General features: G+C 39.2%; 13 protein-coding genes across 28 annotated transcripts in view; 1 reads left to right on the top strand and 12 right to left on the bottom strand.

Moving 5' to 3' along the window:
* tyrobp (transmembrane immune signaling adaptor TYROBP) overlaps positions 1–511 on the bottom strand; it is a 2,053-nt gene extending 1,542 nt beyond the window's left edge. For both annotated transcript variants that reach the window (XM_035530998.1, XM_035530999.1), the window contains exons 1-2: positions 345–511; positions 13–33 (exon numbers count right to left, since the gene is read on the bottom strand). In XM_035530998.1, the coding sequence (XP_035386891.1) occupies positions 13–33; positions 345–390 (67 nt within the window). In that variant the 5' untranslated portion in view covers positions 391–511. The remainder of the gene's footprint in view (positions 1–12; positions 34–344) is intronic.
* Positions 512–1,550: 1,039 nt separating this feature from the next.
* Positions 1,551–11,307, bottom strand: hcst (hematopoietic cell signal transducer). 3 transcript variants are annotated; one of them, XM_035530406.1, is made up of 6 exons: positions 11,083–11,306; positions 10,911–10,989; positions 9,774–9,847; positions 3,286–3,309; positions 3,015–3,146; positions 1,551–2,832 (listed from the first exon to the last, which is right to left on the bottom strand). In XM_035530406.1, the coding sequence occupies exons 3-6, from the start codon at positions 9,817–9,819 to the stop codon at positions 2,789–2,791; spliced, it is 246 nt and encodes an 81-aa protein (XP_035386299.1). In that variant the 5' UTR covers positions 9,820–9,847; positions 10,911–10,989; positions 11,083–11,306; the 3' UTR covers positions 1,551–2,788. The 3 variants fall into 3 exon arrangements, with proteins under 3 accessions (XP_035386299.1, XP_035386300.1, XP_035386298.1); XM_035530407.1 differs by lacking the exon at positions 10,911–10,989 and having other exon boundaries at positions 11,083–11,307; XM_035530405.1 differs by lacking the exon at positions 11,083–11,306 and having other exon boundaries at positions 10,911–11,076.
* An 8,206-nt stretch (positions 11,308–19,513) lies between these two features.
* wu:fe05a04 (zinc finger protein 628) lies at positions 19,514–25,374 on the bottom strand. Its single transcript, XM_027007210.2, has 3 exons — positions 24,219–25,374; positions 22,533–23,476; positions 19,514–21,906 (listed from the first exon to the last, which is right to left on the bottom strand). Exons 1-3 carry the CDS (start codon positions 24,772–24,774, stop codon positions 20,968–20,970), a joined length of 2,439 nt encoding a protein of 812 aa, XP_026863011.2. The 5' UTR covers positions 24,775–25,374; the 3' UTR covers positions 19,514–20,967.
* Positions 25,375–30,854: 5,480 nt separating this feature from the next.
* On the bottom strand, positions 30,855–36,485 carry LOC113575665 (zinc finger protein 782-like). 2 transcript variants are annotated; one of them, XM_027007274.2, is made up of 5 exons: positions 36,371–36,485; positions 35,293–35,469; positions 34,197–34,312; positions 33,449–33,592; positions 30,855–33,051 (listed from the first exon to the last, which is right to left on the bottom strand). In XM_027007274.2, the coding sequence occupies exons 2-5, from the start codon at positions 35,438–35,440 to the stop codon at positions 32,239–32,241; spliced, it is 1,221 nt and encodes a 406-aa protein (XP_026863075.2). In that variant the 5' UTR covers positions 35,441–35,469; positions 36,371–36,485; the 3' UTR covers positions 30,855–32,238. The 2 variants fall into 2 exon arrangements, with proteins under 2 accessions (XP_026863075.2, XP_026863076.2); XM_027007275.2 differs by lacking the exon at positions 36,371–36,485 and adding an exon at positions 35,645–36,326.
* A 1,603-nt stretch (positions 36,486–38,088) lies between these two features.
* On the bottom strand, positions 38,089–49,393 carry LOC113575613. 3 transcript variants are annotated; one of them, XM_027007203.2, is made up of 9 exons: positions 48,672–49,393; positions 47,930–48,454; positions 42,846–46,405; positions 42,075–42,315; positions 41,809–41,976; positions 41,507–41,599; positions 41,211–41,412; positions 40,903–41,110; positions 38,089–40,205 (listed from the first exon to the last, which is right to left on the bottom strand). In XM_027007203.2, the coding sequence occupies exons 1-9, from the start codon at positions 49,357–49,359 to the stop codon at positions 38,895–38,897; spliced, it is 6,996 nt and encodes a 2,331-aa protein (XP_026863004.2). In that variant the 5' UTR covers positions 49,360–49,393; the 3' UTR covers positions 38,089–38,894. The 3 variants fall into 3 exon arrangements, with proteins under 3 accessions (XP_026863004.2, XP_026863005.2, XP_026863006.2); XM_027007204.2 differs by having other exon boundaries at positions 41,809–41,979; positions 42,099–42,315; XM_027007205.2 differs by having other exon boundaries at positions 42,099–42,315.
* A 12,441-nt stretch (positions 49,394–61,834) lies between these two features.
* On the bottom strand, positions 61,835–70,169 carry si:ch211-261d7.6 (zinc finger protein 850). The gene is made up of 2 exons (XM_027007215.2): positions 69,744–70,169; positions 61,835–68,570 (listed from the first exon to the last, which is right to left on the bottom strand). Exons 1-2 carry the CDS (start codon positions 70,090–70,092, stop codon positions 64,234–64,236), a joined length of 4,686 nt encoding a protein of 1,561 aa, XP_026863016.2. The 5' UTR covers positions 70,093–70,169; the 3' UTR covers positions 61,835–64,233.
* A 604-nt stretch (positions 70,170–70,773) lies between these two features.
* Positions 70,774–77,149, bottom strand: zgc:66448 (uncharacterized protein LOC327401 homolog). Its single transcript, XM_027007216.2, has 2 exons — positions 76,745–77,149; positions 70,774–75,501 (listed from the first exon to the last, which is right to left on the bottom strand). Exons 1-2 carry the CDS (start codon positions 77,139–77,141, stop codon positions 71,660–71,662), a joined length of 4,239 nt encoding a protein of 1,412 aa, XP_026863017.2. The 5' UTR covers positions 77,142–77,149; the 3' UTR covers positions 70,774–71,659.
* A 476-nt stretch (positions 77,150–77,625) lies between these two features.
* On the bottom strand, positions 77,626–85,452 carry si:ch211-261d7.3. Of its 2 annotated transcripts, none has more exons than XM_027007220.2 (4): positions 85,360–85,452; positions 84,297–84,982; positions 81,735–82,160; positions 77,626–79,552 (listed from the first exon to the last, which is right to left on the bottom strand). In XM_027007220.2, exons 2-4 carry the CDS (start codon positions 84,550–84,552, stop codon positions 78,807–78,809), a joined length of 1,428 nt encoding a protein of 475 aa, XP_026863021.2. In that variant the 5' UTR covers positions 84,553–84,982; positions 85,360–85,452; the 3' UTR covers positions 77,626–78,806. The 2 variants fall into 2 exon arrangements, with proteins under 2 accessions (XP_026863021.2, XP_026863022.2); XM_027007221.2 differs by having other exon boundaries at positions 77,626–79,546.
* Positions 85,453–86,924: 1,472 nt separating this feature from the next.
* On the top strand, positions 86,925–89,085 carry LOC113575626 (trypsin-3-like). Its single transcript, XM_027007222.2, has 4 exons — positions 86,925–87,186; positions 87,320–87,573; positions 88,121–88,257; positions 88,546–89,085. Exons 1-4 carry the CDS (start codon positions 86,969–86,971, stop codon positions 88,693–88,695), a joined length of 759 nt encoding a protein of 252 aa, XP_026863023.2. The 5' UTR covers positions 86,925–86,968; the 3' UTR covers positions 88,696–89,085.
* Positions 89,086–89,165: 80 nt separating this feature from the next.
* On the bottom strand, positions 89,166–92,771 carry si:dkeyp-84f3.9 (zinc finger protein 234). Its single transcript, XM_027007217.2, has one exon. It carries the CDS (start codon positions 92,526–92,528, stop codon positions 89,769–89,771), a length of 2,760 nt encoding a protein of 919 aa, XP_026863018.2. The 5' UTR covers positions 92,529–92,771; the 3' UTR covers positions 89,166–89,768.
* Positions 92,772–92,860: 89 nt separating this feature from the next.
* Positions 92,861–101,444, bottom strand: LOC113575624. 3 transcript variants are annotated; one of them, XR_004776552.1, is made up of 4 exons: positions 101,388–101,444; positions 100,473–100,559; positions 98,299–100,270; positions 92,861–92,981 (listed from the first exon to the last, which is right to left on the bottom strand). XR_004776552.1 is itself a non-coding variant. In XM_035530490.1 (3 exons), the coding sequence occupies exons 1-3, from the start codon at positions 101,273–101,275 to the stop codon at positions 92,890–92,892; spliced, it is 225 nt and encodes a 74-aa protein (XP_035386383.1). In that variant the 5' UTR covers positions 101,276–101,436; the 3' UTR covers positions 92,861–92,889. The 3 variants fall into 3 exon arrangements, 1 of the variants encoding a protein (XP_035386383.1); XR_004776551.1 differs by having other exon boundaries at positions 101,230–101,436; XM_035530490.1 differs by lacking the exon at positions 98,299–100,270 and having other exon boundaries at positions 101,230–101,436.
* A 1,788-nt stretch (positions 101,445–103,232) lies between these two features.
* Positions 103,233–118,266, bottom strand: im:7147486 (zinc finger protein 521). 6 transcript variants are annotated; one of them, XM_027007301.2, is made up of 4 exons: positions 117,993–118,266; positions 112,384–112,449; positions 112,018–112,149; positions 103,233–107,664 (listed from the first exon to the last, which is right to left on the bottom strand). In XM_027007301.2, the coding sequence occupies exon 4, from the start codon at positions 107,590–107,592 to the stop codon at positions 103,810–103,812; it is 3,783 nt and encodes a 1,260-aa protein (XP_026863102.2). In that variant the 5' UTR covers positions 107,593–107,664; positions 112,018–112,149; positions 112,384–112,449; positions 117,993–118,266; the 3' UTR covers positions 103,233–103,809. The 6 variants fall into 6 exon arrangements, with proteins under 6 accessions (XP_026863102.2, XP_026863103.2, XP_035386309.1 ...); XM_027007302.2 differs by having other exon boundaries at positions 112,067–112,149; XM_035530416.1 differs by having other exon boundaries at positions 112,403–112,449.
* A 4,295-nt stretch (positions 118,267–122,561) lies between these two features.
* znf1035 (zinc finger protein 1035) lies at positions 122,562–139,440 on the bottom strand. 2 transcript variants are annotated; one of them, XM_027007297.2, is made up of 4 exons: positions 139,146–139,440; positions 138,149–138,226; positions 131,556–131,602; positions 122,562–131,452 (listed from the first exon to the last, which is right to left on the bottom strand). In XM_027007297.2, the coding sequence occupies exon 4, from the start codon at positions 131,399–131,401 to the stop codon at positions 123,470–123,472; it is 7,932 nt and encodes a 2,643-aa protein (XP_026863098.2). In that variant the 5' UTR covers positions 131,402–131,452; positions 131,556–131,602; positions 138,149–138,226; positions 139,146–139,440; the 3' UTR covers positions 122,562–123,469. The 2 variants fall into 2 exon arrangements, with proteins under 2 accessions (XP_026863098.2, XP_026863099.2); XM_027007298.2 differs by lacking the exon at positions 139,146–139,440 and adding an exon at positions 138,970–139,013.
* Positions 139,441–141,828: the final 2,388 nt, after the last annotated feature.

Genomic DNA, 141,828 nt, shown 5'->3' with positions numbered 1-141,828 from the left:
GCCAATAATTACCTTGAGTTGCTGCAACAGAACCTATTAAAATACAGAAAGATTAAACATGAGAATGCCATGTTATTTAGTTATAAAGGTAAGACGAATTGAATTATTTCATTTAACCAAAAGTGGATTGCTATTTATTTCATTTGTTGATGTTCCAAGGTTTATGTGTTTGTGTTAATCAAATTATTCAATGTACACATCGAAAAAAAAACCTTTATTGTGAAGTACAAGCACTTTAAAACATCATACATAAAACCTGACCCATTAATCACCGATTCCCAAGAGAGAGAAAGAAAGAAAGACACTAACACTTGAATGGTGTTAGTGTTGCAACACTAACTTACCAAACAGTCCACAGAGAAGAGCCATCAAAAACAGTTTCCAGACCATGGTGAGATCAAGACGGCTAGGAAAACAAAAAGGCTGGTGAGGATTTGCTGTAACCAAGATGCAGTGTTCCTTTTGAAGGTCATACAGCTGCCCGTTTAGCACAAAATGGCACCTGTAGGAGCTGAGGGAGTTTGCACCCAAATATAAATAGACACGCTGTGGTGAATTGGTGAGCACATGCTGAGTATGTGTCAGTGCCTCTCAGCTTCGGGGGAATGAGGAGGAACTCAAAGGTTCTCTACTGCCTCGCTGATATGATAGTCTCTTTTACACTTCATAAACTTCCAGTTTTGTATATTGTTCTTCAGATGCTATTGCAATTATCTCTTCAGTCTCCCTCCATAAAAATGCCAGATAGTGTTAAGAAAAACAAAAGAAATAGGCAACTAATGTACCACAAAAAATTTACATTTTAGCAATAAGAACTTGCCTGGACAGATATTTTTAAGGTACCTGTATGTATTATATGGGTTTCTAAATTCCTTATTTATTGTGACATATGTAAATTTCAATATATCTACATATAACCTGTTTTTAAACAACAGGATCATAAAGTGAGTGCCTTGATGTTATGTCAAGGGGTGTTGTTTTTCTCTCCTTTCTAGAGAAGGTAAAAATGTTCTTGTGGTTAGGTGATTTCTGCAACGGGCCAGGTCAGCATGTGGTTAGCAAGATGCAGCTTGGTCCTCTGTGGTTCCACACTTTCTGTGCACTTCTGTCCAGCAGAGGAATAACACGCTGTGGCTTTACCTGATAAGCAGTAGTAGCTGAAGAAACACACATCTTGTGCGTGCAATCGCTACTGAAGTCAGCGACTGACTAAAGTTCTGTGGTAGATTTGCTTTGTAGAAAAAAGGAAGAGTAGTCAGTTTGTATTTGAAATATAAGGTGAAACAACACTGTGACAGTGGAATTGATATAGAGTAGTGAATGGGTTTGTCCTGTTTGCATAGAAAACTAGTTACTATAATACCTGGAGGTATGGAAGAGAGCCAAGATAAACTTCTCTCCAAAAAATGTAAGACACTTGTTAACAACTATTTAACTCACATACAATTATACAAAGTGCATACTTGCATACTTGGATAGCCATAACATTGTAAATCATTTCAGTTAAAAGGACCAATAACCACAATGTCAGAGAGACAAACATAAACAGATTACAGATTATTCATATACTGTATTCATATACATTTTTCATCAACAAATAATGTTTTCTAAATGGATTTAGATTTGCCATGTTTGATCTATTTCTACACATTTGTACAGTGTTGATATAGCTCATTTCTAAAATAAAATATAACAAATGTTCAGGTGATGAACATTACAGCAGGAAATGTAAAGCATACAGGATTTGATAAAACAGATTAGACATAATTAAAACCTAAGGGTTTTCCCCATGCTCACTTAGATAATGAGAGATAATGAAGTCCACTCCTGGTAGAAAGTACTGGAGAATTCTACATAAATTCTACATATACATCAGAGAAAAAATATGAAGGTTTCCGCCCAAGAAGCAATTTAGTTGTAAGCTTTTTTTCAGTGAACAAAAAACATGAATAACAGAAAACTTGAATAATAACATCCAACATAATCGGAGTCTCATGATGCACGATCCTTAGATTGCTGTTACATCTATGTTTCTAGAACATTGTTATCACAGTAGGAATATATATTAGTTTGGATTACCAATTAATTTATTTAAACAGTTAAAAACAGCTGTAATTTACTTCTTGTCCAGAATGATTTTCATCTTCTGTGCTGTGGTTCTGCACATGTACTGATTTTGATCATTTCTTGTCAGCAACACATGATTATGTACTTTGATGTATCCTGTATTTACCTGATTTTGTACTCAGTATCCATTTGTCTACACATTTCAGGAAGGACCCGACTGTACGTACTGGTTAGCTTGTATTATCACATACCCTATTAAGTGTAGTGCCAAGTCCATCCCAGCAGAGGGCACAACTAAGTGGCTGTATAAGGTTTTATATGCATTTAAGACCACACAAGGACAGATGTATTATACTGAGAATGATGAAAAATACATTAAAAAAAAAAACAAATTCAAATAATGCAGATACATTAGGATTGTCTGGAAAATAATTAGGCATTATTTAGGGTTTACATTAATGTTTCACATCTTTGTTTCATTTAAGCACGAAAAGAAGTTACATATGTTACAGTTATGAGAGTCTACACTTATGATACAATTATAAAAGTATACAGTTATGACCAGTTGACATAATGAAGTCTTTTCATGGAACAGTTTGTAGACTCTACAAAGCCTCGGGGCCCTAAACAGAACAGAGTATTTTTTGTTCTGAATTAGGGATTAAATGTTATCATATTATCAAAAGTTTCGTACTATCAGATCTTCATCCTTCCTCAGTCGTTATGGTTTGCAGTTTGCTCTGACATTCATGTAGACTTTATCAGCTGTGAAAGGACATATACACACACGAATGTCAAAACGAATTATTGAATATAACTTGGTAAAATGGTAAAATGTGTAAACATATATATGCAGCATTTAGCATATGTTCAAGTCCAGAAAAAGTTAAATATTTTGAAGGTCACACACTGTAAAACAGTATATGACAGACAATAATGGTTTTTACCATTTTCTTTCCTGCATCTACGCTTGCTTGCATAGCAGTATGTGACTCCAACAATGAAAACTGTAAGTATGATGTCACCGAGAACCACGCCAGCCAGGGCACCCGTAGCAATCCGGTAACATGGGCCACTGTCTGACAGTCAGATGGATAAAAAATATAAATATCAAGACCTTATTTATAGAAATTGTGAATTAATTAAAAATATTTACTGTTTATGGTTAGATCTATCAGAAGCAATGCATGTAGTAACTGCTTATAACCTAATGCCTACCAGTGTCTTCTGCCATGATAATAGCTTAAGATGGAACATGAAGGGAAGAAGAGGAAAGAGAGTGAGATTACAATTAAAATTATGAGAAAATCATTGGTGCTAGAACATTTTCACAGTGATGCATCTAAAAGTTGTATTTAATTCTGATCAGAGAAACAAAAGTGAAGCATCCCACTGAAGTAGGTTTTGTGGCATTGCAGCATTGTGAGACAACTGTATGATGAAGAAATGAATGTGGTGTTTTATAATTAGGTACATATATGTGTGCGCGCGTGTGTGCATGCATGCACGTGTGTGTGTGTGTGTGTGTGTGTGTGTGTGTCAAAGTCAAATTTATTTAAATAGCATTTTTTACAACAAGCCAAGGGTGACAGTGGCAACGAGAAACTCTCTAGCGCATGAGGAAGAAACCTTGAGAGGAACCAAGACTCAAAGGGGGACCCATTCTTCTCTGGGTGACCAGGGCACTGCACCATAAACATTGAAAATATGGCAAAATAAATTTCTAGGGTGGTCTTTCTAAATCTGTAGCCTAATGCTTAGCTAAACCACATGTCTGTGTTTACATTCTGTAGTGATGCAGATATTTTGATGCACAGAAAAAAATATTTCAAGGCTATGAAATATATTTCTGTTTTGTGATTTTGAGTCAGGGTCAGCATAATTTAAAATGACTGATTTGGCATAATTGCAGTGTCAATAAACAATTAACAATAATATCTTAGCAACCACTGTTGTCATTAGCAACAATAATGTAACAGCTGAGTGCCTTCATTTATTAGCTATTTCAACATACTTATTCAGTATGAAACTTCATTAAGTCAGATCCAGCTCTTTTGCAAGCTTTACTCAGGAAAAACAAACAAACAAAAAAAAACATTACAATCATTATAAACCACATGAACATGTTATAGTCTGCCTTATAAACCCTTTGGTAACCAGTGATTGCCTGAAGTCTGGGACCCATTGATATCACAAGACTCTAAATTTGTTCTCATGTTGCTCTGCCAGGATTCTATTGTAGTTGCCCTTCCAGTTATGGGCAAGTTTTACTTCCACATTCAATGCATTTATATAGCACTTTTTACAACAGCCTTTGTCAAAAAGCAGCTTTAGAGATGTCTTGAGTTCAAGCCCTGAGTGAGCAAGGCAAAGGAGACAGAGACAAGAAAAAACACACTAAGAGCATGAAGAACTTTGAGAGGAAACAAGACTCAAAAGAAGAACATGTCCTCCTCTGGTTGACACCAGATATCACAAGAGGAACCTTCAGTTTTGCCTTTAGTAACTGAAATGCATGCTCAAATTGGTTGAGGTCATTAAAGAACATTCCATTTCTTTGCCTTAAATAGGTTTTAAGTTTCCTTCACAGTCTTCAGGTCACTGTCCATCTGCACTGTGAAGCACCATCCAACAGGTTTTGAAGAATTTGGCTGAATCCTGGCAGATAATATAGCTCTATATACTTCAGAATTCTTCATGCTGCTTTTGTTAGCAATCACCTCATCAGTAAGAGAACCAGTTCCATTGACAGCCAAATATGCACACACCATAACATGGCCTCCACCATATTGGACACATGATGTACTATGCTTTAGATAACAAGTGAACAGATCCTTCTGATCTCCATACTCTTCTGATCATTCTAGTACAAGTCTGTGTTTACCCCAACCAGAAACTGTGGCTCAAGAGTGAAGTGCATGCAGCACTGAACACACAAACCACTGCTTTTAAGTCCAGGAACATGGAGGAATATCCACTGGTGAGGAAAAATCTCTCACCACCTCTGTGGTTCTGTGTGTAATTCTTTTAAGTGAATAAATGCCCACGAAGCAGCCGGTCCAGATGGCATTCCCAGATGTGCACTCAAAGAATGTGCAGATCAGTTAACTGGAGTATTTACTCACATTTTCAATCTCTCACTCTCCCTGTCTGTGGTTCCAATTTGTTTCTAACTGGTCACTACTGTTCCAGTACCAAAGACAAACTCACTGTCCTGTCTGATTGGTTGGTGCCCTGTAGCGCTAATCTCCATCATAAGCAAGTGCTTTGAGTGACTGGTTAGAGAATTTATCTGCACCTCACTTCTTGCCAGCATGGATCCTTTTCAGTGTGCCTACAGACAGAACAGATCCACTGATGATGCCATAGCCCTGTGTGATGGAGACACCCTCCACCACAGCGTGTTCATATGTACTCTGTGTTTGAGATGCACATACAGTGAGCATATGTATATGTGAATATTTGAAGCACTTTGCTTAAACAGCTGATGAAGGACCTCTGCCCCAAATATTTTGTTTCTCTGGTTGAGTGATTGGTAACATGCATGAAAATGGTAATGTTAATTAGTGAAGACCTGCAAGTGAAGAGAAATATATTGAAATTAAATATTGTTCTTAAAAATATGTTACTAGACTTTAGGTTTAAGGTTAATCTGGCCAGAAAAGTTGATATATTTTAACTAAGTAGGTAAAACAAATATAGGTTAAGAGAAAAATGAATTTACTTGTGATTATTTCTATGGAGAAGCTTTCATTTTGTGTAGGAGAGAAAATAAACTATAGCCTGTGTTCAAGGGAATTTTTATGATGAATTTTCCTGCCAAAAAGACAGGAAATGTCATCACCTAATGTAAGTTTTAGAGCGAAAATTCAAGACAGGTGGTGTTTGAGAAGGTGATAGGTATTGGCACATTTATGATTGCTTGTTGAATTGTGCCTTGAACTTGTAAATACTGAATTTTCCTTTTTGTGAATATTTTTGTTTGTATTGATGGGATATAAATTTCTTTTGCACTGGAGCACTGGAAGCCAATAAACACCTTTTCTTTTGTGTCCCACTTGGTGCGTACCCATGTGCCTTTTCCACAGGACTATTACACCCTGACACTGCACTCATCCCTTTCACATCTGGACAAAGGGAACACATGTCAAAATGCTGTTTATGATGCATTTATGAGAACTTGACTGCAGATCCCATCCAGTCCCACCACCTTCCTTGTGTTCACTCCCTTGAATGCCAGTGACTCGTTTGCCAGAGACTTGTCCTCGTGATCTTTTGTCCTCAGTCCTCATTCACAGCCCCTGCCACATGGTTCTAGAGCCATTCTGCAGTAGCTGTTATATTTTCCTCCCATAGTATCACTTCGCCTCCCTCACTGCTCTGCAAACTCTGTATGCTGCAACCTTGTAATTGTCCATTTTCCCGCTGATGTGCTGCATTGGAACAAGCTCCAATCTGAGTCATCCAGAGTCATCTTGCAGGGTGGCCACTGATTCGTCGGCCCATTGTGTGACCTCCCTGCAAACCTGAACCTCTGGTCTCCTTGTCATCCCTGGTGGGGCAAGTGATGTGTTGATAAATATTAGGTACTGTGCAATTGAAATGCCTAGCTAATTAACTACAGTTAGCACAGGGTTTCGGTGCTGTGTCTGAAACTGTGTGAGAGCTTCATGAAGTTTGTAAATGTTGCTGACTATCAACCTGAGGAAGGCTGTAAGGATGAAACTTGAGGGTGAGCAGCTCCAGGTTGGGTGTGCAGGAGCATGCAAGAGTAAAAACATATGCTGTTCACCATCACACACTCTTCACCACCCCTCGGCTTTCCTGACTTTGTTGTCCTGTCTGTGTGGTATACCAAGAAGAACTCATCTGGCTGGATGGTCTGGCTTGGGACCGCTGGTCTCAGCCATGACTCAATGAAGCAAAGGAGATTGCAGTCCCAAATGTCCCTCTAGAATCCTCTGGAATCCTGGCCCAAAGGTCATTAAGCTTGCTCTCCAGAGACTGGACATTGACTAGTCAAATGCTAATCAGGGTTGCTCAATGTGACTGAGCCCTCAACTGGTTCCTGATGCCGGCTCGCTTTCCTTGGGGTTGCCATTTCACGTTGCCTCCCTTGTTCTCCCTCGGGTTCTTGGCTAGTTTGGATCCAGAGTTAAAAATGAGAGGTGTGTGGACTGTAAACTAATAGAAACAAGTGTGTTTCTGTCATAGCTAATGTGAGCCATGGTGATACGAAAAAGAGCCTAAAGTAAGTGAAAGCGCAAAAAAAATAAAACAAAAAAAAACCAAACAAACCGTGAGCAGAATAGTCATGATGGCAGCCAACCTCACTGGTGCCATCTTGTTCGTTACCATTCACACAGGTCATGTGGTAAAGAAGGCACAAGATGACCTGCGGGCAGTGTTGGCTCAGTGGTTAAGGTACTTGACTTTTAATTGGAAGGTTGTCCATTCAAGCCCCACCACTGCCAAGTTTCTGTTGGGCCCCTGAGCAAGACCCTTAACCCTAAATTGCTCAAGTTGTACTCAGTCATAATTGTAAGGTGCTTTGGATAAAAGTGTCAGCTAAATGCCATAAATGTAACAGTACCTCTTTGACCTCAGAAGATTACAGAGGTTTGGTATGAATGCTTGTATGCTTAAGATGTTTAGCACATGCACTGTGGAGAGCATCCTGTCTGGCTGCATGACTGCCTGTGGTTGACATCACTGCTCTGAACCAGAAAGCTCTCCAGAGAGTGGTGAGAACAGACCAATTCATCAAAGAGGCTGAAGTCCCATCACTCCTGGAGTACACCAACTGCTTTCTGAGGAAAAGAGAGTCCGCCAATCCAAGATACAGCATGTTCTCACTGCTGCCTTCCAGCACCATATAATCCAGTACTGGACAGCTTCTTTCAGTCAGTTACACAGTAAGTATGGCCTGTACTCTCACATAACACACTCACATGAACAATCCTGCCCTCTCCACCATATGACCCACATTAATCTGCACTTTATTGACAATAATAATTGAAACATATTTTATTGAAAATAGTTTAAATAATAACATATAGTATCTAATAACACTACATACAGTGTGTACTCAATGTTTGTTTTTCAATGGTGTACATAGGTATGATGAATGCACGATGTGTTCAAGGAGTGTGCATGAACAATGTTTATGTAACTGTCTGCACGTTTCTACATTTTTGTCATTTTTAGCACAGCTGTATGTATGTATATATATATATATATATATATATATATATATATATATATATATATATATATATATATATATATATATATATATATATATCTTGCCTCTTTTTTCTCCCTTTAGAATATATTGCATATAGGATATATACATAGACACACACACCCCCATATATATATATATATATATATATATATATATATATATAGTAAAATACTGCCAGACTGTAAGGAGGAAGAACTTACATTTGAACTTTTCACTCACCTTACTCCTGTGTAGGTGTGATGTGACAATAAAGCTGATGTGATTTCATCTTTATCTGTCCATAACATGTTGCCTGAGAAAATTTTTTTTTTCCAACTCTAATCTGGCCTTCCTGTTTTTGAGGCTAACTACTGGTTTACATGTTGTAGTAAACTCTTTGTGGTAAGACAAAATCATGGTGATTGTTCAATTTAACAACATTAAGCCAACCTCCTGGAGGGTGGTCGGTTGTGAAGAGTTTTTTCCTTCACCAGGGAACAAATTCATCTGTCATCCTCCGCAGTTGTTTTCTGTGCCTTTTGGTGTTTCTGAGTCACTGATGTGCACTAGGCTTGGGTCTGATGGGTTTGTTTGATTTTCCAGTCTAATGATGGCTTGTTTCATTCATTTCAACTCTTTAGATTTATTATTGAAAGAAAACAGCAACAGATTCCAAATGCCACAGTTAAAATCAATCAAACCAGTGTTTTTGCAGCTTACTTTGAAGTAAATTAATGAAGCAATTAATTACACCTGGCCAACCAATTACTTTTGAGCCTTTAAACATTGGGGGGGGGGGGGGGACTATCTACAAAAATGGCCATAATTCCTTTACTGACCATACGATTTGGATGTAAATGCCTTCATAATAATGGGCAAAGTCTGAACTTTAATCTCATTCATTATTTAATTTCAAGATTCTGTGGTAGACATCTAAAATAATAGCTTCATTGATGGCCAAATATTTATGACTGCAACTGAAAAGAATAAGAAAAAATGTTTGGACTCTGTCTATTTCACTTGAGTCAGATTTATGGTATTACCACTTACATTTTACCATTTAATTGTTACTATTTTACTGGACCCATTAGGGATATTTTGATTTTGAGATTTTCCACCTTCTCTATAGCCCAAAGTTTCCATTTCTTAGTAAATCCGGCCAACTCTCATATGCCTAAATGGGCTGTAGGTGCATCACACTTTTAAGTGTGTTGTATTTTATTGGGTTTGAACTTCTTCACAGTCTTGTATAAACATTTGCATTCAAAATACCTACATAATTTTGTTACAGACACTACATCTCTGTAAATATATAAAATGTAAATTTATAAAATAGAACAACTTAGATTGCTACTTCAAAGGAAGAAACACCCACTTAGAGTTAACAGGAAATCAGCAAAGATAACGTATGACTGTGGTGGTCTGACATAATATATGAACAAAAGGAAAGAATAAGGTGTGAAACGACACATAAGCTTACCCAAAAGATTAAAGAGCAAGAACACAAGAAAACCTGCGTTTGCCATTTCCTGCAAAAGTCGTAGTTTTGTATGCCTGCAAAAACAAGACAAAGCTATAAGAAATCGATCAGAATGGCACAGTCTGCATAACATAAAGAACAATGTCCCAGCAACAACAACATGTCTCTGTGCATGTGTTTACTGTAAGACAGCTAGTCCTCTAAATAACATTAAGCCTTACCGCAAACCCTAAGCTCTACAAGGATATGAAGTAACCATGACCTGTTGTCTTTTTGAGAAGGCTGGACTGGATTTTTTTTTCTATAAGTCTATAAGCATTTATATGTTGATATAGAAACACTGCTTAGTCTTTCCAGCACAGTTGTACTGGGCAAACTATTAAAGAAACATCAACTTATTCACACCCCTCTGTACTTGTATGGCTCAGCTGTTGCACATGTCATACTACCAAATATTTTGAATCAGTGTCATTGTCTTTATTCCCATTCAATGAAAGCATGCAGAAAGCAAACAAAGAAGTGAGTGTGTGTGTGTGTGTGTGTGTGTGTGTGTGTGTGTGTGTGTGTGTGTGTGTGTGTGTATGTATGTATGTATGTATGTATATATATATATATATATAAAGGCATCTAATCATCTTATTTACAAGCGCTGTATTCTCTGGGGAAATTAGCCATACAATTAGCCATACCAACTCTGCCTGTTCTCCATCTCTCCATTAGAACCACAGACCAGAAATTACATTATATTATTTACATACACTGCATCACTCTTCTGCAATGCAAAACATACATATATGTTTTGTCTGACATATTCATTTGTAAATGTTCTAAACTGTAAACAGTTCTCCTATATTGTGTTATCGTCGCCGTGTACAGTTCCGGCCTATACAGACCTTACTGGGCTGCTTTGTGTAGTTATGAGAAACAGTCAATTCAATGAGAGAGTCTATGTGGATATACGAACATTTATACATATATAATGGATCTGACTGCTGCTTTTTCATAACCTTATGATTGTATCAATTCTTCCTATAAGACTATAATACCTATAATTACCTTTGTGGACATTTCAAAAATCGTATCACAACACATTAGAAGAAAGGCCTGCAGTTAGTGGCAAACGAAAGTGTTGCATACCTCAATCTTCTCTGATACACAAAACTTCCACAATCACATCCAGCTGTTATCCGAAATCTGTTTAGTCTCAGAAATTAGACTGCAAAATAAAAGGCTTCAGTCTATCCGAAGTGTCGTGATCTGAATATAAAACATCGGGACGCCAGTTAAGGGAACGTAACGTTTAACTCACCTAAAATAGGAACACTGCCTGTTGCAATCGAATTTCGAAGTCAGTTATTAGCGGAAGTTTTCCGCTCTACCCACAACACCACAATCCCTCGTTTATGCGTCATAGTGATGTGTGTTGAAACAGATACGTGAACCGACATGTTAAATTGACCTACAAAGAAACATATCCTAATTAACTTTCACATTAGGCTACATTATTTCATTACTAGCATACCAGCGACCGTTAATCTCTCTCTCTCTCTCTCTCTCTCTCTCTCTCTCTCTCTCTCTCTCTCTCTCTCTCTCTCTCTCTCTCTCTCTCTCTCAAATGCCTCATGATGGGGGACGATGCAAACTGAAAAATATCTGCCGATTATTACAATATTATAGTCTCGTTATTTAATTGCAAAACACTAGTTATTCGCATGTGCGGTGCTGCATACGTATTCTGTTTGCTCAGGTTTTTATTAGACTACATTTTTTCTCCGTTTACTCGAGTACATTTACGGAGCCCCAAAATGTACTTTTACATTCGTCAACGTTGCTCCCGTTACATTAATAATGTGCCTTATTAATATAAAAGTAAAGTGGGATTCGATATCAATGATATTCTCAGGAAAAAGGCTAGTTAGTTACGTAGTTATAAACTACAGGCAACAAAACCAAAATGCAGCTGCTGAACTAAACTCATGTCGTGCAGCGATACGTGCCCTAATTTAACCAAATTTTCAATAGTATAAAGCTTATAAAGGTTTCAAGGTTATAAAAATTAAGGTTTGTAACTCGGCAACGTAGGATATCTAGCTAGTCAGCCGGTCTGACTGATCAGTAGCCTAATTGCAAGTTAATTATAACGAACAGTAAGATGTCTAGTGAGTGGCCTTGGGCAAGAGCTCGTAAAATTCCCTCAGATTGTACTAATCACAAGGTGATTACCGAGTCTAATGTTTGTGACTTATGCTATATGCACAACATTTAGCCGATATGAAAAACCTTATGTAGCTTATCAAAATATCAGAGCTATCTATACAGTAAGACACATCAGATAATTTATGAGAGCCTAACATAGTCAATTTGCCCAGATCTTGTTCACAGTCCTTCCATCCCGTCTGGACCCTCACCCAGATAAGAATGCTATAGTTACAAAGTTCCTACGTAAAACAGCTTTGATGGGGGGTTCTGTGGACATAAAATCAGTGCTTTTCTGGATAACAGATGCCATATTGTCCCTGTAGTCTCAGGCAAATGCTATATTGCACTCTTGCCCCACTTTGAATTGCATGAGGCATCTTTTGAGAAATAAAGTGCCACTGTGACAGGTGCATTCTAAACGGGAGTGAAATTGCTCTTGTTCATATCACTCTAAAGCTGATAGACAGTAAGTGGGAAAGGACTTGATTTATGTACCGTAACACTCTGTCTCTGGAATGGGCCACAATCAATCAATACGTCATTGTACGTCAGGATTTTAAGATATGCTAGTGGTAATGGAGCTAATCCTGCTTCCACACACAGACAGAACATTTCTGTACTCAGGTAGAGTCTGAATAATAGAACCATGTACTCATAGCAGGTGTTTCAGTAGGCAAACTGAAGGTGTTTTCTGGGATAAATTCCCATATAAGGAGAAAAGGTACTTTTTAGAACAGTTGAGGTAAACCAGTCATTCTGATATATCAACTGTGATGAGTGCTGTACATCAGCATTCTCACGTGATTTTTTTTTTTTCCAAATGGCAGTTCAGCACTCCAAGATTCAAGATAGAACAAGGATGGTAGTGAACCAACTTTTTTGGGGACAAACAAAATATATAGAAGTCCTGAAACAGAAGTCCTGTTGACTATGGTCCATGACAATTACTGAAACTACCAAATGATGGAGATTTTTTAAAATAAATAGAGCTTTGGCTGTGGTGTTGAGCACCCAGTTAGGGGCTGACATGGCTTGCCAGGCTTTATTGGGCTTGAAAGCCTGCCAGTCAAAGCTCATGACAGACAGGGGCTTGGAGCTGTAAATTCAGGGATAGGCCTTACATACAACACAAGATTCCCATCTAGCGGTGAAGCTGGCTGCAACATGGGATGTTGAGAGAAATTTTTCACAGTCAAATAATTCTGGCCTGGGATGTTTATTGGGAATGTGGGTATGGCATTTTGGTGTGGTGACACTGCTTGTGCACTTACCAGAACAGCATACTGCTGTGTGCTGGGAAGGGAGACATTCTTGGGGAGATACATGCCCTGGTGCATGGGGTGGCAGATATGACACTGCCTTTTTAGGCAGGCAGTTTAAATGCCTCATCCTCTATTTTATTTTATTTTATTTTATTTTATTTTCATCACACCTATGCTGCATCAGAGTCGCTGTAGAAGAGTGACCTGGTTTAAACAGGCACCTGCAAGTCGCAGGTAAGACACTCTGGATAAGACTGCTAAATGCCAAAAATGTAAAAATGTAAATGTAAAATGCAGGAAACTTTTTCTCCAAATTGGCCAGACAAAAGAGCCTGAGCCATATGGCATTTTCACAAGAGAATGCCAATGAGAATGCTCTCAGTCTCCTTCCTCAAGGTGGGGCAAGGGGAGACTTTTCCCAACTATTATATCCACCTTTGTGTGTGTCTGTCTTCCCTGTGTTCCAGGTTTTGCATCTAACTCACCAGTGTTCCCATCCCTGATTCATACCAGGTTTTCCAGTGAGCTGAGGACCATATAAAAGGAAAATGAAGGGAAGAAGGGCTCATCTTAGGGCTCATTAGAGAAGAGATGGCTGCTAGTGCTTTGACTTGTGGCTGTATTTTTATATTGTGAATCCTTCGATTTGTGTGTATGACTTTGGCTTTGGAACCCTCAGAGGTTATCCTGCACTTATCATGCACACCGGGTTAACATCGAGTCTTACAGATAGTCTTCAGAGGAGCCTATGCAGTATGATTCTGCATGTCTGACTCCTGAGGAGAGACTTAGATGCATCCAAGATGGTCTTTGCCTTTACTATGGTGAGACAGGACACATAATTCGTGAATGTCGGGAGTGACACCGTTCTACGCCGATTAAGGGAGTACGCGGAAAACCCACTTTACGAGCTAATGCGGGGAGTCATCCAATGAAAAGGTTGGTATGGAGTTCTTTCACTATCTCAGTCTCCATCTTTTCTCAGTCTTCTCCTTGCGTGTTTTCAGCACTACTAGACTCTGGGGCGGAAGGGAATTTCATCCACAATTACCTCGTTCAAGACCTGGGGATTCCCGTGGTGCCCCTATCCAGAACATAACGAGTAGCTGCCCTAGACGGTGCTCTAGCAGGCATTGGATCCATAACACACAGAACAAAGCCCATCCTTCTGGCTACCAATGCTCTCCCTTCAGAACGCCTTTCTTTTCTGGTTATTAAGTCGTTGGAAGTACCTATAGTCCTGGGCCTGCCCTGGTTAAAACACCACAATCCACATATCTCTTGGGTGGATCAGGAGATCATTTCCTGGTCGCTGTACTGCATCCAAAATTGTCTTAGTCTTTCAATGCCTAGGATCCATGCCACAACTATCGAAAGCCTGGAGTTCCCCAAGAGTACCAGGTTCTCATGTTCAGCAAAGAAAGAGCTACTCAACTTCCCCCTCACTGATCGTATGACTGTGGCACAGATGACTAGAAGGAGCAATACTACCCAAAGTGCGTGTTTACCAACTTACTCAGGAGGAGGAGTGGGCAATGGAGACCTATATAAAAGAGGTTCTGGAACAGGGCTTTATACAACCTTCCACCTCTCCCATTGCCTCTGGTTTCTTTTTCATCAAAAAAGGGACAGAGGTCTGTGACCAAATCTCCAAACGGTACGCTTACCCTTTACCTCTGGTTCTGGTCGCACTGGAACAACTTAGAGATGCACAATACTTTACAAAATTGGGTTTAAGAAGTGCCTACAACTTGAACAGGATCAAGAGGGGAGATGAGTGGAAGATGGCCTTCATCACTACAAGGGGGCATTACAAATAGTGTCGCTGTTCCAGGCATTCGTTAACGACATCCTGCGGGAGTATATCGCAAAGTTTGTCATTGCCTATATGGATGACATTCTTATTTATTTCCCAGACCTCGAATCCCACATCAAGCATGTACGTTTGATACCACAGTGTTTACTTGACCACCAGCTGAGCGTTAAAGGTGAGAAATGCAAGTTCCATCATCAATCAATCTCATTTCTAGGGTATGAGATTAGTCATAGCACTATAACGATGGACGATAGGAAGATTGAGGCTGTTCTCCAGTGGCCAATACCCACAACTATAAAGAAGTTGCAGAGCTTCCTAGGTTTCGCCAACTTCTATCGTCGCTTCATCAGAAACTTCAGAAGAGTGGCTTCTCAGCTCAACTCAAACTGCTCAGCTCAAAGGGGGTGCTACTAAATTACGTTGGACTCCAGAAGCAGAACAGTCTGTCAGCCAACTCAAGAAGGCTTTCACTAGAGCACCTGTTCTTAAGTACCCTGATCCCTCTGCCCACTTTGTAGTAGAAGTAGACACATCTGAGGTCGGTGTGGGGGCGGTACTGTCTCAGGGAACTGAGGATTCCAAGTTGCATCCAGTGAATTTTTACTCTCACAAACTAACACCAGCAGGGCGTAACTACAGCATAGGAGAAAAGAAGCTCTTAGCAGTAGCTCTGGAGGAGTAGAGACACTGGCTTGAGGGAACTAACCATCCTTTCCTAGTCCTCACTGACCATAAAAACTTGGAATACATGCGTGCCAAATGTCTCAATTCTCGTCAAACCTGCTGGTTTATTTTTTTTTCTCACGGTTTGACTTTTCAATTACTTACTGTCCAGGCTCTCGCAACATTAAGGGTGATGCCCTATCACGTATGCACCTGGGGGAAATGGGTGCCGAAGATGCCATACACCATTCTCCCTACACAGATAAAAGTCACGTCAATAAGGTGGGAGATTGATGAGGAAATTGAGGAGCTACTGACAGACACAGAGATCCCTGTGGAATGTCCAGAGAGTAAACTCTTTGTACCCATTAAATGTCACGATAAGTTATTAACCTGGGTACACTATCCCTGGCAACTGGACATCCTGGGGAGACCCGCACATTGCAACTGCTGTCAAACCAGTATTGGTGGGAGTCACTAGTCCCTGCTCATGAGGTAAGTTCATGGCACTCCCAGTGCCTGAACGACCTTGTACACACATAGCAATTGACTTCATTACTAACCTGTCTGAATCTTTCAGTCACACCACCATTCTTACAGTAATTGATTGGTTTTCACGGGGAGTTCACTTTATTCCCATTTCCTGTCTGCCCACAGCTTTCCAAACTGTGGAAGCCCTCTTTAATAACGTTTTCCGCAACTTTGGCATCCCGGAGGATATCTTATCGGATCGAGGCACCCAGTTTATGTTGCAGGTCTGGTCTGCATTTTCCAAGCACTTGTGACTGAATCTTACATCCAGCTATCACCCTCAATCTAATGGCCAATGTGAGAGAATGATTCAGGAAGTGGACAAGTTCTTGAAAATGTACTGTTTCAACCATCCTACCAACTGGTCCAGTTATCTCATTAGGGCAGAAATGGCGCAAAATTCGCTTATAAGCTCGACCAAGGGTATGACTCCCTTCAAGTGCATCCTTGGCTGTCAACCCCCCATGGCCCCTTGGACCACAACATGGATGGAGATACGGGCAGTGGACATATGGATAAGATGCAGTGAGGGAGTGTGGGAGGAGACACACCAACACATCGAACGGGTGTTGTAGAGATGCAAAGAAAAGGCAGACCATCACCAAGGGGTGGCTCTGGTCTACAAGCCAGGAGACAGAGTGTGGCTATTCATGAAAGACTTGTGATGCACTGGGATGTGTTGTAAACTAAGTCCGAAATACATAGGTCCTTTCAGGATAGTGAAACAGCTTAACGAGGTTACATACCAGCTCGACTTACCCTCTCATTACCACATCTCACGTGCTTTCCATGTTTCCCTTCTCAAACCTGCATTGCAAAGTCATTGTAGGACCCCTTGATGACGTTTTGCTCGGCGTCAAGCCTCCCCCATCCATAGACTTCGGTGGGCCTCCAGTTTATGTTGTTCACCAGATCATGGACTCTCAGAGGTGAGGGGGCAGTCTTCAGTATCTGGCAGACTGGGAGGGCTATGGTCCTGAGGAGCAGAGCTGGGTCCTGGCCAAGGATGTCCTGGATAAGGGCATGCTCGCCGATTACGACCAGTGTTTCCCCGATAGGCCTGCTCCTCATTCCAGGGTTAACCTCACAGCGTGTTCTCCTCTGGTCGCATCTCTGGTATGTTTGAATGTGTAGAACCTGCTTTTCAACCCTTTATTTTCCAAGGTTGTCTATCTCATGATGATGAGGGACAACGGCCAATCACGGGATTAAGGGATACTGGTACTGCTGTATCACTTATTTTGGAAAGCGTGTTGCCACTGTCATCAGATACAAACAGTGGTAATGACGTGTTGGTGCATTATGAGTATTATGAAGCTCCCTGTACATGATCTGTTCCTACGCTCAGGTGTATATTCAGGGCTAGCTAAAGTGGCGACACACCACGGACAGTCAGTTTGAATTGCATCATTCATTTTAGGTAATGACATAGCTGGTGATATGGTGTTCCCTGTGCCTGAGGTAATGGCGAATCCTGTGGAGGTTAGTGAGTCTGCACAAGAGGTATTATGCACATTTCCTGCTTGTGTTTTGACCCGTGCTCAAGCATGGAAACCCGGTATCTCTTCCTTTCAGGGGAAACACTTCATGTGTGATGTGATGCCCCTGTGTTTGCAGGGCCTAAAGAAAACGTTGTGCCTCTTGTTCCTGATCTGGATCCGGAGATGCCAGATCTCATGACACAAAAAGAGTTCTGTACTACCTTTGGTCTACCTTAAATGTATCCAATGAAATAGAAGGACTAATTTCCTTTCAAACCTATTTGCCAAAGTAACATGCGAGTTAAATATCCAACACTTCTCCAGTGCATATCACCCTGAGTCTCAAGGTGAGTTGGAAAGGTTCCATCAGACTTTTAAAAAATATGCTGTGGTCTTACTGTGCTGAGTATGATAAAAATTGGGATGAAGGTGTTCCTCTGCTCCTTTTTGCTATCTGTAACACGATTCAAGAGTCTTTGGGGTTCAGCCCTACTGCATTGCTTCTCGGACGCACAGTGTGCGGTCCACTGAAAGTTTTATATATTCAGTGGTTGTCATCTAGTCCCAAGATTAGTGTTCCCCTTTGTGATTTCACTGCTAAATTATGTAATCGAATGCACTTTAGAAAACTTGCCAAATGCAATCTTAGTGACTCTCTATGAAGCTATGGAGGCAATATATGACCAAAAGGCTGTCGGTCATTCTTTTGAGGTTGGTGACATAGTATTGGCCCTTTTGCCTACGTCAGAATCTTTCTTGAGTACAGGCTTTGCAGGCCCCTATTTGATAGAAAAAAAGATTCTCCCTTATCCATTGTTTTGGCTACCCCGATCTTAGACAAAAGAAGCATATGCGCATATATCAATTTGTTAAAGCCCTATGCTCAGAATGTGTTGGTCTCCTCTATTTCCTTGTGATCATCAAGGTATGGCTGGTTTTTACCAATGTTTTTGTAGAAATTTTCTGTAATTGTGACACCACTAACATACTCTGTGAGAAAGTTCTCTTTTTGCCAGGATGCTTCATGCTATCAAAGTGTTATTATTCCATACTCCTGTTCTTGCAGTGCCTGACTTCTTGCGTCCATTTATATTAGAGGTTGAGTCTAGTGGCTAAGGCACTGGTGCTGTCCTCATGCAGGATGCCCAAGGCTTAGAACACCCGGTGTTATTTCTCAAAGTAATTTGTAAAGCACCAATTGGTGTACAGTACCATAGAAAAAGAGACACTTGCACTGCAGAAATTTGAAGTCTATATTGGCGGAAGTTCTCAGCCGATTCCGGTATATACTGACCATAATCCCTTGGTCTTTTTTAGCCATATGGCAAATACAATATGAGGATATGGCAAATACAATATGAGGAATGAAGGAATGATGCAGTGATCCTAGGCATGTAGCCTGAACAGGTAGCTAAGCCTGCAACTGTGGAGACTAGAATGTTAAGTGATGCAGCTAAAGTACCTGTGGAGTCTGATCCAAAAAGAGTGTATCCTCTTATGCACAGTTAAATGAAGGTTGAAGAGAAAATTCAGTCTCCAAAGATTGATATGTTAAGGCTACAAAAGGAAGCATCTATTGAGGATTGTTGTGCATCTGTATCCTGTATGAATGTAGGCAGGAGAGGGCTTCCTTCAGCACTGATGTTCGTTCTGTCAAGCCAGACCTGGTGTAATAAGATTCTACAGAAGCTAGGTATGGGTGTCCCTTCCACAGGTGGATCTTAAACACAAGATGATGAAAAAAAACCTTACGAGCCATATCTTTATTAGAAGACGCTGGAAAGACATCATTCCATGGTGATTCTACTTCCACTTCGATCACTAATAAAATTAAGTCAGTAGAAATATTAGACCAGTGTTGAAGCTTCACATATAATCCACCACTTATGATGCCCACTGATGTGAAAATGTCAAACTCGTTTTGTACAAATAATTACTATTCGCTTTAGATAAAAGTGTCAGCTAAATGCTGTAAATGTCATTCTTGCTGTTCTTTAGAAGACAGCCTGCTGACACATCTGCATTTTATGCTTTCCTTACAAATCATGCCAAGTTGTTTTTGACTATTTACAGTTAAAGGTACATGTAAAGATATTAACTGGCTAATTGCAAAGGGTTCCTGAATTGACTCTAAAGTATTGCAATATCCAAGTATATTAAAGTATAATTACTATATTTGTGACTACATGACCATGACTCATTAGCACCAAGCACACGGCTGAGCACTGAGCAGCTGTTTTATTTCATCCCACTTCAAATAATAAGTGAAAATAAATTCAGGATGAATTGCACTCTTGCTTTACTGTTTACAGAAACAAGACACAATAAAAAGAAAATAATAAAATCAATTTACCCTGAAGACTTTAACCTGAATAAGTATTTGTTAGAAAACAACAAAATTAGGGTGTAGTGGTACTGTCCTGATATTACACCTCTAAATGCACATCTATTTAAAATTAAATGCCATCTCATTCTACCTTAAAACAACATGCTCAAATGGACCCTGTCTACAATTAAGTAAAATTTAAATATTTTAGGGATATCCAAACAGCATCATAAAGACAATATGTACTCATTTGTTTGCATACCCAGTAAACAGTTTTCAACCTTAACTTTCTGATTCTCTGCTTTCTTAGTTAAAGACTAATACAGATCTATGCTGTATTACCCAACACAACATGTACAGCATAACATAAGCATTTCCAGAAACACCTAATAAGATGACATAATACATTAATAAGTAATAACCTCTAATTGTGTGTTGTGGCACCTACAATCATACATTCTGCATAACACCATGAAAAGAACAAAGAGTTATGCAAAGTCAAAAGCATTTGTCCTGCACCAAAGTAACCCGCTCCATTCATTCAAGTTTATTTGGACCAAGATTACGTGTCATAGCCATGTAACTAGGTCTACTCATTTGCATGGCAAACTAGGATGGGCAAACTGGGTGGGCAAGGGAAATTACCAGTGAACACAGACGAAATAGGGTAGCTAAAACAGACAGGCATTGATTGTTCTATGTGTTGGACCAGGTCTTCTTCCAGATCTTTTCCACAAGTCTTGCACTCTGTGGACCATGTCTGATCTGTCACTGATCTCCACTTCTGTATTACTCCAACCTATGTCTCTTACTCTGCAGCAGGGTTCTGTACCTTTTCCGCTTGGTCTTCTGACTGGAGTTCATCTGTCTTAAGCGACTGCAAGTCAGATGATGTCTGAACAAATTACTATTTGCTTTAATGTTCTTCACATGGTTCCTTTTTTATTCCTGATTTATTTTCTGAAGATCCAAAGCCAGGACTATAGGGCCCCATTATTGCAGCACTAAGAAAATTGTTCTCCACTTTCAACAGGGCACCACTTCTCATTTCCACAGTTTCTAGTATGGAGTTACCATTCTCCAGTCTTGACTCTATTTGCGTTGTGCAGTCATCGCCTGTCTGCCTCATAACTTTCACTAAGCATACCGGCGTCACTGGATTGCACAGTCCTGAGGTGCTCAACCTTTGTTGATGTGGCTTTATCTCATCAACACATGCTTTATTCTGCATAGTGTTCAAGATCTCTAGGCTTGACAAAACATTCTTGTTAGGCTCATTTTTTGTGTTCAACTGTGAAATGTTTAATGTCTGTTTTGATTCAAAAGCACACACTGCTTTTTCCTTTGCCGCTGTGCGTATCATTACTGGGCTAGATACACTCTGCTCATGTAATACTGTCCATCTCATTTTATTATCCTCAGTAGTCAAAGGTATCAAAATATTTGCACCAGGGGCTTTGATGCTTTGTAGCAGAACTGATTTGTCTGAACCGGCACTCACAGCATTACTGGTAGAGGTTACTGGAATATTATTGGCATGTGGACTTGACAGGCTTTTATCTGAAACCTCTGGAGAGGCCACAAGATTTGGAGGATTCTGAGTACACTCTGAAGTGGGTGTTGCAGGTACGGGCAGAAACATCACCAGGGGGACACCAGGAAGAGGTTTTTTATCCAGAGTGAGTGTCCACATACCTTTAGAAGACTTTGTTTGGTTATTTACAAGGGGAACTGGGTGCATTTGCTGTGGAATGTCTTTCTGAGTTTCTTGAGTAACTATTTGGAGGTCCTTGCTTTTAGGAGCAATAGTACTTTTCTTCTTCTTTGACATTGGCTTTGGTTTCTTCATAGCACCCTGTAAATGACATGGTCATTTTATTTAGCTCACTTCAGAAACACTGAGAAGTTACATATTGATTGCTGCAATTAGATCCAAATCCATTTTTTAATGTTATCAAATATTTATAATCATTTAGTTAAGTATAGTCCAACTGCTTTTTTTGCAGAATGAATGACATTAGTTTTATGGTTTTTGAAGATTTAAATAATTACGCCACTGGACTGTGTTTAAATCCACTAAGTAGGTGCAATGGAGCAACACATTTCTCTTTTATAGGCATCACTGAGATTTTGCTATATGCTATTATACATAATGGACATTGATAATTTAAATAAGGTATCTGTAGGTACCTGTAGAAAAACAGTAACCCTACTCTCTAAATAAAAAGGTTTTCAACTGTAGTCCTGGGGCTCCACTGCCCTGCAGTTTCCGGCCCACCTGATAATTATCATTTGTGCAAGGAAAACTGAAAACTGTGCTGTGGAGCCCCAGAACCCCTGCTTTGACTATTACATATATTGCCTCAGAATCATTGACAAACATTCAGCCAAAGTGAGAAAACAAAGGCAGCTCTCAGAGTTTCAAAATGGTAAAAAGGAAATAAACAATATATTGCAATATCTAAGAATAACTATATTTACCTCTGGTGGGGTCATGACCCCACATGTTTTCAGGTGGCTGTCGAAAGCCTGCTGATGAGAGAAGCCCAGGCCACAATCCTTGCAGAGGCAAGGCCGTTGAGCTGCGTGCCCCCCCATGTGTGACATGAGCATGAGCGAAGAGCGAAAACCCATTCCACATTCGGAGCACCTCATCACCCTCTGATGGGTCCCAGCATGCTTCTTCAGTTCCTCTGAGCTGTCAAAGACTTGGCCACACTCCATGCACCGAATATCATTAGTCTTTGCAGGTGAGGCTGTCTGATGACCCCAGCACCCCGTGTCCATCTTGTGCTTCTCAAAATCACCTTGACTCTGGAAGATGACCAGGCAGGCCACACACTGGATGTGCTCCGGCTTGCACTCATGCCTGCTGTAGAGCGATGGCAGGCGGAAGTGGCGTTTGCAGCGCACGCAGGTGTACGGCAGAAGGCCCAGGTGATGGAAGCTGTGGCGCAGCAGGGAAACCTTTTTAGAGAATGCCTGGCCACAGTCTGTGCAAATGAAAACACCCTTCTCCGAGGTTTGACGGCAGAAACTGCAGTCGCAATTGGGGTAATGGTGGCCTTTCGTTTGTTGTTTGTGCTGTTGCACATGCTTTTTGCACTCCTGCATGCTACTGAAGATTCGTTTGCAGAAATCACACTGGTAAAACTCGTCCTCAAAGTGGTTGGTGTCCAGATGCTTCTGGAGGTCCTCCTTTGTTGCAAACGTAGCTGTACAAATGACGCAGTGGACAGAAGCCACTTGTGCGTGGGAGCGTAGGTGTGCACGATAGTTCACCAGGTGGCAGAACTGCTTGCCACATTCGGCACAACAGTAGGGCCGCACACCTGTATGTAGATGCAAGTGTTCCTGGAGGAGGAATGGCGTGGAGAAGGTGAGATTACACACATGGCAACGATGCTGTTCTGAGCCCTTCTGATCTGAAAAGAGAGAGAGGATGATGCAGCAAGTTAATCATTTTATTCTTTCAATAAATCAAGTCTTCACTAATACAAAGAAACCAAACTGAGTTACAACTGCCATGCACAAAGGGTTTAGGTTAATGTATTCCATATATCAAATTAGCAATCCCCAGATGTTAAACATTTAACTAAGCAAAACATCCAGTGTAAAGATATTTCAGAATTTGTCATTTTATTACTATTACTTAAGAACATCAGAGTTTCAAATAATGCCTTGGATGCCTGGTGTTATCCTTAGCTACAAAACTCAACAATTAGACCAAAATTGCATACGTTTTACAGATAATGTAAATAATTCTGTTAGTCAGGCACCTAAACGAGAACTGACTTATTAGCAAGAATGAATGAACGAATGAAGTTAGACTTGTACAGCTTTTACATCCAGTCAACGCACCCATGAACTGGAATTGTACATTTTAAAAAGATATTCAAGTTAGAGTTGCACAGGTTATATGATTTGTAGTCAATATAATACATTTAGAAATGGGACATATGGTTCACTACTAGGTAGAACTGTAGCAACTGCAGCATTACTATATTTTGCAGCACTAATTAACATCCTTAATTTTTTTATTGTCAGTCAGACCAATGAAATCAAAGGATGTTCATTTGCAATTAAAACATCAATTTTAGGGTTCATTATACTTTGCCTGTTACAAGTAAAATTACAATAACTGAGTGTAAATACAAATTCCCTTACCTGAAGAAAAAAAAAAATTCCCTTCTTCATCTTCTGTCAAATCATAATCGATATCATCTTCCTCTTCATTATGCACATCAAGATTGGTTATCAGATTTCTCTTTGAGCTTCTTATACTCGTGTCCCCTTCGTGCATTTTTCTCTTTCCATCTTCTGTGTTTGGATTCTCATCACTTTCATCATCATCATCTGCTCCCTTTCTTTTCTTTCCTCCTGCACATGCACCTTTTTCATCGCAAACAATATTGCTGTATCCCCCTGTAGTGGTGGACGCGGTGTCCGTCTGAGTTTTATCACCCTTAATCCAAGTGTCATGACTTCCTGGAGAGGGGCTCTGAAAGACACCATGCGTATTTTGACCCCCTAAAAGCCCCGTTTCCTCATCCACGTGGCTTTCTGTCGGCACGGGAGACCAGGATGTTGCTGTAGCACAAGGATCAGGATTTGAAGGTGAACTGTTTGTGTCAGGTGTTTCTTTCTGTTCTAACAGCTCGAAATCCCAGCTTGAAAATCCCAACTCTGTTAGCTGAATGTCAATAGTTAATTCTGAAGACATAACTTGATATGAAAATGAGAGGATCAATAGAAATTTATTGTACGCGTTGTTTTTGCATGCTCTTCTCTGTATCAGCGTGACAATAGTAAATTCTAATCTATTTCGTGAATATACATAATGTTACTGAGACCAGTTAACGTTGTCGAATAGTAATAGTAACCTAACAGACTAGTGAACAAAGAGCTAACATAACAGCTAGCTAGTTGAGCTAGCTATGTAGTTGGAAGAGCGTTTGTTAACCAAGTAACCTACTGGATAACTAACTACATTCTAGATTTCTACAAAACATCAAAATTCCAGATTTCGTGTCACGAATAGATATCCCGCATAACGTCGATAAGAAAGCGACAATATTTTAGCTATGCTACCGCAAACTGAAAATCTTGGGTTACCTCAGTGAGCTAGCTGGCTAGCCAATCATCTAGACAAAACGCTATCGTCTGCAAGTAGCAATACTACCGTTGCATAAATACTGGCGAGGAAACACACTATCGTAGTTAACGACAGTCCGCAGTGTAGGAAGCACCCGTGATCGAAAAGAAAACTACTTTAGGGGAAAGTCGAAGTACGGCAAAAACGAAGACAACCAGCTAGCGATGTGCTGTTTAGACCTCAAGCTTGCACAGCAGCTCGCGCCTCTCCGCGATGTTTCTCTTCCGGCTTTCCAGCGTCATCAGAGTTCATTCGTCAGATAGGTCAGTCCCTACTGGGCAAAGCACGCCACGCTGCTGTCACATAGCTGAAAGATAAACGTGGCCTGTGCAATTATTAGACTAACCTACATAATCGTACTCTGTAATATCTGTAAATATTCCATCAATATATGAACGTGACATTATATTGTATGCTTATTGTTTTGGGGTTTTTTTGTGAGTGGATTTGGGGCACTTAGATTCCACATGCACTGGTAGCACAATAAAATGCCCAGTTCCTGTGTATTCAGTCTTTTCCTCCAACTGCTGGGAAAATTTTAATTATAAGGAGAGTTAATTACTACAGGAAGGCCATCTAAAATCAAAATGTAAAATAAAATTAGGGAAATTATTATCTTTGTGGTCACTGTGGCCAGTAACACAGTGCAGTAATACCTCCTAACTGATAAATGCTCAGAAAACAAACAAATGGCAGAGAAAAAAAACCAAAACATTCTCATTCTCAACATATGTATCGAAAATAAACTGGGAGACACTGTCAGCTTCACTGCTCTACGTGGTGGCACCCACAGGTACTGCACCATCTGGTCTTATGGATTCCCTGTCCATTATTGTGCTCACGAGTAAAATCTGAATTTTAGCTGTGCAGAGCAACTTGGAAATGGCTTGGAAGTAAAGCGGTATAACATGCACTCTTATGGGCCGTGTTTTAAACATTATTTCTGTTTTCACAGAATCAGAAAAAATTATATATATATATATATATAATGAGAACATATTTATTAGTAATTCGGCTCTATATGTGAGTAGGAGAGATGCAACCAGATGTAAAGGGTTGACACCATCTGACACCGACAGCGTGCAAAAATTATACAGTGACGTGACACAATCAGCTAATTGCATCTTCTAGCATCATTTAGCGACTTCCAGTGCACATACTTTGGAGAACTGGAGTATCTACCAACCCACATACTGTGATATAAAAGAATCCTGTCTTTTTTTCTGTGGACTGCCTACATGAGAAAAACTAATTTAGCTCCTTTGTACATGTCACTAAGGGAGCCACTAGAATTATAACACCCCACCCATGTCTTGAAAACTACTTTTGTGAAAGTGCTCCTTTTTTGCCTCTGCTCTGTTGTTGGCTGAAAAGACCAGCACAAAAAAAAATGCCCCAGCCTCAGCAGAGCTGAGTGGATAAAGCTTGTTTATTGATGGAAATAATGGATACAATCAGCAATAACCTGTACATGTATACTAACCACTTTGTATTTGATTGTTTTTTCCAAATGTACATTGCAAAACAGAACTAGCCCTGAAACCTTTACTACAAGGGGGATCAATACCAACTGTTTGTGACAAAACTGCAAAAGAAAAGAATTATGATAGCACTAGCTAATGCTAACAGTTGTGGCACTATATATTTGTTAATACTATTAGTTTGTTTGTAAAATTAACTTTATTTTATCAATGTTTATGTAAAGTTATAGATGTGTTTCAGACAGCAAGAGCTAGGGACTGGCCAGCAGGTCATGTAGGTGCGGTGGCTGGCAGGTCCAGAGAGATGCATCGTCGTCTTGGGAACAGGGCGCAGCAGAGGCAACGCCCTGACGGCAGCAGGGTACAGCAGAGGTGGCGCACAAGAACACAGGTGGAAATACCCCTGGGAGCCCTTCTAGGCCAATACAGGGAACAGGTAAGGATTGGTTGGCTACAGAAGGGCCAGACTTAGGTGTGTCTTACATCAGGATAGGTACAACTCACATGATGGATTTATGACAAGATATTTTGCATGTTTCCTGAGAGAACTCCTTATCTTAGAGTGACTCCAAAGACATTTGTTTAACGACACCTGGTGCTTTGTGTCTCCCCTGGGAAATTCTCTATTCTCTCATGCTTCTGAAACATTAGGGAGAGGGCACAGTTCTGGTAACCAGGTATAAAGACCCACTCTGATCTTAGAATTGGATAGGTCTGGGACTGGGTAGCACTAGAACCATAACTACTACTGTGTTCAAGACAAACATTAGGTTTAAAAAAACAAAAAAACAAAACAAAAAAAAACCTCCCAACTTTAGCAACTCAAGGCGTAACAGTGCTCTCTAGTGGCTGACCTGTCTCATAACATCAACAAAAGGGACAGGAAGACGAGGGTGCATCAACACATGGCAGGGAATTACATGACAGGAAGAGAAAAGAAATTTAGATATCACTGGAAAGAGTTCCTTTATATGATGAATATGAGTCCCTGGGGAGGGAGGGAGGGAGGGAGGGAGGGAGGGAGGGAGGGAGAGAGAGAGAGAGAGAGAGAGAGAGAGAGAGAGAGAGAGAGAGAGAGAGAGAGAGAGAGAGAGAGAGAGAGAGAGAGAGAGAGAGAGAGAGAGAGAGAGAGAGAGAGAGATTTTCTGCATTCCTTACTCCTGCAAGGGAGGAGAGCTCCCATGCGCTAGACCTTCGGAACTATCATGGCTTATTTCATGCTCATGTCTAACAATTCACCCAAATAAGTGCTTAAATGATGAGAGAGAGAAAGATTAGCCAACATAATTTGCAATTTAAAATCAGATAAGAATGATTTAATCTCACTTTATGCAAATAAACACAAACCAAAGATGCAAAAATTCAGATGACATCATTGGAAAGGAGTTATTGTGTATTGTGCATGACAGTCTCTGTAAACACAGAGGGAGACGGAGGTGAACACAATGCAACATATTTACAACATTTACAAATTCAGCAAAAAAAGGCTTCATGTATATAATAACACAACCTGAAAATTAAAGAAACCAGTAGAAAGGAGTTGGTCTCTGCAAACAGAGAGGGAGAATAAGATGGTTTTGTTCCAAGATGTAACATTTACAAATTCCACTATGATTTAATCTCACCTTCTGTTGCATAATCTGGATCCAACAGAAGCACAAATGAAATTAAGTAGTATAAATCAACATTTTGCTTATATATATATATGTGTGTGTGTGTGTGTGTGTGTGTGTGTGTGTATATATATTTATTTATTTATTTAACTTTTTTTTTTTTTTTTTTTTTTTTTTTTTTTTAGTGATTTTTATTACCTTGTCCAGTCTTGGCCTGGTTATTTCAAAGTCTCAAATGACATTTAAAGAGAGAGCAAAGGATTAAAAATAGCATTTACGGTACTGTATGTATAGACACTGAATTTTAAAGATTTCTTCACACCTTTAAGACAAATGCAAGAGTCAAAGAGAGAAAAAGAAAGAAAGGTTTTTACATCTTAAAACCACAGAAATACACAGTAAAATCGACCTTTAATCTTAATCTTTAGTGTAGCAAAAACAGACATTTAGAAATTACTAAAGCAGTAGGCCTGAACAAATATGATCTAAGGTACATTAGATGGATTTTACACTAACTAGGTATTCCCACAGAATGTGATCCACAAATTATTTGTGGAATGCAAATAAGAAAATAACATGGATGACAATATCAACAATTAACAATATTGAACCCAGCCAGGGTACTAAGGTTCTCAGCATGAACAGGGCACAAATTCAGGTCCAGTTGTTGATTAGTGACACTGAACATGTATGCCTGGATTAGGGAAAGAATTTCCAAAATTTATTGAAGCTCAAAAAACAGGTGGACAGCAAAAAGGCTGAGGCTCAATTTTTTTCTGTCACTTTACATTTTGTCACAGTGTTTCTTAATTGTAAACAAACAAACAAACCAGAATGTGTAAATGAAGAACAATAAAGAAGAATGTCTTGAGCTCAACAGTATCCTTGTACAGAAACTTTGGCCCATATCTCATCAAGAAGTAATCAGCATTCATTATTCTTGTAATATTTTGAGGGCAGATCATATAAATGTGTGGAATGATGTACCTCTTCTGACAACCAATCTTCAAACTGCACCGTTTTGTTTTAGTACTAGTTAGGAAATAAGATCTGGACTTTTTGGGTTCCCCAACTGCTGTGTTGCTTCTGTCCTACAGAAAGGTTAAGTTTCACCACAACAGTATTTTTTAGTAAACTGAAGCAGGTTGTTCTGCTTTCCTCCTGTAATTTTCACTATCCAGTCCTCGCTGAGGAAAAGCTACCAAACAAATGCTACCACACCCACACCTCGCTGTTGGAATGGTATTTGTTGAGGAATAAGCCATTTAACATTTTGGCCAAAAACCTACTTTTTTTTTTTTTTGTCTCATCTGACCACATTTTAGCTGGATCAATCTGATACCTTCTTGCACACTCCAAACCCAGTAAAAATATGGCATTTTAGTGTATGTGTAAAAATGACAAAGCAATTGTTTAGACATACCTTTAGCAGACTGTGTGCTAGAGTGGTACTAAGAAGCAGCTCCATATTTCTTGTATCGTCCACCCAAGAGATTGTTTAGTGTGGAGTTTGGAATACCGGGTACAATGTAGATTTCCTTGCCATGCCAGCTCCCTGGACCATTACAAAGTCTAAAGACGAAGAAGACCACGGAATCTGTTTAACTGTGAAGAGAAGGGAAAATTGGGGGAAATTAAAACAATAAGATAATTCTAATAATTTGAAATATTGTTATATACCATTTGAAATAAACTATATAATCACAGGCATGTTTTTAGAGTGCATTATATTTGGCCTTTTTGTATCATTCTGAATGAAAACAAAGTAAAATGCCATCTAAAAGTTTCCTTTTTTTGCAGGGACATGCTTAACTGTTGTGGTTGTACTAATCGCACAGAATCAGTTACCTTTAACACGCTATTAGTGTCAGAGTATTGTATTAAAAGGTCCAGTTAGATGATAGTTTACTCAACTTTTGAGAAGAAATAATTTTACTGTGCTTTTTAAATGTCAGGCAGCGGCCGAGCAGAAAATAATCTTATATCACAGCTTTCATCTAGTCCACTTAAACTACATTCTAAATACATCTGTAAGAAACAATACTCTTAAAAATAGCTTTGTTTAGTTCTGTTGAACGCTACAGGAGTGAACTTTATAAAAGGCTTTACAGAGAGACTTTAAAAAGTCAGTACAAGTCCTACACATGCTGTTTTAGCAGTAGAGCAGTTCTGGCCCATTGCAACCTGGACTGCCTACATACATGCTTGCACAAGATCAATAACTCCCACCTTTTGCATCCATAGGTGGTCAAAAATTATTTTGCATACAGTAAATGTTTTAGGTAACTGATAAATGAGGTAATTTGCTTGGAGTTGTACCACTGTGCTGGAGGAAAAAGGTCTCTTACACAAATGACAATCTTTCATACTAAGCACTAATTACCAGATACAATTCCATGAGGAATGAATAAATGGAAATAGGCCAGAAATACATTAGTTTCTTTGTGAAAATGTATAAAAGCAGCCAACTTTGCATTCTGCACTCAGCTAAAAGTGTGATAAAGTAAATATGCAGATTAGTTTGATTATGAAGTATGGTATATGATAACAGCACTCATTCTGCAGCAGCCTTTAAGGCAGGCCTTCTTTAATTTTAAACAGTTTAGCCAACAATGGGGACATATTACAACGAAGAAACAGACACAGTAGGATACATTTTTTTTGTCATAAAAAAGTTTGTGAATCTCTAATGTATAGACAAAAACTCATTAAAACATAATGGACCATTATAACTATTTAAACTAAATCAAGTCAGAGTGAACAGTTTTGTTGACAGAGCAAAACAATGAAAATGTACTTGTTTGAAAGCTTCAGGCTTGATAACACTGAGGCAAAACCAAGTCAATTTCTTCAGATGCATCAATATATCAAAAACAACTGAAACTATACTATGTATTTTGTTTCTTAGGATTAAAAAAAATATTACTATGATAAATCAAGAGGCATCAAGCTCTCCAGACAGCCCTTTCAAAATCTAGGTGTTGTAGTTACAGTATCCATGACTCCATTTTTTTGTGTGTAACACCAAGATTTTGACATGAGGATACTATATACAGATTTTCAGAGTACATTCAACAATCTCAAGTTATCATAGCAATACCAACATTGGTAAAAGTTCAAAGAATTACATATTACATCTTTACAATTAAAAGTTAGTTCTTACAAATTTGTTAAACAAGTCATCTGGATAGAAAAAAACGAATTTCAGTTCGTTTCCACAGCCACATGTCCATATGCATAATTTTCATTTATGCTCCAACTCATTTTGCTCAATCACCATAATTAAAAATTATAACAAAGTTCTCAAAACTTTAGTTTTTTTCCTTTCCTTTTTTTTAAAGGACAGGGGCATTATTCAGGCATTCTCTTATTACAAATGTCAATGTTTATCTCTACTTTTATCCAGTACTAATGCCTTTGTGGTACTACAGAAAATGAAATCATTTTCTAATGAATCAGGTCAATGCTTGTCCTTAGAAAACCAGAAACACCAACTCTAATCATGTAAATTACCACCTGGCATCACACATTTCTAAAAAATAAATGTAAAAACATTAATCCACTCTTGATATTCATAAAAAAGACAAAGTATTCAAATAAAAGCCAATGCAAAGCCTTTCACTTTACGTGAACTTTTTTGAGGTTTATGACCCTAATAGTCTGATGTGTATAATCTATTGTTTTGATTATCCTATATATTTCAAACTGTGGCCTGAAGCATATACCATGCCACCAGTAATAAACATATCAGGATGACATGAGGAAGCCACATGTGGCTTATTGGGTTTCAGGTTCCACAAAAAAACCCTCAGTTTTGACAGTCTCACACAAACAATTTCAACCCTGCCACCCTAAATTTGTCATTCTATTAAGATCACTTCAAAAATCTTGAAACCCTAATCCCTAAATATAGAACCCTGGGCATCTTCCAATCTGAATTATCTTTTTCCACGGCCAGTTGGCTTTTCTTCCTGTTTGTCATGGGTCTGTTGATGGGCTTTTAGGTTGCTTTCTCTGCCGAAGCTCTTGCCACAGGTTGCACAGGAGTACCGGCCAGCTGTGTGGGCCCGAGCCATGTGGGCCTCCAACTGCTCAGGTCGGTTGAAACTCTCTTCGCACTCTCCACACGGGTAAGGCTTGCGCTGGGTGTGCTTCTCTTTCTTATGAGCCCGCAGTTGCGCCAGCACTGGAAAAGTGAGGTCGCATTCTGGGCATGGGATTTTGCGAGAGGGTGGAGGAGTAACTTTTGCTTTCTTGCCCTCCACTTTCTCCTCCTCGACTTTGAGCTCGTGCGATGATTTTGGTGGTCGCCCTCGCCTGGCTCCCATCTTGGCCTTTGGTTCATCCACAACTGGTGGCGGGGAGACAGCCTCTGAATGGTTGCTTGCCCCAGGCTCTGCTGTCACTTCCGTTTCTTCCATCTTGGTTCGTTTTTGTTTCTTTTCTCCAGCTGCTGCAGTCTCAGCTTTTGGAGGTCTCCCACGCCTCTTAACTGGGGCACTGCCATTGCAGTGCTGGTTGCCTGCGTGGTTTTCCTGGTGTTGCAGGAGCTCAGACTCCTCCTCAAAGCCCCTGCCACATTTGCCACATCGGTGGGTCTTGGCAGGATCATCTACATCCTCTCCTTCTTGGCGCACAGGGTGCTGGGCCAAACGGTGGTTGCGTAGAAGTGCTGGGCTTCTGAATGTCTCATTGCATTCTTTACACACAAACTGACGCTCAGGACACACCTGCCGTCTGTGCGTCGTCAACTAGGGACACCAAAAAGCAAAGTAGGTTTCACGATTAAGTTGATTTTCAGTAAGAGATAGCAACTAATTGATTGTAACATTGATGATACTCATAAAATAGTTTAGCACTGTCAGGTGAAATGAAAAGCAAATGGAGCTGACAGCTATAGGCTGTCTCAATGCATAGTGAATGAGCACCTCATACCTTTTCATCTCACAGATATAGCAAATAAGAAGGAAAATAAATCTTTCCAAAAGAGAACATTTAAGAACATATAAATTTTATATTGGTTGAACCATCACATGGAATTCTAACAGCAGAGAAATATGAGCTGGCAGGTTTCTACACACCTTCACTAGCACTTATATGAACAATAACGAACAGTTTATACAGCTTTAGAATGATTCACTCACTGACCTCAGAGAATGTACGGAAGCTCTCTTGGCAGTGTGCACATTTGAAGGGTTTGTCTTCCTTGTTGTGAGTGGACTGATGGTGTGTTAATTCCTCAGAAGACGGGAATGTGCGGTCACACACATAGCAGGTGAAGAGTGTGTCGCACTATATATACAGAAATACAGCTTTTTAATTATATTATAAAAAGACTCGCAGGCAACCATTTCACAGAGCAAAAACTGGAAACTGTTGAGCATTGCGACTGCCTGGCACTATCAATTTGCATGCTGAGGCAGAACAAGACAAAGCTTCCCTTAGCCAAGAGAATGACAGCAAACAGCACATACAAGTACTGCAAATTCAGTTCTTTAAACTGTTATGTCCTAGATTTTAATCTTGTGTTTAATACACATCTTATAACATTGCTCAAGGTCTGTGTTGCCCAAATGGTAATGTTACCTTATCAGCTGTATTTACTGATGCACCCTAAATTCATGGCATTCATAAATGATGCCAAATCAAACATTTCTCCATAAATTTAATGAGATTAAATTGTAAGGCTCTTTACATTGACGGCATTTGGAAGACACTCTTATCCAGGGTGAATTACATATTTATCAGTATAACAGTACATGTGCTCCATTGGAATTGAACCCATGACATCTCTGCATAATAAGAAGAAATCTGAAATATCTAAAGCCAAGATGACCTTCATAGCTGAATACAAATATGAGAAAGTGGGGGGTAGGGGGACACTCTAAAAAGTAACCTGTTGCAACTGCTGTTTGTATTCTTCACGATGGCTCTTCTTCATATGCCTCTCCTTGGCTTTAGCATTACAGAAGGTGATAAAGCACTGGAAACACTGCAGGCTCTCATGCTGGTCTGTGCATTGAGAGGAAAAGTCAAATTTAATAATGAATATAAATGTATGCCTTTGTAAGTAACATTGTACAACTACAGTCAGTTAATCACCCGTTTTCAAACAAATGGTATTACCTACTGCTTTCTAAATGACCAAAGACAAGATCAAGTTCAACTACAACTTCAGTATAGTATGTAAATCAATTCCAACCACCACAATTTTTATGTTGCACCATGGTCCTGGAGGAACATTGTCTCGTTTTTGTTGTGTACTTGTATATAGCTGAAATGACAATAAAATCTCTTGAACTTGAACTTAAGGTGAATTTAAAAAAAAACTAATTTCAAAACAAACAAACAAAAACAAACAAACAAAAAACAAACAAGATTAACACTTGTTACCAGTCTATTCAATTTATTTTAAAGGCCTGCCCGGGATTCAACTGCTTAACCTTCAGTTAGGTTAATAAAATTATTAAGTGAGCACAACAGAACAGGTTTGCTGAGGCTACTTAAATATTAACCTGTCATTATTCAAACCTAGCTGTTTTTAACACCCTACATCCTTTCATTCTGACATCATAACTACCTAGTTACATATGTAGGATATGTATATAAATTTAAAAGTTCATCAGAGTTAGGTTTATTATACAGTATATTAATCTTTTTGTTTAATAACACCTGTATAAAGTGCAAAAGCCAGTAATCATTACCCATCCTCCCTGTATAATGCTATAGTAAGCATTATGATGTATACTTTTTCTACTAATAATTTTGGTAACCCAGTAATGTAATGCCATAAAATTGTAAAAAACAAAACAAAACAAAAAAACATGAGGCCAAAGCGAACTTGCACAGAAGCATCATATCCCATTAAACATTTTACTGTAGAAAAATTCTACTACAGCCTATTTAAAAAAACATAAAAAACCAAACCAACCTTAAACCAGTAGTTAACAATTTCACTGCTTCACATGTTAAGTTAACGCTACATCTCTTACATGACTGAATGCCAGTAGCTGGTGGAGGATCCTGAATGATGATTGTGGTGAATGGCTCTTCTGCTTTTTCATGTTCCAATTCAGCAGGCGTAGCAGTCTCTCCTCCTCCCATCACAATTTCCTCTATCTTCAGTATATCAGAGTCCATTTTGAAGACTTGGGATATCTATATTGTTTCTGCAGGAAGAAAAATAAAGAAATGGCACCGATTAGAAAAGGCAGACACCTAGCTCGTTTTAAAACTTGTCAGTCCTGCTTCCAAACTGTCAATGTCAGCTAACGCTAGTTGGCTATCTTTATTCAACAACAAATCAGAGTATTTAGCTATAGGGAAAAATAAAAAGAAACTCACCACCACGTTAATCTGTCCTTTATATACCCAGCTAGTAGCTAAATAACTAAATTGAGTTTGATAATCCCGCGTCGCGAGAATACTGCAGCGGCATAATGACGTTAGCTAGCTGGCTAGATAGCATGGCTAACAGTCAAATTAGCTAGCTGGCTATCTAAAACATGAGGCCGCAAAAATAGCTGGCTAGCACTATGGGAAACCTCATGTAACGTTATTATGGAAAAATAAGACGATCTGTTAAAATGACCATCCAAAGAAGCACGACACTGGTGGCAATGCAATGCCGCTTGCCAACATACATCGGCTAAATAGCTAGCTAGCCAACAAACCGAGGGCCCGACTAATGTGGCCTTCGCTCGGCTACACTCAATATTAACGTCCTTCAGCGCTGCTATCACAAACTGTGATATATCAAATTATGTCCCAAATAAACTAAACGGTTTGCCAGATGGCTAACTGGCTACAGAGCTAGTTATGTGAGTGTGTTCTTGTCAAAACAAACAACCGTCTCTAGCTGCATTAGATAGCTAGTTAGCTAGGTTAGCCCGCTGGCTCGCTGCTAACTTATCCAATACTCTTCGAGGTTAAACTTGCAGTTGACCAACATGGGTTAGCCAGCACGTAAGCCTGAATTCAAGCAAACATTCCCTATAACATTAGACGCAAACACGCCTACAACGGCAAAAATAACCGACGCAAACCAGCGGGACAGTACAAATACCTTACCTTGTTATAGCTGCACTTTCATGGAGGGAAAACACCACCAGCTAGTCATGCAAATGGACGTAAGAGGGGGGCGCAAGTGGGTTACAAACGTTTACCCACTGAAGCAGCGTCCAGCCCGCTACAGACGCTGAGATAAGAGGTTTGTATCTGAACGAACAGTCGCTCTCTGAATGAGAGGAACATACACAAAACACACCAGGCTGCAGCAGCTGTGGTTCAACTTCAAGTCTCCCTTTTGTTGGTTTTATGCGACATTGCACTACAGGCCTGTTTCCAGGGCTGCGCGTACTTTGTACTTGGTTTGCTATAATTTCAACAAGCTTCTTTATCTCTGCTTTAATACCTGGCATTGCAAACCAATGATCAGCACAAAAGATTAGTTGGTGTTTTATTTATTTATGTTTCTGTTTAAAAAATGTTTTCATGTGGTCACATCCATTTCAAATGTGACAAGATTGACAGTATTGTTGTGAATGATGTACTTCAGAGCCTATAAAACCTAACTTAGCCTAAAAAAGAATTATAAAGCCTAAAATAAAATCTTTATTTAACACAAAATGTAATTTAACACAAAATGTATGTATAAAACAAATGTACAAATATAAACATTGGAAAAAATGAAATAATGATAGTATGAAATAATGATAGTATCTTTATCTATAGTTTTAAAATAAATTTTCATATTAGCATTTATATGACACTTTGATCCAAAGCAACTTACAATTATGACTGAGTAAAATTTGAGTAATTGAGGGTCTTTCTCAGTAGCCCAAAAGTGGCAACTTGGTAGTGGTGGGGCTTGAACCAGCAACCTTGCAATTACAGGTCAAGTACCTTAACCACAGAGACACCACCACCCGAGCAGTAATAATAATGCTTCAGTTGACTAAATGTTCAGTTGACTAAATGTTGAAATATAAAACTATTGGGATTAACCATGAGCACAGTGTACCCACTTCATATCATCAGAATGGATGGAGCACACACTCAGTTCTGCCTCTTCCCCTTTCTTTGGTACAGATATTAGATAGACCTTCAGAAAACTCTACAATTTTTTGTTAAATACAATTAACAAAAAATAAATAAAAGCCTAACAATATTTCTGATAGAACTAAAGCTATATATACTTTGTGATAGGTCTTGCAAATTGTTACATGTGGCTTCCTCTATTGCACAATGTGCTAACGACAAATTAACTGTAAATTAACAAACCCTTAGATAACCATAAACATTCTTTTAGTCCTAATTTTCTTAGTTTTTTAAATGCAATTTGTGCTTTCACTTTTAGATTTCAGTCTTCTTACATATGATATTGTTAGCTGCTGATTTTGCTCTCACTTGTATTTAGTTGCTAGTTTTAGGCCAAATAACAATGACCAAGTAAATGTTGAATTTTTAACATCTGCAAGGATTTGCTTCGACAGAGAACCTTTAAATACACTTGTTCGGCCAAGACTTTAGCTTATAGCTGTAAAACATCTTAAAAATTTTACCAGACTTGACAAACTTCCAGATTTAAGAGGCAATAGGGTAAGAATAATCCGAATGAATAGGTTGACTGATCTGTTGCGTCTACAATAATTGCTCATTTTGTTCTTTGAGAAAATATCAAATACACACACATTGCAAATTTCTGCATTTATGAACAAGCCACATCACATTTGTAGCTACTAATTTGACTAGTCTTGAACTTCTATAACTACAAAAACAAGGTAAAGTGAAAACGAATTCTGCATATCCTTTATTAAGCAATTAAAAGCAATTCCAAAAATAAAAAGTACAGAAGACATTTTATCCAGAAGACATTGTGACAATACATAATTAAAATTATAATTGCAACTATGATCAATTATTCACTTGTAGACATCATGGATAACTTACAGCATAAGTTACATTTGCTTACAGAAAATCATAATGTACAATTGCAACAATAATCTTGCACAATTATCCACATATTGTGGACATATAGAGACAAACGTGCACAGGACAACTACCGCTCAAAAGACAGGAATCAAAGTTTTCAATAATACACTAATTTTGTAGTATATATAAGCTTCTAATATGATGCTAATATATGTACCTTTAAACTGATTTTATCAAGCTGCTAAAAAGTTAGGAAACTTTGTGTTAAAAATAACTGGAAATATGAGAAAATTCCTCATATTTGCAAACCAGTGATCAAATGAAAATGACACATTTTCTACAAATTAATAGATACTTATCATTTAATAATTTCTGATTAGCCTCCAAATACTTTACATTCTGAATGATGCATCTAAAATTGTTTATCATTTAGCTCTCTAATATTTAAAAAAACAATTATGAATAAAACAACAAACTTAATTTGACAAGTGATTCCAAACCTTTGAGCAGTAACATTTATTTAGAAAAGCTGTACAGACCAATAAATGAGAGATCATTGATGCTAGACAATCCTCATGTCAAGCCACAATGTAATTAATAGTTATCATAAACTGGCATAGAAGTAATATGCTTAATAGAGCATGATCAGAGTAAGTAGATTTCATTCAGACCCCTGACTATGAAACTTCAGGAAACAGTTGTGATTGCGTGAAATGCAAAGGAACACACAGCATTTGAGACATCGTACTCGAGATGTTCTCTCACAACCTCCGAACCTACATCTGGCTTCTTCACCTTCGGCAAGTTGCTCCGGCCAATGGCCCATACCATCATATCGTGTGGCTGCATCAGGAAAAGAGTTCTCAAAGGCATCATTGGTGCCTGGAGTTGTATTTGGAGCAGAATGTTTAGGAACTGGAGGATAGGGGGGTGATGAGTCTTGTGCATCAATACTGCTAGAAAGGATTAAAGCTTTGGAAACTTCCAAACGGAATGCCATAAGTGACAGTGGCTCTGAATCATGGTTTGTATCTTGCTTGTATTGTAGCCAGGAGTTAACTAATGCCAGATCAATAAGGTCCCAAAGAACAGACTGTGGCCAGGCACTGGGTGATGAACTTGTACATGGTGTGCGATAAAGGCTTCTTAAGTCTCTGTTTAGATTTGCAGCTTTGATTGCTCGCTCAAAACCACTGACAAGCGACGTTGAACGAGATCTTTCCTTTGTTGCCGCAGAGAGGATGAAGCCATGGTGGCATCTAAATAGCTTTAGCTTTCCATCAGAGGTCACAAACTCATCACCTACTTGGCCCCTTGCACCTCCAACCTTGCCAGCACTGCGCACTCCTGCCTCTAGGAGATGCTCCAACATAGAAGGTGTTGATAGTTCTGGTTTACAGAGAAACACCATGCCTTGGTTATCATCTATTTCTTGAGAAACCATATTTACAACTACTTCCTCTCTCTTACAGTCCTTTACACGCAAGTTAAAGTCCATGACCAATCCAGTAACATTTATCATAATTGTGTGATGTAACAAATGCGTTGGGTGCCTCTGAAAAGGAAGGGGGTATTGGTCAACTGCATGGTTTCCATTTCTCTTAAGAGCTCGACACCCTTCTTGAACTCTCTTTACAATGGCCTGAACTTTCCACAATGGATCTGTTTTTGACACTAAAGTGTCTGTGCAATTCTCCGTATCCTGATACCTGCACAACGGCAAGGATGTAAACATTCTAGATTTGTCACCTGGTGAAGGAACTTGTCTCGGTGCCTTATCACTGGTGCTTAACTGAGTTGTGTTTCCTTGGCCACATTGTTCATCTCCATCTCCATTTGCCTGCCTGAGATCTCCTCTAGGACTAGCCAACTTAAGGTTGTAAGTGAGCTCAGAAAACTTGGAAGCTGACATGGCATCAGCAATTAAGGGCACTCGGGTGAGGTCCTCCCAGTACAGCTTCATACTTGGAAACTTAGGAGTAGCAAGAGGGCAAGATACAAGACAAGAATTTCAGTATCAATATCGGTTGTATACTAAACACTTAAAGAATGACAGTGATTCATACTAATAAATATATTCAACTCAGTACTTGCAATTATGGAGAATAATAAACAATTACTGATTTATATGCTATCCAAATGTACTGACAAAGTGAAATTAAATATAGATATTTACACATTCATTTTTTGTTATTTAACCACAGGACATTTTGAATGTACGATATGCATATGCACTATGTAATAAGAAGCTTGATCATATATGTCAATGGAATTAAGTGGGACCGATTCACAAGATCTACATCACTTGACTCATAAAATTGTAATCATAAGCATGACATTACTGTATTTTTTTACTGCATTGTGAAACAATTCAACAATTCTACAAGAGAACTCCATCCATTATAATATCAGAAAAGCTGGTAAACAACAATCAAAAATAGGGAGAAATCTGCACAAATGGGACTCCTGCCTTCAAATACCACTTATCTACTTAGCTTTCGTTATGTTTAGTAAATGGTTTAGCATGGTGCTAAAGACGCTTAATTTAACACTTAATTGAGAATCATAAGAAATTGATAGCATTTAGAATGTTATGTATTGGTCAGAAATACCGACACTTACAATTTGGTAAACAGACAGGAAGAGTATTTAATTAGCATGTTACCCACCTTTAGGGTTCCCATTGCAATGTGGATTCCTGCGATCTGGGCTACCTCTTTTTCGGTAACAGGTGTTGGCAGTTTTGATGTTTGCCCTGTCCAGACTGCAATTTCTTTCCACGTGTCCCAGTTGAAGTACTGCAGGAAGTAGTCAATAGGTTTCCAACACTCTTTTGTGGTTCCCCCTTGGTGCTTTGCTTGGGAAAAATCTACATTTCTATGGAAATAAGAAGGGGGGGGGGAGACTAAGAACACATAAGGAAAACACAACTTTGGAAACCTTTACCTAATATTTTGCTATTGGAATCAAGACTAACCCTGAATTTCTTCCACCCTCCTCATAGACTGAAAGTTCTTTTTGTTTCATAGCTCCATTGGTGTGGATACCATGGTAACAGGACATAATAAGAGCTTCAGCATCTGGCTCAGACTGAAAATTGTCAAACTCCTCTGTGTCTGAACTCTGTGAGAGGAATTCTAGAAGGTGTTGAGGGCTCTGGTGCTCGGTGCCAAGATCACCTGTGAAACAGCCACACATTCTCAGTAGGCAAATTAAAATAAAATATTATCAGTTAGAATTGAGCTTTTATCCCAATGTGACAAATTTATTTACCCTCTTCAGTGCCACCGTAAAAATTATGATGCATTTCCATTTGTGAGCATTCCACCATGATTTCCTCACACTCCTCTATTTCAGGTCCAGCCTCTAGAGGATATCAAAAAAGTGAATTATTGATATGTTTTACATTTATCTGACACTTTTATCCAAAACGACTTACAAATATGACTGCGTACAATTTGAGCAATTGAGGGTTAAGGGCCTTGCTTAGAGGCCCAACAACAGCAACTTGGCAGTGGTGGGGCTTGAACCAGCAACCTTCCGATTACAAGTCAAGTACCTTTATCCTGATTTACCTGTCCTCTCTTCTGGAACCTTGGTTGCTTGTTCACTAAGGGGAGGTTCCACCAGTATCTCTCCCTCCTCTTCTTTAACAGGATAGAATATACACTGTTTGCCAGCAGATTCAGAGCCTGTTGAGGATCCAGAGGGGATCCCATCTGTAGCATGATTGAGGTGCTTTTCTGCTGGGAAGGTAGTAAAAATGTATTTACAGTTATTCAAAAATAATTATTGCAGCTAAGCAACTAAGGATTGAAGGAAAAAAATTACACACACATACTTGTTTGATTTTTAGCAGACTTACGTAGGCACATAGCACGATGAGTTTGTTGTGAAGCTTTGTGCTCGTTTAAATTTTGGTGATTTTCTGCCTTTACCCGAAACATTCGAACTCCTTTCAATAAATCTCTCTCACTAGGTGGGACTTCATGAGGGGCCAGAGTTGATGGACTGGCTTCTATTTTTACATCATCAAAGTTGCCAGCAGATGTTATGCCTTCAGTCTCTGGGTGTGGATTGCCCTTCAATGAAAAAACAAAAAACTGAACTTTACCAAAAAAGATAAAATACACAATTATTGCTTTAGAATAATTGGGTGGTTCTAAAATCCTGTTTCTCTGATGTCAGGAGAAACGCGTTTACAAATCTCCACCTATATAGCCTCACCCACTTACATTGCAGTTCTCAGGCTTATTTCATCTCTGTGTTTTTTGAATGAGGCACAACAGGTCAACCAATCAGAACTTAAAATTAAACAGAATGTTTCTGTTACTGCACAGGTATGAAATAAACGATCTAAGGGATAAATAGAGGTTGGAAAATGGTGATATAAAAATGAATTATGACTGTTTTTGGAACATAAAGCCACACAAATTTTGTGTGGACTTGAAGGAAAGGGCAGAAAGGGTACCTACACTACCAAATATGTATTATGTCTAACAGGATATTTTATTAATACTCAAATACTAAAGTTCTTAGAGAGTTTGCACGTGTACTGGGTCTTTTATCTAAGGGTCAAGAAACTGCCATAGCATATGCTATCATTACTTACCCAGCTTCTTATGCTGCCTTGGCTGTGTGCAGAGTTTCCTTCCTCACTTTCATGAGCTGTCTGGAAATGTTCCAGAACCATTCCAGATGAACTGCTGGTCTTGTCTTGCTCGCCAGACTTCTGAACCAGTGATGCATCATCTGGTTTCCTCACATCTACAGCACAGGAAGTAACAGATTCTAGCTCCAAAACTACCTGATCTTCAGGGCATTCCTCCAACTCTGACTGCTTGTAAGCTATAGTGGAACAGGTTGCCTTTGTTTGATTGTTCCTTTCTTCATTCTTTTCCTCACAGTCATCCGTGAGTGAATAAAGCTGAAAAACAACTTGACATTCTTCTTTATTGTTCACCATCTCTTTTGTAGCTCTTTTTGTAGCTCTTCCAAGTTGTCTCTTTCCTTTACTTCGACCACCTCTTCCTCTTCTACTTCTTGTCATAGATGTTTTTGTTTGCTTCTCTTCTCTCTGGACCAGTATCTCCTCTTCCTCTTGTTTAATTTCTGGTTGTTCTGTTAAGTGGGAGTCTGAATTTTCAGTTGATGCTGGATTCACATGTTGTATGGATAGCTGACACTGGTTCAGGTCAGTGTGAACTGATTCATTTTCCTGTTGATCAGAGCCCACTCGAGTCTCATTAGAAAGACTATTTACCTGAGTAGAGTCCTTGTCATCTACATTTTGGTCTTCAACCATGACTACCTTCACATCTAAAGGCAACTCCTCTTTAATGTCAACACCCTCCTGTGGCTCAGAAACTGAGACCAGTTGAACTGACTCCATGTTCTCCTTTTCCCCTGACTTTTTCTTGTGTACTGGAATGTGGAAAGTGTCAGGTTCTGTGGATGAAACATCTGCAAAAGGCTGCCTAAATATTGTGGAATCTTTGCAAAGTGTCTCTGAATTTCCAGGATGAATATCTTGATGAATCTTCTCCCTCTCTTTGGCCTCGTGTTCAAGAGAGATTGATGCAGTTGGGAAAGAAGGGGAAGGACTGAGGGCTGGGAATGAGAGTCCGTGATCATCCCTGTCTTCTAAACCAATCTCTCTCATCTCGGTCTCCATATCCCAGTCTGTAGACACCTGTATTTCAAAGTTGCTTGAATGAACCGCTTTTGTGATTATTGCTTCATTTGACCCAGAACTCACTGGATTATTAGAAGCATCACTGCTCAAATTGGACTGGAAAATTCCACTTTCAGAATGCATAGAAGCCATGTGCTCCTGCAAGGCAGGGACTTCTGAGAAGTTCTTCCCACAATCTTGGCATCCAATTGTGAGCCGAGAATATGGAGGACTCAATGCAATTTCCTGATCTATTTTCGTAGAAGATTTACGCTTCCGCACAACTTTTGGCTTTGTGCATAATGGAGCTGAAGTGAGACCATTGTCAACAGAGTACATTTGCAAATGACAGGCATCCTTCTGAAATTCTTTAGATTTCTTTCCAATCATTTTTGCTTTCTTTTTCCTTGCCGTTTGTGGTGATTTATTTTGTGTTTCTCCTTTTGTCTGTACCACTGTAGCTTCTTGGGAACAAACTTCCTTACTCTGACATTTATGTTTAAGTGGTTGTTCAAATCCTGTGGTTTTAGCATCCAACTTGTGCACTTTTAGCTGTGGCTGCTTGTGACCTTTCAATAAAAGCAATGCTTGCTGCTTTATTTGATCATGACATGAGATTTCAGACTCACTTTTTTGCTCTTTGTCCTTTCGTTTAGCTAACGTTTGGATTTCCGTACCTAGTTCATTCTCGGTAGCATCTTTAATCTTTGCTTTCTTTGGAGACACTGCTTCCACTATCTTGGCTTGCTTTTTTTTCTTTGGCTTAGGTGTTTCATTTTGCTCCATATCCTGGGCAGATTTCCCTTTCTTTGCCAAATCTCTGGGGGTTTCAATTTTTCTCTTCTGAGGTTTCCCTTGTGGTGTTGGTTCTGCCACTTTAATAGCCTTTGGTATACAAAAGTCATGCTTGAGCCCAGTCAAATTTTCAACTGTGCCTCCTTTTTTGCGTTTCTGATTTTTCTGTTTCTGTTTTAAATGAGGGGCACTTTCATTTTGTAACAAAGTAGGCACTTGAACCAAATCGATGTCTTGCCATTCTTTGTATAGACCTGCCTTGGATATCTTCAGGAGCTTTTGTTTTGAAGATTTCTCTTTGTTTTCTCTAGGTCCAAAATGCACCAGTTTTTTGTTCTTTGTCTTCTCTCTCTTTTTTTGTACAGTTTTTGATGCAGTGTTAGTTTCTCGAGAAGTTGTTGTCTGTGAGGTGCTTAGTGAACCTTCATCTTCAGATCCCAGGGACTGTGACTTAAGAGATACCCGTTTCTTGGACCTTTTCTTCTTTGTTGGTAGCATTATCTTAGCATACAAGCAATCTTTTACACCCGACATCTTCTGGTCTCCTGGTGCCAACATGGTCTGCTGATTACCGGAATTATTAACTGGTGCCTGTTCCAAGTAATAGTTCTCTTGATGATGCTGCACATTGTTGAGAGAAGGCTGAATAGTCTGTCCTTTTGGTTCCTCTGACTGTGAAGTTTCCTTTGGAGCCAACTGTTCCAAGTGAGCTTCAAGCTCTTGATTATTATCAAAGTTAAGAATATTCATTTGTCCAGACTGTGGCTCTGATTCTATTAATGAGTCTTCTGCATCACATTTTTGATCCAGGGATTCTGCAGTAATGATGGTCTCTTCTGACAGCATGATTTCTGTTGGCTTTGAAATATTTTCTTCAGTTGTTTGAGACTGACTGCTTTCAAAATCATTTATGGAAAACACAGACGAACCATCCCCAGTCTCTAAAGTTTTGACATCTAAAGTAACTTGAATATGCTGCTCCACTGTTGTATCCATTTGTTCACTGCTTTCCTCCTGGGGAGTTAAGACTGACTTTTCAGTCAGCTCTGGTAAAATCTCAAATTGAACCTCATTTAACTGTGCACCTCTCATATCCGATTCAACAACTGCCACCTGATTCTCTGGATTCCCTAATGAAACAACAGTTTTCTCACCCTGCACCATTGTTGCCTCTTGCTCAACAGTAACCCCAATCTCTAAAGAATCTTTACACGTGGTTCGCTCAGCTCCAGTTGACATCATCCCTTCATGCCTTGACTCATCCCTTGTCTGCTGAAGTATGACTGGTTGAATTGTTGGTTGTGTGAAATTAAAGTGCAATGGCTGTATGAGACCCTGTGGCTGTTGCATTCCCATGTTTTGGGCCTGAAAAGATAACGGGTCAACTCCAAGTATGACCAGCTGATTGACTTTTTGTACATTTCCCAGTTTTTCTATTAATCTTTTAATTTGTTCAGCTCCCAGTGGGCCTATTTGTTGTGCTGCTGGTCCAATAGCTTCCATACGTAGTAGAGGTGGTTGAACTATTGCAGATTGAGTTGTAACAAGTGGGACACCTTTTAACTCTTGTGATGCCACGGTGGTACTGGAGGGAGGTATGGTTTTGCACTGTGGATGCTTAATTTTAATGTGATGAATCTGTGACTTTGCTGTCTTGAAGGATTCATCACACTGTGAGCATGCAAACTTCTTAGCAAATGTACCTGCAAAAGTGCAAATGACAGATATGAATGCCTTGGTAATAAGGACAACCCAAAAAATATTTGATGACAACAGCTGCATACAGAAATTGTTGGCCGGTAATGATAAATGATCCATGATGAGGCATTTGAACATCTGCTGATAATGTATTTATGAAGATAATTTTAAACTGTATACTGTATATAGCAGTACACAGTTTCTTAGCCATCATTCATAGCCATGATTCACAGCTACATAGCTACATTTTGAATCAAATCAAGAAAAAGAAGTCGTCTAGTTCATCTGCACCTGGTATAAGTTTTGCCACATTGTATGTCCAAAGAATGTTTCTGCACAAGAAAGGTTTCTCTGTATGGGATAAGATGCTTAACTACTACAGTATTTGTAGCAATTGCAATAATTATTAATGCCATAATCTCTTTTTTATTTATTTTCCTGTACTTTTTATCTTTTAAAGTTCCATTTAATTAAAATGTGTTATATAAAAATATGTTTGAATAATTTACTTTGATTTGTTTTGTAGAACTCTTTAACTAGAGTATCCAGTATTCCAGAATAAAAATACACACTATTAATTCAGCAATAACCCGCGACACTCTCAGGACCTGCAGTTGCATCCACAATCTCAATATTTACTCTTGTAACAAAATTATTTTATTAGTGTCAATGTAGCTAACAAATAGTTCACATTAGTCACACAATACTATGCTCTAATATTAATACCTAAATAATAAGCCAGAAATATAAAAGCGGCTAACATAAATACTAATATACTATTAAGTACAAATGTCAAAGCATTTAAGTGTAAAAAATGAAAGTTTTGAGCCTGTTCTAGTCTTAATTTTTTTATTGTGAAAATATAGCCTACTACTTATTTGGTCTAGTATTTCTCTGAAAATAAAAATATATGAGAGATTTCTCTGCAAAGCTGCCATGTGGGCAGTATTTTGTATTTACTACTCTCTCTAATGCCTCTAATGCGCTTGAATTGTTGTTTCATAAATGTCATTGTGGTACTGCTCAACCCTAAACTATGATTGGCCCTTAAGATTTTTATTGTTCTTGCTTTTTTGACAGTTGTAATATTTGAGTTGGTTGTCACATAGACATATCATTGGTCTGCTAACCTAGCCTACTGTAACTAAAACAATCCCTGAAGTGTATGTTTTGTGTGTCTGTAGCATAAGAGACCCACACAGCTATGCAAGTACATCCTGAAAGAAAGGTGCCTAAGTTTCAGAAAGATAAGCAGTTAAGTTTCTGCAGGGTACAGTAAAAGGTTCAAAGACAATTATAAGATTGTACAAGTTATAAATACTAATAGACTATGTATGTTTTAGTCCATGATCCAAGCTCATTGGATTTGAGTGAGAGCCCTTCCTCCCTTTATATATAATTTTATATATAACTTTATATATAACTTTATATATTATAAATCAAATATATGATTATTTGATTTCCCACTACTTCTTGGCAACATCACCCCATACTCTTTAGGATTAACCTGGAGACAGAGTCGTACCTACCTTTATTCCTCTTTTTTTTTGTGTTGGTTGTAGAATTTGCCAGGTCTGCAGTGCCCTCTGTATCCTCCTTTTCATGTGCTTCCAGGTGTTTTTGGAGAGCCTTTGGCATGCTGAACCTCTTGCCACACTCTTTGTGTATGCACACATATGGCCTTTCTCCAGTGTGTATGCGCTGGTGGTATTTAAGCAAGGTTAGGGTTTTGCAGTGCTTGCCACAGTCTGAGCAGGTGTATCCATGCTTGCCAAAGTGAACTTTCTTGTGACTTGTGAGCTCAGATGATCGGCTGAAGGCTTCCCCGCAGATGGGACATTTGAAAGGCTGCTTCTCCGTATGAGCCCTCTGATGTGCCATGAGCTCAGTGGAGCAGGTGAAATGCCGATCACAGACGTAGCAGGCGAAGAGGGCATCGCCAAGCATGCACTGCTCATACTCGGTGGGGTGGTTCATTTTGAGGTGGCGCTCCTTGCTCTTGTTGTCACTGAAGATGATGTGGCACTCCAGGCATTGTAGGGACAGCTGAGATGCTACGAATGCATCATAAACCAAAATAAATCACACTTCAATAGGTTCTTTAAAAATATCTCTTCTAAAGACATTCCAAGGGCTTTTTTTTTAAGTACACTTAAAATTATAGATAATGGGGATAAATACACTGGGAGAATTAATTATGCCATTGTTTTATAGCTAATGCTTTTTGCTAACAGTAATGAGATGATTAAACTGAAATGAGAAACAACTTACAGGTGAGGGGGATAACAGTGGATCTGGTCATGTCTATTTTCAGCGGATCCATTCTGTCCTTCTTTGGGGGAATGTTCTTTCTGACACTCTTTTCCTCTTTGGAGCATCCCACATCTTTGGGAGTCATGGATGTTGAATCTGGAGTCTGTTTTTTTTCACATACCACCTCTTTCAATTTCCCCATCAACAGGGCACTTGGATCTAATGTAACTTTGTCAGATGGACCTTGTGCTTCACTGGGGTCTGTATGGACTATGAACTCACAGCGCGGTTCCACAGGGTTTATGTCCGATTCCAAAATGCTGGCAGCTATCATCTCATTGGGAATACCTGGGTCTGATGAAGTATGATCAGACAATGTTGACTGAACTTGAGAGTCATTGGGATCATCAGGGCCAGTTGGTTTCTCCTGAGTTGCTTTATGTGTCATCAGGGAGAGTGCATTTTCTTCCAACATTACCTCCACTGGTGATACTGGTTCTATTATTGACTCTGATGGTACATGCAGATTCAATTTCTGCCCTTCAAGACCAATGATCTGTGCTGTAATGTTATTGACCTCAACATGTACTGATTGGTGGTCTAATGTTGTTTCTGTAGAAGATATGTGATCTAAAGCCATATCTCCTTTGGCAAGAAACATATCACTGACTGAAAAATCATTCACTGACTGTTTAGAAAGCTCCATGATCTTCCTAAATTAATTTAAAGATGAGCTCTTAGAAGTATTCAAATGTCCTGAAATACACAACACAAATAGAGACACATTTGAGCACTAAAAACAGGAGTGATTCATATTGCAAATGTGAACATTCAATATTTTAGTAACTGTACAATGCAAGCTAATAAAATAAAAATAATTCTCAATTATATATTAGTGACTAATGATATATATTAGTGACCATCAGTCTAGGTAAAATAACGGAGCTAGCACTACTGCGGCCTCTTTTTGAAATGGTGTAAAGAATAAAATTTAAATCCTGGTGAAGATATGGCATAGAGCTATAGCTGCCGCTGTTAAATAACTATTCTTCATCAACAAATAATGGTTCAGTTATTTACACCGTATCTATGCATAACCAGAATGGTGAAATAAAGAAAATCATATTTCAACTAAGGATTGCAATTACAAGACAACAGGATGTTTTCTAGTGGTGCATAATAAATATTTAGTTTTTAACTCGCCCGCAAACCGAGCTAGATAGCTAGCTAGCTGAGCTAGATTACTCCGTTGTTGTAATTGTTAGAGGTAGCCCATTGTTGAGCAAGCTAGCTGACCAGCCTCACCAAACGCACAGATCAATACAATCATATGACGTTGCATTATGTGCATTATAGCCACTATAATGTACACGCGGTTATACTTTTCATTACATGATCCATTATATTAGAACATTTAGCCTACCTATTTTATTTCTTCCATGCAAACATCACTGCTGTAGCACCAAAATCATCACGAAATCGGAGTTTGACGTCATGCGTAGCGATCTCTATGGTAGTTGTAGTTTTTCTGAACTGTGGCATACTTCTAGTGGGCGTTCATGCTTTAGCCAGCTGCTTTGTTTTGAACAAACTCGCTAATCTGTTGCGTTAAACTGTTCACTTTTCTGGTTAAACCACATTTAGAGCAAAACCACATTTCCAGCTATTCTCACTCAGGCAGGATTCAGTTTTCAGTCTCTAGACAGGTCATTGATTTATGTGTATGTTTTTATTCATTTTATAATGAATGACCACTGATCTTGCACCTATGTCGAGTAACTGGAGCTTATATGAGTTTTGCACTTCTAGTCTAGGCATCAGTATTGATCCCTGACCCTAACCCTAACCCTATTTCTACAGTATTCTAGTTCAGTGGTATCGTGAACTGTAACCTACTATACTGGCTAGGATATATTCTAAAAGTAAATGACAAAGCACTTTTGTCAGCCGCTCTGGAGCGTCTGCCAAATGCCGTAAATGTAATTACAGCAATTTTTACAGCACCCACAATTTAGTATAAATATTTTCATTTTACTATATTTTATTTATTTTTTTATTTACATTTTAATATCTCATTCTTCTTGTATTTCATTAATTTAATTGAGTCCATTGCAACGAAAACACATGGCCTATCAGCCATTTGCCCTTTTTGTGTAATTGGTTATTTTAGTTTTTGAATTTGTACAACTTTTACATTAAAATTACATTAAAATGCTATATATGCTTTATTTAGACTTACCTTCATTCATGTGGGTATTTAAAAAAGAATAGTATATGGATATGTTTTTTTTTTTTGTTGCACGGTCTCAATTGTTGAAGCCACATTTTCTTTATCTTTAAACAGACATTGTTTATTTTGTGTTATTCATATTGTTTTCCTATTTTTGCATATCACTTTGATTAGACATAGTAGTAGTGGTAGTAGCATGACAGCTAGCAGAACAATGGATTTACCATGTTAGATACTTCCAGTCACACTGGCAAAGTCTGCACAAAACAGCATAATCAATAATCCCCTGATCAATATGATCAATATGCAGGCACACATTTATGATATTTTAAACTAATTTACCATTAAATAATCCCCTTGACGAGTTCTCATGTCATGGAAAGCGTTACATTATAGACTTGAAGCACACCATTTGCACATTACTTTTGACTTGCTCCAGAGTCCATATTTGAAGTTTGTGGTTTTTCTAAAGTACACACTTCCGTGACACATTTCAGGATCTAGCAAAAATGTGCACACATTGGTTAAAGCTGAAGATGTGTTATATACTGTAGATCTGTACAAGTTTTGCACACTTTGTATTTTTGAGCAGTTTATTCCCATTCTTCATTGGCAGATCCTCTCAAGAATGGCAAGCATCTGTGAACTGCCATTTTGAGATCTCTCCACAGATGTTTGGTGGAGATTAAGTCTGGGCTTTGTATGGGCCCCTCAAGGACATTCAGAGACTTGCCCCAAAGCCACACACGTGTTTTTCTGGCTGTATGCTTCATGCTATTGTCATGTTCAAAGCTGAACTATCACCCCAGACTGAGTTTGCTCTACATTACATTTTCTTCCATGCAATTTTCTTCTTCTTTAATACATTATGGGCCCTTATAGACCAAAGTGTCTTTCAAAACTACAACCAAACAATTCAAATTGCAACAGATGAACTCTAGCTGAGTTCTCAACACATATCAAAGATAATTCATGCAAACAGGATGTACCTGATCATAATTTTAATGTTGAGTGCCACAACAAATGGTCTGCATACGTTTGTAAATAAGAGAGTTCAATTTTTGATTTTTCATTCATTTTCAAATATTTTCTCTAAAGATACTGTTTTCACTTCATCATTATACATGACTGAATGTAGACCGAAGGCAATAATATCAATTAATTAAACCCTCAACACAATAAAGTGTGCAACAAGGTGTCGAAATATATAGATAGAAAAGCAGTCAATTCTATAGTGCGCTAAACAACTTTTCAGTTTATTTGTTTCTTGTGTTTAGTCCCCTGGACTCCCAGGAAAGGGAAAGTTTTCCACTTATAGCTGATTCTACCCATGTCTTCCTTTGTCTTCATTTTGTCTTGGTTTTCACCATTTTCTAGCCTCTGTGAATAATGTTCTGAAAGTATACTTATTCAGGCACCTCTACAATAGGGCCTGGAGTTTCCAGTGAATTGATAGGTCAGCTACTGTGAGTACAAAATGGCTTTTTTGGGGTTTTATTTTATTGTAATGGTTTGTACTGAGGTCATTAATGCAATGCAGATACTTTTACAGTATATATTTATCCAGTTCACTTCAGTTCAGTTTATAGGGTACTGCTATGTTATAAAACAGCTTTATAGAAACCAATGTTGAGACCCCCTAATGGGCAAGTGAATGGCAAAAGTAGCATGAAAAAGGAGGAATATAGTTTAAAAAATATATAAGATATCAAAAGTTGAAATAAGAATTACACAAGTCTTGGCAGGTCAATTTAATGTCTCCCTTTAGTAAGCCATGGTTACCACTCCAAAAGACAAAAATAATCTCAGGGAAGCTTTGATCACATTTATGGCTTTAGACAAAAGACTCCTAATCTTTTGATGGAATAACAAAAGATTGATGGGCATTGTGAGGCCACAACTGGATTTCAGACAATGTGGGACATAAATGATAAGATGTCTGATTTCAAGGAAATGACTGGATATGAATTAGATATACAAAAAGTGTCTGATTTGACAACGCATTAAAAAAAGGCCAAATTGTCACCTTTCACTCTCAGTTGTCAGCTATGGTGGTATGGATCCAGTCAATATAGCGACAGACTTCAGTATAAACTCCAGGAGAGCCAGCATCTGCACAACCATGTCCCCAGGACACGACTCCCTGAAGCTTCTTGTTGCATACAAGGGGTCCACCTGAGTCACCCTGGAAAAAAAAAATTAAGAATAAGAAGCATAAAATTTGTTTTTTTCCTTTCTCAGAATATTATGGTAATACAAATTCGATAACTTATAGTTAATGTATTGATGTAGATGTTCTAAGTATTTGTATGATTATCTGGCAGATTTTTTTAGTAACCTTTGTGATTTTTTTTCTGATGTACAGACAATATTTAAATATTCTAATAAATATTTAATAGTGTGTTAAAATATCTTACCTGACATGAATCTTTGCCACCCTCCATAAACCCAGCACAGAACATGTTCTCAGTGATTTGGCTACCATAAGCTTCTTTGCACTGAGAGCGTGAAAGCACAGGCACATTCAAGCACTGCAGAACAGAAGCGTAGTTCACTGGAAAAGATTACACAGTGGTATACCTATGAGCTGGCAGATCTCCACTGAAAGAGCTGTTTTAAGCAATATTATTGCAATAGTCACCTCCAGAGTTGATCTGATTACCCCATCCAGACACTAGACAGTTCTCATCAGCCACAGCACACGTGGTCGCCAGGGCAATCGGCAGCACGTACTGGTTCAGAACAGCAGGTTCAATGAGCTTGATCAACATGATGTCATTGTCCTCCGTGACGCCATTGTAGTCAGGGTGAGGTATGACCTTCTCTGCCCAGATCCTCTGCTCTGTGCCTTCATCTTTGAACAAGTTGTGCTCACCCAGGTGAAGAGCAAGACGAGGAGGCCTATAAATCAAATTACTTTAAGTATTATTTATTATATATTTTTTCCATGCTGCTGTGCTGAGTGTAAGTACTTCCATTGCAATGGAAAGTACCATTTTACTATAGGAAAAAAATAGGGTGACACCTAGACTTGTATAACATATGAACTTTGATATTGGCTGAGTATAGTTGAGTATAATTTACAGGACAGACAAAATTATGTAATTAGTATAAAGTTTTTTTTTTGTTTTGTTTTTTTAAAGCAGCCAGTTTTATTTTCCCCACATTACAAATAAAAAATAGTTTAGCTACATTATTTTCTTTTTAATTTGCAAAACCAAAACATAACGGTAGCCTCACTGTGAATGGACGTAGTATTTTTTAAATTATTTTTATTATGCCTAACCTGCATACCTTTGAAGTGTTGAACATTTGAAGCAGTGTTGGAAGAGAAAAATTAATTTCTGTGATCATCTTTGATGCTGCCAATTTTTATTAACCACCCTTTATTTATGTTTCAATTAGTGAGAGAATCAGCAAGTATTATTTGAATAAAATATAACAATCAGAACACCATTAATTCAGAAATGGGTGGTTTTTTTTTTATAATATAGTGACATAACAGAAGCATCAAGAACTATTCAGTATAAAAATAGCAGTCAAAAAGATGTTATATTGAAATTAGTGTTATAGTGAAATTATCATTATACATTAACATTTAGAAAGATCAAAAATTGTATTTCCTTGTCATGTAATGTTTACATTAGTTTAGATCATCAGCTGAAAAAGGAGGGTGCTGTAAGATACTCACGGAAGGTAACAGTGGGCAGCAGACACTGCCCAACTTTTGCTGATTAAGGACGCCCCACACCACCGTTTTCCGTTGTCATACGTTAGATACACCTGCCAGGGCTGAGAATGAGGTGCACACTCACTGCCGCCGATGATCTTATCATCATCAGCTCTGCTGCATGCTATTTCATAAATATATTAGCAGGCATTAATATAAACAAATGGACTGTTCAACTTTAATATGCAAGGCCCTGCATCTAAAAATAAAATCTGCATTTGGTGCAACTCTATAACAGTCCAACATATAATATTCAGCGTTTAAATAATTAAACAATAAATGATGTTTCTTGTATCTCCAACATCCATACTTTTTCAGTTAGCGTAAGCTAAATTCTTTGTAGATAAGTTAATTTGTTAAGTTTCTTGAGCTTTTAAGACATGACCTTTTAATACATTTTATAGATTAGTGCTTTTTATTTACCAAACAGAAGTGAAGCTCACGGACACCAAATATGTATCATTCCAGTTTCTAAGTCCATTACACTGCTAGCTTCTTAATTAGGATGGAGGGTTTACTCACCCACAGCCACTACCAACAAAACAAACACAATTGTCCTCATTACAATTGAGGAGGTGAAAAGTGAACTTGAAAGATGGACTAAGGTTTATATCATCATGTGATGAGACAACACCTGGGTGTTTCCCTAAGCACAACCAGTGAAATAAAGGCAAACATTTCTAGATGGAAACTTACCAACTGTCCAAACATCTCTTATCTGATTGCCCTGTCAAACCCAGGATTCAAGATAATGCACACAGGCCACTAAATACACAGCAAAATTGGCAAACACAAAGTTACTCTATTGGAGTGAATTCATTTCATCACTTTGAAAGGTTCCACTCTCCACAGTGTTAACAATTTTTAGGGTGTTAGTGGCTGCTTTTTGTATTTTTGAATAAATGCACCACTTCTAATAACATCCCAAAAATATTAAATGCTCAGTTTTCAAAATACAACATAATATATGCTCTGTTATAACTTTCATTAGAACACAACTTATCAAAGGGTCTAAAATAGGTAAGCAGGACAACACAAGTAAGGGTCATTTATGTCAACTGACTTAGTTCCCAGTTCATGTCATGAATTTTCTTGTAAAAGAAATTATGTGCAAACTTCTATTAAATTCATGAGACCTTGCAATATCCTATATATCTACTTCATACTTTTAGTTATTAAATCTTTAAGTTTGGCACTCACTTGCAGTTCTTTGTCTGTGTAATCAAAGCATCACAATCTGCATATTTTTCACTGGAATTTGTACTGAACATCCAAGAAATCTAAGGATACTTTGCAACTTTTATGAATAATTTACAATATTCATGTAAATATTTGTTGCAGAATGTTTTCAGTAATGAATAAACAAATTATTCTGTAATAAACAAATGCATAAACATTTTTTTCCAAATGAAGAATCTTTGATTTTAAGAATGTAATATCACCACTGGTTTTCACTTTCTTGCAACCTAATTTTGTTTTTTGTACTATTAATATAGTTCACTTACATCTAGTTCACTACTTCAGATCTTGCTAAATATAGCTTCAGAGCTGAAAAACCCAATTTTTAAGAGATTTTGGTTATATAGTTTCCCAAGAAGGATTATCTAATTTCCTTGAATTTAACAGAAAATTAAGTAGGAAAATCCATGACATGAACTGGGAGGTCCAGATGTGTTGGCATGGAATGACCTATAACAGAAAATGGATCCCTTCTCTTCTCAACAAAGTATATATTTATGTGGTCATTAAAGTACCATTTGTCAACATTACAGACTAATATGAAAGCATAGTTTTCATGTATTATATTATGTCTTTTTGAACTCATGATCCAGTGTATACAAAAATAAACCTGGTACTCAGTACCATAATTTCTGACCCACTTGGTAGTTGAGACCCCTGAAGAAGTACTCTAAATGTAATGTCTGCCTAAGTATTTCCTCACCCTCCAAGCTAGTGTTGGTAGTGAACCAATAGTTCTCATAAATAAATGTCAATTAACACTGCTGCTGCTTTACTAGCTGTTGTGAGACTTATAAACATTTGCACAATATGGTGGTGCACTATACATACACCATATATAAAGGGGCAGCCTTTCTAAAATATATTGCGAACAGTGTATCATGATGATGCTTACCATCAATCACTGTTGACTATCAGTCAGAAAACAGTGACAAATATACAAGAGATTCAAATCTGATTGAAAACAATTGTAATTCTGTGTACACACAGCCCTGACAAAATCAGATTTGCATCAATTTAAGGCAAAAAAAAAGTTCACGTTAGAAGCCTCATTGTTCAATTCTGAATTTTTTTTTGCCTAGATTGGATTTGCCTATCTTGATGGTTCAAATTCATATTTGAAAGTGACCTGTAGCTGCCTGTAATGTAAATGCATCTGTCCTCTGAAATGCAAGGAATATGTACACCGATACACATTTGCATGAATCATCTGCGCAACCACAAACAAAAAGTATTAAAACCAGCAAAATGGGTGCACTAGTTGCGCAAGTATGCATCACATTTTTCTCTGGAGGATGGAAAACCGTTTCTCAGCTGTAGATTATCAAGTCGGGAAGGTGAAAAAAGTCAGACAGCTATCTCTTGCTGTTTTTGCAGCTATTGCTGGCACTGCTGCATAAAGTGATGTGTGGGTGTGGGAGAGGAGCCAGATGACTGATGGCAAAAGTGCTAAGGGCATGCATGTAGGCAAAAAGCCATATGAATACCGACTACCCTCCTCTGATCCTTCCCCGAGGAGGTCATACTCTCCTCAGTACCTGCATATACTCACCTGAACCCCGTTAATAATCAGCTATGTTATTTAAGGCTCTTTGTCACGTTGTTCTGAGCAAGGTCTTGATGGATTTCCTTAATTTCTGAGCTGTTCCAGTTCTTTGTCTTTATAATTTCTCTGGCATTTTTGACCTTTGTTCCTGTGTTTTTTGCCTGCTTACACCTGGGTGACTTCTGTTCATTATTAAACCTGCACTTGGATCCCACAATCCAAGCTATGGTGTGAAAGAAGATCTTGCTACTGCAAGGATCCAACTGGTTTGGATGACTGGTTCTCTTCTAGCTGTTTCAGGATTTGTTACACTGGGGTAGTCCATCAGTGGAATCACTTCCCAAGAGTAAGTTAAGAGTCTGGAAACTATATGCTCTACATTAACCAAAACACTACTTAGTTCAGATCTGAGATGGATAAGATCCAGTTTATCGCCCTACTGGCTGGCAAGGATAAGGAATAGGCCAGGCTTTGTGGTCCTTGGATAGTGAGGTGCTGAGTTCAGAAGTCCAGGTTTCAAAGTACATCAAGTTGGTTTCAACCACCCTACTGTCATGCAAGATCTGAATACCCAGTTAATAGAACTTAAGCAGGACAAATGCTCTGTTGCTGTGTATGCCGTGGACTTGCCCACTCTGGCTGCTGGCAGCGGCTGGAGCAAGTCAGCTCTTAACTATTTTTAGGGAAGGACCTTGGGAAGAGTTACAAGCTGAACCTTGACCAGTTTATCTAGACGGCGATCTCTCTGGATTGCTTGCTGCAAGAAAGGCGATGCTTATAAAGAAGTCCAGTTTATCTTCATACCAAACTCTTCAAGAACCTAGGCTGATGCAGCTGGGCAGAACCCACCTGACATGTGAGGAGAGGCAACGCTGCTTCTGGGAGCAGTTGTACTGCCGATGAGCTGGCCATGTGCTTGTCTGGCACTGCACACACCACGTTCCAGGTATGTTTCAGCACCAATAGATTCTGAAACTGCTGGCAACTTCACCTTTGCATTGACTACAGGGGCCTGAACTACATCTCCATTTATTACCCCCATCCACTTCCCTTAGTCCCAGTTACTTTATAACAGTTTAGAAATTCCAAGGTTTCACTTTTCAATGGCTTTCTAAAGCCACTGTATGTGCAAAAAAATCTTCACTGTCCATATTTTAAACATGGCTTTTGTGCCAGTGTATAAATCATGATGAAATTTTAAGTGTTGACAAAGTAAACAACTTGTGGCGCACCTTCCAGACAAAATGTGAAATGTTTTCAGCTAAAAGTTGGGTTGTCGCATTGCGGCTTGAAACTGCTCCTTTCCTAAAAACAGTTAAAAGGGCTGCGGCCATCAGCCAGAGTTCCTTAACACGTAGGCTCGCCACTGCAATTCCTACTTTAATATTATATGCTGTGGTTTGCAAAAAAAAAAAAAAAAAAAAAAAGTATAGGAAATGTAATGTTAAATGTTAGTTCAAGGGGCGCTATCTTGAACTTACTTTCACAACCAACCCATTCAACTTAACATGAGCTGAAAACGAAACTGCTTCGATCCTGTTAAAAACCCTAGAGCTCATGATATAAAAGTATTTTTTAAATTAAATTATAAGAATATAAAATTCAGAAAATTTCTAAATGCATTAGTTCTTAAGATTTCACGCATAGGAATAATTTCTCAAATGTATAAAGCGCAATAATCCATATATCCACTTATCACCAAAAACACAAATTAAACGTGCAAACTAACTGAAGTACAGCGTATCGTAATGTAAATGTTGCTAACTTGGTTAGCTAGCTAGTTGAAAACGCAGTGGCAACTCACTATAGCTTTTTCTGCCCAATAATGCCATTGTACCAGGATACAAGTGAATGATTTATTGGTAACCGTTTATTTAGCTAGCTACATTACACTCAAATTATTTGCCACTTTTGTAATTGAAATACTCCCAAACGCTTAAACTATGAAACTCCAAATACCACTGCTCTAGGTTAAATAGCTATCGAAGCTAACCTAACGTAACTATGGTTCAGACACAATATTTAGTGGTCGACCATAAACGGCACAGCCAGAGCAAAATTAAGAAAACACATTAGCAACGTTACCCCAAAACCCAGTTGGGTTAATTAAATGTAATGCGGAGAGCCGAGTTATTTAACACTGGCAGTTGATCTGTAAATCCCAGGGTCTATTGACAACACTGAGTTAGCTACCTAGTTTACCCAGCACATTTAACATTTTTAAAACACCACCTCTATGACAAAGTGAAACCAAACAGATCCAGCGCTGGATTATCTCGGTAAATGGCTTCAACACCAGCGACCAGAACAACAAGGGTACGGTTTCAAAACTAGACTTTATTGAAGCCCATATTCACAAGGTTTGATAAATTTATACTTGTACACAGCTGACTTAGCTTTTCACTGTTTAAACACAAGTCAAATGGCAATTAGCTTAAATGTAGTCAATCATTCCTTGTTTAGATACAGAAAAAAACAAAACAAAAATACCATAACTAAAACCAGGATTTTGAATTGAACTTATTTTGGACTTTGTCCTAGTCCATGTTTAAATCCAGGCAACACCAGTCTTGCCAGTACAGCCCATATATAAATCAGATTCACACTATTTGCTTACAATATACCTCAAACTATAATAATTTGAGTCTATTTTCTCAAATACAAAAATAAGGACATTCACAATTGAGTAGAAAGAGAAAAATACTTTTAAAAACTCACTTTGCACATCATAATCTATTCAGACAGAAAACAAATGAAGTATGCACGTTAGTCACTGCCAAATCCAGTCATAGATTTCTGTAATTAATAAATGCCCCAAACAGCTGCTGATTATTATAGCCACAAAAACATCTCTTAACTAAATTATGCTGACACATAATTAGTATAAAATGGATTGCTTGCTGAGTAATGGAAATGATCAGAAAGACCAGGCTAAGATTGCCACCTCTTAACCACAAAAAAACAAAACAAACAAAAAAAACCATATAACCCAACTGGGGTCAACCCCAGACCCAAATCCCTTTTAAATCTCACCACTTGCGTGTTTCATGTAATGCATATGAAGCTCAGGTTCCTTAACAAAACACATACCACATTCAAAACATTCCCAACTGCCTTCAGTATCTTTTTCTTGCATGTCTTTTGGGTCATCTACATCCTCTATACCTGTATTTTCAAGCTTTCTGGTTGAGAGGTCAGAGGAGTCTGATGAATCAATGCTGTCAGATGAATCAGAAGAACCTTTGCTGAAGGAGGAACCACTTTCATCACTGCTTTTCTTGTCAGGTTCTTTCCCTACATGTCAATTCATCACATTAATGCCACCCATCACCAGTTTTTTCATAACTGATATTCTCCTCCTCCGTGCCAACTGAGGAGCCTTTTTGCCCAGAGAAACGTCCTCACCATCTTCAACCACCTCAAGGTGCTTCTTACGGTGGGTAATTAGGTTACTCATCTGCAAGAATGTCTTGTGGCAAAAGCCACATGAATAAGGCTGGGCTCCAGTGTGAACATTATAATGGCAATGGAGTTCAGCTGGGACCCGAAAGAACTTGAAGCAAATGTCACATCTGTGTTTCTTGTTATGACCAAGCAAGTGCTTGTCTAATGCTTCTGAACTCACAAAGCCTCTGGCACACAGCTGACACCAGAATGCCCTCTTCTCCTGCACGTCCTGGTGAGCAACAAATGTTTGTACAGAGAGGAAGGATTTGTTGCACTTATCACAGTGGAGACTAGGGGGCTTATCAGGACTGGCCCATTTGTGAGACCTCATATGAATAACCAAACTTCCTTGACGAGCAAAACATTTCCCACACTCCTTGCAAGAAAATTCCTTAAGCTTCTCTTTGCCATCAATGTGCGTCTTTTGGTGGTTTCTGAAGGACTCAAGGTAGGAGTAGACCTTTCCACAGATGGAGCACGCATACACCCTGCTGGCTGTGTTGTACACGGGCTTCTCTTTTTCTGACAGCGTAGCAACAAGGGGGTGAACTGCAAAGATTTCAGAGGGTTTAATCTGACAGTTACTGTTGAAAGACACCTCAGCTACATGGCTTTTCACTGCTTCTTTTTCATTAGTAGCCAAACTCCTTTTCTTATTAAATTCTGATCCATTGTCTTCACTGGTAATTAATCCCACAGATCTTTTTTTTGCTTTTCTTCTCTAGCGTAACCTCTTCTTCCACATGCTTATGCAGATGGACTTTGTAAGCATCCCAGCGAGTGCACTGCTGTCCACAGTCCTGGCATCTCATACTATGCTGTTTCACTGAGGAAAAGAAAAAGATGAGTTGATGTCAACAAGATTAAAAATGATATTTTGCTTCGTTTCCACTTGCCACAATAAATTATATAACATGTCCAGTATTCAGCAAATTTACACCATCACAGCTTTTTCATTCCTATGTAAAACTGCATAAAACAGGCAGTGATTAGCATATACACAGGTTTATTTGCTGATTACTTTTTTTCAGGTGCTTAAATCATATACACGTAATTACATTTTTCTAGTAAGGACTAATTATACACATTAATGGCTGTTACAGGAAAGCAACAGCTGTTACATCATTCTCATTAAAGAAAACAGCTCAAAAATAATGTGTACAAAAATGTTACGTTTAAGGGTGTGTCACAAAACAGTTCCTAAATATATATCTAACCACAAAGGAGAAGATACATGTGATGTCAAAATTAATGAATAATAGTTGAAATCCCTCAATTTGAAATACATTTGAAATATGGACATTTGTTTTAATGTTTACTCAAGTTAAAAGAGAAAAAACATTGATTGAAAACCAACATGTCAAGCAGATTGTAATTATGAACAATTATTCCAAAAATGCAAAAAAAAAAAAAAAAAAAAAAAAAATTAAATTAAAAAAGAAAAAGGGAAAAATATTTACAACCCAAAAGCCCCTTTGTAATGAACATGTCTATACCTTAAGGTGTACTCAGTAAATCCAGTCACCATCAGTTTCACATGGCACGTCACAAATTAAGCACAGTTCTGAACTAAAAAGTATTGCAAATGAAAGATCTTGGATCAATACCATACAGTCTGCATGCAGAAAACTGACTAATCATTCAGGATGCCAGGAATGTTAATTTTCTGGTTAGCATTAAATCAGAATGAGAACTGGGATGAACATTGTTCAACAACAACAAAAAAAAAACAAACACACGGAGGCGTCTGTCGGACTAAACAAAACTAAGAAATAAAGTGATACATGAGCAGTGTCAAAACAAGATTGAATCTAAATTATTAGATTAGCAGAAGGGTATAAAATGCTGAGAAATGTGATATACAAAATTAACAACTAAGGTAATGCTGCATGGGTTAATAAAATGGAGACATGAGATGGAAAGCCTCTCACAGATTACTCCCACAGAAATACATTCACCCATTAATCCACACTGTAAATTACCAAGAAACCTTGATACTTTAAAAACACAAACCCAGGCAAATTCTCTACTTCAAATTAAAGGGACAAGTACTGTATAATGTATAAACTTGCAAGATACAGCAAATCACCTGAATTCACTTGCTGTTAAATATTAATGCATAATTTAAAAGAATTCAATATTTAACTTTTTTTTTTTCTTTAGCAATAAACCACAAAACTACATGTTTGGCCATTTTAATGCAAACTGTAAATCATCTAGAAGAGGGTCATCAAATCTCAATGGGACTTAACGCATGCATGTTAAGATGGCATAATGCCATAAGGGTCCAAGTGCACAATTAAAACTAGAGGCTGAATGCAGATTGAAGTTCCATTACTTTCACAGGTGATTAGTAATGTAGCATCTGCTGCCGTTTCAAGAAATACACAACATAGTGTGAAAAATGAGACATATACTAAAAACTAGAGTTTAGTGTTACAGAGACAGGTCAATCTTTAAAAACAACCCCCCCCAAAAAAAAGAAGCAGCACTAGTTCCTTAAAAATATAAAATGGCAATAGTCTTCAAATCTTCAGAGGTATAATTCTGGATAAACATTCTATTGGTCTTGATAGGTTTTCTCTTCTTCAGTACACACCTCGTTATAATTACCCCCCAATTAGAGTTGCACATAGGACAATCCCACTGATATCTCTGAAACCTTCTTAATCTTAAACCAGTGTTTCTCAAGAGTGGTCCCCTGAGCTCTAGTGTATGTCAGAATACCTCCCCATGATCGTAATGGGTGAGCTCAGGTGAGGTGGGAGCTAGGATAAAGCAAAATTGCAGACCGTCTGGTGGTTCCAAATATTGGCATGATGTACATAGGCATTCAAGTTACATGACTGCACCAATGGACCAGGATTAAGGGCACTGAAAACATGCAGATACAAGATGCAAGGAACATAAGATTTCTTAGTACTAAAGCTATCCATGGCCCTGTGTTATACATGACTATACATGATGCACAATGTTAATAAGGTGTGGGCTGAAAAGAAGCAAACCTATCCTTTAAGATCACAATCAGTTTATACTGCTGAATAACTAAACAAGTCATAGTTGTTGAACATTCACACAATGGATTTTTTTTTGTTTATTTAATTTAACCTTAAATGGTCAATAAATGCAGATGACACTCAATTACATTACAATTAATGCACCATGTCCTTTTATTCTTTAATTCTGAGAAATGAGCAGGTATAGAAATTCTCAGGGAAGCCACTGTTACTTTTAATGCTGCAACCATATGCATAACAATCGCAATGTGGAGTTTAATGGAAACAATCCTTGTATGAATACAGCATGAGGAAAACAGCAGTTAATTACCACCCTTGAACTTAGGGCTAAACTCTAATCCAACTGCATCGGGTAAACTGACCCGAAACCCTCAGAACTCTCCACGTGCATGTTCAATGTAATGCTGATGCAAGTCCATTTCCTGACTGAACGAAATCCCACACTCAATACAGGTTAGGCTCTCAGCGTCTCTAGAAGCAGAAGAGCATGTGTCCATCAACTCTTTATCACCCAAACACTCCTGATGGTGATCAATGAGATCTCTGATGTCCCCAAATGTCTGTGGACATAGTGAGCAATGATAGGGTTCCTCGCGTTTGTGAACAGCCTGGTGTTGTTCAAGTGCCCGTGGAGATAAGAATGTTTTGCCACACTGATGGCACCTGTGGTTCTTGGGTGCCTGTGTGTTAGCAGTGGCTGCAGGTTCCTTTACAAGGGAGACAGAGTCCCGTCTGCCCGAGTTATGTGCCGGGTCTTGGAGTTCGGGTGAGGGCCCAGACACTACGGAAGCACTGAGCCGATAACGGAGTTCAGTTGGGAGACGTCTGCGCACTTCGTCATGCCAGGCAAGATGCTGCTGGAGTTGACTCTCTGTCCAGTAGCCACGACAACAGAGTGCACAACAATGCGGTCGTGTTCTTGCTGCCTCTTTATGAGCATCCAACTGTGCCTCACTGGGAAAAGCTTTACCACATTTATGGCACTTGAAAAGAAATTTTGTAGTGGTCTCTGAAGGACGATGTGGTAACAATGGCCCCTCTGCTACATGTGGCTTAACTGGTCTTGGTGGCTGTTTCTGATCTACCTTATTTGCATTGCAGGACCTTTTATGGTTATAGAGGGCTCCTTGTGAGCTGTAGCGTTTCTCACATCGTGAGCAAGGAAAGGGCTTGTTGGCTCTGTCCGATCCCACTGCAGGGCGCCCTCTAGTCCTTCTATGTTTTTGCCATTTATGTGCACGAAGACCTCGTACATTCATGAAGCTCCTATAACACTGGGGGCATTGGTGTTTCATTTTCATCTTTTCTCCTTTCGCTGTGGCCAAGTTACTTCGGGGTGGACATATTGCAGCTTTGAATGGTTCATCCGAAGGCTCCTCATTGAGGGGACTAGCTCCCAGTTTCTTAGGTTCTTCAGCCGTGTCGGAGGGCTTGGTATGTTGGCAGGCAAAGTGAGAGGCTAAGAGAGATCCACTAGAGAAAGACTCGTCACAGCCTGGGCAGGCTATGCTGCTCTCTTGACATGTCATGCTGAGTTTAGTTTTTCCTTCAGACTCGGCATCCAGTTGAGCCTTTATTGGTGGGTGATGTTTTTGGTGCCGGCGAAGAACACAAAGGTAGAAAAACCCCTTCCCACACAAGTTGCATAAAAAAGGTCCACTATCGATGCTTTTCTTTGAGAGCTTACTGTTCTTTGATAAAATACGGGCAAACTTTTTGTCTTTATGCCATCGCCTGTGCGTGCCAAGGGCTGAATTTGTAGAAAAATTCCTTCCACATTCCGAACAAACAAATGGAGTTCTGGCCGGATGATCTTTGGAGTTGCCTTTGAGTGGATTTCTAAGTTCCGATTTTGGCTTGGTGGAAACATGGCCTTTGCTGTGAATCCTCTTATGAAAATTAAGTGCACCTACAACTGAAAAACTTCTGCCACAGACATCACACTTGTATTTCAAATCAGCAGTAATGGGCGGAAGTGTTTCAAGTTGGTTTTTAAACTCGGTCTCTTCCATAGATTCAACTGTCTGACTTTGTACACTATTATTTTCATGAGATGCACTTAGCTTTTCCAGTGCCTTTTTCTGACACTCATCCATCTGTTGCTCAGGTTCACTCTTTGGTTCTATGCAATGTTTCTGATGAAGTTGTAACGCTGACACACAAGTGAAAAACGCAAAGCAGGTATGACATTGGGGTAGGTTTGCGTTATTTAATGGAAGGCCAGTTTCATAGCCATGGCTTTTCATGTGAAACTGCAGTGCCATGGCACGAGAGAAAAGTTTCCCACAATCAGGACAACTGTACGAGTTCTTCTTCAACTGTTCAACCTGATAGTCAAATGACTTAGCAGGAGGTGGTGTTTCATTAGTGTTATGGACAAGTTGATGTTTAAGAAAGCATGCTAACATGCGGTATGATTTACCACAAATGTCACATTTATGCTCCTCTTTTGATTCTGTGTGATCACTCATTGCACCAGTCTTACGAGGGTGACGACTGTATAGCATTCCTCTTTTACGCCCTCGTCTCTTGCGTCTTCCACACCCATTTTCAGACTCGACAGAGGCTGTTGCAGTTCTTGTGTCAACATCTGCACACTGTGGCTGGTACTGTTTGTGATGAAAGAAAGCTCCCAAAGACCAAAATCCTTTCCCACATTTCTTACAGTGATGAACCTTAGGGCCCAACAGGGTCTTAGTTGGATTAAAATGCTCCATCTTTCTGACAGTTTCATTTGGAGAACCAGGATCCTTGCCACCGCAGACCTTCTGATGATTGTAAAGACCACTGGGATTTGTATAGCTTTTGTTACACTGCAAGCATGCATATGGTTTCTTTGCATTGTTGTGGTGCTGCTGGTGAGAGTGGAGTGCAGAAAGGCGTGAGAAATGCATTCCACATTCATCACACTTAAAACTGTTCTTCTGCAGATTAGCGAGTTGATACGTAATAGACTTGTAAGGTTGCCTGTCTTCATGTTTTCCCAGATGAAAGTAATGAGAAGTCTTTGTGAAACTCTCATGGCCACAAATCTCACATTTTATTGAAGCTTTCCTGATGGGGGTCATAATGCGCATTTTTCTCCTTAAACGAGACTTTTTCCCCATTCCTCCTCTATGCCACAACATATGACAGCGCAAAGATATAGCCTTAACAAATGTTCGATCACAATCTGGGCAGTCATACTTCTTAACATCCTGAGAAGGACTTCTATCCATTTCTGTGTTTACTAATCCTCCCTTCAAATGCTCATAGTCTATCTGTACAATCTTTACATTCATTTCTGGATTTATTGTCTGAGAAGAGACTGGTTCACCTTCAGGGCTCAAGTTAAAACGATAGTCATCTTTTTCCTCTTGATCTGACTCGCACAGCAATTCAAGATCAGGATTCTGATCCTGTTGGGACCCACAGTCACTTCTACAACCATCAGATGCTGCTACGCTGATAACTTCTAAACAATTATCTACATCATCATCTTCTGCAGCACCCGCTGCATCACAGTTTAATTCTCTTTCAGTACTGTCTGCTTGCGAAGCACTTTGTGGACACACCATGGCACCAGCACCAAAGTTGTTCACCTCGTCCTCATCACTCTGGTCTGACCCAGGTGCTGAACCAACAGGGGATGATTTGGAACACCTCTCAATGATGTCACTAAAGACGTCAGTATGACAGAGCTGATGTGATTGTAGCGCAGAGGCACGAGAAAATCGACAACCACAATCCCGACATTCAAAAGCCTTCTTCTGGAGCTGAAACACTTGGTGAAGGAAAGACTTTGCCGGTGTCTCTTTACTGTGTGCTAATCTTTGATGCTTATTGTAGAACGTTAGTGAGGTGAACACTCTGCCACATTCCTTACATTTAAATGGCTGCCCACTGCAGACAAGCTGTGCTCGTCTTTTATGCCAACGCTGGTGACATGACAGAGCCACCGAGCTAACAAAGGTTTTACCACATTCTGTGCATTCAAATGAACGCTTAACTTCCATCTTTACCTTAACATTTGAGCAGTTGGTAGAGAACCTTTGATGTGTCCCAAGCCCACACAGAGTGCGAAAAGCTTTGCCACAAAGGCACTCAAAAAGCTTTTCCTGAGGCCCACCTAACTGTGCAGACGTTGTGTCAGTAGTGTCTTCTATTTTAACTGGAGCTTCATTAACTGAGTGAGGTTTTTCAGTTTCACAGCCCCGTGACTTAACCAGCTTTATCTCATGGCAACGCCGATGTGCATCAAGAGCCGAAGCACGAGAATAACAACGGCCACAGGTTGGGCACTGGAAGGACTTTTTCTTTAAATGAGCTAACTGATGAAAAACTGACTTTGAGGCCTGCTTGTGTGAACGCTGATGGTTAAGGCACTGGCCAATTGAAGCAAACATCTTACCACAATCCCTGCACTCAAAAACTTTCTGTTTCACAGTGCTCTGACCAGTATCTGAAACAGATTCCCTTTTAATGACTTGGTTGCGGTGTTTCAGTTGGTGGGTGAAAAACCCTCTTGAGCTTGAAAATTTGCGCCCACACAAAGCACAGCACAATGTGCGTCGACCTCCATCTGTTGAGACTAGCAGATCATCCCACTGTGAATCTGTGTCCAGGCAGACTATGGGGCCATCGTGGGTGTGCTCCCGACGATGCTCCAGATATGCCTCCTTGTTCACAAAGGCCTCACTGCAATCTTCACAGCGAAATAGCCAATCCCCTAAAAATAGAAAGGGCAAAATAGGAGGTAAGGACGACTCCTGTTGCCAGAGGAAGAAAACAAAAACAAAAGTTATGAAAATGTACATGTACGTTTGTGTACGTGGTCTTTCGGGGAAGATTAAGTAATTAGGAAGACCTCTATATGAAGCAAAGAAAAAAAAACAGGCATATAGATGATACAACTTGTTTATTCATGTGCATTTAAATAATACATCAAAATTGACAGTGTGAAAAATATTACAAAAATCTTGTATCTAACAGAGTTCAATGGTTTAAAATTGCTGCATATGCACAAGACAAACTTGTTTTAAAGCAACTCCATTTAAGGTTACTGCTGCATCGATTTTTGCATGGTTTGTCCCTTCCACTGTAGCAAAACAAAGAAACAAATCCCACTACTCTTGATCGTCATGCTGAACGTTTCTGGCATTATGGATTTTCTACTTTAACGTAAAATTCCTTATTAATGCATTAACTGATGCGCCACCCATTAGAAACAATCACGAGTACTTTAGCTATAATTATATTATAGTGAAAAATGATTAATTCATATGTACATGGAGTACATCCAAAAACAATGCGGTGTAGACAGACCACCGAAAAAGCAGACACTAAACCCGTGACCACTACATTCGGTAAAAAGAGGCCGATATTTGCCGAGATAGAATGTCGTAATTTACCCGACATGCATACCGGCGTTTCACAATTGCGTAAATGACCAAAAGTGCCAACAGTTTTAAATAGAAATTTATTACGGTACAGTAATTAATATGGACTTTTAAAGCGAGAATATGATTTTGCTCTTGGCTATTATAGCTAGCTAGGGTTAACAAGCTAAAACATGGTTTTAATCCTTCGAGAGGAGACTAGACAGACGCGTCCAGACACTTCACTGAATTAAAACTTCTTACCGATCACTTCAGCAACGTGCACCTGTTTTTAAAAACTTGAACTTAGGATCCACATTAACAGTGGCTACTATCGATTCAAATGTTCATTAACCCAGCATTTCTGTGAACGGAGGAGCAGTTAACGTCAAATCTCCCCACGCATCAAGCTAGTAACAGGCTACAAGCTAGTGGTACTAATGCTAACGTGGCTAGCAAAGATAAGATAGCAGAGCTAGCCAGCTGCTTTGTTGGAAGTCGGCTCTAAAATGCGAACCACTTACCGTCGGTACTTTCATGTCCGCCCGGCAAGTCCGCTTTTCGTGCAGTCCGTTCTTCCGAACCGTCTTGCTCGGTTACATACTCGTTTTCCTCGACCTGCTCCTCTTTTATTATTATCTGAGGAACCGTAACGGCCACCGCGGCAGCGACTTCCGCGCGCTCTCGGGCCTTCGGCGCAGGGCCACGAGACTTCAAACGGCGCTCCACGCCGGCGCTTTCCGCGTTTAAGGCATTATCGCCGCTCACCGAACCCACACCGGGGTCCCGGATCGCATCTTTTTTATCTTCAGACGACAAACTGTTAACGTTCGCTTGCCGTCTACCCTCCTGTGTCGAGTAAACAGCAGCCATGTTGCTTCCCAACACCTCCGGGAAGCCTCTCCCTCACGGAAACGCACGCCACATTTCGCGGTAAAGGACCTATTACGTCACAGACAGAAGGAGGCACGTGCCACCCTAATGACCGGTCGGACATCCGGTTGAGTTCGGATCCCAAATAAAGGTTAGTTTGCGGGATTTCCTTTAAGCGGCTTGTTAAGAAGTCTTCAGAACAATCACGTGTTGGTATGTAAAATGAATTTAAAGTACTACTTATTACATAACTTGTACTCGCTGCAAAAATGTATTTGAGCCTCATTGTGTGCAACATAGCAAAACAAGAGCAGAGTCACACGAACAAATCTGCAGTATGTATCCAGCCTAAATACAATTGTATAGACATCACACAAGTTGTAAAACCTTGAATGATCACCAAGAGGATTTAAGAAGGCTCTTGAATATGAACGATTCACTAATGTTTTTTTTAGAATACTATTGTAATGCAGATGTTTGCCATATCTCATTGCATACTAAACCTCATTTGTGTATTTTTCTTGATACCTTTTGTACATTACTGTTAATAATAAATCAGTCAAAACAGTAAAACTAGATACTGTCTTATAAACTAATAAGGAATAGGATGAGGTTGAAATGTTAATTACAAGCAGTAAATAACTATTTTAATCATTATTAGTACCGACAGTGTGCATGGGCCTGGCAATTCATTTAGATATCTGGCACTTAAAATAATCAAACCTGTCAAGTCTGTCAAATTTTATTGAATCTAAAGCTACAACAATAAGACGGAGGTAGACACATGACCAAGCATTTCACTTATTTTAACATTGCAAGAACCTAGTGATGGGGTCTAATTGTTATTTTCATCCTGTAATATGTTTTGGTTTTATAACATATCCGGGCAACATTAAAACAACAGATGGAGCATTAACTTAAGTACAAACTTAAGTTCAATGTCTCAGAGGTTTGACAAAATGCCTTACAGAATAGAGGAAAAAACTGCTTAAAACTGAACAGACAAAAACTTGCAGAAAATTTACTAGATGACAAATGCTTACACAGTCCATGGTCTAATGATGTGTGCATACAGTAGAATAACATTTTATGCGTATTGTATAAGCATTCAACCTGATTCAAAAGGGAAATGTATTGTCCATCAATAATAATTTGGAGTATTAAAATTATAAAGTTAAACTGCTCAAAACAATCCATAGCAATGTTTTATAATGAAAACATAAGGCCATGGGTTAAAAAAAAGTGCAAAAGAAAGTAACACATTAGGCTAGAAAACATTTCCATTTCAGTTCAGCTGACAAAATAAATTCAGTTAGGTTCTTTAACCAGTAAACGTTCAACATTTTGCAGATATCATACCATGAACTAATTACTGAGGATCACTTCAGGAGGAATACCACATCTCAAGCAATCAGAATGCACTGAGGATTAAGTCATTCAGGAACAACTTCATGTATTCGATCTATAACAGTCACTTTGGCAGCTCTATAGCCATTTAAATGAAGATGTAGTGGGGCCTTGTAATGTAACTAAAGTCAGTTCCTCATGTGTTTAGTTTGGAAAAAAGTCAGATCTCTCCCTGTGCATGTTGCATATAGTGCATTTGTAATTCTAGTTCTCCATGTAACGTGCATCCACAGACCATGCAACGAAAACGACGATCTGGTGAGAACGGCACCTGGCTGCTAAGTTTGTGTGGTTCAGTTCGTTGTGCTAAATGGGACGAGGACAAGGCTTGTTGCAGTACTGATCTCTCACTCATGATGCCCTGCGGTGTGAAAAAGACACTCTGAGGGGCTGAACCTGAAAGTTGCCCGGCCACAGAATGAATGGGGTGGGGGCCAGGCAAAGCAAGTGATGGCGGCAGAGCAAGCGGTGGGGTGATGAAAGGAGAGGTCTGACTTAAGAGGATCTGAGGACCTGAAACCACAGGCACTTGCTGTTGTGCAACCACAGGCCCCTGCTGTATTGGTCCATTTAACAGAGTTTGGGAAACCACCGGAGTGGTCTGGAAGCCCCACACGGTACTCCTGTTCCTGTGGATAAAACGAGCAGCTCCAAATTGAACACTGACTGGTCCGATCTGGTTTGCCTGAGGTGCGCTAACCCAGGCAGGGGACATCTGATTTGGCTGTTGCTGTGGTAACTGTGGCGGATGAAACTGCTGTTGCTGGAGAAGCTTTAATTGTTGCTGTAATTGTTGGTCCTGTAATGGCTGCTGTAGGAGCTGCATTTGCTGCTGTGGCTGCAGGACCAGTTGCATTTGCTGCTGCTGTTGTGAAGGGTGTTGCATTATATGCAACTGAGGCTGTTGTGTACCTGTTTCATTCACAGGTTTTTCCTGCAGGTTCAATGTCTTTGATATTTCTTTAGCTCTAAAATTCCAAGGCTTATTCTCATGTAAAAGAGAAGAAATGTTGGACTCCATTGTGTCATTTATTTTGCCCGTTTGTGTTGAAATGGATATTTGGCTGGCCAGAATAGTTGATTGCTGTCCTTTGGGTGGCTCATCTCTATTGTTAATAAGTTTGTCAGATTCATTTTTAGCCTGCATTGTGCCAACTGGTGTTTTCAAACGAAAAGCAATGGTGTTGTCCTTTTCTGTGGGACCAAGAGGTTCAGTTTTGGTGTTTTGGGTGATATCAGAGAAAACAGGCCAATGCGATAACTGGCCTTGAATGTTCAGCAACTGGTTTAGGGAATTCTGAGGCTTTGACTCTGGTGAATGCGTTTTCACATTCGATGAATGCAGCCCATCTGCATCACATGGTGACTTGGGTGTTGCCAAACCCACTGAGAAAATGTGCTGTAGCTGTGCCTTTTGCTCGTTCTCATTCCTTGCTTTTGACGGGCTAGAAATCAAACCCGCAGGGGAGGTTTTACTCACTAAAGCTACGACACCTTTACCTTGTGCTGTGCAGTTCTCTGGGACCTGCCTGGGAGCCGGGCCGACCTGAGCCGACAGCGGCTCATTGGCCCAGCCAGGGCTCTGTTGATGTGGGAGGTTTGGCATACCCTCCAGCTTTGGCAAGATAGGTTTAAGATGTACTCCTGCATTCCACAGCTGCATATCATCACTCGCCTGTCGTTCAGATATCCATTTGGGCTGATGTTGGCGCTGGAGTTGAGGTTTAATTTGTACTTGCCACTGTTGCTGCAGCTGAATGGGCCTCGACGGGTTCTCTGTCCGCCAGGGCTGCAAGGACTGCTGTGAACTCGGCTGTGTTTGCTCATGCACGTCTGAATCAAAGTCGGATGACTGTTGCCCTATGAGGTTTGGCAGCGGCAATCCCTGCAAAATCTGACCAGGGAAAGGATCCTGGAGCCATCCCGTATCTCCCCCTGTCCTTGACCAGCTCGAAATCCACTTACTGCTCCTTCTGCTCCTGCTTCCCATACCTCTCGTCCTCCCTCTCTGGGAAAGAACAAATGGAGAGTAGGACTGGCTCAGTCCTTGTCGCTTACGTGCGTGGATCTTCTGATGGACAAGCAGACTGCTGAGCCAGGGGAATGACTTGTGGCACTCTTGGCAACGGTGGGGCCTCTCCCCGGTGTGGGTGTTCAGGTGGTCACGGAGCAAGTACGCTAAACCAAAACTCTTGTCACAGAGGTGGCACTTGTGAGGTTTGTCACCTGAGTGAGAAAGCATGTGGCGCTGCAGTTGAACCTCGTCGCTGTAGCCCTTGCGGCACTGTGTGCAGCGGAAAGGCTTCTGTTGGTGCAGTCTCTGGTGAGTCTTCATGTTCTGAAGAAACGCAAAGTCCTTACCACAGTCTGGGCACTTGTACGGCTTCTTCCCAGAATGAATGATTAAGTGCTGCTGCAAGTAGCTGCTAAATCTGAAAGACTTTTTACAAACATGGCACTGATATCCCTTGTTATGTATGCGCATGTGAAGCTCCAAAACTGAACGGTAATGGAAGCTTTTTCCACATTCTCTGCATTTCAAAGGTTTCTTCTCGGCATGGTCTCCCCAGTCCCCTCCTCCTGACATGTTATCAATACTGCTTGCTCGTGCTACACTGAGAACCTCCCTCTTCAAAGGCGCTGGTATCACCTCATGAGTGAAAGCATGGGACTGTAAAGTGGATTCATCCAAAAATTTAAGTGGACAGTATGCACAGGCATAAACCTGATCATGTTTCTTGCCATTACTTAATTTTTCATATTCTGCTTCATGTATTAACATGTGCATCCTAAGGTCAGCTGCTTTGTAAAAGAGCTGTGGGCACAGAGGACAGTTACGCTGTTGCTTGATGTCATGGTTTGTGTTCTCTTTACCTACTGTCTCTAAACTGGTCCCATTAGGCACATCGTAATTGGGAATATGTGCCTCTGGACTAGTGGAGCCAGAGTTTCTCTTATGCTGGCGACAATGTGCACGCATGTTTTGTGCAAATGCGAACCTCTTCCCGCAGTCTGAGCACCGATATGGCTTTTGCCCAGTGTGAAGATACCGGTGCTGTTGCAGGAGGCTGCCGTGTTTGAAGCTTTTCCCACATATGTTGCACTGGTGCGGTGTTTCCTCCGTGTGCCTGCGGCGGTGGTCCTCCATGAACGAGCGGTGCCTGAAGACCATGCCGCAGTCAGGGCATTCATACGGTTTGAGGGCGGCATGGGAGCGCTGGTGGATGTGCAGAGTCACCGCGCACTGAAAGCCCTTGTTGCACTCAAGGCACCGGTAAGGGCTCTCCAACGAGTGGCTCTGCATGTGGGCATTGATGGACACCCTGTACTGGAACTCCCTGCGGCACAGGGGACAGCGGTAAGGCTTCTCCAGGTTCTGCTGACATGCATGGAGTCTGTATCTGACCAGTGATGCGAAACGCTCACCACAGTGCTCACAGTACAGGCCCCTTTCTTCCTTCATCTCCCTTTGCTTCGAGCGTCTTTGTGGAGCCGGCAGCGAAGGTGGCATGCCGTTCAGTTTGTGCTCGCTGCGGTGCTTGATGAGGCTGCTGCGATGCTGAAAGGTGAGGCCGCATTCCCTGCAGGTGAGAGATGCCTGCTCATCTTGATGCATGTGGAAATGTCGGTGCAGGTTGTACGTCTCCCGCCGAGTGAACTTCTTGCCACAATCACGGCATTCCCGATGGCTCTTCCTTTGCTTCACTGTGGCATTTGTCTTGCGACACCTCTCCTCCCTCTCCTCCTCCACACCCCCCATGTCCCCACCTTTAGCCTTTTCATTTAACTCCTGTTCTATTACAGGTTGCCCATCTTCTCCTGCAGTGTCCTCTCCTTTCTTCTCTTCATCTGTCTTGATTGCCCCATCACACTCCATCTCCATGCTCATGTCCGTAATCTCGTCCTCATCTTTTGCCTGTGGGTGTTCCTGTTGTATCGTGTCCCCAGCTAAGCTCAAATCTTCTGTACATTGTTCCTCAGTTTGTACCTGAAGTCCATGCCCTGGGCAAAAATAAGAGAATGAGTTTTCTTTCTATGTTTCACATGCATTAAAATTTTGTAACATTTTAAAATCTTTAGCATTTTCTAACAAATAATGTAATGGATTACTTCAACCTTGTCTAATGGAATATGTTAAAAATTACATTTAAAGGCATGAATTCCATCACCTGTATTGAAATACATTTTAAAAGTAACCTTCCCAACACTGCATGATTGTGCGTATCAACAAATTAGCAAATTAGATTTTATAGTGACTTTACAGTTACCAGTACACATCAAATTTACATTTATGGCATTTAGCAGACGCTCTTATCCAGAGCGACTTACAAAAGTGCTTTGTCATTTACTCATAGAATATATCCTAGTACAGTAGGTTAGAGTCCAACATACCAATAAACTAGAATGGCCAACACTTAGTCCTGATTTTAAAACCAAAAACGTTGACATGTCATGTCAGATTACAACTTGGGACACCAATTCAAATATGTAATCTTTTCTACTTCTTTTCTAACAATTGTCTTAAAATTGGACTGCATGAATAGAATTGTTGCATTTTATTTTACTTTTTTGTATTTTACTACTGTTGTACTGCTGTTTAATGTGTCCATCGTGCAAAAAACATTAATTTCTGATTGGGTAAACAACAGGCCAATTACAATATTGTTCCCCATTTGTGCAATTAAAAACATACTTGATCAAGATGACGACTACAAAAAAACAGCACAATTACATTGTAAAAAAATATTCCGTAAATGAACAGTAACTGGTAGCAGAGTTGGCAGGTTGTTACTGTAATTAATATTTGCTGCACTGTACTGAACTTCTTGCACTTACACCGGTTCACTAGAATTATCCTTAGTTTATAAAGTTGGAAAACAAAATAATGTAAAGAAAATGAAATGGAAAATATTTTTGGCCAGTAGAGAAGAGGATCTTTCAGTGCTTCAGAAAAACACTTGATGCCTGGCTGAGGCTACTGCATAGTCTGCTGTGTTTCTACAAATGTCCTAACAGTAAACGTTACAGTAGCCATACAATAAGATCTTAGGTAGCCTACTATATACTGTTCCCCTACTGAAAATAATGGTCCAGAATGTCATACAGGCTGGTGCATAAAACTGTAGGCTACATCAAATTTAAAGTACTATAATGCTTAAAATTCGGTAGACACATACATTGCAGAAAATACATTATTTTTTATAGTGCTGTTAAAACCAAGTCTATGGAAACGCTTTGTACTCACCCGAATTTTCATTGCACAATTTGCTTCGTGACAAGTCCAAGTCTTCTTCGGTCTCAGACCAAACCAGTTCACATTTATTTTCTTTGGAAATAACACTTAGCTTTTGAACACACTGCTTAGACAACACTGAACCATCCCCACTGGCATGTTTTAAATCACTGTGAAATGAAGACTGCACGAAGCCAGTGTTAAGGGATGAATTACCCAGCGCCCGTGGAGATGCAGGACAACACTGTTTCGCTTCTTTTACTCCGCCGCTTTCTCGACATAAGCCATAATCAGCGACTTCGTTTGCTAAATATGTAAGCTGACGTTTTTTGTGTTTAACTCCTGAGAAGTCGCTGTTTCTGAGCTGCTTATCCAATAGGTTTTGGAGCTCAGGCCTCAAAGCGGCCATATTTACCTTAATTATTCCTGTCTCCGCCGCTGTAGCTCCTTCCTCGGTAGAATTATGGTCGGTTGCAATCCCACTTCATGATGAATACCGCCATCTATTGTGTTGGAGTATGCATGGACTAGCGACCCCTAGTCGTATATCTAAGTGCCCGTTCGGGAGTTAAATGCTTAAAATGACGTTCTGGACGCCAGTATACTTTTCATGAAATTGACCAAAACGTCAAATCTTTAGTCCATATAGTGATAAAACTGTTATTTGGTTTGAGATTGTACTCAGCCTGATGAAAATTTCCTCAAATTGGGATCTATTTCTGACTAAAAGTCTGACAATTTCTGCATGTAAAATAAAATATCAGTGCCACAGTTTCAACATTTGAACATGCATTTCTCATAGTTGTACATTTTGTAATAATGCAATTAAGTATTTTTAATCTTGCAACTGGGTCTGGTACATTTTAAACAGAATGAACAATATCACAGCAAAGGGGTCGAAAATGTTTCTTTTATTATATATCAGTACATATTTACCTGCTTGTCAATTCATATAATCATCTTTCATGTCCCCAGTTAAAATACAGTGCTGTAAGCAACAAGAAGCATATTAAATTCACAGATCCCTTTCATTAATGCATGTTCTTATCCAGACACAACTTACCAGTAAAGGTCCTTCTATATTACATGGTATAAACTTTGCAAAAGGTTTTCTCCGATCTATAGAAGCTATCTTGCGCCGCATGCAGAGAACAGATTATCAGCATGAAGTGATTGTTCAGTTTAAAAATTTCTCCCTTTAACCTGGGAATTTAATTCCTTATAAATCATTTGCTGTAGATGAATTAAAAACAATGTCACCTTCAGCACCAAGCATTCAAACCCTGCCTCTGAACAAAAAGCTATTTTCTGTCTTACCTCAATAGGATCATTAAAATGTGTCTTATTCTGACTATTATTAAATGAACACAGGCATAAATAACAAAAGACACTAATTGTTAATTTAAATGGTCAATAAATTACTGTGTAAGAATATGCATAGATCAATTTAGATATAATGGTGTTAGGGTCATTCCATGTCAAACAAGCTTAAGAAAGGAGGTTTTGATATCCAATATAGATCTGGTAGCCACTGTACAAAGGGATACAAAAGCGATGTCAAAGTTATAATTTTGTATCTTTGTGAAAATGTTACTTGGATGGAATACTATAAATCTATAAAAAATCCAAACAGGATTCCTCTATATATGCCCCATATTCTTTCTGTTAAATCAAGATTGTAAAGGAACCATCTATGTTTGTAGAGAACTCTGAGATTTTGATTTTCAGACTATAACATCATGATGCCTGTCACAGCAATTAAATTTGGTGAGGGTGTGTGTTATGTACAAGTCAGTCATTTTCACTAGCGAATCACAACCAGACAGAGGTGCAATTTACTGCCGAGTCCACACAATGCAGCCCACTCGATTCCACAGCAACTTGACATCGAATAACCCTTTAAATAGAACACTTGCAATTTTTTACATACAGCCTATAATTTTTGCAACAGTCATAACAATAAAATTTAGCTTTTAAGACATGGCACAAACTGCTGTTAGTCAGTGGTACAATCAGGATATAAAACAATATTTTTGAAATAAATAGCTATTGTAATCGAAGACAACTCGCATATCTAGTGTTTACGCCTTCGTCTGTGGTCTACTGTTCTACCTCGGCGTGGTCTTTGCGTATTTATCTCAGTTGACGATTCAGGCTTTGAAGTGCCGTCTAGAATATCTGGGCGTGGGTGTACAGAGGTAACAGGTGCTAATATTTGCTCGCTGGCGGTTTGAGGGATGGGCTGTCCAAGCTGCTGGGAAAACTGTGGGGGCGGGGTTTCTTGTTGCTGCTGCTGCCCAATCGGTTGCTGCAGAGGCTGGGTGTAGTGATGCTGCATCTCGAGAAGGCCCAGCAGTCGTTGCAGCAGCACATTATTTTGCTGCAGGCTGATTGTGAGGGCCTCCTGCGAGGCCACCAGGGTCCTCATGTCACGCCGGAACCCTTCGCCGAACTCGCGCAGATTCTGCTCCAGGCGGTCCCCCAGCTGCACCGCTGCCTCCCCGAGCCCCCGTAGCTCATCCTCCAGCCAGGAGTTACGCGATGGAGGAGGCTCCAGTGGGCCTTGATGAGCTCCAAGGGATGGTTCTGGACTGGCCTGGGGACTCCCATTCAGGAAGGGAGCGCTGTAGAGGGGTGAAGGGGGCAGCCAGCGCTCTGATGTTGGGGGCGGGACTATTCCTAGGCCTAGGCCCAACCCTAGCTTGTCTTCCATGCTGTTACCTACACCCTCACCATCCTTGTCTCCTTCCTCGCCTTCTTGCTCACCAGAGTCTTCCTCCTTTTCAAAGCCGTCTCTTTCCGAGCCGTCTCCTCCTGTAACTGATTGACAGGAGGAAAGTCAACTTGTGTTCATACTGCATGGTTTGTACATTTTCCATAAAGTTTTTGTTTCACTTATTGTTGTAAATGAATTATGTTTCTGAATTGTTACGCATTGACACAGAGCAACCGTACCAATAACACACACATGCCCGGTACACGACAGTACGTACAGGACAGTACTATCAAAAGTTACTTATTTCTATTGGGAAGTGTATCCTTTTGAAGTACAACAGCTGATTCAGTTAGGATACTTTTTGCATTCCTAATATGAACATTAATAAAAGTTTAACAAATCCAAGAAATACACAGAAAATACATATTTCTATTATAGGTTATGTTAAAATTCGACAACATGAAGAAAATTTTAATCCAATTTCTGATGACTTGGCAGTTTAGAAGATCTACCTCGAACACATGTGTACATAAATTGTTCTACTAGCACTACAAGAATAAAAATAAATAAATACATTTCAGGGTGCAGATTATGTATTTGTTACCTATTCCAAACTTTAAAGAAAACATCTGATTATGTATTTGTTACCTATTACCTAGAAGACATCTGCTTGAGGTCCATGAGGCAACAGGAAATTCTGAATTGAGCACTGAACTGAGTCACAATCACATTCAGTTCTACATACATACATACATACATACAAAACTGAACGTGTGCGGCTCTGTGTAGATATTTGCTGCTTTTAAAATCAGTAACATGTATTAGTGTAAGGGGGTGTGAATAAAAGTGATTGAACAGGTCTTTTGGATATTTTATTATATTATATGTTAAACCAGCTAACTTTTCTTTCAGGTATTTTGACATATAGATATTAACCTAACGCAAGAAAACCCCAGTATAATTCCCTGAGAATTCAGTGAGAATGACCTGGGAGTAATCACTACTACTCTGATCATGAATTAAGAATACAGGAAATAAAAATATGCAGTTAAGGTGTATTAGCCTACATGCTCAGTTTGTCATAATAAGCAAATTAAATCTCATTAATATCTTGCTTGATTTGTATTTCCATAGTCTTCCTCATAGTTGTCAAACAATTTATTTTATTTGAAGTTATAGTCCTAACAGTTCAGCTATCTTAAAAGTAGTTTTGAACCCCATGCAAGTGTGCTTTACTTGGTAATGCTCCTAAATGTGAAGAATTTTTATGAACATTTATGCATGGATGTAAAAAAAAAAAAAGGACCACACTTAGGATTTCAGGGAAGGGGTGATTTTCTGCTTCAGTAGTTTTTTTTTGGCTAGTAAAAGATGCAATTGAGTGCACTCTGACTTCATTATCACTGGCATTGGCCCATGTAGCTAAAATACCTTCCTGTAACTAATAGCACTGAATAGATCCATATGTCTCATCAACTGGAAGGTATGTGTCACACTTCTCAATACAGGAGGATACTGGACAGTTTTACTGCATGTAAAGGCAGCAGTATTTACATTACATTTACATTGTAAATTTACAGTGTAAAAGTAATATGTAAATGTAAAAGTAAAATGTTAAATGTACAATGTAAATGTAAATACATCAGCAGTATTTTAACTACCTTTGCAAACTCCACTTAATTTTCTCCCTATAATTCAGTTATGGATTATGATTTGATGTTTGTCGATTTGATGTTTGTCAACCTTTTAATGTGAAGACATGGTTATTGGACTTCATTTAGTATTAGCTGGTTAGAACATGGCCTACATTTGCTGGCTTATCTGCTCTGAGTAGATATCTGCTGGTCTAGAGTTTTTTAAATTTCTGATAGGACACTGTTCATTTACAGACTAGAAATTATTTGCTCTAGACTGGTTGCAGTTGAACTCTGTGGTTTTAACCAGTTTGGCATTATGTAAAGCTGGACTATGCAAGCTACACTTCAAGTTTTTGCTGTTTATCTGTAAATATAAACTATATTGATTTTACAAGATAAATTTAGTGTTTATGTATAATAATAAAAATTCAAAATAACTGCTGGTAAGTTCATTGTGTTAAATGAAGTATTTGCAAAAGGTACATTTACAAATGGATGATAGGGTTAGATCACGATATTTGATACAAATGTCAGATATTGATGTGCCCAAATATGCTTTAAAACACCAATGTGCTACACAGACATAGACAAAACTACAAAGTTACAGTACTGAGATTGATACAGAACTGCAGCTGCTCCCCATTCTCACCTGGATCAGTGTCAGAGAGGCAGGTGAAACTGGCCTTTTCCCGTGCACTCAGCTTTTGGCGGGCCTGCTGAAACCTGGGGCTCACCTGAAGTGGCCCGCCCATCACCGCTGTCCCTCTGCTGGATGGCAGGTAGCACGAGCGGTGCCTAGCGTCCGCTAGCCTCCCACCATTGCGCCTCTTCAGGTCATCCCAGCGCTTCTTTACTTCTCGTAAGGTGCGTGGGACGCGGGACACGGCGTTCACGCGCTCCAGGATGCCAGCCCAGATGCGTTCCCTCTCCCGGCGCCGCAGCCGGCCGGCAGGGCCAAACAGCTCGCCTTCGCATCGGGTCACCTCTGACACCAACACCTCCAGCTCAGCACCACTAAATCGACTCTTCCTTTTGCCTGCCCCTCCTGAGGCCAACACTGCTGAAACCGCTCTGCCTAACAGCAAAAGGCAAAGCATTAAGTACAACATTAACGTCTGAGGTGGATATTTCTAGAAAGCAGACCATAAAGGAGCTACACAAGAATTGCATTGCTTGCACTTCCAATGACCAGATTTTGTATGTGGTAAAATGTCAACTTATTGTTTGATGACAAATTTACTAGACTTTTGAATAAGAATAACTAGGACATTTATTGCTCTTTGAAAACATATGATGAGTACTAAATGTAAACCAAAAAATAACAATGGCAACAAACACAATTTTAAGTGTCCAGTCTTCTTCATTTTTTAAACACTAATGTAAAAATCACTCTTAGTTTGACTAACAATGGGAAATAATTTTGCTGCCCATTTAGCAAAGGAGTAATCAAAACACTAGTTAGAAAAAATACAAATTTGATATTTCTAAAATTGACTTTACAAATCAATCATTGTTAAATGAATGAATCCATTCAAAATACCAATGCAATAATCGTGGTTTGCATTCAGCACCAGACTTTGTGTTCACTTTACATCACCCTCAAAGCTGCCCATAGGATTCAGGGTGAGAAGGCTAACGAGCCACTCAATTTAGCTACTCCAGTAGGACTCGTAGACCAGAAATTTGCTAATTAAGTAGCTCACAAGCACTTGCACATTAACTGGTTGGTCATACCATGTCAAATTGAATGAATAGAGCAGATTTCAACAGCTCTCCCAAATCTGGCCAGGATTCAAAACCCAGGGGGTGGGGGCACCTTGTACCTCTGCTCCACCAATAAATGAAGGCAGTGTGTAAATTATCAGAGTTATTTGTTAGGTCAGGTCACCTAATCCCAGGCTCATCAAGTAAGGGTCCTGGCGGGCCACAGCACTGCAGGGTTTAGTGGTACCTTGCTCTAATCAGGGAAAGTACTAACCTCTACAGTACTGAGCACCCTCAGGCACTATAATCCAACACCCCATCTTAATCTGAAATGAGACAGATGTTTGTATGTCCAAAGATGTTTACAAAGGGTATTTTTTGCGTTACTTGTAATTACACAGTTTTAACTGTTCTTTATCAAAACAGCTGAAAGAGTTTGTCTGGTCAAAAGACACAGGAAAAAAAAAAACAGGTGAAAATGTAAATTTGTAAAGGCCATGCATAAATATGATTGCATGCAGTGGCAATCTTCTTTCCCGTACCCCCCCCCCCCCCCCATCACAAGCAGAGCACTCATAATGTGCATGTCCAATTACATCAAAATATCAGTCTGTACTTCAATATGGACTGCCTTGATTTATTTTTCAAACATTATGAAATCCATTCTGTGCAGAGCTATTTAACTCACTGAGCAAACTAAGCATACCATAGTAAAAGCAACAATCAAACACTGGATAAATGAGCCTTGCACAGGAATTAAATCAAGGAATTCAGTCATTTCAACACCACAGCTGCCAATCACCACCCCCCCCCCCCCAGTACTCTAATGATATATTTTAAAATGAACTAATATGTTCAAGCAAATACATGTGGGAGCATAAGTAAAAATAAATGCCAATATGGGAAACATTTTGAACTGGAAAATATTGGTTGTTTAGGCCTAATTATCTATTTGGCAACCAAGTTACTTAACATTTTTTCTAAATATTTACAAAAATAAATGAGGTCTTGTCTGAAATTCTTAGTTAGATGTTCTTGAGGTAAGTGAGAATTACATGATTGCAACTAAGCTTTTTCATAGGACTAACATAATCCAAATCATAATATTTTGAAATAACACCACATGTTGTTTAGATGATAACACTGTCATGCCATGGCTTTATTATGACATTGTTCTTCCTGTTTGGGAGTCTGCCATCATTTAAACACCATAACAGACCAATCCACACCTGTATCATTATTGAGACCCAAAGGAAACTCTGAAGAAAGAAAGCATTGGCTGACTGGCTGCAACATGTGAATTGTCACGAGGCTTAAACATTTGACATGGAATGACCCTGGAATGCTTGAATAATTGTGGAAAAAATGAGAATTTTGAAAAATGGGAGAGATTCATCCACTCTGAGTTACATCTGGAGATTTGCCTAACCTCCTGGACAGAACCTTACTGGGTAGCTTTAAGCAATGTAACAATATTTAAAAAAAACAACCAACAGGAGCAGCTTACTTTGTTCAGTGGGGATGAGATCATCAGAGGACACTCCAGGAGCCACAATGTTGGGATGTACTACCACGACGTTGAAAGGGAGGCTACCAGGCAGCCCACTGCTGTGATCACAGCTATTTTCAGAGTCATCATCTTCCCTGGGAAAGCCATCCTCGGAAACACCTCCTCCAAAAGGACCCTCTGGGGACTCCACTTTAATGTGCATGGGAGGTGAGTGCTCATACAGCAACCCACCCTCCTCATAATATTCAGTCATGGATCAGGCCTGGTTTGCAACCACACGGAACGGACCAGCGGATACTGTGCCATTCACAAACTGCCTGATGTGCCATCACAGACCCATTGCTACGTGTTCAGTGCTTCAATGTGCAGCCTACCAAGGCCTGCCTTGCTCACAATCTCCGGCATATACCAGCTACAAACAGCTACCTGCCTTGAATGAAAATTTAACTAAACAGCTGAGTGTGATTAAAATTTGGCCAAATACAGAACAAATCAGTCAACATTAAACAGTCTGTAGCTTTTGACCAAAGCAAAAATCGAGGGATGCATATTTTCCGAAAAATACGTGCAGAGCTAAAAGTGGCATAAGCAGCATTTAGGAGTAATGTGCAGAACACACTTCACACTGGAGGAGGCGTTGCCAACAGCGAGGATTCCGCGAGCTCATTTCACGGCAGTCTGATCTGAAAACGACAAGGGGTAATCTCAGTGGCTCCAGCCGAAAGCACAACAAACCAAACGAGTAAAATGCAACACCGTGACAATGATCCTGTTAAGCTTACAATCATACACGGCAAGTTAATTAAGCCGCGGTCTATATTTAATCTGTCGCGTCAATGCGCATTTATTCTGCACCACATCCGCAATGGATGGGCATCCGGCATAAATTATCGTTAGCCGTGTTAGCACCAGAGCTAGCTGCCTGCTAGCTGCGTTATCTACTGCTAGCAATTCAAAAACCAAACACAGTTAACCCTCTAAAAATCACACTGCATTCACCGTCACGGTTAGAAAGTGTGTGGTCTGAATAAAAAATAAAACAAAACATGTCTTTACTGACCTTGTGACGGCGCCTCACAACTCATAAAAAAGATTAAAATCCACCTTTGAAACGTAGAAGCTATGTTCAAAATCTTGGGTCCATGTACACAGACAGGACAGGCGCCTGAATGTGACGTCACGCCAGTCCGTGCGCGCACAGCACCTTCGGTTTACTGGGGCGCTCGTGCACTAAACACAAGCAGCATATTGGGAATGAAGTAATAAATAATGATTCACATTCCAGAAAATAAGGATTCATTGAAATATAACCTTTTTTTTCAAGAGAATTACATTAAACGTTGTAATTTGTACTATTGTACAAATAGCTGTTGTACATCTACTGTTGTAATATAGTAAAACACATTGAAAATTAGGCAAACTGAAGATGATTTCTAGTGATCTTATTTAGCTATTGGTTTAGTATACAATAGTCCGTTAGAGGCAATTTGGGGATATGTAGGCTGTTTGATATTTCTTTTACATTACAGTTTTGGCCGTGATTAGGCTATAACTGAATACTTTAATAAAAAGAAGATTATCGTTATTATTGATCATTGGCGTTATTAGGCTATGGATGTCCAGTAAGTTCATGAGTTATTTTTTCTGTACCGTTATCTTGATATTTTTCTCGTGATAACAAAAGTTAATTTCTCGCTATAACTTATTTCTCTTATTATTTCAATATGTCAAACTGGTTTTATTTATCTTACAATAATGAGTTATAAACAAGCTATGTTATTTTCAGGAATGCGTGGAACTTGGAAGATCTAGCAGAAGCTTCGAAGCCCCAGAATGTACTTTTAGCGCAGAGCTCGGCTATGGCAGTGAGTTTCAACAGCTTGACATGTTATCCTAAACCTCCCTAACACAGCAATCGACGACAATTCAGTAATCAGTAATGGTTTGCAAATAAACAGAGGAAATTACATTTCTTTTTATTTCTGTTCATGTGTGTGAACATGCGTTCACGTTTATGTGACTGTGCTCCACTAACCGTAGTGTCGGTCCGTGATTAAAGTAAAAACAGACGCACTCATACATGATGTAGGCTACAGAATACATGCCTAATTATACATTTCGACACCTTGAGGAAAATAAGAAAAACCTTTAAAAAAAAAATAAAAAATCTTGAGATCACGAGAAAAATAAGTAATGAAGACGTGATCTAATCATGAGATAACAGTACAAATAAATGAATAAATAAATAGGCCTAGCTCATAGCCCTTCTGGACTTCCTTAATTACGGAAAAATCGGATTTTATTTTTGAATCTGCTGGAATTTGACATACACGTTATGAGCGCTGAACATATTAAATATGCACATTTTGCAGGTGTTTACACAAAGTTAATAATTATAATCCCCAATAATAATATAATCCCAAAATAGCTCAGAAGCACATTGTTTTCCAGTGCTCTGACAAATTGGCCTGATAGATAAGAGCTTGATAACTAGTGCGATTAGATAGGAGTACATATCTGATTCATATCCACAAGGCTGATTGTGTTGGCGGATATGTGTGGGAGATGGTTCATTGATATGGAACTGAACAGTCTGAGGCTTGACAGAAAAACACCATTCTACGTTTAAGAACAGCCTTCTTTGAACATTTTTTTTTCTAGATCAGGAAATGGATTTTTTTCATGGTAGACTTGTTTTCTGCATTTTGTTTCTTCACTACCCAGTCACTATCCCTGTCTATGATGATAAAAATAAGATTGTCGGAGGTTATGAATGCCAAAAGAATAGCGTACCCTACCAGGCGTCCCTGAATGTTAGACGTCACTATTGTGGAGGCTCTCTGATCAGCAACTTGTGGGTCCTGTCTGCTGCTCATTGCTACTCACCGTAAGTAAGATTCAGTTCATTGAACATTTTCCCTTAAAGTGTCTTCGTTTTCCTTTCCATGTGATGTGATGGCATTTCTGTTATTTTCACCTGTACGCAAACAGGCTTACTGATTCGTGTGTCTTTTAATCAGCCATATCCAGGTGCATCTAGGTGAGCATGACATCACTGTGAAGGAGAGCACGGAGCAGATCATCAACTCTTCCAAAGTTATTATGCACCCTAGTTACATCAGCAGCAGCCTTGACAACGACATCATGCTTGTTAAGCTTAGCCAGGCTGCCACCATGAACAACTTTGTTCAGACCATACCCTTACCCAGCAGCAGTGTGCCTGCTGGCACCATGTGCCTGGTCGCCGGATGGGGGAACACTGGAAGCAGTGGCAGTAAGTGCTCTGTTTTACTTCCTTTGAATAAACTGTTTATAATGTAAGAATGATGTGTTAGAAAAATATGTACAACAACATACTGCACTTTAGTATAATGCACTATGATCATCTAGTTAGAGAAAATGGTTAAATTGGTTATACTATTTATTGGTATAGCTCAGTGGTTAAGGTACATGACTTGTAATAGGATGGTTGCCAGTTTGAGCCCCACCACTGCCAAGCTGCCACTGCTGGGCCCCTAAGCAAGACCCTTAACCCTCAATTACTCAAGATGTACTCATAATTGTAATTTGGATTGGATAAAAGTGTGAGATAAATGTAAATGGTCCTGTTTATCCTACGATCTGTGAAGTTTGTGATGAAGATCATGTACTTTGCTAGTGCTACTTGTTGGTGAAATATAGGAAGATATTGCATGTACAGTAACTTATTAAAGTTTCTCATGAGGAAACCCTATGTCTCATCATGCACCATACACTGAGCATTGTGTTCCTCAGAACTATAGCTAATAGATTACTGTTGGCTGCGATGTTTCACCTAAAAGCAAACTATGCTGACCGCCTGATGTGCCTGAATGTCCCCATTCTGAGTGACACTGCTTGCAAAAATGTGTACCCTGGTAAGATCACCTCCAACATGGTCTGTGCTGGCTTCTTAGAAGGAGTTAAAGATTCTTGCCAGGTACTGTGAACATCAGAACTCAATTATCTTTCTTTGTTTCAGTTTACTGATCATTTTGGTTATGTGGTATAGTTCTTAATTTCAGTATGAGATTGCTATAAAAATATGAAATAATGATAGTATTTATGCTATAAATGTTACTCTATGTCATAAATAATATACTAATAAGTTAGTGATCACATTCAGAAGAAGAAAGACAAAAATCCCAATTTTTTCCTATTTCCTTTGTGCTCTGGCTAATCTATAATCTATATTCCTTCTCCACCCCCTAATCCCCACTCACCACAGGGGGATTCTGGTGGCCCTCTCGTGTGCAGTGACCAGCTGCAGGGTGTTGTGTCCTGGGGTCATGGCTGTGCTCTGAAGAATAAGCCTGGTGTATATGTCAAAGTTAGCCAGTACACCACCTGGATCAGGGACACCATGAGCAAAAACTAACGCTTTTAGATGTTACATTTTGTATCATTTATGATGCTTATAATAATAACATCCAACATTTCAGAATAAAGAAGTAAAATGTATATTTTAGCATGTGGATACCATCTCTTTGGGGGAGCCAATGAAAATATTTGGGCCATACATCACTGAAGACATGGAAATGAGAAGCAGAGTGCAAAAGACCTTGTGAAATGACTCTTTCTGGTACTATTCTTTCTCTCCATAAAAATGCTTGACATTGGCAGTGGAGTTGGAAGCTTGGAAGAATCATTACCATGTCGTTTCAAGCCCATTGCAATTTCACTTGAGATGTGTAACATAATATTCTAGATTGTGAGATGACAGCATAGTAAACATCTATTTGCTAAATGCGTGATTTATATTTGCCATTACAGATACATTTGGTCCACTGAAAACTCAGTATTTAGCTCTCAAACCTTGAACTATATACATAAAATTTACTAGTCAAATACATTTTATAAAGCTTTATTAGGGTTCACTTTTCATAACATTCACTACAGAGAGACATCTCATGTGTATAAAACATATAGATACAATGCTTAAATAAAAACTTACAAAACCTGATTATACAAAGTCAAAAATACACTTCACAAACGATTCTGTGTACAGCGCACCTTTTACACTGCCAGGTCAAAGGTCATGTTCTCTGCTGGGTTTTCCAAAACAACTTAAGCACAAATATAATTATAAGATGAATTTGGACAGTCTTTCCAATTTTGAACTTCCTGAATCAGTTGATTTTGAGTATCATTTTTCAGAACTACACATATCTCACACCAGTGGTTTATCGGAAACATCAATAGGTAAAAAAAAAATAATAATAATAAAAAATAAATCAAAACTTCAAGCAATTCTTTATCCAAATTTTTAAAAATTGCTAACTTATCTTTTTCCTATAGAAGCATCGTAGTCATTTTTACATGATAAATAGTTCAGTTCCCCTTACAGTACAAAATTAGTAATACACAGACGTGCACTGTGGTTGTGTTTTAAAGTGTCTAAGAACAAAGTATGAACTGAGGTTTTTTTAGCATTATATGCTATAAAGTCATTTATATCTTGCCCCTGGCATGTTCTAAGTAATGTTCATGCAAAGCTGGAAGAAGAGCAAAGCAAGCACTACATTCTGCACATTCTAGAAGGCCTCTGCTCCGTTCTGGCTCAGTGGTTGGGTCACTGAGCCCTTTATTCATTTTCCCACATTTCACAGACTTCTTTCTCTCTTCTGATTCAGAACCTGTTGAAAGAACTGGCATGGATCTCTGTGGGACGCTGTTGTGCACTTCTTGCAGTGTCTGTGTTTGAATCATATCTGTAGGGATAGTTGTGGAGGGACTACCGTGCCTGATATACTTATTAGGTCTTGAAGTATCTGGGTTAGAGGTAGAATCACTGTTGAGGTTGAGGTCATCTTTGTGGTGTGGCGAACGTCGCCTGTTCTTCCCGACAAAGTTGGTCAGTTGTTCATAGTTGCCATTGCTCAAATTTAAGCTTAAATCTCCTTTAGGTGAATGGCTGAACTGATGGTTAAAAAGCAAATCCAAGGATTTGAAGCTGGCATCACACTTGCCACATTCATAAGGCTTCATGACGGACTGCACATCAGTGACAAAGGGCGTGTCCACCTGCGTGCTCTTAAAACAGTGTGTGACTCTGTGCCGCTTCAGGATTATGGGATTTGCAAAACCTTTGCCGCAGATGTCACATATATGGGGCATGCTGGACTGATGCCATTCCTGCAGGTGGTTCTTCAGATTTACAGCATTTGAAAACGTATGTGGACAAAGGGGGCAAAAATACGCATTAAGCTCTGGATGCTGCTGCAGGTGCTGCATGTAAATACTGACAAAACGGAAACCCCGCCCGCATTTTGGACAGAAGAAGCGACCTTGTCTCTGTTTATGCAAGCGCTGGTGACGCCAGAACTTGCTCCAGTTTTCCAGGATCTTCCCACAGTGCCCACAGGTGAAGCTCTTGCCCTGGGCATGAGTAAGCATGTGGGCTCTCAGCCTACCTACGTGTCTGAAGAACCGTCCACACCGTGGACACACGTATTTCCTTGGGTCAGATTTCTGGTCTAAACTGTTCAGCTGAGATACAAAGTAACTTGTTCTGAAGGGCTGACAATGATCGTGGCTGTTTTGAGAATCATACATGGAGCTGGCCATTACCTTTGGAGGGCAAGTTAGTAAAGAAAGGTATTTTTTACATTTCCGTGACTGGGAAACCCCAGATTGTAGTGTTTTATTTGGCTTAGTTTGATGTTCCTGCTGAGATGGTTTGGATGGGCTGGGACTGGGCGATTTTATGGGCATTAATTGGGCTATATTTGCAGTCTGAGTGTCTTGAACTGTTTCACTAGACTCAACATTTTTGTTTTGCAACTTGACTGAAGGCTGACGGTTGTATGACTTTGTTTTTGAAAGCCACATTGAGAAGCAGTATTTTCTGTGAGTGTCAAGCTCAGAGCGAAGGCTATACGTTTGACCGCAACTATCACAGATATAGCGGTGGCTGTCAGTGTGTGTTTGCAAGTGAAGATCATAGTCCTCCCTGGTATTAAAGCACTTCTTGCAAAGGTGACACCTGAAGATTACCACACCAGTCAATTCCATTTCTTTCAAAGTTGAGTGAGTATGCTTTTTCCCTTGGCAGGTATGTGCCTTCAGGGTCCCGATCTGAGAAAATCCCTTTCCACATTTGGAACACAGAAAAGGTTTGACAGACCAGTGAACTCTTTCATGGACACGCACTGTACATGCTTGAGTGAATGCTTTACCACACACCTTGCAAGCGTATGGTTTCTCCCCGCTGTGAATCCGCAGATGTATTTTAAGCACAGATCTGTAGGGAAAGACCTTACCACAGATAGGACAAGCTACAGGTGTTCTGCTTCTGCTGAGAGGGATAATGCTCTTATCGTGGCACTCATTTCTTAAATCTGGAGTCAAGTTCAACTGGTTTCCCGTCATCCGCCTGGTAGCAGTAGCTCTGCTTCGACTTCTGCTGGAAAGTTGCATGCTCAAAGTTTTAGGGGCATTATGAATCTTACTGTGTGATCTGAGGTTGGAGAGCTGAGCAAAGGCTTTTCCACAGTCCTGGCAGCTGAAAGGCTTCTCACCTGTGTGCACACGCCTGTGGATGACGTATGCGGACGCATGATTGAACGGCCGCCCACAGTACTCACATTTTATAATTTGCTTCTCTTTGCGCGGGCGCCCGCGAGAAGAGGAACTCTCCTTTTCTTGCAGGATGTCAACAACCATCTTTGCATTTCCTGCTTTAGCATCGTGTCCAGCACTCTGTGCATTCTCCTGCTTGTCCTCTGTGAGCAGCTCGTGAGGTCTCTCTGGGGTCTTGTTGAAGTCATCATTTGAAGATACGACTCTCTCACTTGCTGGTTCAGACTGATCAACAATTAAAGAAGACCTGCAAGCATCAATTTCTGTACTGTCAAGTACGTTACTGGTGTTAAGTACGTTACCACCATCATACCTTCCTTCCTCAGAATTGTTTGTGTTTGCACGGTCATCACAGGCTTTACCATGTAATGCCTTGCTGTTAGTTCCTTGCTTTTTCTTCTTGACAAATACAGATTTTATTGGGGTTGGACGCTGAAATTGAGGATAATCCAAAGAGTCATTGGTATAAGTATCCAGTGGCTCACCACAGCCTCTTTCCTTTTCAATATGAAAGTTATTAGGCAAGCTCTCCTGCTTTTTTGACTCCTTCTTTATGGAATCCTCACCTATCTTATGTTCATGTGTGGCCCTGTGTGAATGCTTGATTAGTTCACTGCCTGACATTCTCATCTGTGGTTAACAAAGAGTGCAAAAATGACTCTCTATTCAATTTCCATCCAACTCCACACACCATATGACTTATGCAGGAGACATAATAGTCCTTACAATAAAGCTTCATATGGTTGTAATGGTCAAAGTCAGGCTTGCAAAGCAGTTGTGCAACAACAGCTTAATGCTCTCTAATACCAGCATTTTTACATATGAAGCCAGTATTTATAAATAGATTCTGAGAGTCTGATAAAGCCAGTTTTTGAAATGAATCCTCTTTATAATATATATATATATATATATATATATATATATATATATATATATATATATATATATATATTATATGCTTATATACTCTTGCAGCTATGAACATGTTGCTTCATTGCCTCAGCTTATCCGCCTCAAGCACAAAGTGTAAATCCTTTTCTGGCACCGTTTTCCTCTCAAGCAAATCAGCACACAACCAGGGATCTAAAAAAGAAAAATAACATGTAAAAGTATATGTAAGATTTTGAACCACAGTGTTGCATAAAATCAAAACTGAACATTAACACACCAAAGCAATCTCAGAGGCTTTTTGTAATTCTAAAAGGACTTGCTAATATAAGCAAGAAGGTAGAGCATTTGAAAGTTAAGCTCTCTCTGGGTCAAAACCACTTCTAAAGTGCAATGTGTTTTTACTTAATTTGTTTTTTAAGCAGCAATCAGTGTTTGACTACTACATACCCCATTGCATTGTTACACTCACCCTAAGCTTCAGAATGGAGCTAAAAATCTTACCCAGACCCAGTTAAGCTTCATCACTTAATGCGGCCAGAAAGTAGGCCTTTAACCGACGTTTAAAATAACCAACCACAGATAACTGGTTTTGCACAGTGTATGTAAGAACAGCTTCAACTGTCTGATAAAGTTTGATACATATTACTAGCTATACACCCCCACCCAACACACCCACACATACATTTACAGCATTTAGCAGACACTCTTATTCAGAGCGACTTACAAAAGTGCTTTGTCATTTACTCATAGAATACATCCTAGCCAGTGCAGCAGGTTAGAATCCAATACACCAATGATCTAGAATATAGGGATCACTAGAATTACAAAATAAATAAGTTCCATCTTAGACAATGATAAGTGTAATAAACAATAAGTGCTAGAATTTGATAAACAACATCAGTGTAATAAACAAACAATACCCTACAATAAGTACTAATTTAGTCAGTCAATATAGGAGCAGGGTCAATTGTCATTTAAATATTCCACAAATAGATGAGTCTTCAGGTTGCATTTGAAGACTGCAAGGGACTCTGCTGTCCGGACAGCAAGTGGGAGTTCATTCCACCATCTTGAAGCCAGGACAGAAAATAGTCTCGATACTTGTCTTCCATGAGACCTGAAACAAGGTAATTCGAGCCGAGCCGTACTTGAGGTTCGAAATACTCGAACCTCAAGCCCATTTTATTCCATTTTGGCTTTGTAGGCAAGCATCAAGGTTTTAAATTCTGATGCGTGCAGCCACTGGAAGCCAATGAAGGGAGCGCAGCTGTGGAGTAATGTGTGAACTTCGGAAGGTTGAAGACCAGTCAGGCTGCTGCATTCTGGACATGTTGTAGAGGTGGCCCTTAGAGGATGGCCCTTAGAGGATGACCAGCAAGTAGTGAGTTGCAGTAGTCTAGCTCTGAGATAACAAAGAGACCTGCACAAGCACCTGGGCAGCTTCCTGAGAGAAAGGGCCGAATCCTTCGTATTTACAAAGGAGAAATCTGCAAGACCGAGTCAGATTTGAAACATGAGTTGAGATCGAAAATTGGTTGTCCAAAGTTCTGCCCAGTCTATGGGCAGCTTCGGATGGTGATACCAGGGAGTTCTCGAAGGAAACTGAGGTCATGGTAAGGGTTGGGAGTACCTGGGATGTACAGAAGCTCAGTTTTACTGGGGTTGAGCTTCAAGTGGTGGGCTATCATCCATGATGCAGTATAGTGCATGTACTGCACTAAAATGAAAAGTAAGGGGCAAACAGTTTATAGGACACTTTATAGGTGCAACATAAGAAACTAAAGCCTGTAAACTGCAGTCACATACGATCTGTATTAACCATCCTGTCCTTTAACAATGGTTAATTTCTAACCTCAGGATTGAAATGACCTGGATATTTTTGGATGGCAGACCTCATTTAACTCAGCCGTGACAGTGTAATTAATAAAAGAGCGATTTTAACACTTGCCTGAAAGTGCTTGAAACTATGGAAAGTTCAACAAGATGAATGGGAAGAATATATCTTTTTAAATTATTAATTTATACACACACACACACACACACACACACACACACACACATATATATATAAACACATGTAAACATGTTGACATGGAACACCCAATCAAGAATGTAAAGTGTATGTAAAGTGGCTTGCAAATCAGCAAGCATGACAAAACCTGTGTAGGTTAAATGTATTGTAGTCCACATTCATAAAATACTTACATATGCTCTTACATTTGATCTACAGATCATGACATAACCACCAATGTAGGGACACATCATTAGTGCCTATTGTTTTTGTAAACAAAACCATGTGATCATGATGTGCGCCATCTGTTTTACACATGATCACGTGTAATTGACACCTTACCACAAGGTGGTCAAAACAAACATGAGGTCATATAGTCATATGAGTATACAAAAATAAATGGTGATGTTGCCTGCCAAAATTAGTAACATGGAGTTTATCTAGACCCAGGCAGCAATCTGTTCGAAATGTACATCATAAGTGGTATTTTTAGATTAAATTTATGAATCATGTAAGTGAATCATTTTGACAGTGTGAGAACTACTACCCCCTATTCTGGGATTCTACTGTGTTTCCTGTATATTTTAACTAAACCAAACATTATTTGATCTCGGTAGGCTAAATATCAGAAATTGTGGTCGAATTTAAATTTCACAGTAGTTGCATTGTTTATGAAGGAGAAATGTAGACTACACAATTCTTACATCGACAGTTGACACTGAGAAGTGTCTGAAAATGAGGGACATTTTCCTGGAAAGCCCACCCACTGACAAAAGTAAAATGCCGTTATCCATGTAAATTTCTAGTGTTGTTTCCTAGATCTTAGCAAGTGGGAATAATTAATAGTACATTTCAATTGAACTTTACTCTGTTTTATAAGAAGAACGGTTGCACTGTACACCAGTCCATAACAATAAAGGTCCAAATAAAAACCAGTGTCATACAGTTTTGCCATGTAACTCCATAGACTACCACACACTAGTCACGTGTCCTAGGATTTTAACAAGCATGACAATGGATGTGAGACTTCGGTAGTTTTCCCAATAGCAGCAACTATTATTAATTTTTTATGTTACTGTTATTATTTTTGTTATTTAAGTGTACGTTGGCTGTACCTGTTGTGCATTATGGTGAACCAACTTAGATTAACACAGTTCAGGTATTTATAAAATAAAAGCCTGGTTATTGTTAATTATGGAGCTCACACATCGCATCTATACAAAATAAAGTTTGTAACTAAGCACACAGAAGATGCAGTGAATATTTAGTTAGCTTATTCCAGTCCAGGTATCGACCAGAAAAGAATAAATGTTTGCATTTACAAACAGCCTTCCCCCAACACACTTTTAATTTGCAACCAATTTAATTTGGGTAGATTCACTGTTGTATTAACCAAATATAAAGTTCAATTACATTATTGCATATTCAACATGATTTATCCTCCTATCGTGGACATTACTAAGATGGACCACACCGACCACACTAATCAGAGTCTGTATGCATATTCTGTATCTAATGCTCCATTCGTCCATCCCCATGCTGTCATGTCTCCTCACAGACACTGCACTTCATGTGCCACCTGTTACTGGATTTTCTTCAGTTTTCTGTGGTTTTTTTCATTTTCTGTTCCTCATGGAAATTCCCAATGTTGACCTGACACTAGATGTTAGAATGGCTTCTTGACCTTGTATTGGTGTAATGGCCATGATTCATGGATTTCTCCTGATTCCCATTAATTTCTTATTTGCATCCTGCCTCACTTTTCACGTTAGTCATGTTACACACGAACAAAATCCTCTGACCTTTTATGTTATCATCATCATCATCATCTGCCAATTCTTATTTGCCTAAAAAACAAACAAAAACAAACCCACACAACCCACTATTTGCCTAATTGCCTAGACACTTTAGTAGTACATTAGTTAGTACATTGCCACCTATAAATGCTACATGTTGAATCTGGATAAACACAAGAGAGCTTGATAGTTGTCCTGATACAATCATAGCCTACTGTTCAAAGGTTACTAAGGAAAATCACATGAATGAATGCAAATGAATGATCTATTGGATAGGATGTGCATATTTTAATGTTTTTATTATTGTTTAATATTCTTTATATATTTAATATTAAGTTATTATAATGTATAACATCAAATATTGTAGTGATGCATAAATGTCATTTCACTGTGTCTGAATTCAGTAATAACAGGACTTGAACATCATACCAGGGAACCAGAAAATGTTTTCTTTCACATTCATAAGGTATTCATTAACATAAAATAGATATGTTGTTTTTCTATTATTTAGTTAGTCACTGCTTGTACAGTTGTTTATGAAATACCATCATGGATCAACAAAGGGTATTGGCTGCAGGTTTGACTCACTTGCTCTCCCTACTACCTACCATAACATCTAAATTATGCAAGTCAATAACATATCAAGTCAGTTATACAGTCCACTATATATCAGTGGACTCACAAACACTGACAATATATTAATTAAAAAAAAAAAACAACAACACTAAAGAATAAAATATTCACTTTGTGGTGGGTAAAGCTTATTTTTGCACGTAATTCTACCCGCTCCAATTACCGACGCTTTCAGCTCAAACAAAGCAGATTGCTAGCTGTCTTAACAGGAAATACGTCACTATAGCGCTAGTGGAAGCACATTAAAAGGCCACTTTGTACCACCGATCCATTAAAAAAACTATACACACACACACAATATATATATATATATATATATATATATATATATATAGAGAGAGAGAGAGAGAGAGAGAGAGAGAGAGAGAGAGAGAGAGAGAGAGAGAGACACTATACTACTATGTATGCATAACAGATTCTATAGGTTTGATCATTTTGATCCAGATTCTATAGGTTTGAGCCTTCCCTTAACGTAAGGTTCCAAATCAGATCTTTTCTGAAAGACAAGATTTTAATTTCTCCACCAGTAAATCTGTCATCTAAGCGATTGTTGCTGAGATGTTTTGCACGTTTTGTCCTTCGTGCAATCTTGGCAGCGACTTTAGGAACGTCCAGACAATATTCCAGGGGGAAAAAAAAACATTAAGTGTGATCTGTGCTTCGGGCGCCTGTAGCTTTGGCATTTCTTCAAAACAAACTGGTTGAAACAGATACTGAAAATACTGAAGAGAGATCAAGAAATGTACCCGTACCTTATATACCTCTCAAGGAACAGCAACAGCTGAACGTGCACGATCATAATATCACTAATTAAGTTGCTGCTACTTGCAAGAAAGCAGAGGGGCAACCAGTGCTGTTAGCTAAATCCACTCAGCATCAATGCACACTACACCGCTTTTATTAAGCCTGTTGCAAGCCTCTTTGCTCCATCATTAGCAGTTGCAGATTTGCACTTAACTAAAAGTTCAGTCACGAGTACTAGTTGGAAATAGTGCAATAATGTCAAACCGAAAACTTGTTTGAAGAAAGGCTTCCGTGTTTATTTTCGACATACAAGACTTGGACTCACTGTGCTTTCCGGTACGCCACTGACGGGAGGGTCCTTGGAATCGCCTTTTATCAACTTATGAAAATCCTCGACTAGCTCCCGTACAAATACTTCCTAAAAGAGCCAAGTCATTTTAGCTGAAGATTATATATTTAGCTAACAACGCTTACTCGTATCCATTAGCTTTTCCTAGCCTCCTGCAGACAGCAGTCTCACAGCATATTACCAAACTTCCGTTTCCGTCTGAGTCAGTCCACTGCGCGGTTACTTGTGTACATAATGAGGCTAGGGACGTATATATGACTCATTGTTAGTAGTGTAGTTTTTTTTTGACGGTCTCCTAAATAGCACGCCAGTGCATGTTCTGTTTTCCACTTGATTTATATAAGTAAAGGTACTTTTCTTTTCGAATGCTGCAGACTTATTTAAGTGTGGAGGCTGTAGTTGCAAATTGAATTAGCTTTATGGTTTCATCAGCACCGTCCACACACGTAAAATTATTTATTCAGTGAAACAGGTTACGGAGGTGAAGGAAGGAATTTTCTAAATGATAAAAAAAACACAAAATAAATTAATTATTCTAATTTCTTAGGAAAACCAGAAACTATTTTAAGATACAGAAATGACCAGGTAAAACTACTGATTTTATTAGTACTAAAGCAGTTGGTTCAGTTTTTTAGCACTGGGATGGCTGCACTTGGGACTTGCAGAAGTCTATTCATTTCAGTAGTCTTTTCCACTCCATATTCATTGTCATGTAATTCAGGGTCAGATTTCATAGATAGACTAGGGGAAAATTCTGTTTGTGTTATCTTATCAATTACTACTACCTGCTTAGTTTTTATTGTCAATAGGTTTGTGTTACCATATGTCTTAATGTTGCTGAGGTCTTGAAACTGAAGGGTCATTTCACTGCCCCCTTTATTATGCGCCGACGCATATGGATCTGATCTTTGCTGAGCTTGACTGGGGGCCATCTGTACTACAGTCTCAGGCCTGAATAAAGTCTGCTTTCTTGTGCACCAGTGCTGTCTGGGCAACTGTACAGAGACCTGTGCATACCCCAGACTTACTTTTTGTGAGGTCCTATTTGGCATGTTGTCCAAAGTCTGTTGCTCTCCGTTTGCACCTCTTACTTTGGTAATGTTGATGTGGTTGATTTTTACATGGTTCCTGAGGTGTATGGGATGACCAAATTTCAAAGAGCAATGCTGACAAGTATAGGGCTTGTACAAGGTCTCAGCTGACAGAGGGTCTATTTGCACCTGGCCAGTGGTGAACCTTTTAGAAGGGCTGGCCTGAAAGGACCCACACCTGTGGTGAGGTTTCGGCGGTACACTGCTGATCAATAGAATCCCACAGTGGCTGCAGCCATATATACAGGTCTTACTGTGAGTATCAACATGCTCAATCAGCTGGTCCTGTCTGCCAATCTCATCATGGCAAGTTGCACACATATACTTCCTTCCATTGTAAAATCTCTGAAAAGTCTCCAGCCTTACAATTGGCCTGAAACGCCACCAGAGTTTTACAGTCTGTCCGGTTGTGTACCTAGGCTTAGGAGCTGGTGAAAGGACAAAAGGAACAGTGTCCTTAACAATGCCAATGTTCTTTGCAGTCTCCTCTAAGACCTTCAGCTTTGATTCCTGCTCTTTAACACTAATAATCCTGTTCTCCATGGCATTTTTGTGATTCAGTACATAAGAGGCTTTATGGTTGTGTGAAGAACTGTGAGCCCACATTTCTGTATAATCACAAAAACTAACACCACATGAACAAATGAAGCTGACGAAAGGACACACATGCTCTTCGAGTCTTTGTCTATCAATGAACACTGTATCACAGGCCAAGCAGAAGACTGGATTAACGGGTTTCCACAGATTTTCCACGTCCCAAAGACGTGTGTTCTTCCCTAAGGGATGGGCTATAACAGGTCCTGCTTGGTGTGTAGGCATTTGTTTTTCGAACTGTTCTTGTATCATGTTCTCCACGTCTATTAGGGAAAGAGAGTGGCAATCAAACTTTAAAAATTTCAAACCAATAATTTTCAGATGTAACCGTGCCTGCAGAGGGAGTAGATTTTTAAGATATCTGATATTTCCTGTTCAGATATGATGAAAAACTGCAAAAATTATACTTATTATTCATTCATGTTAGATGCATGGCATCATGATGCATCCGAAACGTGACTTTACCCATTACTTTTCCAGCTCTGTCTGGCCAGATTGGGAATGGATGAGGCAGAGAATGAAGGATTGACTCATGACGGTGGCATCTGGTACCTGGAATCAGGCAGTAGAGTGGGAGATTTTAGATATATCTTCAGGTAGGACGTAGGGCTTAAATGGCATGTATATTGTCTACAAAATGACTATTCAAATTGCCATTTTAAATGAAGCAATTATTCTTCCATTTTATAAAATCTTTCATAAGATAGTTTGGAAAATACCTATAAAAATACATATACATTTTACATATAAAAATTTCTGCCATACAATCAATAGGTTGTACTCAAACAATATTACAGACTTCAATCAAGGAAAAAAGTAAGAAACGGAATATAATTATCACGTTTTCATTAAATAAGTATTTTTTTAAACTTAATTTTCATCTATTGCTAAGATGGCACCTATTTCTTTATACAACCGTGGGGGAAATCATATTCAATCTTAACAAAGGACAGTTTTCACTCGTATCCACTAAATATATTTAAAATTTATACTCAGTTTTGTTTATGTTACTATGGTTTTAAAATATTTTCTAGCCCTAGGATATGCCTACACGTCACTTATCGATGTAAACTCAAAGTAGACAGCTATGGAGCTATCGTAACTATATCTGTATAAACCACTAAACATCAGCATACCACCAATTCATCTTTGATAGTTATTCACATATAGTAAATATCCAAAGTGAATGTCTTGTAGCTAGCTACCTTTGTTATGCTTTTACCTTCGTTATCCAACATGAACTGGTTAGAGCGATTGTGCAGATCCATATGGCTCCAATCGCATTATAGCGTTCGTATTTCCAGAAAAAAATAAAGCTCTTAAAGGCTACTTTCTTCGCCTTATCACGAAAAGCACAACATATGTAACCTAGCTACTTACCTAATGGAAATACCGGGGACTTATTTTAACATCACAAACCACTGTAAAGTAGTTTTTTCACCGAAGAAAGACCGCCTATTTTTGTGAGTTTTACACTACCCCTAGTGTTCAGGAGTAAACATACAACCGCGTAGTGTTCCATTAAAAAATAACTGCCTAATACAACCTGAAAAGTGCGCAAATTTCGATTTCTTTTAGGTATTTGGGCAACTTCAGTCACAAGATCTACATTTATTACATTTAAAGGCCCGGCACAGTAGTTTTCTTCAGAATGTTATATTAGCAGAAAGCTTGTAATTATCTTCATATATGTGCTTTTATACACTACAGTGTGCATAAAATAACCTGTAAAGTTTTCTTTCTTTCTTTTTCTTTTTTGTATACTGCCCCCTAACAACTGTTTAGGAATTACACTTCGTTTGGCGTTATCTATGACGCCGTAGATAGTGCGACTTCAAAACAGCCAATCATAAGCTACTTTATATTGCCTATTCATGAACTGTGAAATGACCCTCCCACACTTCAAGCAATCTGCATAGGTATACTCCAGAAACAGAGATGGCACACGCATACAAATGCTCAGTTTTTGGATGCAAGCAGGAGAAAGGTTACTCTACATTTTATTCCAGAAAACAGAATTTCTTTTTGTGGTTGTAGCGACACCAAATACAAGAGATTTTAGCAGGCACTTTACTGCAAATTGCTTTAAAAATTGGCCTTAATACAGCTCCCGATTTCTTTATTTTTAATTAACATTGATATCATTTAACACCATTCACTGTTAGGGTTAGGAAGCAATGAGAATATAACAAAATGTGCAGGCTAACGTTTGCTAATTTTATGTAATTTAGCTCAGCTACAAATTTATTTTTATAACGTTATGATACACTGACATTTTTGAAACTGCCAACAGTCACCGATTTTCCCATGTGTAGCTCCTGCCATGTATAGTCAAAGCCTGTTAGCTAGACCTGAGTAATCAACCAAATATAAGATAGATAGATAGCTAACGCTAACTAATCTTTAATGTAAACATGATCACTATGTTAGAAATGCCAGGATCATGCCGCTTGAAATCCGTTCTTAAAATATGAACTGTGCAGTTAATTTAATCAGAGAATTTAATTCGCCTCTACTTAAACATGGCATAGATTCTGCTGTTGACTGAGACCCCCAACAGACTTTCATCTCTTCATGTTCATACAAGTAAAGTGTTGATGCGATCATATTTGCAGCCTGCTGCATACTGACCAGCTTGGCGGTTACGTTTAATTCCGAGGCTGTCAATCAATCTCACCCTTTGAAAATTCTAAACACTCCTGTTAATGTCGTTTCAGGGAAAACTTTGAAAGTAACTCAAATATATTACATTCTTTACGGAAATATTTGTTGTTTTCACAGATTTAAAAAAACAGCTGTGCTGGGCCTATAACCAGTGCATTTACAGATTAGGACGAGATGTCATGTAACATGAATACACTTTTGGTTAGGTAGTGTTAATGTAAAAGGACACTTGTAATTCATTAATCATTACAAATGAATGAATGAATTCTTGATTGGTTTCATACTAAAAATAAACACAATGACTTCCTTTTACTATATATTTACCAGATAGCACATTAAGGTGCATGTGTAAAACCAAATGAAAACATACGTAGCACCTTTTACAATGTCTTAGTCATCGACATTTATCCTTTACTTATCTCATGCTTATATTTTGTCTTATACTGACCATTTAATTCATACAAAACGTTTAAACACACAACTTAACCAGCATTAGTTTAAATGGTTAAACCTGAAAACATTGACACTTGAAACATTAAGCATGTATGTAATTGACGTTTTTAATGTTTAACAAATCTGAGAACATGAATTTAAGATGCCACCAAATGTATTAATACAATATGAAGTATTTCAAAATGTGTTCATTAAATATTTCTGCTACACTGACAAATGCACTGAGCTTACAAATAAAACCTTTTCTACAATGATTTTTAGCTGTGCATGCATTTACCAGACGTATTATTAAAATGTCATCAAGAGGTGTGTGTGTGTGTGTGTGTGTGTGTGAGAGAGAGAGAGAAGATAAAATATGAGAAAAGCCATCATTTAGGTAACAGGAACCCACCAAAACAATGACCAAAGAGAAAAAAAAAAAAAAACAGCAAGAGTTTGCTTTACTAAATGTACTATATATTTACGTTAACTATAATGACTCTTTGCTAGTTTTAACAGAGGGAAAGCAAGATTAAATTAAGAGCACACACATTAAAATTCTGTTCTAATTATTTTATCTTATTACATACATAACTGATACTCAAACAGTGAAAGAAGTCTTTGTAATCTTGATCCTCCATTTTTCATATGTAACATTGGACACAGGATGTCCAGCACTGCTGTAAAATCTCCTATGCTTAGAATATTATTGCTGCTCAAAAGGTTCACTGGGCACTGTGACATGAAAAACCTCTGACCGAGACTGTCCCATATCTGTAGCATCGACTTCTGTGGACTCGATCACACTCCCCAAAATACGGTGTACCCTCCTCCTATGGTTCTTTAAGGACTTTATGTCGGGATAACTGCGCTGACAAATCTGGCATTTGAAAAGATTGTCCTGTCTTTGATGAGTGAGTCCCCTGAATGCCTCCAGACCACCTAGGATGCGATGGACTCGCCTCCTGTGGTTTCTCAAGGACCTTATATTAGGGTAGCTGCGCAAGCAAATCTGACACTGAAACTGAATTGAATGGCTTTGCTGCACAAATCCTTTTATTGTTTGAAGTCTGCCACCTAGAATACGATGTACTCTCCTCCTGTGGTTTTTCAAGGACTGAATATCTGGATACACACGAGCACAAATGTGACACTCAAACTGTTTGTACTGGCTTTGCTGCATAGTCTCTTTTGATGATACGAGTGCACCAGTTTTGGGGTCAAAAGTGTCAAATGTGACCAGGTTTTGATCTTTTGGTCGATGGACTTTCCTTAGATGGTCCTTGAGGGACTGAATTTTTGGGTAAATGCGTTGACATAGCTGACAACGAAAGGCATTTGACGGGCTGCTTTGTGAAACGTGTGCAGACTGAACAGTGGCTGACTCAGAAGCCCTGTTCATGCCATGTACCTTCTTTTTATGCTCCTCAAGAGCTTGGTGATTTGGGCAGTTATGCCCACAGATCTGACATACCAAAACCTTTTGCTGGCTGTGCGCCACCAAATGTTTTTTGAGTCCATCTAGGCAACTGAACCAACGAACACAGACAGGACAGCGGATCGGTTTGAAAGTAGGTATACACACATTGCCCTGAATGTGAACCTTGTGAGATAAGGAACTTTGGAATGCCATGCCACAGCGGGAGCAAGAGTATTTCTTTTGAGCAACAATGTCGTCTCTACAATTCAACCTCAGGTGTCTCAGCAGGGAACTACGCAGTCTGAACACCTTTTTACATCTGTGGCAAACACACGGGTCTGTGGGAGGTTTGTAATTTAAATGTGATTTCAACAGATCCTGAGGCTGTTTTTTCAAATTCTGCTCTGATGAGTGAGTATGTGGCGGTTGCTGATGCTGTATTTGTGACCCTTCCTGCTCATTTCTCTGTCTTGCATGTTGCTCGTGTAATTGTTGGTGTGCTTCAAAATCTGCCCAAGATTGCAAATTCTCACCACAATGAGAACAAATGTAGGACTCCAATGCATGCATTTGCAAATGCTCAAACAGAAGTCTAGGACAAGTGAAAGAAGCTCCACACTCACAAGTCACTTTTCTGGGAAGCATGGATGGTAATGACATAATGCCCCAGCTTCCACCCCCACTGTTATTACTGCCGCCCTGTCTGACTTGATTCTTAGAAGCTGGTGGCAGAACAAACATGTTTTCCCGGGGTTCTTGATTCTTCTTATCCAATGTCCTATTCCCTATTTGAGCATTTGCATTTCTTACTGACTGGCATCTTTTACGGTGCATGTTCATATTGTCTTTGCGGGTAAATGATGTACCACAATGGGGACATGGAAACCTTTTCTTTAGCCCAAGGATATTAGTTGACGCCTTTCCGAAAGAATGTTGCTCTATTAATTTTCTCGCGCCACAAATTTTAAGGTGCTCTTTTAGAGTGAAGCGCCGAGAATAGCTTTTCTGACACCTGTTACAAGAAAAACGCCTTATACCACTATCAGAAACATGCACTTGAAAATCTTTTCCTGACAGTGCAGCATTTGTTCCATTGTTGATGGAGGTTTCTAAGGGAACAACATCCTCATCAGAGTTTTCCCTGGGAGTCTCTTCCAAATGCCAATTTTCTTCTTCATTATCTATGAGCACATCAATCTCAGCATCATCCAGTGGCACAGTCCACTGTTCCCCTCCTGAAGACTCACTTGCCTCTGTGTCACTATCCTCCTCCAAGGCAGCTTGGGCAACTGCATTACCAACTAAACTTTCCTTTTCCATTGTTTTATCAACATTTTCTTTAGCGGGTTTTGAAGTAGACTTAGAAAAATTGGGAAGAAACGGCAAGAAACTCTTAGCTGAACCTCCTCCAGATTTGAGAGACAGAGATTGTGTCATTAATCCCATCTGATATTCTTCCATGATTGGGGAGACAGCATGAAGCTCTTCAGACTTTATAGGCTCTGGGTCTTTATAAGCATCTGTGTTCACACCAACATTTACCTGGCATGACTTCTGGTCTACTGAAGAGAGTTGCTCTCCTGCATTATGCTCCTCTCCAAAACTGCAGACTCTGGCATCTTTCTGAGCTGCAGCAGAGCATTTAAGAGAGGTTATCCACTGACAGTTGTGTTTATTAAGGGGTGTGTCTCCGTGTATAGCTCCGACTGCAAAATGCACAGTGGAATAATTTTGTGTGTGCAGTGTTGTAGGACTGTCTGATGCTAGCAACTCTTTTCCTATCAATGGAAAATGTTTGGATGTCCCAGCGTGTGAGCTAGAACAGATGTGGTTATCTGGAACAGAGTTTTCACTAATTACAAACTGCCGGCAGCAGCGGCAGACTTTTACTCTTTCTTTCCTATGACAGGCATGATGCATTATCAAGCTGTCCATGTCTTGGAAAACCCTGCGACAGAGACCACACTGATGCCTACTCTCAGTATTGTCCCTGCATAGTTTTTGATGTGTCTCAAGTGCCACCACAGGGTAGAAAGTCTTGGTCATATATACAAATCTCTTTTTTAAGAAGGTCTTGCTTGATTTTACATTCTGCTTACTGGCTGATGGTATGACAACATCTCTAGTGGGACCATATTTTGCAACCTTTTGTCCTAACTGATGATCAGAGCACCCAGAGTTTTGTGATATGGATGTTGCCTGTATTGGTGCTCTTGGTGAAACCTTTCGTGGGGGTAGGACCCTCTTACTTTGCCCCCAATTAATTTGGGCTGGATGTCTACGATTCATATAGGCAGATGCAAGCAATTTAAGCAGTGTGTTCTTATTCTTTGCTGTCTTTTCTTGACTTGGTTTTGGTGATTCCTCAGTTCTAGAATCAGATCTGTTTATGATCTCAGAATTTACATTCCCAGGTTCATTTTTAAAAGACTTGTTTTGTGTTTCTGAGATTGTTAAAAGGGAAGACAAGTCTGAGGGCTGCAACATTGCATGATGATGTTCTTCTGAGATGGAGCTGTGCGCAGGAGATATGTCCTTAGTGGACTCTTTGTTCTCAGCCAGAGAAGCAGCATGTGTATTCTGTTGAAGTGACTCTTCAATGCAGAGAAAAGGGGAGTTCTCACATAAGGGAACTTTGTCAGTGACACAGGGGCTATATTCCCTCTTAACTTCAAGATTGAACTCAGAATCTTTATTATTCAACACAGGAAAAGTCTCACCCAATGGTGCCTTGACCTGTTTTTCCATTTCATGTAACTTTTTATGCTCCTGTATTGCACTGAATTCTTGAAACTCTTCCCCACATTCACATATGCACATGCTTTGAGGGGCAGGAGGTGGCAATACCATGCACTGATGCTTTTCAAGAAGTTCCTTGCTTGCAAACAGGCTACCACAATGACTGCAAGTTGGTGACATACTCTTTGACTGGCTCGAGATTTCACTGGCATGAGATGCTTGATGTACCAAGAGAGATGCTAAACCATGAAAGGTTGCTGAGCATGCCACACAGCTGTACGTTTTAGTGGAGGGAGTCCCAGTGGGTCTTGTTTCCTGGAGTCCAAGCATTTTGGGATGTCAGAGCAAGGTAGTGCTAGAACCTGTGTTAATCATTCAGTTGCCATGATTCTTGTAGATTTCCTAAAGAAGAAAAGCAAAGACAAAAATAAACTTTCCTTCAAAACAGTTCACAGAACACATAATTTTCAGTGTCATAATTCATGAGAAATTAAGATCAACTATGAAGGTCAAATTATTTTAAAGAACATACAATTTAAGTTATTCATTACTTAACATTTAACAATGTTTGACTGCCATGACTAATCAACATTATTGATACTGTCCACAATGGAAAATCAAAAAGAAGCTCTCACAATTGTGTAATAATAACTATGACAATAATAACTGAGTTATTATGGACTCTACACCATAATCACAATGATGCTGAATCTAGGATTTTTTTACTGACAGGCCCTTGAATGCCATACTTCACTCTAAACACTGGTGCTCCAAAAGATTGTGTTAACTCCTAACTCTTCTTCAACCAGTATATGTCTGTGTTGCTTGGCACCACTTAAGCACCATAATTACATCTGCTAACACTACCACTGCTATAATCCTCACCACCAAAAACAATGACTACCTAGAGAAAGGACGTAGACTTCATTGTTACATGGTTCGCTAACAATAATTTCCTCCTTAATGCCAGTAAAACAAAGGAATTCATGGCTGACTTTTGAAGAGGACAACATGCACCCAAATGTATACAGGGCATTACAGTAGAAAAAAATTAATTTCCTGTCAATTTCCTAAGAGTTCATATCACAGACGACCTCAGTTGGTCAGCCTATATCACCCACCTTACAAAGAAAGTCCAGCATTGCCTCTATTTTTTAAGGAGACTTTTTAACGAGTAAATTCAAAATGGCCCTTGATGACCTTCTACAACTGCATTGCACTCTGACCATAAGCATCGCAGTACAGCACATCCACAGCCACTAACTGCAAGGTCCCACAGAGAGTAGTGAAGACCGTTCAGTAATTCAGTGGAAACTTTCCCTACGGTTAACATTTACGGCATTTGGCTGACGCTTTTATCCAAAGCGACTTACAAAAATATGCCTGAATACTACTTGAGCAACTGAGGGTTAAGGGCCTTGCTCAGGCAACTCAGTGGCAACTTAGTAGTCGTGGAGCTTGAACCAGTAACCTTCCAATTATAAGTCAGGTACCTTAACCATTGAGCCCCAGTTAAGCATTAGTCTTCTATGCATAGTGTACATCGGTCATTCTATTAATTTAACCAGTATGAAAAAACAATGTAGACACCTGTATTGCACTTTACCTCACAAACTTGAAAACAGTAAATGCCAAAACAAACAAAATAATCTTGGTCAGACCTGCTCATAGCCTTAAACAGTCTCTAAAAAGTATACTGTATGCCCTGCTCAGTGTTTCTTAATTGGGTACTAAATGTAATGCCCTGTATTAATTACCTATTGTCCTGCTTTTAGTGTCACATTATTTGCACTATACTAAACTTTTTGCTTGTTTGTTTTACTGGACTACGTTTGCACATAAGCTTAGCTAATTTACATTTAATTATACTGTGCCTCTGCATCAGTATCTCCTGAATCTGTTGAATAGTTTGATCAAAGATGACTCATGACATTTATTAAAATATTGTTCATATCATGAAACACCTAGTGCTTGTACAAAAATCATCTGCATTTATTTGCAACTCAAATTGGTGGGGTTATGTTTGAAATGTAAGTGCAGGTTTTGATTGCTAAAAAGTACTACAATATGTATGCTAACGCAATAACTTTAGCGTCACTAAAAGGCTACTTCATAACTCTAAAAACATATGACTATTTTTGATTTATGTGTCTCTATGATGGTAAAAAAGATCAACAACATATCACAAACTCATATCACAAGCAATTTTTAAAAATATGTGGTAAAAAAAACAACTGTGGGTAAATTCTTTCTTAGTCTTTTAGTATGGTACAGGACTTGGGGTGCAATAGGGACTAGGTTAGCAAATGGAGCCCCATGAATGGAAAATAATATACCGGTATTTTCTGTGTTGAGTGTTAAGCTCTTTCTAGAAACTAACACTGGGCTAAAGAAATGTAATTTATATCTGGACATAAATGAATGTCTGTGTTAAATTTTAATGTTAAAACATTTGAATGCATTTTTGGTATTTATAAGCAGTTCTGCTAAGTTAACATTTTGTGCTTTAAAATGTAATTAAATGTGGAAAAAATACGATTGCAGAAATGTTTAGATTCAACACGAAACAACGAAAAACACCAAATCAGGATAAAACACATTTAATCATTTAACCAACAGTTTGGTAAAACAAGGTATAGAATGCAACAGAAGACACTCGACAGTCTAATGCCGATTCTCTGTAAAAGTGATATCCTGTAACAGATTTTTTGCAAATGGACCATAGAACATATTGTTTCAAAGAATGTCAGAAGAAAAGCTTCTTAAGGTATATTTTGTCATTTTGCAAGACTGTTGTGGATGCAGTCAGGTAACCAACAAGAGTAGAAGTGCTCTTATTAGCCATTTGGCAGTGTTTACAACTGATTAAATTGTCTTTTATTGCCCAATCTCTATGAAACGTGTCAGCAAAACGCTGCAGCTCAATTATGTAGGCAGCTGCACTGTAATGATCATCCAAGTTTCAACAGTGCAATACATTAAAGGAATCTTTGACCATTTCTAGTATATTTTTTAGACCATCATAACTATTTGGTTTTGGGCTGTCACAACTAATCAGCACTAATCAACAACGTCCACAATGGAAAAATAGTTGTCAGCATGTTAGCGAATAACGGCTTGACGATGTTTGCGTGTCCCTTTTCAAATGTGATTGAAAAGGGGAAAATATACAAACTGTAGAAAATGCAGTACAGGGTGGTTCATGAACCACAAAGTAAAAAAGTAAACATTTCACTTCTACCTTATGTAAAAAAGACATTTTCCTTTAAAATGTGTAATATTGACCTCATTTGTCATAGTTCCATGACTGTAAAGCATCTTAGAAAAATCACAGCATCCAGTATTGTATCTGGAAGCTCATTCCAATTTTCAGCTAACTGCTTTGGTGTGCAATTGTAAATACACTGTAATTATAAATGTATTTAAATGAATGTGCATATAAATGAATGTGATGTTTAATAAAGTAAGCAAATATTAAGCTTTGTATAGCCTTATGGAATGAAACATGATGGCAGCAGATTCACTTAAAGAGGATGCGGTGAGCGAGCTGAGTGAAGATATTTTATACTCAATAAAGTTTGCTGTGCACTGAAGCTCCCAGCATGATGACAGACAAACTAAAGCCTCCACCAGTGTTGTTTCTGGACTCCATTTATCCAAGTCCTTGAAATGCTGAAAGGACAAATTCCTTCTATATGTGGATCTTATCATGAGAGATATAAAGGAATCAAAGAATTTGAAGCGATTCTACTACATCATCAGAAAGAACAGTTGGGAATTATTAGATGTTAGTTGGCAGCCTGACAGCCAAAGAGTGACAGTGTGTGTTCTTGCTGGAAAGTATGAAACATTACAATCCTAGCATAAATGAAACAGTTGAACACTATATATTATTTATAAGAAATCAGAGCACTGGTCAAGAGTGACTGCTATGTCACAGGTCTCCCAAGTGTTAGCCAGAACATGCAATTTTGGTGATGTTAGAGATTTGCTTATACAGAGCAAGGTTGTCTGCAGGATAGATTTCATGAGAAAAACACAGGATAACTGTTTACAAATGTGCAAGGCTATAGTGTTGTCCCAAGAGAACAACAAAACTATTTCAGGTGCAGTTGCGCATGACGTACATGCAATGAAAAAGATGTCAAAGACATCCCAAAGATACAGTCACATGTAGATTCTGTGGGGAAAGTACACAAGAGAAACAAGTATCCAGCATTTGGTAAGAAATGCAAGAAGTGTGGAAAAGAAAAATCACTTTGCAATAAAATGCAAGTCTAAGCCTGAGAGAAGCCATAAAAAACTGTACATGAGGTTACAGAACAGGAAAGTGGTTAATTTGAGAACATAGTCAGCATTACCACTGCACATCTCTACACTGAAAATATAGTGGAAACTAGAATAAAAACAAGGAATGTCAGAGGTTGGTTGGCATGCTCTTAGACAAAGATCTTGTGAAATTCCAGACTGATTGTGGTAAGCCTTCTAAATCCTGACACAAAGTGAGCAAAAAGACTATGTTGCAAGTATTGAAACATTATGGGAAAATGCATAGTTAAATTAAGGATTTAAAGAAATCAGAAACTTGATGAGATTAAATTTCAGGTGGTGTACAGTACTTGTTCAGTGCCATTTCTAGGTGAGAGCCAGTAAAGCCAAGAAGGCTGGCATGAGAACATCTCAGCAACAGATGGCGTCAATGCAGAAAGGTACACAGATACTGAGTGGACAAAGGCGCAAATTAAAGAGAATTACAGGGATGTGTTTGCTTGCGATGGTTGTCTGGAAGGGGAATACAAACTACCAAAAAGGAGAGTCCCAGTCACCATGATGAAATCATTAAAAAGGAAGAGTTACAGGATCTTCTGTGGAGAGGGATCATCATGCCTGTAGAGAGAAGCACAGATTGGACCACAATGAAAAGCTGAGACAGTTCTTGACTCGTTGCAGAGAAACATCAGGATAAATGGTGATAAATTTATACTACGGCAGTTGGAAATTCTGCACAGAACACTTACTAACTGCTACCCAACAGAAAATTGACCCAGAGAATGATCAGGCAATGACTCATATGCAATAGATGTGAAAACTGTTCAGTTGTTATTGGGGATAGTGAATTACCTCTCTGTTCAGCTCTTACCAAGACAACTGTGCAAGCCTGAGACAGTTGACCCATCAGGACATCATCTGGGAATGGACAGTTCAACATAAGGATGCATTTCTTAAACTGAAAGAAGCCATTTCAAATGCCCTGGTAATACAATCCAGAGGAAGAACCAACTGTCCAGGGTGATGATTCAGATATAGGTCTAGGTGCTGCACATGCCTATCAAATTTTTGAGTAGAGCACATGGACAGAATGTGGCAATGCTCAAAAAGAGAAGGAATTCTTGGCCATGGTGTTTAATATGTAAAAGTATGTATGAATGCAAAGTCACCATGCAAAGCGATCACAAACGCTTGGAGAATATAGTTGCTGCTAAGTGCTCCTAAACAGTTGCAACGAATGATGCTCTGCATCCAGAAATGAGCTACCAAAATGGAATCATTCTTATGGGAAGATGTGCTGTTATTCCCCACACTCTCAGAGGAGAGACTGCACAGGGCATCCACTCTTCTCATTTGGGGGTTGGAGGCTGCTTAAGGAGGGCCAGAGAGCGTGCGTATTGGCAAGGTATGAATGACCAGATGAACTCAATAATTCATACTGGGGTGCAATATGACGCAAAGGCCATTGAAGGAAACTGGCACTGATTTATTCAACTATGTTGGTAACGACTACCTATTATTATTATTATTCAAATGTTTGGGAGATTGACTATTTACCACAGTCCAGCACATTAAGAAAAGTACTGAAAGCTCATTTTGCTGGTCAGAGTATTCCAGATACTGTGATTTTGGACAACAGCGCAGTTTATATCCTAGGACTTTAGGACATTCAGCCAGCTATGGGATCACAGAACCACTTTGGCAGGTTATCCACAGAGCAATGGCGAAACAGAATCAGCTGGATGTACTGTACTAAGGTGACTGTGTAAGACTGCAAACATTTTAACCTTACACTGGCTGGAGGAAGGGCAGGGTTGTTCATCACACTGGCACAAATAGAGTTAGACTGTGGGAGTGTTATTCAGAGGAGTTGTAGACAAGTGCAAGATGTGTCTCAGACTGAACAAACCCAATTGGAAATGGGAGATTCTAACCACAGAAGGCCTGAACTTTACACTTCTCATAATGCATTGAATAGGAACAGCCACAGACTTTATCGATACTCAGTCACCTGTTGCTACCAAACCGGGTCGCAGAGTGGTCAAGCCAGGGTATGTGAAAATGATGTGATTTAGACATAGACATGTGAACTTTAGTGTGGGGGTTAAAGGACTGCATTGCAGTTCAATGAAAAAAGCACTTTGAGGAATTTCTGTTTGTGTTTGCATCTGCTGATGGACATTAGGTATTGCTTTAAGTAGTTATTCTACACCTAGAGTGCATGGGTCAATTTTTATTGAGGTATAATGTTGCCTGCACGTTGAATACTGAATGTGACTCATTAACAAAGTAAGCGAGTTTTAAACTTTAACTGTCTATTCAGTATAGTCTTAAAGAACATGCATAACAGAATGAAACATGGCTAACCATGGGTCTTTCTAAGGGTCTTGCTCAGGGGCCCAACAGTGGCAACTTGGCAGCAGTTGGGCTTGAACCAGCAACATTCTGATTATAGGTCAAGTACCTTAATCAATGAGTTACCCATTGGCCTTTACTAGCCTAGTCCATGGAGCAAACCAGGGTTTGCACTAGTCAATAAATTCCTCCTTATCCACCTCCCTATGAATAAGGTACATAAAACAGACAGACAAAACAATTGGTAGACAAACAAATGATAGAAAAGTGAACTCTCCTCAGAAAACAACTAGAGTCAGACACACACAGAAGAAAGACTGTCCCTCAGAGAACAAGTCAGAAAACTGCTGTCCAATGCTATACCAATTACCGGCAATCATAGCATACGTCTCACACCAAGGCTTTGCAAAAGACTGGCATTTGCTAACGAACCCTAGCTCCCGGCTCATGGCCTCCCTCTGGTGGCTGCTAACTGGTGTTGGGAGCCATCCATTAAAATGTTCTTTCAATAGTCTGCAAATGGTTTGCTCATTATTTTGCACATAGGTGTGCAATTTTATGAATTGACAAGTCACGAAAAATATAAGGCCCTGAATCCTTGCAGGGTAGTTAATGATAGCAGCAGTGAGTGAGACGGAGACCATAACTTGTTGAGGTTTTATAGATGGCACTTTTATTCTCTAGGTTAAACCTGAGGTTGAAATTAACCTGAGGAAAAACAACAAAACTCTGGTGACTGTCCCTGAATGTCTATTACTCTCCTTTGCTTTGCCTGAACTGTATATTTTAAACCCACTGCATTATTTAAATGAAGACCATGAGCACAGTGTTACTCCTTAACAGGAATCTTCATCATTGGCTATCCAGATCCTCTGGCAGTGCTGTGCTCCTCTGCACAAAGCCTATCTGTCACTGATTGCAAGTCACTTCCACACCTAAAAACAGGAACTTTTCGACAGGAGTGTCCTTGTCCTGGTTGTCTAGTGTTAAAATGTCACTAGCCACAGTTGCTATTGACACCCCTCCACATTACCTATGCCTGTGGAGTACCAATACCACCATATTAAGTATGCTTGTACACAACCAGCACTGCCAAAGTTACTTCTTGTCCCTCCCAATGTCCCACCTTCATTGTTTGATTGACAGGAGTGCCTCTGACAACTTGTAACTGCATTTTCATACTGGCAGAGCTGGAGCATGAGGGAAATGCAATTGAAAATTAAATATTGTTTTTCAGGTTAATATCAGTCATACTGTTAAGACTGAAAATGTAATTACTTTTGATTTTACATTTGGCAGCCATTGTAAATACATGCTATGCATTTGAATTTGCATTATGTCTTAAATAATGCATACTGAAACTATACCATTTAACTAACATTTTCATGTTTGTGTTTGAATTTGAAAAAAAGTCCAGAATATGCCACCACATTGTACACAGAAATGTACGGACATAAGAAATTAAACTGTAACTACATTGTAATTATAAATGCAATTGAGTTTGAAAAAAGTCCAGAATATTCTGCCATAGCTTTATTTTAGAAAACAAAATAAGCAGCACTGAAGAGAAGCTACACGGCTAAAGAATATTACTTGGGTTGCTTGTGCGCTAAGACATGCTTGCTTGAGCAAATGAATATAAATTTATTTATTTATTTATTTCCATCCATGTTTTGGCCTGACATCCACATGCAAACAGCTTTAGATCAGTAAAACTGGTTGGCTGAAGCAGTTGGCTGAAAAAATGAAGAAGAAAAAAACCAAACAAAACAATTAAATGCACAAATCCCAGCCATGCCCAAAAAAGAAAGAATATGAGATAGAGAGAGAGAGAAAGAGAGAAAGAAAGAGAGAGAGAGAGAGAGAGAGAGAGAGAGAGAGAGAGAGAGAGAGAGAGAGACAGACAGACAGACAGACAGACAGACAGACAGACAGACAGACTGCATTCTTCTGGACAGAGATCTTGCATGTTGTTCCTTGAGATCTGCTGAAGCCAGACTCCCAGTTTGGCGGTCATAGTGCTCTGATTACTACTGGAGATATATAATTTCAATGATGACCCAGATATATAATTCACTGAGATGGCTGGCTCCCCTGACATACGTCTCAAATGTACATAACACTGTGTGAACTGCAGTTTAATCTTAAATTACTGTACGTTTTGTGGGCCTTTCATGCTGAGTAAAATAATGTTTTTGAGAGCAATGAAGAAAATATATTGCTAAGCTTTTGCTAAATATAGTCTTCTTAAGAAAACAGCATATGTATATGTTATAAAGAGGGAATAATCAGAGAAACCATTTTGTAATGGTACATATTTAATTTTGCTTGACTGCAGATTTTCTTTTCCTAATTCAATGAAACACAACTGAACCATTTACTCGATTATGGAAATTTAGCTTGCCTGAATCGTTTTTAACGCGCATGTGACAGTTCACTGTTAGCAGCGCCAAAAAGCTCCAGTAACATTTCCGCACTTGACAGAGAAGCGGGAGTGTGATGACAGTCACACCAAGCTCATGGGTTCAATTCCCAGGGAGCAGTGTCATACTGATATTAAAAAATGCAAGTTGCTTTGGATAAGAGCGTGTGCGAAATGACATTCATGTAAACAATTAACCGAGGTGTTTGATACAAAAACGAACTGGCCATTCAGTTATTTAAGTATCAACCTGTTTCTAGCAATTTCGTATATAAACTGAACGCAAAAACCACAACATGTTGTTATTTGTTCTTAGTTTCCACGATGGGCGCCGTCATGTTGAGGTGACGTCAAGGAATCTCAGAGCAGTTTAAAAAACTCGACGAGATGGCAGACCGTTCAAATGGACTTTTCCTACTTTGGAGTCGGAAACCTCCCATTTCCCACTTCTAGTATAATGCCCTCCACTCTTAGTTGGAGAAATACATCAATTCTGCGCAAATTCTTAAGACTGACACAGTGAGTGGTGAAGCACGCTTCAGTCCGCAATAGAAAGCATGCTCCCAGTCTAAAACTATGTTAACAACATCATGGAAAAAGGTTTTGAGTGCCTTGATCGTTGACTTGAACTGAGCAGCCATTTCACGCCATAGTGCACGTACACGGCTCTAAGCTAATGGTTCAAATCACTGAACTTAGAGCTCACTCTGCACCCACCTGTTCTTTTTGATTGCGCTGTGCATCCGTTAAAAAAGGAGAACAAAGGAATGACCTGTCTGCATTTGTAGAACTGTTAATTACAGTAAAAAACAAACAACAACAACAAAAACTGCAACATTAAAAAAAGAGCTACAACGCAAGTTACAAATAAGCAACTAAGTTGAAGCGCAACATCAAGTGGCTTGATGTTATGTCTTCACTTGTGGAGGGGCCTGGCTCCTGGAGCGGACTCACACAGGGTTTGATGTAGTAGCTGGGATGTAGGGATTAAAGCCACGTGTTATACACAGCAGAAACACAACCTGACCTCATAAAACCCCAAGATACGTCAACACACAAGCAACGCCCGGCCTACTGCACACGCTCAACATGTGCTTTTATGCGCCTGTGGCATACAGAAACCCCAGTCCTCAAGGGGATGACACGTTTAAAAGAGAACAGAGAAGAGCGCGAATGGAAGCAGACCGCCCGTTCCTGCCAGGTATAACGAACCTAACTATAATGCTCAAAATGTTCTTGCCTTTTGAATTTCCAGATGACACATTTCAGACTGCATTCTCGTACGTGATTCCGTCTTAAACACATTCAGTGAGATAGCTTAACCATAAATGTGTGCAGGCCTTTACTTTTCAGTGTGGATCCACATTTCACACTGTAAACATGGCACTCAGCAAAAACACTGAACGTCAGGTATTAACAGCTGAACGCAGTGAGAGCGCTGTCGACACCGGCCTTTCGTGTCTACTAGCTATCTACCAAGCAACGAAAGACCACTTTACAGCCTAAACGTCAACTCCGATTTAGCAAAACAAATCTGTGCTATTTTATTTATATTTGCCCCGCAAAAGAAGCACATAGGAGCTAGCTAGCTAGCCTGATGAGCTAACCATTTTACTAGCTAAGCATCTGTTTAACTGTGGAAAAAAATGTTTCCTATTTTTAATGAACACCGAATATCACTCACCATTGTTTTCGTTGCAGTTTTCAAGCCACAGCATTATCGACAGAGCTTCTTACATACATATGCATGCATATATATATAGAGAGAGAGAGAGAGAGACACACACACACAATCTCTCTCTCTCTCTCTCTCTCTCTCTTTCTCTCTCTCTCTATATATGCCTAGTTTTAGCTGGGCGCCACGCATTACCAGTGAGATAGCTGGCTAACTAGCTATGCTACCTTGCCCTTCCTTGATATGGGCTGGTAAGCACTGGAAGCATCAGCTCTATCTGGTTTTCCCCAAGACAGCGACCGGAATTACTATTCTTCAAAATAAAAGCGCCAGAACGCAACCTCTATATAAGAGAAAACACATGATAAATGTTGTAGTCTGAAAATAAGTCCACACTATAAACTACTGGTTTAATTAGATGTCATGTCGGGAAATAAACGTAATAAAACGAATGCTCAGCAGCACTTAAATCTATGGAGTATTAAGGAGGAAAATACCAGCTTGCAGTTTTGGAAGTTGGGCTACAAGTAATACAAATGCAGAATGAATGCCCCCTGTATCAGACAGTGTAGAAATCTACTGTATATTTCACACTAAACTTGTCATGTTTGATCATGATAGGAGTGAACTGACAAGCTAACATGCAAAGTAGGTGAAGTGTATATGACATGGAAACAAATCTGTCTCGTCATATTTTGAAATTTAAAAGCCTTTGAATTCCTAGCACTGAATTGTTTTGCATTGAAATGATGTATCCGAATTTTTGCCTCTGAATTCAACTCTTGATTTTTTAAATAACTGATTTTCACTTGTGCTTTTCAATGATATGCCATTTTATTGCACTTTAAAACTGTTGACCATCCTTAAACACCACTGCTACCCCTGAGTTACATTACATTATTGGACGTCCATTTGTGCGTTTTTAATTTTTTGGAGCGTAAAGTGAAACAGCTAGTTAGTTTACAGTCAGATCATTTTGCTTTTTTGCCATTCCGATTATATTTACTGCCTCAGAACTGTGACTATCATTAGAGACAACAAACCATGCTCACATACCTTAGTTATTGTAACAAAAAATTAACGACCGCCACCTCATTAAGATAAAAGTTCCGCACAGGGATTTGAGACAGAATCGATTGCTTATCCTTCGTATCCCGGATTTTAGAATTTTAGGATCTGAATTTGGCCCATAGGATTTCAGCAACTCGTATATCTATATTAGACGAATTCTTAAAACTTGATTCTAAATTAGGTAACATTGAAAAAAAGTGAAAATTCATTACTGAAAAATTCAAGAGTTCAAGAGGCAAAAATTAAGATAAATAATTTAAATCCAAAGAAATTCAGTGCTAAAAATGTAAGGGCTTCAAAATCTGGTGAGACAGATTTGCTTCCATAATAATATGACATTATATGTACAAAACATCATTAACATTGTAACAGTATAAAGTGTAGGTGCACTTTACTCCTTTTTGAGCAACTTGCTGACTTGGGCTCCAAATACTACTAGCCATGTTCCTTCCTAGAGATGGGAGCAGAGAGAATTGTGTGGGCAGAGGGTGACTGGTACCTTCTCCCTGCCATCTTCCATTATTTGTGTGTCTGTGTGCAGGGGTTCATAACCTTGAAGTATTAGACTTCCACTTCTGAGATAAAATATGTTCCCTTCAGTTTGCCAGAACAAATAATGGAACATATTTTGAAACAATAAGAAAGTTATAGCATAAGTTTGGAATTGGTATAAAATGCAACACAGATGCTGGGTAAGCACCCATAACTAGCGATTCATTTTAAAAACCCATTTAGAGAAAAACAATACCATAAGGAGTGGTGTTATTTGTCTATAGATATCTGAAAAATAACCAGTGTGACAAACAAACAATAGCAAAGGAAATCATGACACTGTAAGTTTACACTACAATGAAAAACCTTTTCTGGTAATCCTGAAGTGGTGCAACAAATTGCAAAAATTACAAGAAGTAATACAGATAAGCAATAAGTAAGTACTGCAGAAGAATTAAAATCAGCTATTAATACAAAACTGTAGCAGTTTGACATTATGAAGTACCAGGTTCAGTATGTTTATACTGAATCACAATATGAGGCATTAGTACTTATTCCAGTAAGTAAGTAGAAACCTAATTCTGGCAGTGAAGATGGGAATACTTCAGTACAGAGCAGGCCACATTTCCTACCTAGTATAGATAAAAATATCAAACCATAATGCAACTTGGTACCATACCCTACATTTTAAAAAGTTACCACAAATCAAGAGGTCCCAGTTGATCCCTGAGAATAAGCCATAACCCTTGTTGCCAAACATTTTCTTTTCAGAAGTGAGAGTCAGCAGGTTGGGCTACTCAAAGTTTATTGTAGAGCACTCACTGTCTAGTCCACTCCCAGTCTACCTTGACATTTCTGACATACAGGCTTAATACTATGCAGTTGTTGATCAATCCTACCTATAGGAACACTGTCTAATAAGTCAGGAGGCATAAAGATATGTACTCTAATCAGCAATGGTTGAATACAGTTAATTAAATTTGGACATTTCAGTCTTTCATTAGTTACTTTTTGAATGAATATTTTGAACTGATGCTTGGTGTCATTAGTCTGCTTTAGCACTATTCATTTCTTTTATTAAGCAAAATGCAACAAATGCCTATGGAAAATAATAAATACAATGTTCCTGGAAAATAAAGGTTTAGTCACAAGGAAAAGAGATGGCATCTCAAACATATAGAAAGGGCAAAATGGAATATTGAACTAAAAACTGCCGTGCAAAGATACATTTCAGAGGGCATCAAAATAGAGAGCCGACACCGAAGTAGGAACATGTGACGCATATGGAGCAACAGTCCCTGAAACAGAAAATGCAGGCAGTAGGAGTGCCAAACAGAGCCCCCTCTGCAGCCCTGAGGAATGACACTTTTATACACATCTGTAGCATGGCCTAAAAAGGAAATAACTAGAATACTATAGAAAACACAAACTACCAAGCTGACAATTCCAAAAATAGGTTGCACCGACACCAACACAAGTGATCAACATTAATAAAATTTAAATTTAAAAAACCTAGAAAAGGCTTCATTGTTACTCTGCTTTTGTACATTTCAGAGTGCACATTGGGACCTGACTAGTACTTATAGAAAAACGGACTAGACATTAATTGCTTATTTTTCATTTTATTTATGTTTATTTTTCTCTTTCTCTACTTATTCTGCTTCATATTGTCCATATTGTTACTATCGTAGTGTCCGTAGTTGGCCAGAGGAGGATGGTCCCCTTGTGAGTCTTGGTTCCTCTCAAGGATTCTTCCGCAGTTTTTCCTTGCCACTGTATTATTTCACTGTAGTTGAAATAATTCAGGCTCAGATGAATATTCTTACCAAACTAATTTTTTTCCAGTGTATATCAATATATATCCTAAATCTATCACATATCTAAGAACAATATTTCTGCCTTCATCTGTTTTTTTTTCCCCAACACATTCCTATCTTATTTAAGCATGTAATCATTTTACTTTCACTTTCACTATGCAGATCCCTGCAGTGCCTCCTTTGGTCATTAGGGCCTTGGGACTGAAGCAATATGAGGCTCTTCTCAAGCAGTGGACAAATTTATGCCATCTCCAGTGGAAAATACCACTTCTTTTATAAATTATTTTGAGGGTTACTCTTCCTAAGCATGCACCTTGTGAAGTAACATGATTATTAAAATGACTAGTTAGCAGACTCTCAGCATTACATATAGCTTACATGAGTCTTGCATAAAAGGCTCTACAGTTTCTAGTGGAGGACAGTCTAAAGAACTCCATTTCAGTTTTTAATGTTGACATAACCTACTCTCACAAACTTTTTTTCTGTTGACCTCTGAGAGAAGGTCAGTCTTAAAAATAATTTTAAAAAAGAATAAAAATATTATGTCAAATCACTTTTACTCCACACACCAAATCACACATATACAGAGTGCCAGGGAAACATAGGTTAACAGATTTTTGCCACCTCACTATGCAAGCGTGTTTTTTAAATTAACTTTTAAACCCTTTGGTCTTCATGGTAGTTTAGGACTCTATTCTGAATCTCTAAAACATAGATTTGATCCTAAAGGCTAAATATCCATAAGTACAAAGTTTGCAACAAGTTCTTTACACTAATTTCCATATTCTGTATGCCATAAACCTACTGCCTTTGCAACAGGCCTTGTTGTTACAGGTGTAAAGGGATGGGTTGCTCTCCAAGTGGCACAAAGACATTAGCAAACACAATATGCCACTCTCATTAAATTAGACATCTATACAAATATGAATTCTTAAGAATTTTGACAGAAACTTACAGTTCAAACAGAGAGGGCATACATGTCAGTAGGATAATGTGAATGATTCTAGGGGGGGTTATTCAATCTTGAAAAAATTAAGTGCATTTTGACAAAAACTTGATATACATTTACATGAGAATGCTCCAAAACACTGTAAACTGCATTTCTAGTTAAGGGATCCATCACTTTTTATGTGACCTTACACCTCTACTAAGGAAATTTTCAATGTCACTGTTAGAGATGTAGACCACAAAGTATAGCTATATTCAAATGGGTTTATTGTCTGAACCTAAATGATGTTAAAAAAATTACATATGCATATATACTTTATATAAATGCAGTCAATCTCCAAACCAAATGACTACACCAAGTGCTTGATAGGAGCTCTTGGCCACCTGTTTAACAAAGACTAGTAAGAATACAGATTTTCAAATTCATCAACATGAACAGAAAGATATACAAGATATACATTATGAACCAATTACATACAAAGCAACATATAAAAGGCTTATATGTAACTCTGTAATAATCCCATTCAATTCACACTGCTTTAAAACCTTGCAAACAGAGGTATTAAGATGTATGGCTAAAACCAGTTATCAGAACATTACACAAAAGGCTGTACTATAAAACGTACTAGATTCAAAACAATTTCTCTCTCAAAATTACAAACTTCACAAACAGAAAAAGTGTTTCAAAAAGATAAAAGATATTGTGTGGCCAAAGAGAGCAATCGGTTTAGGCATGAGACATAAGTGGATATTTCTGCCATATACGCCTTGCCAAGGATGGGAGGGATGATAAGGATGGTATTTAATGAGAATTCCTTTTTTTCCTGGCATGCAAATTTTTACTTCACAACCACTATCTTGATTTTATATTATTATCATTATTATTATTATTATTATTGTTATATACACCCGAGTCTGAAGTTTTGGGTGCTATAAAAACACTAGAGTTCTCAAAAAGTAAGAATTGCTTCCATATATAATTGTATTGTGACTCCATTAATATGAGATGAAATAAGCTCAAACAAAGAGCTTGAGAATACAGTAAGATTGGAAAGTGATAAACTAAATCATGCATCAAGAAACTGTACAGTCTTATAAAGGTGTTCAGAAAACTGAAGGACTAAATCTCCTGCACTGCAGGAAATACTCTATAGTACACTACTCAATGTCTGGGCTTTGAAAGACAACAAGTGACGGCGACTGGTCTATAGCAGTTGCATGAGTTCTCTGATGTTCTTCTAAAAGATTCAGAAAAGCAAAGGCTTTATCACACTCTGTGCATTCATAGACAATTTGTCCAACATGACTTTCCTGATGTTGTCGCAGCTGAGAAAGCTGAGAAAAAGATTTATAACACATATCACATCTGTGGTCGCCACTCCCTTGACTGAACCTTTGCAAATGAGAATGTTTCTGTTCATGCTTTGAAAGGTCATATGGTGTACGATATGACTTGCTACAGACAGAGCACTGGTATTTTCGTGTTGCATCATGTGTTTTATGGTGGGACAATAGAGTTGGTTCAGTTTTGAAGGATTCAGAGCACAAATTACATTGGTAAGGTCGCTCACTGTGCAACTGCTGGTGCTGTGTGAGATATTTCTTTTTTGTAAAGCCTTTCCCACAGACCAAACATTTGAAAGGGCGCTCATCTTCATGCAGCTTTTGGTGCTCCTGCAAACTACTACTAGAAGAGAATCGTTTTTTACAGATAGAGCAATTATAAAAGTCTTCACCTACATCAACTTCTTCCTCCTCCTCATCATTATTATTCATAATTTCAAATGAAGGTCCTGAAGATGTCTTTTTATCAGGGGGTGACAGGGATGACCCTGATGGATGTTTGCTGGAAAACAAGCGTTTCTGGTGAGCACAGTGATGCTGCCGAAAGGCATCACTACCAAGAAAGCTCTTTCCACATTCAGTACATTCATAATGTGTAGCTGCAGACAAATGACATTGTTCGTGTTCCTCAAGTTGTTGCTTAGATGCAAAAGTTTTGTTACAAACATTGCACATGTGCGAGTGAACAGAAAGGTGATTTGCTAGCTCTAGGGCTTGAGAAAAACTCTCAGGGCAAATGGGGCATGTGTAAATTTTGTCTTGAACTGGATCAGTGTTTGACACCTTCATTTTTTTATGGATACGAGAGCCTGAAGATTTTTCATCACCATGTCTTCTTAAATGAGTTAGGAAGTGATGGCGGTGGCTGAAGCTCATGTGGCAACTGTTACATTGAAAAGAACGTGGTCCAGATAACTGATGACTTAGCTGATGCTTTTTAAGGTGAGAACCATGCAAGAAATGCTTGTTACATTCAGGACATGAGTATGGACGCTCTTTTGCTGCATTGCATCCATGCTCTGAGAGCTGTTCTGGATCTGAGAATCGCACCTGACAAATTCCACAGCGATATTTGTATTGCTGAACAATACTTAAACATGGACTTCTGTCTGACCTAGGTGGAGATAAAGTCTGATTTGTGGGTGGTGAAATCAAGGGAGGGAGTTCTTCCTCATGCTCAGCGTGGGTCTTTCGGTGTTCTGCTCGGGTTGCCTTGCAGGAAAATGTTTTGTGACAAAGATCACAGGGAAAATTTTCATCACGATGAGAGATCATGTGTTCTGCCAGCTGTGAAGAGCCTGTGAAGCTTAGATGGCACTTTGTACAGCGATGAGGCCGTTTTCTGACATGAGTGTGCTTATGTTTGCGCAGTGCAAAAAGTGACACAAAACCTTTACCACACATCTGACACTGAAACTCAGATTTGTGGCTGCGCTGATGCTGCTGCAGGTTTACAAGCTGAAAAAAGCATTTGCCACATTCTTCACATTCATGGGGTTTTTCACCAAGATGGCATCTTTGATGATCCTCAAGACTTTCTGATGTCAAGAATGTTTTCCCACAGACATGACAAGGAAAATAGGGTGCAGAATCAGAATCATTATCACTTAGATCATTAACTACATAATTTGTGTCAGATTCTACCTTGTCCAATTGCTGTTTCATAGGAACACTTTTCTCAGGAAGACTTTTATATCCTCCATGTTTAATTCTGCAGTGTCTCATATATGACTTTCTTATTGTGTAGGATCTATTACAAGGAAAGCAAGTATATTGTTTGGGAAACCCTACTTCAGCTTTTGGAGTAGACTCAGTTGTTTTGAGCTGCTCAGTACCTGTATGAGCATGCCTTTGATGAACACTCAACGATTTAGCAGTCCAAAATCTCAACTCGCATATGTTACAAACAAATGGCCTATTAGGGTCATGACACGACCTGTGGATGTCTAAATCTGAGGGACAACGAAAACTTCTGAAGCACTGGGGACAGGTATTAGTAACAGTTTCCTGGTGTCGGGTCTTCACATGTCTTTGCAGTACTCCAGCTTGTCCAAAGGTCTTTCCACACAGATGGCACCGGTGCTGGTTGCCTAATCTGCGTTCCTGGTCTTCACGACCATGATCCTCAAGATGGCTAATAAGCCTGAGCCCATCTGTGAAACTTTGATCACACTCAGAGCACTGATATTTGTGGACAACTACATCTCCTTTATCCACATGTGCTTTGTCCTGATCCTTACATGAAAAATTTGTCTGCAGTACTCCTGTCCCTGTTGTTTTGGAGCCCTTATTAAACACAAGAACTGTATCATTTAGAGTAAACTCCAATTCTGATGAAGTTGCAGATTCCAGGTTAGGTTCTTTTTTTGTGAAAATTTCAAAGCCCTTACACTTTTTCATGTGCTTGTTTTGGACATTTCTGCTCCAGAATCCCTTGTGGCATCTTTTACAAGAAAGTGGGTATACTGTTGTATGAGTGCGCATATGCATACCTAGCCCACCATTGCTGATAAATCTCATGTTGCATTGCTGACACTTGAATGGTTTCTCCCTTTCACCATCTGTGTCCTCAGGTGCAATCTTAGTATGCATCTGACTGCTGCTTGGCAGGATTCCTACATACTCTTCTTCATCTATTGGCTCCTCCTTTATGCGCAAAGGATTTGATAACTGTTTGTATTCAAAGTTATTTGACTGCTGGATTCTGTCAGATCTATGTTTTGTCAGAAAATGCTGCTGAAGCTGTGAGAACAACAAAAAGCGGTCACTGCAACTGACACAAGAAAACCCCTTGATCTTTGAAGGGTTACTACAACTGTTTACCCTCTGGGGGAAGTCAGCTGACTTCAAGTTGATGATACAGGTTCTCTGGTGTATATGAAGAGCTTCTTGAGTAAACAATCCACCGCACTGGTCACAAAGCACCTTTTCAAGACTTTCTCCTTTTCCAATGCATTTAACCAAGTGGCGCTGCAAGTAATCCCTTCTGATGAAACGCTCACCACAACTGGCACAGCCAAATGGTTTTTCTCCTGTATGAAGACGAGTATGCACCTTCAATTGTGACTGATCTTTAAAGCGGCGAGGACAGTACTCACACTGAAATTTCCATTTGTTTGTATAGTGTCCTTGTATTCGCTGTAAGAGTTTAGAGGTTTCTCTGCATGCCTGGACTGGAGCATTTAACTTTTTCAGGCTCTCTTCTGAGGACCTCTTGCAGTTTACCTTGAGAATGTGTCTCCTCAGACTCTTTTTAGTGCAATACCTGTTACCACATTTTTTACAGGAGTAAGGTTTGAAAGCAGAATGCAGCATAGAAATGTGTCGGGTTAGATTACTGTAGGTGGAGAACGGCTGAGAGCAAGTATTACATTTAAATTTGTCATTTGGTTGCTGCATTTTTGATTGCCAACCTGTACCAACATGGTCAAGAGGAATCTTTTCAATGCGCACCTCGAGTCGTTTTCTCTTGCCTTTACAGCGTGCCTGGTGCAGTTTCAGATGATCATATCGGGAAAAACAACTTTCGCATGACTTGCAACGATATGGTTTGACTTCTGTGTGGGTAAGAATGTGGCGCCTCAGATTTCGTGACTTTGTAAAGGTTTTGGTGCAAAATTTGCACTTGAATTCTCCATCAGTTTCCACCAGAGTTGCTCTGGCATCTTTCAGATCTGCTGCACCAAGTGACATGTTTTTGGGTTTAATAGATTCATTCCATTTTTTTGATTTATGTTCCCTGATCACCCCATCACAGAAGGCCTCGTGCTGTAGGCAGCGGTGCTGAGTGGCATATTTCTGACCACAATGCATGCATGCAAATGTTTTTTTCTTTAAGTGAGAACGAAGATGTCTCAATAGGTAACATCTGTACCTGAAACATTTAGGGCAATATGGACACCTCTGCATCCTGTCCTTGACAGTCATGCTTATTTCTTTTGAGCTTGTGTTAGTGTTTGTGACAACTATGGTAACATCCTGGCACTTGCACTCGTATGCATTCTTGATTTTGTTTCTGGTGAATACTGCACCACATTGTCTACAGGTAGGGTGAGATTCCTTGCCCCTGCAACTCTTCTGATGTTCTTTAATTTTTTTTCTCTTGTAAAACTTCCCACACTTTAAACATGGAATAATTGATTTGGCCATGTGTGCTCTTTCATGCATCGTCAAATTGTTTGACATGGCAAATATATGTGGGCAGAATGAGCACTTAAAAATTCTTCTCACTTTATCCAATACTGCATGTACTTTGTATTTCTCACGGATTTGTGCTCTGTGCAGAGATGCTGGTTTTTCTTGTACTCCTGTGCATTTCTCTTGATGAGCTTTAAGGGGTTCCTTGCGGTGAAAATGCATTCCACACCGTTCACAAGGAAAAGGTTTTTCACCAGTGTGAAGACGGATGTGCCGAATCAGTGAAGCTCGACTCTGAAAATTACGTTTACAGAACTGACATTTGGAACCAGAGGTTTTTGGCACATGAGTTAAACAGTGTTCACTCAGTGCTTTTGAATCAACAAATACCTTTTGGCATATTGCACATGTAAAGTCCTCCTGAATTTGCTCCACTTTTTGTTCTGCTAAATTTCTGTTAAGCTCATATGCTGTTTGGATTGACTTGAGTTTGTTCTCGTGTGTTGCAACATGTCGGCGCAAGAACACAGGAAACTTGAACTCCATTGGGCAGTCAGGGCACTTAAGCATACCCTTTTTTACATGGGTTTGTCTGTGTTTCAGCAAATCTCCAATGGTAGGAAAAGTCATTTTACAGACAGAACACTGTATCTTTCGCCTGTGAACATTTTTATGAGATATTAAATGGCCACGCCTTGCAAAATGCTTACCACAGTCCAAGCAGCGGAAAGGTTTGTTTCCCTTATGTAGTCTTAAATGTTTCTTCAATGAGTAAGTAGAACTGAAACATTTTTCACAGAATCGACAAGAGAAAGGCTGGCTAGAAACCACAGCAGGAGATTCTTGGCTTTGGGGTGCACGATTATCAGAGTTTGACTGCTTGAGATCACCCGGGTTGGTATTGACTGGAATTGTAATATTTGCACGCATTTGATGTTTCTTCATGTGTCTATAGACTCCAGATTTATGTGCAAACATAGCTGGACATAATTTACATTTATAACGTGAAAGATTCTGAGAGGGCACTGCTATCACTGGTTGCTTCTCGTCTTTGTCTTGTTTAACATTATCTTTGACTTCCTTGACCTCTTTCTTTTTGTACAAGGACCCTTTAATTTTATACTGCTGAAAGCAAGTGTTTTTGATATGTCTACTACGATTGCAAGCCAAGGTAAATGTTTCACTACACAGAGGGCATTTATACCTATCCCCAACTTTTCCTTTCCCTTTTCCGGTATATTCTTTCAGACACTGCTCACGCAAATGCCGCATTCGATTGTAGGAGTACGTAAAAATCCGTGAGCAAATGGGACACTCAAATCTACCAGGAAGTCTGCTGTCTGGCACAGATAATTCAGGAGGATGGATGGTGTTTTGACAACACACCTCCCTTTTATGCTTGTTAAGATTCCAGGAATATTTGAAATCTTTCTTACATTTATCACATCTAAAGGGCTTTTCATCAGAGTGGGCCCTAAGGTGTCCCTTCAGTTGTGCTCTGAGTTTGAACTCTTTTCCACACACTGGACAATGCATTACTTCAGGTGACTGATTCTTCTTGTTTATGTCCACAAGTTTGACAAAACAATCAGGAAGCTCGATTCGACAGCCATCAGTTCCAACAATGATGTTTGGCTTCTTCTGCTCTGTCATACATGTTTCTGCACTCTCTTTAGCCTGCTTGATGGGTTCTACTACCAACGGTGTGCACCTGATTTTTCGTCTGTGGCTGATCAGTTTACTCGCATGGGGAAAGTACAATCCACAACATTTACATCGATGTTCTGTAACAACTCGATGCCTTTGCTCATGATCACGATAGTATGGCTTTTTGACAAAGATTTTGTGGCAGTACCTGCACACGTACTTTGTTTTCATTTTCTGCTCCTTAGTCTTTGACAATACAGAATCAGGGAGCTGTAGGTCATTCAGCCCAACCTGCTCACACAAATGTTGTTTTGCCGCTGCTCCATTAGAAAAATAACATCCACAGGTGAGACAATAATAAATATTATGCTGTGAGTGTTCATAGTGGTGGTGTTCAATAAGCTCATGTACATTTTGTGTATTCCTTTGGCACTCAGAACAAGAGTATGTCATTCCATCATCAGCACTCTGTTTAGTTGTCTTCAGAAGAACAACAGGTTGCAGCTTTTTCATCAACTTCTGGGACGACACCAAAGAAAATTTACTTGTCATCTTGATCTCATCTCTACTTTCAGTTCTTGCCAAAACACCAATCATTTGCCCCGTCACAGAGTCATTTTGCCTTCCTGACTCTGAAGGAACCTGAGCCTTGCAGAACGAACTGAGTACAGGAGGTTCCTGCATACCATCTGCTGCCCCTTTCTTTTGATATCCAGTGACTGGTTGACAGGTAGCTCTAACAAGAACTGGGGGTTGTGTGCGATTATTCTGGGAGTTCTGATTCATACCTTCACATAAAGTCTCCATCACAGGTTGGTCTAATTTTGAATGGTTTGTGATGTTTTCATTTTTAAGGCCAAAGCATGTCTGCAAGAAATCAAAACTGCTGTGTTCAATCTCTTGATTCCTAGAACATTTATCTTCTGTATGGTCACATTGGGGTTTATTTCCATCTGCAACCTTTTCAAACTCCGAATTTGATCCATTTTCTGGACTACCAAGTTTGGATCCACATGCTTTGCTGACCTCTTCCAACTGGCAAAGACCTTGGGCATGTACATCTCCACTACTGATGTAATTTTCATTGCCTTCAATTGCCCTCTTTGCAGTATTCAGATCTAAGTCACAAACAGAGCTAATCTGAGAAGTTACAGTAGTTTTGCCATCCTCGTTTGTCATTTCTGACTTCTCCTTATATTCCTCATTTGTTGTAATGCAGTCGTTTTCACTTTCTGTATTACTGATATCTGAGCATTGATTCTCAAGATTCAAGGAGGACTTCTCTCCTTGGCCACATTCATACATCACATTTCCCAAATTACCACCATCACACTTTGTGACAGGGGGTTCTTTACCATCAGAATCTGGATTTTCTGTTGTCTCTGGGTCTCTTGCTGCTAACGGATTATGTAAATCACCAGCATGGATACAAGAAGGTTCTTTCTCCAATTCACTGAGCTCCCCAATACTTCCTATGTTCTGATATTCTGAAAATTGATTGCCATCACGGTTTTCTTCCAATATTGGAGTATTTGAAATGTCAAGATCTGCTTCAGAGCAGCTGCTAACATCCGAGTAACCTTCAAGACTAGCAACAGTTAACAATGCAGAATCTAGTCTTGTCCCGTTTGAATGTGTATCCAACACAGGTGCATCAGTTTTTGAAAAGGCCAGCTGATTTGGTGTGATACCACTTGATTGATCTGCCTCACTATCTACTGGTTTCCCTCCACTTTGCCATGGTGGTTCATGGCATGTGTCTTGTAAAGAATCTGTGTCTGAATTCAGACAGCCTGATAGGGGAACTTCTTCAGAATCAATCATGCTTGAAATGTTCTCTTTTTCAATAAGCTGCTCAATATGATGTCCAAAGCTTTCCTCAGACTCCAATGAATCTCCCACCAAGGCCTTTGAATCAGGGGGACCCTTAGAATGATGACACGTATTCAATCCATGAGCCATCGTGGTATGTTGAGTCTTTTGAGAGAATCAATAAAATCTTCTCTTTAAGCCCTGAAAAAAAATGTGTTACTAATATTATTTCTAAGACATACATTTATAACACCACATTTATAACCAATACGACTTAATAAAAAGGAATAGATGAAGTACTTACCCAACTGTACCCATTACACATCAGGGGAAAAATGGCAATTCACTTATCTGCATAAGAAAAAAATCCAATTAAGCATTTCATAACCATAGAAAATCAATTAATCAAGCAATTATTAAAATGGACAGGGGAAAAAAAGCCATGCAAACAATTTGAGACAATTTACTGGGCAAATTGTGAGCATCAATCCCATAGTTTTACATTCTAAAATACCATTCTATTCCTAACCAATCTTTTCACAAAACCCATCATTTTTTTAAGGCATTGATCTTTATAAAACTGCAACTGAAAGTTTACACATCACTAGATTCGATTAGATATTCACATAACGGAATTCTAAAGCTACATATTAATTTGATTCCTCCAACAGTACTTGCATGCTTTCGGTCAATGCAATCCAAGTTTAAAAAACAAACAAACTTGGATCCGTCTGGGACACCATTCAATGTAACGTAGCGTTGAGATGGAAACCTCATCAATGGTAAATGAAAATTTCACAATATGATGAAAATGGTCTTTGCACCATACTGTGTACAATTACCTGCATTTGAATTCATAGCACAGTCACAGTGTAGTTCATGTGTTGTAAATACTTCAACACATGAAATGTGATATATTTGCATATCTATAAGAGTAACACAGGGGATGTCTTAGCAATATCATATACAGCACTCTGGCTGTACAGAACCTAGCTATTTGGATGATTGGTTTGATAAAGTTAACAAGTTCAAGTTCAAATTCGGTTTATTCGTCACATACATAGTCATACACAGTATAACGCGCAGTGAAATGGTGGAGAGTGCTCTGTCCAAACTGAGGAAAAGAAAACAGGGGTGCATAGAGAAAAATATATATATGCAGATAAATATATATATTCTATGTATGTACAAAAATATATTAACAATGTATGTACAATATATGTATATTATGATTATATACACAATGTACAATGTATATGGTTGGGTATATATACACAATCTACAGAATGTACAGATCCATTTTGTATAATAACATATCTACAGTTGTTGTGTAACAGGGTAATTGAGTATAAATCTATATATACAGATGTACAGATATACAGTCATGTTACATGGTGGTGGTGGTCCCCACAGTTTATCAGTTTCCCTGATTCAGGGTCCGAATGGCCTGTGGGAAGAAGCTCCTCTTCAGCCTCTCTGTCTTGGTCTTCAGGCAGCGGAAGCGCCTCCCTGACCTCAACAGAGAGAAGAGTCTATTGTTGGGATGGGTGGGGTCCTTCACAATTTTCCTGGCCTTGGTCTGGCACCGCTTGTAGTAGATGGTCTGCAGGTCAGGAAGTTCCGTGTGAGTGATGCGCTCTGCTGAACGCACTACCCTTTGGAGTGCTTGTCTGTCCTGCTTGGTGCTATTCCCAAACCAGACTGTGATGTTCCCCGTGAGGATGCTCTCGATAGTGCAGGTGTAGAAGTTCCGCAGTACTTTGGAGGGCAGTCTGAAGTCCCTTAGGCGTCTGAGGTGGTAAAGACGCTGACGAGCCTTCTTTGCCAGGGAGTTGGTATGGCGGGACCAGGACAGGTCCTGCGAGATGTGAACTCCAAGGTACCTGAAACTATCTACTCTCTCCACCGTGGTTCCACTGATCCTCACAGGTTGGTAGTGCCGCTCCTGCTTCTTGCTGCAATCCACGATCAGCTCCTTTGTCTTACTGACGTTTAGGAGGAGATTATTTTCCTGGCACCAGTTTTCCAGGTGTTTAATCTCCTCCAGGTAGGCCCTCTCGTCGTTGTCCGAGATCAGACCCATGACAACGGTGTCGTCAGCAAACTTGACAATGATGGTGGAGCTGGAAGTGGCTGTGCAGTCGTAGGTGTACAGTGAGTAGAGCAGGGGGCTTAGGACACAACCCTGAGGAGCTCCAGTGCTGAGGGTGGATGAGGCGCAGTTGCCCACCCGTACTGATTGTGGTCTGTCTGTCTAACAGCGGATAATATTAGCACCATTATTTAATAATATGATGAAAATTTAAATTCGTTTTAATTACATTACTAGGATTAGTCCATAAATTCATCTGATAGCAAAGCCTTATTTTTATGGTGAACACACATTACATCATATGGCAGATGCTTTTCTCCAGTTTTTAATATTTATACATGTTCCCCCGAGTATCCAACCCCATGACCTTGATGGTTTTAGTACCTTGCTTCACCTGCAGGTACCAGGTTTTTTTGGTATGTTAACATAAACTACCAACACATGCTTCATTTTTACATTTAGTTGTGTACCAGAGGATGGAAGATTTAAGAAAGTGTCAAGTTGTGTAATATTATAATATTTTGCACTATATTGGACTGTTTGCACTTGTGTAGCATGCTGTCTGTTGCACTGTTGTTTTTATGTTGCACCATGGTCCTGGAGGAACATTGTCTCGTTTTTGTTGTGTACTTGTATATAGCTGAAATGACAATAAAACCTCTTGAACTTGAACTTACCGACTCCAAGTATTACTAATAACCCTTAGAGAAATAGCTAGATGGCTAGTATGCTATGCAATGAAGTGTCAAATAACTTGGCTAAATTAGCAAAACAATAATAGAAAACTATATGTCCATACCACACACAGAACCTTTTACCTGGGTCAATTGTAAACAGGATCTGACGCCAAATATAATTGAAGCAAAAGGCCTATAGGCTAACATCAATCATCCCTGGATAGCATAAATCATTCATTTACAAACAACTATTGAACAAAAACTGAGATAGGCAGTTGTATGTTAAAGGCACAGATTCTCCAAAAATTAAAGCTATTAAATTTTTTAAACAAGTAATTTGTAAGTAGTTAACCCATATTAGACAGAGTACAGTGTTTCCACTGTTAAAAACAACAAAAATAGTTTTAAAAGCATATTGGCATTAGATTAGATTTCAAGACATTCACATCCAATAGTGAGATTCTGCTCTTCTACAACACTGGTGAACACAGATAAATAAGCTATTACATGGAATGGAAAATGTATGGTACAATTCAGTAATATTCAGAGTCAAAATTTCACACTTAAAGGACATGACTGATGGATTTCCAGTCCACAGCTCAACAGATGCTCAATATTTAACCTTTAACTGTTTAAGATTTAAGATTGTGTAAATGATTCATAAAATGTTACATTTTAGCCATTGCTGTTCTTGTATTCACAAGATATTACATGCAAATTACATGCATTTTTTTGGTCCAGCATCTTTTAATGTGGCATAAGAATGGACAAGAACAAAAAATGCTCATTTTCATTTGAGCAAATACAACCAACTTGCACAGCTGCCTTTCCAACTTGGACCTTTACATCCCATTGCTGTTTTGTCCCAAGCTGAATTTGTTTACCCTTTTCGCTGGGGTACCAAGCATGCTTAGCTGGAGAGTATGGGCGAAGCAAAAAAAAAGTGTCGTCCAATGTCAGGCTAAACACAATCGTCACGCCAGGTACTCCAGTCTGACAACCAACCACAATTTTTAAAAATCCACTGGCTTCAATAGTTTTTAAAATTACTGCTTAACTGGATGTTGCAGGCTGGAGAAACTAGCTAGAATCATTTATCTAATTATGTATAAAACTACAGCTACAAAAGCTAACTAATAGCTGATTAGCCAACTATTTCCATTACTTGTTTGTGCGGATCAACAAAATCTAAATAGTCCATCTCTTTTTTCTCGAGTGTTCCATTTCTGCTCTCAGCTTTTTTATCCCATGTCTGTCACTTAACATAAAACCAAATGCCAAATGTAAATCAGAACTTGAAGCTCCTCCACTGCTACTGTTTTAGGTTTACATTAGCATCATGTGGGTTTGGATTAGTAACAGTAACTGTACCATACCACCCTGCTCAGTAGAAAAACAACAATTAACATTTTGGTACTTGGGAAATTTAGTTCTAGTTTTGGAATTAAGCTAGCTAACATTCGCTAACTGTTACATCTAAGGGTACCCCAAGGTCTAACACACTGATTAGACTCCTTACAAATGGCACATAATTAACTGTCGCTAACTGTTAGCTAACTTATGCAGCTAATAGCTTACTAATGTTAGCTAGCTGTGTTTTAGTGGTGATTCTGGCAAACCGAGCCAGCTAAGAGGAGACTGCTTTACAACTGCAAAGATTAGGCAGTTATGACATGTGGGTAAGAACTTTTCTATTGCTGTCCAATTTATAGCGAAATAATCTATTTAAGGCTCTTGCATTACATAAAATTAACATTTTCATACTGAGCAGAGATAGCTCAGTGGTTAAGGTACTGGACATGTAATTGGAAGGTTGCTGGTTCAAGTCCCACCGCTGAAAGTTGGCACCGTTGGGCACTTGAGCAAGGACCTTAACCCTCAATTGCTCAAGTTGTACTCAGTCATAATTGTACGTCGCTTTGGATAAAAGCGTCAGCTAAATGTAAATATTTTATAAAATGCACCATAAAATCAAATTCTTAAATCCCACATTTTTTTTTTAGTTATTCTAAAAATATGAGGAAGCCACATAAGTTAACATCCTAAACACAGCACGCTTAAATATCGCAGCTCAAATAACATTAGGCAAATTCCAGCTCACACTACCACACCAGTACAACAGATAGCAATAATAGTAAAACCACCACCTCCTTGCTCACACCCAGATTGGTTCTACAGGAGAGAAAAGCTTCACAGACGGGATCTGCATCCAGATCCTTCTCCCAAGGCCTGAAACCAAGGCAATCAACTACTACCAAGAAACTGTGAACAAAACTGTTCCTGGACTTCAGTGCCAGGATAATTCCCAGCACACCTGAGCAATGTTGCATTTCATCCAACAAGGAACAAGCTATGAAGATTCCCTCCAGATTCCAAAGCAACTCAGCAAGGACTACAAGTTCGGACAAGCTCCAAAATATCCACCACACAAGAGTTGGTAAATATCTGTGTATAGTTTAAAGAACATCACATTTAAAGTGAAATGCAATTTTAAAAATATATTTGTGCTCTTAGTTTGAACCATCTTTGTTTAGATTATCTAAAATCAAACGTGTATACAGAAATTAGATCCATTCTCTTTGCAGGAGGTGCATAACAGAGTTCAAGGTGTTGACTTGGCCTCCAAGTTCCCCAGATCTCAATCCAATCAAGCATCTGTGGGATGTGCTGGAAAAGCAAGTCCAATCCAAGCAGTCGCCAGTTCACAGTTTATAGGATTTAAAGGATCTACTGCTAAAGTTTTGGTGCCAGATACCATAGGACATTTTCAGAGGTCTTGTTCACAAACATATATAATGCGGGAGCAATGTATTAGATGGTATGGACACAAATGTATTGTATCGGATACAATACAAATAAACTGTGATGGAGTGAGATGGGCAAGACAGGAGATAAACATTTCCTTAAGCTAATGGAAGGATGAAAACTCTGCTTTCACTCCTTTGAAGAGATAGCAAACTTAATATATCATGGAAGGGAAAAAGAAGAGAGTGTTTTTCCTTCTTTTTGGTGATGCCTAATAGAAGAATATAAGAGCATTATTCTTTTAACTCATGTTTTGATTTTTTTTTTATTTCGAGTATAAAAATGTATCCTTAAATGATTATTTTCTGGAAATGAGCTGGCCAGTGTTGCAAACCATTTGCCATGATCTACATCACCGCTGTTTCTAATTGTGTTTTATCTGTGTTATTTACTTTTGTACAGGACTTTGGGCAATGCAAGTTAAGATGTGCTTTATAAGTACATTCGCTTGATTCCTCTACCTTATAGAAGTTGCAAGGTTGCATTATTACATGTTTATTGCTTTTCAAGACAAAAATAAACATTGCCATTTTGTGTGTGTAAAACAGGGCCCATGTATTATATTATAGAACTGTTAAATTTAGTAGCTTTCTGATGACAAAGGATTCTGGTTTAACCAACCTACTACCAATGCTTACTTGCATATCTAAATCATAACCCCCATGTAGTGTAAGTGAATAAAACAATGTATTAACATTGGTATTAAGTAATTTTACCATCTGTATAAATGACATACTACCACTGGATGCTTAAAATGACTTGACCAGTGATATGTTCAAGAAACATATGGACATGGTTTTACAATATTAGAACTGTTATGCAAAAACCAACTGCAAAAAGGTAGGATGTAGCCACAAATCTTGTTCCTATAAAACAGTGTAAGGACCAACACATTTTGCTCTAGCAGTTCGTGTATGCATGTTTTAGGCTATGACAAACTGTTGGCAATTTACACATGAACTAAAATGCCTTAAATGGAAAAAGTATATTTGAATGGGACTATAGGATGGGGCTTTGGGGCCATTGTTATTAATGGCCTGAGACAAATGTCTAACTATCAGTGAAGAAAGATCTGAACATCTGCAACACAGGCTTAGTTTCTTTTTGGGAGGGGGGTGGCGGGTTGAAATGAAACCTGTCCCCCTTACCACTGCACTTTTTTGTGTCACCTGAAATCATAGCTTCCTCACCTGATATGCTTTTACTCATTGTATTATTGCACGAAAAAAAAATCTTACTCTATAACAAAAGATGTGTGACTGAGAACAGATCTAGGCAGAAGCAAAAAATAGACCGTATAAATAAACGAGTCAAATAACATACCATGCTGATTAGGTCCACAGCTCCAACACCCATTTCACGAGTCATCCTAACAATGCTCTTGTGAACATTCGAGGACCTCTGTAGAAACAAAAGACGTGTTGTCAAAAAGATAAACCATTTGGATCGAGTTAGGGAGGTTTGTCGGAAATGAGCAATACCTAAGAAGGCAGTATCAGGTTTAAACTGAAGCAGTCACTTCATGTTGCTGTATTTGTCAACTAGAGATAAAATTGTGGAAGCAAACCACTACCTTTACTGATCAAATTCCAACGAAGACAATGGTAATCGACCAAATTGCTGACATGCCTTTACCAAAACTTTAGCAAGACAGCAAATTAGTAATCTATAACTAGTTACCACTAGCCACGATGGAAGTAGCTATCTAGCCATCCAGATAGATGGCTAATGACAAGGAAAAGTTCACAGCCAGCAACCTTGCTAACTAACCAGCTAGCTAGCTAATGTTGAGGAAAAAATCGTTTAGAACCTATCGAGCTACCTTCTAAGACACCACCATGCGTTTCCTGAAAATGCTTGTGTGGTTTTATTTATAACCAGCTATGCATCTTTTTATACCAAACCTCGCTACAAATACAATTACAGTCAGCCTCACCACGGCAGTAGCATCACTGACCATAATAAATTAGGTAGCTAGCTATTGGGCTAAGTAACCTGGATGAGCTAGCTAGCTTCCAAAGCTACATCAAGTTGCTTTGCTTGCTAGCTTACCTACAAAGCTAGCTAGCAGTCACAAAACAAAATGGACCACCATAGGGTTGGGCTTAAAACCAAAGCCCCGCTAAACAAAACTGTGACCTTACCTAAAATCTTACAAGTACACAGGACTGTGCACCATTCAACCAAATCCCCGCTAGCTGAGATGTAAATATAATTTAGTTGCGCGATTGGTTGTGGATAGGCGTAATTCATCATTCAGTAAGGCAGTTTACCGCAAGAGCACATTCCTGGTCAGATTGTACCGTCGCTAGCTACTCACCGTCGTCCCGAAAGGTGCTCTTTTGCTGTTCCGTGACGTGCCAGAGCACCCAGCAGTCCACCGATATATTACTAGAATGTGTTCAGTAGCTCATCGTTTACAACAACATGTAATACTAGTGATACTACATTTGCAGCGACACTGGCAATCTGCCGTTAGTTTCTTCCACACAGCACATTCTCCAAACAATGTGCACAAACCCGGGATATTTCGTGACACCAACACTTAAACCAATCAGAAGAATGTAAAAAGCACGAAGTTCCGCCTCCAGTTCTACGGGGCCTCCATTTCAACACCCATTATGCGCAATCAGTGCTGTCTTTGCGCATGTTTTTTCAGTGAAGGCACTATAAGATGGCTGCTAGGTTGCTGCAGGATGTGACTATCATGTGTGACGACGGCAACGACCACCAACTGCTTTTGTGCCTTTGAGCATGTCAGGGAAGCTTGTTCCAGGGTGCTCTGCTGCAACTGGGCAACTATCTTCCAACAGTCCTTATGTTGCTTCTTGCTTGGTCTATGGTACTTTAAAGATTCATGCACTTGGTGCCAACGTTTGGACCCTACCGTTTAACACAACAATATTAAGTTATATTTGTAATGTAAATTGATCAAATGTGTCTTAGCAAGTAACCAATGCTCGTATGATGTTAATTATGTGCCATTTGTAAGGCATTTAATCAGTGTGTTAGACCTTGGGGTACCCTTAGATGTACCAAGAGATACATATGTACTGACTCTCAGACTATGTTCTAATGACCCTACCTTTTCTCAGACTCTTGCCTAAACCTTCGTTGCAACAGGAGAGTACAAGAAACGCTGTTGGCACCCTTCCCCTTCATCTTGGAGTGTACTTGTCAGGTTTTTGAGCAGACTTTGTCCAAGTTTGTATAAAGATAAAAAGCATAGCAAGTAGGATCAATCATGGGTTTGTCAAACTAAAAGAACAAAAGTTATATGCATATGGTAGGTTTATGGTTGCAGAGGTCATATATAATGAAGAGTACCTCTGGTCTTTCTTGGAAACAAAATAGAAGGTTTTTATGTACCTACCTGGTACCAATGTAGGTCCAAAGGTATTGCTTTTGGGTGCTGGTCACCTAAGGCACTTGCAGTCCCATTCTTTAAGACACTTCCACTAGTGACGGTAAATGCAACAAATGTCGTTTGTGTTAAGTTATAATATCTCTCAGAACATTAGAACCACCAAACAATGTTTGGAGCGGTTGTGGTCTGAAAATTACATTCAGCTAAAAGCAAGTTACAGGATGCAGCTTTAAACTAAGTAGTTACAGATAACATAATAGACCAATGAGACCCATGGGCATGTGAGTGTCTTAGTTACTTAGAGTGCGTCTGAGGCCTTGAAATAATACCCAGAAACAAAAGAATCAAGTTATCTTGCTACTGTACATGATCTCTTTCAGCAACGTCTAGATCAGTTACGTTTTGGATGGATATGTTTGACTCCAAGCCTCAAAAATATATATATTTTTTTTAGGATTTAAGACAAGCAATTTTATTGTATTTAGCATTAATTTGTGTACATGGAGAGATCTTCATCAAAGGCTGTCACATTACCAGTCATCCCTCAGAGCCTGGCAGACTCTCTATTTATTTGTACAGGAGTGTGCTTGAAGGAAGAAAAAAGGACCAGTTTCTAAGACCTAGTCCCAGTCCAATGATGATTCCCCATTGGTTCAATCCTTGTCTGGGGAAGTGGCAAGACAAGGATTAAACCAATGGAAAATGGTTTTGCTACAAGTGAGAGTTTGTGTGTGTATATATACATATGTAAACTTTGTCATGTTTAGCAAAACCAAATCAAGAACATCAATTAAATTCAGGATACTAAAAACAGAACCAGAGTGAACTCTCCTGTGATGGGCTTTAAGGAGAGATTTAAAAAGAGTGCATGTTGTCTCCCATCCTGATGCTGAGAGGAAGCTGGTTACACAGGTGCAGGACAGAAAAAGAGGGTCAATGGAATGGAGCCTAGTCTTTGTAACAGTCAGCAGTTCTGAGATGGATGAATGGAGAGGACAAAGTGGAATGGATTATAGGAAGTCTTCTACATGATGAGAAATACTTTGGATGTAGTCTGGCAGTACAAAGAAAGCCAGTGAAGGTATTAAATCAAGTGATCCTGGGGTGAAGTACAGTTCAAAACTTGCTCAACAATGTTTTGCTCAGACCACAGTTTATCAAGCATGTAGAATCCAAGATCAATAAGGAATGCACTGCATTAATCAAAATGTTAGTAGAAAATTCATGTGCAAGACCATCATCATCTGAGAATGTAAGATACTGGTTGACACCAGACTGTGTTATTGGTGGGAGGGGGGGGGGATCAAAGAAAAGTGTTCCATCTAGGACAGCAATGTCAAAGTCAGGTCCTAGAGGACAGGAGTCCAGCAAAGTTTACAGATTGCTCTGCTCAGACACTAAAACTGGCAACTGATGAGTTGAATCAAGTGCGTTTAACTAATATTAGTTAATGTAACACTGTGGTGTCAAACCCTGGTCTGAGAGGGCCAGAGACCAGTGGTGGTTTGGCAATTGACCTGCTTAAATGCTCCTGATTCAGCTCATTAATTGCCAGGTTTAGGTGTGTCTGAGCAGTGCAATTTTGGCTAAACTTTGCTGGACTTTGACACCCCTGATCTAGGATGACATGAGAGAT

This window comes from Electrophorus electricus, chromosome 10 (assembly GCF_013358815.1).
Source record: "Electrophorus electricus isolate fEleEle1 chromosome 10, fEleEle1.pri, whole genome shotgun sequence".
Lineage (NCBI taxonomy): Eukaryota > Metazoa > Chordata > Actinopteri > Gymnotiformes > Gymnotidae > Electrophorus > Electrophorus electricus.
The sequence above is the reverse complement of the archived record's forward strand: the minus strand, read 5'-3'. Positions and strand labels throughout refer to the sequence as shown.

Excerpts from the sequence above, each read along its gene's own strand:
- hcst (XM_035530407.1), bottom strand. The coding sequence starts at position 9,819 with ATGGCAAACGCAGGTTTTCTTGTGTTCTTGCTCTTTAATCTTTTGG. Across the intron at positions 3,310-9,773 it reads CTTGCTCTTTAATCTTTTGG|CTATTATCATGGCAGAAGAC; the intron begins GTAAGCTTATGT and ends TTCCATCTTAAG. Across the intron at positions 3,147-3,285 it reads TATCATGGCAGAAGACACTG|ACAGTGGCCCATGTTACCGG; the intron begins GTAGGCATTAGG and ends TCTGACTGTCAG.
- wu:fe05a04 (XM_027007210.2), bottom strand. The coding sequence starts at position 24,774 with ATGTCTTCAGAATTAACTATTGACATTCAGCTAACAGAGTTGGGATTT. Across the intron at positions 23,477-24,218 it reads GAATTTTTTTTTTTCTTCAG|ATCAGAAGGGCTCAGAACAG; the intron begins GTAAGGGAATTT and ends CTCTCTTTTCAG. Across the intron at positions 21,907-22,532 it reads GGGTCATGACCCCACCAGAG|GGTGCTATGAAGAAACCAAA; the intron begins GTAAATATAGTT and ends TGTCATTTACAG.
- LOC113575665 (XM_027007274.2), bottom strand. The coding sequence starts at position 35,440 with ATGGACTCTGATATACTGAAGATAGAGGAAATTGTGATGGGAGGAGGA. Across the intron at positions 34,313-35,292 it reads AGCTACTGGCATTCAGTCAT|ACCAGCATGAGAGCCTGCAG; the intron begins GTAAGAGATGTA and ends CTCAATGCACAG. Across the intron at positions 33,052-33,448 it reads GCTTCCGTACATTCTCTGAG|TTGACGACGCACAGACGGCA; the intron begins GTCAGTGAGTGA and ends TGGTGTCCCTAG.
- LOC113575613 (XM_027007203.2), bottom strand. The coding sequence starts at position 49,359 with ATGGAGCTTTCTAAACAGTCAGTGAATGATTTTTCAGTCAGTGATATG. Across the intron at positions 42,316-42,845 it reads AAGGCAGCATAAGAAGCTGG|GGCAATCCACACCCAGAGAC; the intron begins GTAAGTAATGAT and ends TTTTCATTGAAG. Across the intron at positions 41,600-41,808 it reads GGTTCCAGAAGAGAGGACAG|AGGCTGGACCTGAAATAGAG; the intron begins GTAAATCAGGAT and ends GATATCCTCTAG.
- si:ch211-261d7.6 (XM_027007215.2), bottom strand. The coding sequence starts at position 70,092 with ATGGCTGCTGTTTACTCGACACAGGAGGGTAGACGGCAAGCGAACGTT. Across the intron at positions 68,571-69,743 it reads CGGACATGAAAGTACCGACG|GGGATTGGCTATTTCGCTGT; the intron begins GTAAGTGGTTCG and ends TTCTATTTTTAG.
- zgc:66448 (XM_027007216.2), bottom strand. The coding sequence starts at position 77,141 with ATGGCCGCTTTGAGGCCTGAGCTCCAAAACCTATTGGATAAGCAGCTC. Across the intron at positions 75,502-76,744 it reads ATTGTGCAATGAAAATTCGG|GGCATGGACTTCAGGTACAA; the intron begins GTGAGTACAAAG and ends ATTTTTGCCCAG.
- si:ch211-261d7.3 (XM_027007220.2), bottom strand. The coding sequence starts at position 84,552 with ATGACTGAATATTATGAGGAGGGTGGGTTGCTGTATGAGCACTCACCT. Across the intron at positions 82,161-84,296 it reads TCTCATCCCCACTGAACAAA|GCAGAGCGGTTTCAGCAGTG; the intron begins GTAAGCTGCTCC and ends TTTTGCTGTTAG. Across the intron at positions 79,553-81,734 it reads CCTCTCTGACACTGATCCAG|TTACAGGAGGAGACGGCTCG; the intron begins GTGAGAATGGGG and ends CCTGTCAATCAG.
- LOC113575626 (XM_027007222.2), top strand. The coding sequence starts at position 86,969 with ATGGATTTTTTTCATGGTAGACTTGTTTTCTGCATTTTGTTTCTTCAC. Across the intron at positions 87,574-88,120 it reads GAACACTGGAAGCAGTGGCA|CAAACTATGCTGACCGCCTG; the intron begins GTAAGTGCTCTG and ends TTCACCTAAAAG. Across the intron at positions 88,258-88,545 it reads GAGTTAAAGATTCTTGCCAG|GGGGATTCTGGTGGCCCTCT; the intron begins GTACTGTGAACA and ends CACTCACCACAG.
- si:dkeyp-84f3.9 (XM_027007217.2), bottom strand. The coding sequence starts at position 92,528 with ATGAGAATGTCAGGCAGTGAACTAATCAAGCATTCACACAGGGCCACA.
- LOC113575624 (XM_035530490.1), bottom strand. The coding sequence starts at position 101,275 with ATGGATCTGCACAATCGCTCTAACCAGTTCATGTTGGATAACGAAG. Across the intron at positions 100,560-101,229 it reads GTTCATGTTGGATAACGAAG|GTACCAGATGCCACCGTCAT; the intron begins GTAAAAGCATAA and ends GCCTGATTCCAG. Across the intron at positions 92,982-100,472 it reads CAGAGCTGGAAAAGTAATGG|ATCCCTGGTTGTGTGCTGAT; the intron begins GTAAAGTCACGT and ends TTTCTTTTTTAG.
- im:7147486 (XM_027007301.2), bottom strand. The coding sequence starts at position 107,592 with ATGCTTGGACTCCAGGAAACAAGACCCACTGGGACTCCCTCCACTAAA.
- znf1035 (XM_027007297.2), bottom strand. The coding sequence starts at position 131,401 with ATGGCTCATGGATTGAATACGTGTCATCATTCTAAGGGTCCCCCTGAT.